General features: G+C 42.8%; 2 protein-coding genes across 3 annotated transcripts; one reads left to right on the top strand and one right to left on the bottom strand.

Moving 5' to 3' along the window:
* The first annotated feature begins 64,907 nt into the window (after window positions 1-64,907).
* LOC119655693 (phospholipase B1, membrane-associated-like) lies at window positions 64,908-139,006 on the top strand. Of its 2 annotated transcripts, XM_038061699.1 has the most exons (8): window positions 64,908-64,964; window positions 65,028-65,122; window positions 95,414-95,668; window positions 96,140-96,276; window positions 102,969-103,155; window positions 121,420-121,548; window positions 122,497-122,658; window positions 138,489-139,006. In XM_038061699.1, the coding sequence occupies exons 3-8, from the start codon at window positions 95,436-95,438 to the stop codon at window positions 138,973-138,975; spliced, it is 1,335 nt and encodes a 444-aa protein (XP_037917627.1). In that variant the 5' UTR covers window positions 64,908-64,964; window positions 65,028-65,122; window positions 95,414-95,435; the 3' UTR covers window positions 138,976-139,006. The 2 variants fall into 2 exon arrangements, with proteins under 2 accessions (XP_037917627.1, XP_037917626.1); XM_038061698.1 differs by lacking the exon at window positions 64,908-64,964 and having other exon boundaries at window positions 64,973-65,122.
* Window positions 139,007-139,063: 57 nt separating this feature from the next.
* Window positions 139,064-140,615, bottom strand: LOC119655694 (ctenidin-1-like). The gene is made up of 2 exons (XM_038061700.1): window positions 140,430-140,615; window positions 139,064-139,776 (listed from the first exon to the last, which is right to left on the bottom strand). Exons 1-2 carry the CDS (start codon window positions 140,445-140,447, stop codon window positions 139,210-139,212), a joined length of 585 nt encoding a protein of 194 aa, XP_037917628.1. The 5' UTR covers window positions 140,448-140,615; the 3' UTR covers window positions 139,064-139,209.
* Window positions 140,616-144,179: the final 3,564 nt, after the last annotated feature.

The raw sequence follows: 144,179 nt of genomic DNA, 5'->3' as shown, positions 1-144,179 counted from the left end.
TGGCTTTCAAATCAATCTGTATCCGAAGAAGACCGTGGGATTATGCATACACGGCAGGTACTCACTTTAGACCGCCTAAATTATTGCTTTGCAAAACCTAGCTTAGTTCTCAATGAAGTTGGTTCCTTTTTAATGTGTGAAGTTTCCTAGGCCGCATGCAAGCATAACATTTCGTGACAATAAATACTTTTTCAACTGAATATGAGGAGATGGTTGATCGTAACAGGTAGATTTGTTGTCATAATCCGCTGCTTCGATGAACTCGGGATTCGCAGATGACGAAATATATGTCGAATCTAGATTAATTGTAGGCTGTAGAGCATCTTTTTATGACCAACAACCAAATAATGCTCTGTAAATTAGTGATGATAATGCAAGAGATATTGAACTTGATAAGTTGGTAAGATTTCTAGAAAGGTAATTCGAGATGGACTAATATTGATTTTTACTTCAAGACTGGTGCATTCAAAGTACTATAAATTAATACGCTAATGACATTAAATAAGTGCCAATAAATTGTGGGTGTCAGTTACTCCTGAAAATTAGTGCAGCTCGCCATCAAGTAGATGAATTCAAAGAGTGCTTTTTGCTGAAGTACAAATTAAAAGAAGGATGTGGTAGAACTGCAGCAGGCCCATTATATATGTACAAATATGTAATGAATGAACCTCTCAAGTTCGTGCATTTATACTGCAAATTTTTAAGAGCCAAGCATCCCAAGAAAATTCCACATATCACCAAAGAACATTAATTCAAATTCTCTCCTATAATTCACTAAAAATTCATTCAATAAAATTATCAAGATACAAATCCAACATTTTAATCGCATGAACATCAAACAAATCGCCAAAAATATTCAACAGAGATCTCGCATTCAGTGCTTTAATGACGATGGCACTTTAGTTAAGCGCATGATACACAGAAAATCCAAATGTTTACCACAAGATTGGTCCGCAAATTTATGATGCTTTAATTATTTCATAATTATCGCAGGACGGCATCCAGAACGTTTTTGGCGCCTGATTTAATTAAGGCTTCAAACATTACACATAATTAGCATTCGACATAGTCAGATTGTATGTCATTTTATGAATGAGTGGTCATTAATTGAATAATTTCACGTGAATAGACCATGTGCTAATAAATCACACAATGTACCCAGCATACATATATGTGGATGCCTTCGGGGAGATTGTTAGATTTTTGCTATGTTTAAAATTTATTTTGATCCGATTTCGGGATGGATATTCATCTGAACTTTAATAGGAGCTAATATTGGATCTAATTGTAATCCGCTAATCCGAAACTGTTTCACTAATACGTTTGCCATAATTTTAAAGTTTTCCCAAACTATCTATAGCCTTTAATGTTGAATGCCAAATTAGTCGGAACATTAACATTGGACAAATCCTGAAAACTGTAGTACCAGTTGAAGCGAAGGATAATATTAGAGCCGGGACCATGAACAGTTTAAGTGGCGGAAATGGAGCCAATGTGAACGCAATTGCTACTTAATGGAAAGTGAATTTTATGCAATGAATAAGGGACAACCGTCGTAGATGTATAGATTTGAATTGAGCGATAAGATAATCCAAATATATTAAATGCCATAGTCAGATGATTGTTAGTTTTTTAGATTATACAAGTCTAGAAACCATTGAAAACAAGTTGGGATACCGGAAGCTCGGCATTTCGGTTTTGCGTTCATCTTATGTGAAAAACTCTGTGCACGATTTTCCATTGGTACATAGCTAAGAATACAAAACATTCCGTTATATTTAGTCGAACTCCAAGATACACATATGTACATACATACGGTTGAATAGGTTCTGAGAACGAGACCTGTTTCACTTTTCGGGGCACACATTTTGAGCTCTGTCTACCCTATGTTTCCCCCAATATCACATGTAGGATCATCTTCAGAAAGTATTAATCGAGCCCTTTCATCATCAACCCACATGACCATGTTTTATGAAAAAAAAAAAGATACCCTCTTTTCGCATGTATGGGGGCCGCCTTCAAACCTAATACAAAATGGTCCCACTCACTGAATGTAAAGGGGCACATAGCCCACATATTCTCACCAAATTTCGTGGCTATCAGTTCAGCCGTTTCCGAGTAAATCGGGTGTGACAGACTGACAGACAGACAGACGGATAGAAAAGGACAGACGGATAGGCAGACATCGGATCAATTTTAATAAGGTTTTGTTTCACACAAAAAAGGAGTATGAATCTGGTGTTTGGAGCGTGGAAGGATGCATACATTGAATGTAAAATAGGTGGGAAAAATACACGAATCTCAATGAGTTATAATGCATAGGGCTGACAAAAGAAGATAGAAGGGTTACAACCCCCCCCCCCCCCCCCAGTTTGCTATTTCCTTGAGGGCCAAAAATAAAAATGTTAGCGAAAAAAGGGAAAATATGGGGGTCTGTTTTCCGCATAATTTTCTTGCGGGTGCGCACTTTCTGCATGTGCCCATGAAGAGGAGCGATTACATCGGCATCACCCTAGAGTTGCTTCACCTCGCTTGCATGTAGGGAGACTGCTTGAGGAGGGGGCGGGGGGCAACTTCTTAAATGATCCAGCCGTTGTTTGGCTGTGAAAAAATCATTAGGTGTGCTAACAGGTGAAGGGAGCATACTAATCTTGAAGACACTGCAATATTTAGTGTAATTCTACCTCAAAGGAGCCAAGATGTAGGGCTTTGCACAAAGGAGCGAGGCAGCTACACTAGGGTTTAAGTGAGCGACTCATCGAATGGCATTCAGTGCCAGCTTGTTCACTAAATACCGACGGAACAGACTAAAATTGCAAGTGAGAGTAACCTAGCGAAGACGAAACAAATTCAGATAATTCAAAGTCGTCTATGTAAAGTTAACTCGGTCACGTGAGAATAAAGGAAAGCCCATCATCATCATCAACGGCCCGACAACCGGTGTCCGGAGTAGGCCTTGCTTAATAAGGAACTCCAGACACCCCCGTTTTGCGCCGAGGTCCACCAATTCGGTATCCCTAAAAGTTGTCTGGCGTCCTGACTTACGCCACCGCTCCACCTCATTAGGGTCTGCCTTTCGTCGTTATGTATACTATGAAATCGTTCATCCTCATGTAGGAGGCCAAAAGTACTTCTCTCGAACGCGGTTAAGAGTCTGCAGTTTTTTTTCCTAAGAACCCAGACTTGCGAGTAATACATGAGGACTGGCAAGATCATAGTCTTGAACAATAAGAGCTTTGACCCTATGGTGAGACGTTTCGAGCGAAACAGTTTTTATAAGCTGAAATAGGCTCTGTTGGCTGCCAACAACCGTGCGCGGATTTCACCGTCATAGCTGTCATCGGTTGTGATTTTCGACCCTAGATAGGCGAAATTTTCAACGGCCTCAAAGTTGTAGTCTCCTATCTTCATTGTTTCATTTGACCAGTGCGATTCGATGCTGTTCGTTCTTTCGTTTTTGGCGCACATGTTGTGTACTTGGTTGGTTGTTGAACGGTCTCCAGAGTGATACTTCTGTTTTTAACTGGCTTGGTACATTGGTTAGGGTCAGCCTAGTCTTCAATTTCATCGGGATACCGGCGCTCATGGCCGCGTACAATTTTGCCTTGGCTATGCTATCATAGGCGGCTTTAAAGTCGATGAAAAGATGCTGCAACTGATGTTCAAATTCCAGACGTTTTTTCATCGCTTGCCGCATAGAGATCTGATCTGTTGCTGATTTGCCTGGAATGAAGCCCGTTCGGTATGGGCCAATGATGTTCTGGGCATATGGGGATAACCGGCCTAGCAAGATAGCTGAGAATATCTTATACATGATACTCAGCAACGTGATACCTCTATAATTGCTGCACTGCGTGATATCCTCCTTTTAATGAATGGGACGGATAATGTCTCATTCCTGTCGTTAGGCATTGATTTGCTGTCCTATGCCCTGAGCACAAGTTGATGAACCACTTGGTGTAATTGGCTGTTTCCATATTTAACCAATTCGGCTATAATTCGATCGGTTCCGGGCGACTTATGATTTTTAAGCCGATGAATTGCGCGGACTGTTTCTTCCACACTTGGTGGTGGCAGTATTTGTCCGTCGTCTTGAGTTGGCGGGACCTGCAGCTCGCCGATGTTCTGGTTGTTCAGTGGTTCATAAAAGTATTCAACCCATTGCTCCAATAAGCCCATTTTGTCGGAAATCAAATTTGCTTCTTTGTCTCGGCATGCGGAGCATCGAGGTGTACAATGCTTCATCCTGCTGACTTGTTGATAAAACTTCCGCGCCTGGTGCGGTTGCTCCCTGTACTTTTCGCGTCCTTCGAAAATGTAAAATTACTAGGTATGCAGCTTTCTTCTGTTCCACTGCTAGCTTCTGTTGATTGTCAAACCAGCCGTTCGAACTCATTTTGCGGCTGGGACCAAGTATATTTGTGGCCGTATTTTTGAGAACGTTCTTCAGGTGATTGTGAAGATCATTTGTTGATGCTTCATCTCCAGGTCCCCCGTTGACTGGGGTTATTGCGGCATCCACTTCCCTCTTATAGGTGTCACGGAGGGCTGTGTTGTGGATGGCTTCGGTGTTAACTCTCACCTGATTGTCAGAGGGGATTCTAGGTGATATTGTTATTCGAGCTCGGAGCACCATGCAAACGAGATAGTGATCCGAGTCTATATTGGCACCTCTGTATGTTCTGACATTCATCAAGGCTGAGAGGTGGCGTCGTTCGATCAACACGTGGTCAATTTGGTTCAAAGTGGTCTCGTCTGGAGAGGCCTACGTATGTTTTTGGACCGCTTTCCGCGCAAACCAGGTACTTCCAACAACCATTTCGTGTGACCCTGCTAATTGAATAATCCGCAGTTCGTTATCATTTGTTTTTTCGTGTAAGCTATGGGAGCCAACGTATCGTCTGAGTACGGGCTCCTTCCCTACTTGGCTGTTAAAATCCCCAAGTATAATTTTAATATCATATCTGGGACAGGCTTCGAGGGTTCGTTCTACTGCCTCGTAGAAGGTATTCTTCTCCAACTCTGCAGTCTCCTCTGTAGGGGCGTGAGCGTTAATGAGGCTTATATTTCTAAACTTGCCTCGCAAGCGCAGAGTGCATAGCCATCCGCTTATGTTTTCAAAGACTATAACAGCAGGTTTCATTTTTTTGGCTGACTAAGAAACCTACTCCGAACACATGGTTTACTGGATGACCGCTATAAGATATGGTGTAGTGGCTCTTCTCCAGGAAACCGGTCCTTGTCTATCGCATCTCTTGTAATGCTGTTATATCAGCCCTATATTGGGACAGGGTATCGGCTAGCTGCTCATCAACTTTATCTCTGTACAGGGAGCGCACGTTCCATGAGAAAATGCGCAAAATTTTAATCCGTTGTCGTTGCCGGGTTCGTCGTTGTAAGATCCATCCTGTCCGAGGCTCTTTTCGTGGCTTTGTAACATCGGTTTTCCGTGTGGGGTTATCAACCCTACCGAACCCCCAACCTGGAGGACCAGTTGGTACAATTTGTCCCGTTTTTAGGCGCGGGTTTTATACTTGATCGACATAATATAGTTAATAGGGGGAGGACTATAACCATTAAATGGGCACAATCATTCTTCTTCTTCTTCGTTACCTGAAGAGTAACGTGGATGCGATGTCGTGTTAATGTTAATTGCATCCGGAAGACACTCCCTCATATCGCGGGTGCCGGTATTAGAGAGGATAGTGAATGTTAGATTTTGGTCTACAATAAGAGACATCTCAATAATAAAATGCTAAACATCCACGGAAACTTTGGGTACGGTAGTGAAAGAAGCTTTATGTGAAGAACTGAATGCCGTTCAGGAGTAGCTTGTAAAGCCGAAATTGGAACCTGATGAGTGATCTGAATACCAGGGTGGCATTACTGGATTGGGTAGACATGTGAGGCGAAACACTTTTTAGTGACAGCTTTTAGAAATATGGTGATAAGATAATGAATCTCTACAACTTCAGCATCGAGTTGGATTTCAACTGCCTGCAACGATCGACATTTAAAAGCTGCTGCGCTTTGAAGGATTTCATTTGTGTTTCATTTCCAGCTCTAGGGTGCGTGTTATATTTAGTTAAGTACTAATGGTATTCCAACGTTTGTTCGTTTATCAGATTCCGGAGCAGATGCACCCATATTTATTAGGAAACGTTTTGTTCGCGTATCAACAAGGGACTGCAGTGTTCAAAGGAAGACCCCACATTTCCGAGCTTGGGTAGCAAAGCGTCAAAGAGGCAAGCAGGCGCCTGTCAGCGAAATACTTCGGTAGAGTTTCAGTATTTGCGAGGGGACCATCACGGTAAACTTCGCCAAGTTTCTAGCTTTTTGGGATAGCTATCCGCTCTTAGTCGTCTCCGCCCAATTATTCGGAACTATATTTTGGGGGGAGTTTACGCGAATAACACACTGAGGTGCATATGATGACATTTAGTGTCAGTTTTCTTGACTGAGTACTAGTGTAGTTGGATTGCGGAGACGTAGCAGTAGCAAATAACTTAACGCCACCTGTGTGAAGTAAACCCGCCAGGTGACGGTAGAGGAAAAATAATTAATAAACAAGTCGGAAAACCGGAAGCTGGACGCTTCAGGTACGAAAGGTTTTGTGTATTTCTTAGTACGTAGCACGTAGCACTTTCGGGTGATATTGACATTGATAGTCTTCAATTTTCAAAGAAACAACAACTTCGACGTATTTTAAATTTGTTAGTAATAGTGCGATTTCCATCAAACTTGGTATGATCATGCTCTACATTATAGCCTACATCACTGCAGAATTTCGTGCCGATAGAATGAATTTAAGGGGGGTCTCCAGCCAATTACAAAAAATTATAGTAATATACTATTATTAACTTTCTTTGAACAGATATCAGAATGAAAGGTATTTCGGAGCCAAGGCACCATATAGTGGCAGCCTGCTGATTTTTTTCAGATTTTTCGGTTTAGTAGTTTCTGAGAATGGCCCCCTTAAAGAAATGATCACTTTCACTCCCCATGTTTCAAAGAAATGTCAAAACTAAGACCGGCTTCGAAAAGTACTAATCGAGATCTTCAATTTGATACCCCACATGACTATATTTGATGAAAAAAAATTTTACACCCCTCTTTTGCATGTATGGGGAACCCCCCCTTAAATTCGACGTAAAAGGACGTAACTCACTGTATGTGTGAGCGTTCACAGTTCCCACCTTTCTACCAAATTTGGTGTTAATCGCTATAACCGTCTCCGAGAAAAATGCGTGTGACGGACAGACAGACAGACAGACAGACCGTAAACCGATTTTAATAAGGTTTTGTGTTTACACAAAACCTTAAAAAGGAGGATACGTAGAGGACCTAGTGTGGAGCCCTGGGGGACCCTAGAAAAAAGATTTTTCTCTTTCGTGGGACCAACATGAAAGGAAATTCTGCAAGAACGATTAGATAAGGCGAGATAATTGAGGAGGAGGCAGAGAAAGTTTAGCGAGTATATTGTGAATGATGCAATTAAACGTTTGTGAGAATTTGTTACAATTGAAGTCCATTTTCCGCCGTTGGTGAAGTCACTAAGGCTTGACGCAGTAGATGCTGCCTTATACAAACTATCGGTCACCCAACCGTTCACATGATACTAAGCCTCGCTTATTGCCTTCGTTAATTAATGACTTCACATGCGAACCTTGAAATGAGCACGGTCAGTGACATTTTTGGAAGACAGAAATTTCTTCCGCAGTGGGTCTTTCAGGGAAATATTTTTGTGGATTTCCGTAATAGACCAAGTTGGATAAGAGCGGAGGCTATGTGGCGGAAGAAGGGACGTAACAGGGGACTATACCAGTAAAAGATATTGTAAAAAGTACTAAGAGTTTGATCGAATATTGAGTTAACTAATATGCGATTCCAGTGGGTTAATGTTGGGTAGTTGAGGGTGTCAATGCTATTTTCGTAGCAGCTTAGCTGATTTTCAAGTTGAACTGGATGACCGACAGAGCTCTGCTTCAAATTCAAGGGTGGGTGGTGACCGTCGATTCTGACATACGAGGATGTAGATGGGCTCGGGCAGGTTGGAAAGTAGGAGATCGACAGTGCGATCCATAGACTATACTATTGTGTTTGCCGAGTTTCAGGGTAGAAAAAGCATTTATAAAAGAGGAGAGCAGAAGGGAAGAACGGGACGAGTTGCGGGAAGAGATTGGAATTAGCGCTGATAGGATTACGCCAGTTGTGGGCTCGGAGGATAAATTCCTTGTGGAGACAGAAAGGGAACCTGAAAGTAATAATTATAGATAAACTGTCAAACAATCCATCACACCGGCGAGGGAGACAACTACAATGGAGTACATTCAAAATTCCGTTGAATGAAACGAAGTTGGAAAGGCAACGACAGCTGGAAAGGCGACACAATCATAGGGAGAGCCGGAGGCGGAAGAGATGATTTCGGCACGCAATGGATCTTTAATTGTTGTTAGGACTACATTACTAGTGATCTTACGTGATGAACTCCGGTCTCTTTGATAGCAAACAATTTACTACTTTATAGAGGGCTCAGAGTTTAATATTTTAGCAGTTAGTTGTTAATTTTACCAATTAGTTATTTAGATGAAGTACTAGAACTAGAAAATTAGGTAAAGGGAATTAGGAAAATGCCATGATGTAGGTACAACTTCTCCACAGGTTCCTTCCAAAGAACAACCATGAATTAGATCTCGTGTCAGCTGATCCAGCAGCTCGGGAATCCGCTAGTGGGCATCAACCTGAAGTAAAAATTAGTTACAGCGATTGGCCTTTTCCTGGTGCACTCATAAGCACCAAATTTGAGGATGATATCTAAAAACAATGTCCTTTCTGTCTTGACCTGTCTTGACCTTCTGAAGGTCCCACCACCAAAAGTTAAATTCAACTGAAATCGACAAACTTTTATCGAAGCATCTAACGAAAACTTTTTGGCTCTGGTAGCTTATTAAATTTTTTTAATTGGTCCACGTTTGGCGCTTGCAATTCAATTTAAATGTGCAATAAAACACTTTTGAAAGATGGATTTTCCTATCTTACGCAACGGTCAGCTAAGTCTTTAAGTCAAGAAGAAATTTCTTGCTGAGGCTAAATGTCTCGTTTTTCATAGAAAAGAATCTTATTATGTCTCGCCAAGAGCGGTCGATAGTAACACTAAATAATGTTGACATGCAGCGTGACGGTATTTTATCCTCATCTGGTATTAATCAACTCTATCATCGTCTGCAGACGGATGCGCTGAGTCTTCTCATTCTTTTGGGAGTTGATTATTTGTCAGGGTTGAATTTTAGGGCGAATTATCGTTTGATTTTTGTCTGTTGGCAAGTTTAATTTTAGTTTTCTGAATTAGATGAACAACTTTTTGACTTCTGATTTCCTTGCTCTCAAGTAGACTTTAACAACAAGAGCCAGAAAGGCCATAACAGGACTCTTTTTACTGAAAAGGAATCGCATCTAAAGATCTCCGCAGGTTTTTGATTTGAACTTAAGTGGGTCACTGTTTTATTTAAATAAGGATTTTTCTTTTTTGTCTCCGTAAATCTTAAAAAAAATTAGTTGTCTCATCAAATAAGTGCTTTATATTCCAAAAGATATTACGATGCTTTCGGTGTTTATTACATCCCCATTTTGAAAAATCCACCACCTTTGTCGATCCTTATATGGAGCGTAGTATTCTATCATAACACAAGACTCTCAAGCCATTCCCGTATAATAGTACCATCTTTTCCTTTCGATCTATTTCAAAGTGGCCAACTAAAATCGAGAAGAAAATGTGTGAAAGTATCTATGTAAGTACGCAATGCAATTAAGATGTCAACCCATTTATCAAATTCTATGACGATTTGTTCATGTCGTCGAGAAATGCCGCACTTATGGCGAATGACTGATGGTCGGGTTAAGAGTTGACAAAATCCTCTCCTGCTGAACCGATGAAGCAAGGAACATTCAAGAATGTATGTAAGACAATGTAATCTTGTAATATCGTAAGAAAATTTCATTGTTGACCGGTGTCATCTGTAATGAGATTTCATGTCATGTAACTTGTCAGGGAGTTGAGTAACTGCCACTGTTCATTCCGACATTTTATTTTGCGTGGTGTTTGCGTTGAAACTTGAAAATTATGTCAGGTGGGCTAAGGTCTTCGTTAGAATTGTTTTACTCATCACAGTTCGAAAAATTTTGAAAATTTTAGATAAGGTAAGTAATAAGATAAGTAATTGATAATTTATCTTTTTCCTATAAAGATGATCTGTGGTTGTCTGATTTTCTTTCCTGGTCAAAGTCTGAAACTGAAAGTGCCAAGCTATACTGAATTCACTGAAATATACAAAACAAAAACGAAAAGGAACCCTACGTAGTGTCCGAGGGAGGCCTCTCTTTGCAAAACTTCAAAAACCATTTTACATATTTTGGTCAACTGCATCGGAATTCAAAAGGATTAAATGAACATTTCAAATGTGCCTGATTTTATACTCGACAGGACTTAATGCTACTGTTCATCCAAAATCCTAAATATACAAACCTCAACTACAATCCTAGGAATGTAAATCAAAGTCAATCAACCGCCGGAGACACCCGACCGCTGAAATAGTTTAGAGCGGAGTCACCGAAATTGTAGGAATCCTTCACAACAAACACTGAATACCCTCTATCAAATGAAGGTTTCGCTTTTCACATTTTAGACTAATTAATCACCCTAATTTGATTTGAAAGTTCCTGAGCCACAAATAGGGAAGTTTTCACTTTTGATTACTCATCAATGACTGGTTCATCATATGGGCGAGGATAATAATGCATTAGAGAATTAATATTGGGGAAGTTATCATGGCAAAGATGATGATGATGACGATGATGGATGCTTTTGAAAGTGCGTTGCTTAAGTACAAAATGTGGTTTTGTTATGTTCATCTTAATAATGATTTCGTGTAGCTTTTTCAGTTACTTTAATTTTATTTCTGAATGCAAATTTCTATTATGGTTTTTGATTTAAAGAAAAAATCATCATTCTTCTCGTTTTAGCAATATTGGCATGAATTGCCCTCTAAAGCTGCTTTGCGAAGTCAAGAAGGGGGCTATGCAGACTCATGCGGTCTTAGATAACTTTTGTGCGAAAGGTAGTTAATGCCCATCTAATTTTTTATTTGAAATAATACGAAGATCCAAACGTTGTATCGTTTTCAGGCGAAAACGCGGTTTAATACTCCGAATAGTGGACAAAATTTGGGAAACGCCTTCTGAACCAGGGCCAACATCTCTGCTATCCAACCATATCTCCACATCCACGCGGTGATTGTTGTTCTAACGAAAAACTGCAGACGGAGAAGGATGAAGGAAAGTTTCCCGTGCCTAAAAATGGGACAAAATGTACCAAATGGTGCTCCAGCTTTGGGTTAGATATGGCTCACAAGGCTGCTCGGAAAACTACATGCTACGCAGTCTATAAAGGAACCTCGGGCATGCCTGTCAAAGGAAAAGGTGAAACGATTCGCATTTTATTATGGAACATACGCTGCCTGTACAGATCGAAAGCCGCTCAGAAGCTCTCCGGTACCCTGTCCGAATATGAGACTGAAATCCCCGCGTTGCAAAAAATGCGCTGGGCAAGGACCAATTTCCTGAAGAAGTGTCACTACCTCATATTTGATAGCAGTCTTAGGCAACCAAAAAAATGAAATTTGCTGGGCTTTGAAATATAAAGGAACTGCAATGCTCTCCGCACTTGTGAGGAAAATGTCGAAGTATAAACCTCATAAACGTTAACCCTCCTACAAAAGAGACTCCAGAGTCGGAGAGATGCACTTTCTCTCAGGCGAACCCTCGAAATCTTTCCCAGCGACGATATTGTAATGTGACTGAGAAATTTTAAGAGGCAACTAGGGATGGAGCCCTTATTCAGACGAAACTTCGGCTCTTATGGCATATCAATGATCACGGAAATCAAATTGTCTAACTGGCAAGTTTTTCTCATATCAAAACGTTAGGATTTAACTTTGAACTTCATCCCGCCGCGAGAGAAAGCGGAAAAGAGGGTTCCCACAAGGAAGAAGGTGCCTTTTCTAACATGGTCGAATATTAATAGACCAGTAGCTTACTCCAAACTACAATTTTTATTTTTCAGTGTAGATATATATTTCGAGAGCAACTTACCCCCTTCATCAGTACAAAGCTTTGTATATATCTGTGTGTGTGATTGCGAAGAAGCTACAACTTCTGAGCACTCAGGGCGTTGGTGTGTCGAGCAGCATTTAGCTACTTCCCAGTTTCTGAAAACAGACTTAGCCAATGCTATTGATACTCCAATTGCTGGTGTCGGTCCCGGCATAGGAGAGATTGACCCCCCTCTACGCCACAGTGACCAGGTACCCAGAGGAGTTCCACCATAATTAATCTAGAGATAGAGTTTCTGCATTCCTGAACGATTTTCGAGGTGATCAAAGGACTACTCAACGCCCTCAATGTAGATTGGCTATCACTGCATATTGCGATGGGCCTGCCCTTCAACTGCCCGTCAATAAACCAGTTTGCCACCCTTATGATCGCTTAAACTTCGGCTTGAAAAACCGTTGCATATTGTCGCAAAGGAAAAACCGACTTCTCGTTCTTATTCGAGAGGTAGACTCCGGCTCCAGAACCCTCTTCTGTTTTTGAGCCCTCGGTGTAGAAGGTTTCCGTATATCCCGCCACACATTCCTCTGGGACTTCCCAGTTCTCTCTACGTTTGAGAGTAACTTCATATCTTCTACCAAACAGATGTATGGGGACACGAGAATCGAAAGCCATTGTAAGAACTGGATTCAGTCCTCCCAGTAACTCTTCTCGCCACATCTGTTGTTTCCCCATAGATGTAATCGAATTAGTCTATGAGCTGCTCTCATTGCAGTGCTTTGAATAAATATATCCAGGGGCTGCAAACTGAGTACTGTATTCAGAGCTGCGCCGGATGTCGTGCTCATGGCTCAGTTCTTTGCAGTGCGTCTAGTTTACGGTGAGAACCTTTTTGTCTCATCTTAACCCACCACACTACGGATGCATAAGCGAACATCGGCTTAATGATAGCAACATATATCCACATCATTACCTGAGACCTAAGTCCCCATGTCTAGGCAAAAGTCTGCCTACACAGCCCATAAGTTGTCAGAGCTCGTTTCATCTTTATCTATACATGTTTGTTCCAAACAAGCTTCTTGTCTGGAATGACTCCCAGATATTTCACTTCTTTCGAGAGTTGGAGGGTAGTACCCGTCATCTCTGGAAGGCAAAAACCATTCAGTTTCCTCCTTTTTGTTAATAATACCATTGCGGTTTTATTTGGATTTACTGAAAGTCCATGCCTGAGACAGTATTGGCAGATTTCGCAGTTCGCATAGTAGTGAATTGATCAGCATAATCCACAGAAGTGGCGATGGCATACCTCCTTGAAGGCAGCCTTTCGCCTTCAGCACACACCAATCTCTGCACTAGCATAGCGTAGATCCACTTTATTACAGCTTTGACAACACCATGCTCTCTGGCGACACCACTGAACTTTTCGGAAGGCGCGCCGTCAAAAGCTCCTTCAATATCTATGAACATCCTCCCTCTTTCAGAATTGCGTCCTCTGAAATCAAAAAATAAAGAACAGACTCACAGGACTTTCAAGCAAGACTTCTTCGAAAAATATGTCTTAGAAGTTGCTCTATGTGCTCTATACCTTCCTTTTGCATCGCTGGATAGATGCCAACACGTTCGTCTTGAAGGGTTTGCAGAAACAGACAATTATCTTCTTCCCACTTCTTAGACCTGTTGTCCTGGGTGGTGTACTTCCAACAGAATATGTATAGACTCAACTCTGGAGTTCGTGAAAGTACCATAGGGTTTTCTAAGAGAATCCAACTTGGCCGACTCATCCTTATTAAGGACTCTGCACAGCCTGGAACTCTCCCTTTTACCTTCCAGTTCCCCACAGTACGCTCTAAAAGAATCTTGTTTCGAACATTTTATGAGCCTCTTATATTCACGCTGTGAGTTCCGGAAGTTTAGTCAGTCTTCATCTTTATTCCAAGTACGATTTAGAAGTCGTCTGGTTGATTTCCTGAGTCTCTGCAGTTCTGGGTTCTACCATGGAACCGTTTTACCGCCTTGGCCTCGGGGAATAGGAGCCTTTTCACAGCACTTTAAAAGTGTGCGATTCAGAGTTTTCAATTGATCTATTATCCCCAAAGGAGTCTTTAATTGCCAAAAAGTCCAACCCATTTTGCTAGTTTTCTCTCTTTGTATTACAAACTGTTCGCCTGCAAGGTACCTTCGTCTATCACTCGCCAGTTTCTAATCAAATCTAACAACTTTGAAGTGCAGATTGTTAGGTCAATTACTTCACTTCTTCTTGGCCCCACGGGGCGCACCCTATGTTCGCGGTCATCAGACCAGCTGAAGTGATAAAATCAAACAGCTTCTCTCTCCTAGGATTTCATTTGCTACTTTCCCAACAAATATGTTGAGCGTTCTCATCATAACCTATTAAAAGTTCGAGGCCATTTGATCCTGCATACACTACACTTAGATTTTGCGTCGGCGGAGGCGACAAAGAATCACAGGGTGAGTAGGCAGAGGCAACTATGCCGTTTCTCCTCTTACCATGAACCTGGTATTGTAAGTAACAAGTATACCGTAACAAGGTCCTGGGAACAGAATTGTCTCAGCATGGTTGCCTTTAACAATTTTGACATTAGTACGCAGACCCTCGGTTCCGAGGATCTTTTATCGAAGAAGATCCTAGCCCCTTGACTGATCCAATACCATAGATTTTGTTAAAATCAACCTTCGGGAACTAGAAATATATAAGGACAATCCTGCAACTTTGCTAGCCTTGCCGACAGTAGGAAGAAGTTTTGGCATGCTGCAGGTTAATTTGACAAACTCTTCTGTTTGTAGCCATAAGTGCAGTGTAATATGAAAACTGCCGCTAACTGAAAAGACTGCTGTATTCAGTATGGATCTCATGGGGGGTTACCAGCGTATCGTCACCTTCCGCTGAAAGTTCCGGTTCCTTGCCTCCGATTTCTCTGGTTATCTCTTTACTCGGTGCTCACTCGGTGGTGTAGTAGCGTCCATGTCCTCATTCTCAAGATGAGCGCTCAGAGTCTCTGCATCTCCTCCACCCCAAGCCCACAGAAACACCCACCACTAAAAAATAGGAATTTTGTAACTGGCTGTGATCGAGGAATCTTAATTTATTAGAAAAGTGGACAAGATAAACCAATTGGTCATCGTTTACATATTGGTAGAAATCACTAAAATAAGGTTTGAAGAACTAGCTCTGAGTTGTGGACAGTTTATTTTAAAATCGATCCAATTGTCGTGCCAGTATTTATGTTTACGAGTATGTAAAAGCATCGAAGTAGGATGTAAACTTCTGGCGAAGTCTCGGCAGTGGGGGAGGTAAGGTTCATATGAAAATCAGGCCCGCCAAGAACGGAGGGAAAGTGGTGATTAGTCTGGGCCCAGCACTTTGACGAGAGCCTCGGAGTAGAAGAGTTAACGAAATTGGTTAGTTTGTGCAATTTCTCCGGGGTGGCATAATTTTCACTCCAGGTTTGGATTTCTCCCCTTTGACCGTTACGATCCTCTTTTAAGTGACGTATTATGAAACTCATTATTCTCTACATACAACTTTCCAAATATTCGCTTCCCTGGTCTAGACCTTAAAACAAATACAATTAAAGTGATTGTGTCCTTAAATAATTCTTTTATTTCCATTGCAAGAAATCAGAAGTGCGCCCCAGACTTGACTTTGAACAAACCCATCCACTCCCATTCATGCCTTCCAATTCACATAACAATTCCAATATATGAGAAGTTCCTTAACTTTAATAACTCTTCCTCATAGTAAATGTGCCCCAAGTTAAATTGCATTTTATCATCAACGTCTTTGCCTTCATTTCTGCTTTCGTCCTGGAACATCATAAAGTTTTATCGCTGTCGTGTGCATAAAATCACCTGTTCAATGTTTAACGAATGCACAACTTCTCCTTACCGTTACACATACACACACACTATTTCTTGGAGACTTCCGCAGATACATACGCACATATAGGTAGGTGCACACCTCATGCAAGATGTTATCCTTGTTATCGCTCCAGAGTCCTTCGAGCGCAATTTCCGATCAGGATGTCATGCTTCACATTAAAGTGTTCTAAGATCACGCCTGAATGACGACATTAAGGAGCAGATATGGTAAGAAGTGGACCAATAAATTTTTTTAAAATTTTCGCACGTTCCTGCTCGAGTGGCATTTTCTAAAGGTGCGAGGAAAAGTCGTGGATATCAGAAAAATGAAAAGATATACATTAATAATCTCGTCTATATGTTATAGGAGACAGCTCTCATAATGAGAGAAGGTGGCCAGAGATGAAAATCGTGACCGATTGACTAATACCCATTTGAGAAGGGGTAGGTAATCAGGTTGATTTTCTAAGGTGATCAGAGTCCGCTGCTAATTTGAACTTATATTTCAACATAGATTTTTAATAATACCTTGTTTGGGATCATTGATCAGAAAGTTCTACAGTAACTAAGAGTGAATTCAGGTCCACGAATGACACTCCAAAATTTGCTGCGTTATACGTTAAAAGAAGGTACTTATCCTGAAAGGTTTTGTGTAGTTTTAGGTAAAAGAGTCTAGCGGACGAGTCGTTTGCTTTTTTCGTTCTTTCCAGAGGTAATCTAAAAGGGAATGTATTTGATAACAGGTAATATTCTTCCCTTTTGTTCCACTTTAAAGGGATTGGTCATAACGTCGACCCCCAGGAAATAGCCGAAGATCTGAAATGACAAGTTTTTTAAGCTAAATAAGTCCGCAATATTCTCAATTGAGCAAAGGTATCGCAGCCTATGTTTAAGATTGAGTTCACCCCAGAATCTAGCAAAGCACCAAGGATGAAGTTCATCCAATATACAACATACCCTATATTCTCTACCGAAAAATTATGGTAGAAGAGCCCTTCAAAAGATCAACACCAGTCCAACGCCATAATTGCCAAGAATTCGGACAGACGAAAACAAACAGAAAAGTAACCCAGAATTAAAAAAATGCAGTAACTGCCATGGCAACCACACGGCAAACTACAGGGGCTGTCCGGTTTACTTCTCAATCAGTCAACGCTCCAGATACCTTAAACAAGCAGTCCAGTTCGGCGGACCACTGGCAGCTCATGTAGAAACTGGACATTAACCATTTCTGGCACAGGCTCAAACAACAGAATCCCCTGCAACAACCCAATTAACCACCAAACTCCAACTAGCAGCCAACCCAATTATTACCACCCACAAAAGACCGTCGCATACGCATAGCAGTCAGAAATGCCCCTGACAATAGAACCAACTCACAACAAAGTCAAATTCATCATATTCTAATAACCTTAGCTAGCAGCATATAGCAATTAACCATTACCATGCAGCAGATGTAGCCCATGTTCACCAGCCAGAGATACTAGCCAAACTAACCAAACCATGATCACCCTTACAATAGCACATTGGAATGCCAAAGGTATAACTAGCCATAAAAGCGAATTGGAAACCTCCTTAGATACCAAGCAAATTGATATCATTCTTATTTCGGGAACCCGCCTCACCCACAAGAACAATTTCAAAATCCATGGTCTTACGTGCTCCAATACCACCTACCCGGAAGATAAACCATATGGAGGCACGTCAATCTTTGTGAGAAACCGGATCAAACATTTCCCAATTGCCTGCAAACAGCTGCAAAATATCCATTACACAGCAATTAACATACAGAATCACTTTGGTCATACCTGCGTCGCCGTAATCTATTGCCCTCCCAAGCACAAAATATCAGCGGAACAATTCTATGAACTGTTTAACTCACTAGCAACGGGATGCAGTAGCAGAGGTGCAGCAGCAGGTGAATATAACGCCAAATCCAACCCTAAAGAGACAGAATGGCTTAAACTAATACGGCCGGCCTAGGCCTGCCTTAATAAGGAACTGCAGAAACCCCGTTTTTGCGCCGAGGTTCACCAATTCGATATCTCTAAAAGCTACCTGGCTTCCTCACCTACGCCATCGCTCCATCTCAGGCAGGGTCTGCCTCGTCTTTTTTCTACCATAGATATTGCCCTTATAGACTTTCCGGGCTGGATCATCCTCACCCATCTGGATTAGGTGACCTGTCAACTGCAACCTGTTGAGCCGGATTTTATCCAGAACCAGATATTCGAAATTTTTAGTCCTAAGAACCCAGGTCTCCGAGGAATACATAAAGACTGGCAAGATTATAGTTTGCTATAGTAAGAGCTTTGACCCTATGGTTCCACTGATGGCCATATTCCAGCAGTTTTTCCATCGCTTTCCGCACAGAGAAAAATCTGATATGCTGCTGATTTACCTCTTTGGTATGGGCCAATGATGTTCTGGGCGTATGGGGCTATCCGGCCGATGGTGGTGGCAGTATTTGTCCATCGTTTTCAGTTGTGGGGACCTCCAACTCGTCGATGTTCTAGTTGTTCAGTAGGTCATCAAAGTACTCAACCCATCGCTCCAATATACCTATTCCGACGGAAAGCAGATTTGCCTCTTTGTCTCGGCAGGATGAGCATCGAGGTGTATAAGGCTTCACCCTGCCGACTTGTTGGTAAAACTTCCGCGCCTGGTGCGGATGCCTCCAGTACTTTTCTAGTTCACAGACGTGTTGGTTAACCCAGGCTTCCTTTTCCGTCTGTGAAGTCGCTTCTCCATTTGACGGAGTTCGTAAGAAGTCTCTGCGCGTGCCCGCGTCCTTTGAGAACGCAACATTACTCGGTATTTGGCATTTTTCTGTTCCGTTAGCTTTCATTCATCGTCAAACCAAGGGTTCCGAGTCTTTTTGCGGTTGTGGTCAAGTATGTTTCTGATCGTATTTATGACAACCTATTGTGTTGATGCTTCATCTTCAGGATCTCATCATCATTTATTTCCCTCTTATAGGTGTTACGTAGGGCTATGTTGTGGATGGCTTCAGCGTTAACTCCCGCCTGATTGAATAGAACGCTGGTGGGCATAGCTCCCCAAAAGTGGTAGTTGCGGTGTAGATCAGGTCAGCCCTTCGGTATCTTGGTCGGCTGGTGTGCATTGGACTGCTATTAGTAGACCGTCGACCCAGAGAGCACTGATCCGTCCATGAATTTGTAGGACCCACTCAATTTATTTTGAATTATTTCTTATTTATAGCTTGTAGGAAAATTGAAAAGTGAAGGATAGCAACGGATTTTTGGATCATCTTAGATTAAAAGAACTATATGAAGATAATCTAATGATAGTTTTCAGTACACAATGTTGATTCTAGAATTGACTGACGACTGACGGAGTTGCGCTATTTTCAACCGATCTCGTAGCCACCTGCGCTTTTTCTGACCTATAGCGCGTCCCACAGGCACGTCACATATCAGCCTACCTGATAATGCGACCGGAGGGTGCTAGCTTCGCTTGTCCCAAAGAACCGGGTGCTTGGTATCACAAGTTCCGGGATTATCTAAGCATAGATAATCGTAGTAAGGAGTAATATACGACCAGACAATGGGGTGCACACAGCCAATTAAAGAGTAAGACTTGAAAAGTGAGTGACCCTGGGGACGAGGATGGCAATTCCAGTACCGTGCAACGCTGATGTTTTGGAAGGAGATACAGAGAAAACCATTGACACAGAGCAGATGTTTAATTGTCCTTTCGAAAGCCGAAGAGGAAGGGTTTATCAGGAAATGCGTGGCAGTTACGCCATGCGTATAGTTTTTGGATTTTCGGCAGAAAAATGGCACCAAGCGCATGAAAAAAGGGCTTGTAGAACTGGAGAAACTCTTGGATTGCATTTCCTTAATAGAGAGCAACAGAAGATGCTCGAAAAGCAGCTGCAATTGCGCTGAGAGCTCTGTGAATGCTAAAAATATTGCAAATAGTCCTTTGTACGTCTGAACGAGACCTTACCGAGGTAATCACCAGGGCTCAAAAGAAAATACGAAGAGGGACAAGACGAAGTAACTTCACCAAAAGAAAGGGTGGAGAAACGAAGGAAGATTAGACCACCAGCTCTGCTCATTGCACCGGCGGAAGGAAAGACCCTTGTGGAACTCCTCAGCGAGATCCGATATAAGATTGAGCTAAAAGATAGTGGAATGAAGTGTCTTTCATTCGGAAAACAGAAGGTAGTGAATCGTCGAATTAGGTTCGAGGACAGCCAAGAGGGGTACGTTCTGGGTGGCGGTCAACTGGCCATTGTGAGACAAGTGTCTGGCCTAAAACCCACCTACTCGCTGGCTGGCTTTGTCTTAATTCGGCGTTTAGGGGTAACTTTTTTCAGCGCATAACACCTAACAAGACGATAGCGGAATTTCGACTAACGCTTCATGCTCTGGAGGACGTTGTCTTGGGAACGGAGGAGCTTATCCTGGTTGGTGGTAACTTCAGCGCTAGGGCACTTGAACGAGGCATGCCATGGGCCATGCGTGGCCCTCAGACTCCACAAGGAAACGATTTCTCGAAATGGCGGCGAGAACAGGGCTGGTAGTTTGAATCACGAGATGCTCCCCAAAAGTTCCGGAACCCAACTACGAAAGAAGCATTTCTGACGTAACCTTTGCGTGGCAATAACTGCTCCACCTGTTTATGGAACTTCGCAAAGGAGAACACCGATAAATGCTTCGAAACCCTCGGAACAAGTAGAGCTGCGCTAGTGGAAACTCTGGCGAGTGATGGCACTGCGAATGGCACAGTCGTAAGATCAGTTATGATCCTGATAATAAGGGAGGACAGTCAAACGTGGCAAAACGTCCATGAATTGATGGTTGGCGGAATTTTCCGAGCGCCGGAATGAATGCCATAAGCTCCGCCGTTTGACACAATGTTTGAAGGAAGTATGTAGCATAATGACAGAGTAGAGAAGCAAAGCTGACTGCATGTTCTAGGGAACTAGTGAATGGGGGATTATGTGGAGATTCGGTTATAAACCCAAAAAATCGGGGCGTTGTAGAAATTCTGTCCGCTTGATGCTCAAGAGACGGACTATATTGTACGGCCATTTTCCCTGCATATCCCGTACGGGTTGACGAGAGCAGTGCGGATGACACCGAGGATAGACTACTTTTCTCTTTAAAATAGTGTGAAGAGGCGTGTACAAACAGGCCTTCTATCATCAGGCCGACCTACTGCATGATGCAACCAACGTTTACCTGAACCAGGACATTTTCCCTTCCCCCTGAAAAGTAGCGTTGTTTGTTTTGTTGTTTTGATTAGCAAAGGAAAAGAAGATCCGTTTGCATACCGACCGCTCAGTATACTTGAGGCAGGTCGGAAAGTTCTCCAGACGTTTTTCAGGAATAGATCCCCTGAAGCTATACGTGCTGCCAGGTCTTAGCTTTAGGACAGTTTGGACTTAGAGCAGCGAGATCCTGCGCTGTCATGCAAGCGCCGTTTCATCAAGCTAAGATAGTCTTATTCAGATCCGCTAATCTTCACGGTTGCAGCTCCTTGTTACTCTTGATGTCAAAAACGCTTTTAGTTCCGTACTATGAAAAGACGTGCTGCGCACACTAGACAATTCATTCCACATACCCCATTTATGCTAGAGTTGAATCCCTGGAATGCTTCTTACGATAGTCTGCTAAGGCTTGCCAAGAGAAGAGTCGTAGCTGGCTGGTTATGCAGGTGATGTTGCGGCACTTACTGTCGAATATATCTATTAAAAAGGCTCAAAGTCGACTTAGCATATTGATGTGACGGATAAGCGGTTGGATGACCAGGAGTTTCGGTCGTAAGTCGGCTAATGGCATACATTGACGGTCCTTGATCTAGCTGACGTAATCAATGCAACGCATGGAACGCATGTACGCAGAGGTATATGGTGATGTTCGGGACAAGAAGATGATGGTGATCGCGGGAGTGCCCCGTTGCCCTAGCCCTAGCTAAGGAGCGTAAAGCCATGTAGAAATAAAAGGGAGAAGACTGGTAGCCGTGGTTGTTCGCAAAAGCACGGCAGCACACTAAGTAAGTGGCAACTGTCTTGGCAAAACGAGTAAAGAGGCAGATGGACTAAATGGCCTATTGGCAACTTGGGTGCGTGACTGAATCGAAAGCACGGTGATATTGACTATTTCCTTACCCAGTTTTCAAGCGGGCATAGATGTTTTCAGTCTTACGTAGGTTAAACCTTGTTTTCTTGCGGAAGGTGGGATGGAATGCGTCAAAAACTCTATGCAGATACAGAAGTGCTCTCTCCAGACAACATTTTCGGATTCTTTTTGTTGTGAGGAAGATAGTGCTTGGCCGATGCAAGGGCCCGATGGGAAGTTCTTTAAACAAGAAATTCTACTCCTCCTCTCCCTTCCCGTTGGTGTAAGGAATTGCCTGTTTTGGGCCGGGAGAGCGTAAAGTCTAGCCCGAAGTAATGTGACAAACGGTTTCAGGTTAGTTCTTTGACGTTGGAAGTCCGACGGCGTAACATAGCGAGGATTAACCTATTCTGGTCACGAAAAAGTGTTTTTAAATTAGAAGTTTACTCATTTTAAGCGCAAAGGGTTGGCCTTTCATTTGAATGCAACTTAGGTAGTTCCTAAACTTATTCTTCAGTCCTCAGACAACTTGCACTGAGAGAGAGGGTCTGCCTATATGAGTGACAGATAATTGCTTTGTGACTATGAAAATCAGCCATCCTTGGACCTATAGTGTCCTGAGATTAACAACTTAGATGGTGATTCAAGCAATAATCCTGAGATTTTCCGGGAAGTGAAAAATTCATCGACTGCCAATCACGCACAAATCTGGCATCAACCTCCATAGTACGGATTGCTGAGTAACTCATTAGGATGTCTATCTGTCGGAAGGCGGAGAGAATTATCATTTTAACGGGTACCTATCATTCTTTTTTTTCAGTAGCAACTTGTAAAAACCTATTGGATCGTTTTATATCCTTTGAAGAAAGTATGTACGGCATGCTTACAACCATTCCACAAATCACCGCTAAAATATTACCAGATTCCGAAGAAAACACCAAAAATTGAACTTTAAAGCTCTGACCAAACTGACACCATCGCAATTTCTTATCTTGTCCAATGGTTTTTCCTTGCGGTTATCCGGTCGCCGGGAAAACTACTCGCAAACATATGCTTAGAGCTCGTGTCGTGAGATGGCGCCTAGGAATTCGATCTAAACACGGATAAGGCTAGTCAGGATACGAACGAAATACGAGCAAAAGATTGAACGATATCGACTTGACCATTGCTCCTCAAGACAAATAAAGTGAATTCCGTCCGACATGTAATCGGCAGAGAATTGCATACGAGAAAAAGGAGGATAACATCCTGAGAGCTTCGACATTCCATGACGTTGCCAATGAGATGGGGAAAAAATAGAACAAGCGTCGGAGAAAGTTTATCTGTGTTCACCAACTATTCTGTGTAGTTTCACTTGGTGGTTTATTTTATTTAGTTAAAATTTTAACCCTGGAAATGGTTATGTGCAACTGGAAAGGTGGAATCATATCTGAAAATAGATACATTTTTAATTCAGTCGGATTTTCTGAGGAGCAAATGGTATAATCTATTAATTTAATTTTTTTATCCCCATTATTTTGGGGGGATACACAACGGGTCTGGATGATACACCATGTTGGGGTTATATAGCTACCCAACGAACCCTATCAGGATAACTGGAATATTTACTTTCTTTGGATTTAAAAATGGATTCCACTACTCTTCTGTAAAAGGGTTAACCAACATGTGTATCTACTAATGGAGTATGTGAGATGGTTACATGGATCTCTGATTTATGTTCATGGTTTCTCTCTGCAGAAAAGATAAAAAACGCAAAGAACGGAAACAAGCCGTATCGCTACATTCGACTGTCGGCAGATACAATATCTACTCGTTCAGATGAAGTAAACTTGAACTTGCAAAATGGTTCGGAACGTGGTATGTAGGCGAACAGAATCGTATCTGAATGCCACAGCATAAATGTGCGGAATGTGTTTCTCATTGATTCGAATAATCATTGATGTCCAATCTTTTAAATCAAAGAAGCTCTACTCAGCTGTACTCGCATTAAAGACTTTCCTTTTGTATCTAAGATGGGACTAAAAAAGGCAATCGATTGGATGGACTTGTAATGGCGATGAGTATATGAAGCGACTCAGAAGGAAGCCTAGAAACGTTGGGATTTGTCCTATGGAACGAAACCCTCACTGGTGGCTGGCACATGTGTATACCTATTCACTTTCTATCCCTTCAAGTGGAAGTTCCTCTAATATAAAATCAAATCAGATATCTCAGCTTCCTTTAAATGTCATATCTTTAAAATACAGGAACCGCATCTTTTTATTTCTTCCTCAAGTTTTCTGCACTGCTTAGTCCTTTTTGAAATATAAATTATCAGAATATTTTCGGAATAGAGGGAAAATTTACGGTCCACTCAGATACCCTTTTTTAAATGAGTTACACAACTTGAATTCAAGCTTCCAGTAAACTGACCATTTACATCCGAAGCACGCTCTAGGAAGCAACTTCATAAACGTATTATTTATCGACTGAAATACTAGAAGTTCTTCCCTCTTGCGTATTAAATATAGTCCTGAAAACTTTTCAAGAGTGTACCCTACCCGTCATCATAAAATTCCCTCATTAATTCAGATGACCATTAAAACTTGGACCGTTTTCCCTTTCCTAAACTCATTCGAATAATAACTAACTTTTTCGGGGGTGCCTACACAAAATTCGGAATTTTTTGCCATTTGATCTGAATAAGACTGACTGCTGACCACTGGCCGACAGTCCTTGGGTCATTCGATGGAGGAAAAGGTATCCTGGCAAAGTCGAATGGAGGCGAACATCATAAGTAGCTCCTCAATGCGAGTGGCTGGACGACTAGGATCAAGGACGATCCAAATAAAAAAAGTTTCGAAAAGTCACAACTACTAACTACTATAATTCAAAGTCTAATACGGACTGGAAAGCAATTTGGTATGCATCGAATACGGTATCATCTGAGCATAGGTGGGACGTACTTTGTATTCTGTGAATGTCGGGGGTTGTAAAGTGTTGTCTTTTGGAAATTTGCAGCTTTCACTCTCAGCACTCTTCACTATAATTTTCATTCAACATTTACTTAGAGAAAGGTGAAGTAACGGCGTGTTCATACGATGGGATCTTACAGTTGAGAGGTGTTCACAAGTTCCTTGTGTATTCACAGATTACAAGACTTTAAACTTACAAAAGCACTTTGTAACACCCACCATTAAAATGTAATTCTCATCTAAGAAGATGTGCATATGAATTTTCCTAAGTTCTTAGCTTACCTTGAATGTTTCAATTAACACACGAAGAAACTTGCTCCTACCGCGGGTTGCGGGGAATGAAACTACTCGCAATATCAGTTCTTGTAAGGAGCCAAAAGGAGAGAAGCAAAATCAAATCAATTTCAAACTTCTACAACAAACAAAGGTAACGTCAATTAAAGGGAGGTTTTGTCGTGGGATGAGGTTGACATTTGAGACATTCACAATCGTGACGATAACGATATTCGTTTTTCTCAAAAGAAGACTGTCGATCTCCTCGAACCCTCCTTTACACTGCTAATGAGTAGGATTGGTGAATGCTTTTACGTACAGAGTGTTAGACTCCTGCAACAGTACGCTGTCGGACTACCAACTGAAAAGCTCTCTGTCATCAGAGGACTAGCCTGGAACCGCTTGACACATTACTTCGGGCTAGTCCTCCCGCTCTCCCAGCTTTGGGAGCCTTCAAATCAAGGAATCCCTTTTACCAACGGGAGGGGACGGAGGAAGGGAATTGTTAATTCAACCCCGTGCTATCCGATCCCTCCGCCGGTCGAGTTCAATCTTCTTCGCAATAAGAATAGCCCGCACATAAAGCGCAACCGGACTCCAGCTGCCAGCGCCCTTCAGCATCCCTCTGAAAATATTTTCTGAAGAGAGCTTCCATGTGTCTACATAAAGCTGCTTACGAAAGTTGTCCCACCTTTCGCAAGAGAAAAAGGTGTCTTCAATGTCGTCCGCTACTCCATTGCAGAACACACAATCAAGAGATCGTGCTTCCCAATCCTCTGCAGGTGACACTGAAAACCTCTATGCCACTTAAGAACTGGGTAGGGAAATAGTCAGTCTCATCATGCTTTCGATTCAGCCACGTACCTAAGCTGCCGATGAGCCGCGCAGTCTATCTGCATCTAGTTTCATTTTGCTAAGAGGGTTGCCCCTCGTCTAGGGTTGGTTGCCATTCTTCACGAGCAAGCACTTTACTTGGGTCTTCTCCCTTGCGCTTGTATATGGCTTAACGCTCCCTAGCAAGAAGGGCAACGGCGATCACCATCATGGCCTATTCAGAGAGAGTGCGGCACGCAGACGCTACCCGCAAAGCTTCCCGTCTCTACACTTGCGCGAGACGCTTACGATATATCTCGTTGCCAGGAGCGTCAGCCCATACCTCTGCGCCGTAGAGTAAGACAGACTGCGTTGAACTCACCAGGAGACGTCGTATGCTGGATGTAGGACCCCCAATATTTGCCAATAGCCTACTTAACGCCAAAACACCAGCTGTAGCCTTGCTCGCTGCTGCTTTGATTTGCTCAAAAAAGCTCATCTTTAGGTCAAGGATCAGCTCGAGGTATTTTACCACTGGTTTCGACTCGATTATCGACGTGCCGAACGATATGGAACGCAGGATCGGAATTCACTTTTTAGTCAGGATGACAACTTCGGTTTTTTCCAGTACAAGGTTGAAACCATCAGCAGTCGTCCATCCGCTTACCCGTCGCATTAATATATCAAGTTTGCTTTGCGCCTATTCAACAGTGCGTCCGACAACAAGGACCGAAACGTGGTCTACATAACGGACTCTTCGGGCATATCGAGTCTCAACAGACTAGCGTAGGTATCGTTCTAGAGGTCCGGCCCTAGGATCGGCCCATGTGCTACTCCCGAAGTAATTTCCATTCTCTTCTCTCTCTAGCGTCTCATAGAGGAGGGAGCGCTCTTTCAGATAATCCCTCAACATTCCCAAAAGATAGCTTGGCGCTTGGAATGAGTTTTCTAATGTGTCTAGCATATCTGTCTTACGGAATTGAAGGCATTTCTGACATCAAGCGTTATGAGGAGCACTATCCGTCGAGGTCGGCGGCTGTGTCCCTCGGCACGATGAACCGAATCTAGGACCTCCATATAATATCATTCACTGTGGATCTCCCTGTTCTGAACACGAATTGCCTTGGGGATAAGTCCCCGGCAGTGGGTATTGCCTCAGGGAGTTTACTCCTCATGAGCTTTTGGACCACTTTCCTGGCGATGTCAACCATGCACAGCGACTGGTATATAGAGGAGCGCTCCCGGTCTCCATTTGCCTTGCTGATCAGCGCGAGTCTGACCACCTTCCAGCGACAAGGAAATGTTGAACGTCTCAAGCCACAATTCAGACAGTTGGTGGAACACCAGCCTGTAAACTTTCGTCGGGATGCCCTCAGGACCTGGCGCCTTTTTGTTTTTCGTAGTGAGAACCGCTTCTTCGAGCTCTCTCATTTTGAAAAGGGGGCAATCCTCGACGCTTTCCGTGCTACTGGCATCAGCCCGTCTCTGGATGACTGGGGAATAATGCCCGTACAATGCGGTTCATTTGGTTGGTACTTAGTATGCAGGGCTTCCGCAGAACCCCGATTTTCCGGGTGACAAGCTTATAGCCAAGTCCCCACGGGTCCTCATTCACCTCGTTGACTTAGTTCTGCCAGCCGCCAGCTTTGCTTTTATTTATCGTGAAGCAGAGTCTCATTTTTGGTGATCAATACTGTGCCTTTATGGTGCATGCCTTCTCGTTGGCGTGCAAATGCTGTGCCAAACGGCGGAATTTATGTTACCCCCTCCGTAGGTTGGCAATTTCTGCCTTCCATCAGAACAAAGTTCAGGGCATGGAAGCTTCACACTTCGCTGTTATCAGGTTCATCGCTGAATTTACGACATAATGTCAACCACTCCGAACGCGATGTACTGGTGATCACTTGCCGAGCAGTCTTCTAGGACTCGCCTTCCCTCCACCGATGGTGAAGAGATCCCGACACAAAAGGATGTCACGGATGCTTCCTTTATGCCCTGGGTGCCGAAGGGTTGGCGTGGGTACGGTGTTTAAAACTACGAGCCCGGTCCTTGTCACCATTTCTAAAATTCGTTTCCCTCTGGAGTCTGGCTCAAGCATGCTCCAATCAAGGGAGCTCGTATTAAAATCACCGCCTCCCAGGATTTGTCCTCAGTGTCCAAAAGGGCGCTCTCCAGAGAATCAAGCCGGGGCCGAAAGTCCGGCATCGTCTCATTCGACGTTAGGTAAACCCTAAAAAACGTTATCCCAAAACACCGAATCCAGACAAACCCATTCCCTCGGTCTTGGGCAAGAACACGAAGTCGAACGTCATCCCAAACCTAGATGGTAGCGGTGCCCGATAAGTGGAGACGCCATGAAACCGGGTCCCTGTTTCGGAATTGGTCGCTAATTCGTACTAATTCAACATTTACTTCCTCAGCGAACTGTGCTAGCAACTGATAAGCGGTTGCACTGCGATGCATGTTAATTTGTAAAATATGGATCATCCCATTCGAGCCCTAACCCTTTCCAGTTCCGCCCTGAAGATTAGATACCGTCCCGAGCCCGCAGTTTGTGCGACTCTCTCAGCAGATGCGCTCCGATCCCTGCAGAGAGCGCAACTTTCGCTTTCATTGCATTGGTCGCATCTCCGGCACGCTATCCTCCTGTCCGGTTGCTTGCAAGTTGTGTGTCCACAGTCCAGACACCTACAACACTTGTTGGTGACTATCCGCCTTCGCACCCTGCGTACTACCCATCCAGTTTTCCCCCTGCTATGGAATTTTCCCCCATATTGTTCAGGGAATTCCACCGCGTTGAGTTTTTCGGCTCGCAGAGGTGGTACCTATTCGGGCGTTGGTTAACTCTGGAGATTCACGCTTTAGGGATTAACGGTTTCGTCCAGGGCAGAGGCAACTCATCAGACGCTGTCTCAGCTCTGCCCTGGGAGCAGCGTGACCGTAAGTGGCAACAGATGGAAAATGCTCCTTTATACATTTGCAAACACACGCCAAGGGTGCGAATTATATCAAAGTGAAACCGGCAATAGTTTGAGCCTAAGCTAGGCTAAAGCAAAAGTATTGTTGAGGATAGTAAGGGATCCTAAGTCCACATCCACTTGATATTCAACCGGACCAAATGGGTGATACTAGGGTGCCATGCCCCAAACGAGGGATCCATGGACCAAAAAAAAACGTGATAGTAAGTTGCTCTCCATTTAGTCCGGTTAAACATCAAGTGGATGTGGACTTAGGATCCCTCACTATCCTGAACAATTCACGGTTTATCGCCTCCTCCACTTCGACGTTTTCTGTGAGGCAGTCAAGATACCGAATTTCTAGAGAGCACATGGGCCCTAGGCTAGAAACAAGAGTCTTCTTTCCTAATACCTTCTAAACCGCTTCTCAGAACGTACTCGTTCTAGTCGTTTTCGGGGCGAGTTCGACCATGACTCCGCTACCTCTCGTTTTCCGTATGGAAGACACTTCCGCTCAGTTGTCTTCGGGTTTCATCCTGTAGTGGATTTCATTAAGGACTTCTGCAAATGTCTTGCCTTCCATCAGCTTAATTAGCAGACCCGATGGTCTAGTCCTTCTTAGTTTCCTCGTCTTTTTTGTCCCTTTGGTTTGGTCTCTGGCGGCGTAGTCAGTTGTTTCCTTTTATCCTTCTTCACCTTCGGAGAGTGTAGCTGTTTTTGCTTTCCAATCGTCTTCCGCTACTCTGCACGTTGGCCTGTGGAAGGAGATGCGATCCAGTAGTTCCTCCGGTTCCACCAGCCCGTTTTTGACGCCTTTGCTGACGTTCCTCTGGAGGAACGTTGCCGACTGCATACGTTTCACTACTGCTGCGTGTTTCCTGATGGGCTTTTCCTCTTCAGCTGTAGCTAGGATGGTCGACTGCACTTACACTCGGTGTGTGTTCGAATCCATCTGCTCACAACTGGCGGTTCTGACTAGGCTTTTTTCGCAACAGGGGCACTACAGGGTATTGGAATTACCGTTCCAGTATAGTCCGTATTTCAGCCCTCGCTGATCGTGCCCAAACGCACTCAGCTCTTCCTCCTTCCTTCCTATTTCGTCGATTTTTTTGGTTGGTTTAGGTTTATTCTAAATGGGAAATTTGCCAGCGTATCGTGTGCAAGGGAGCTGGCCGCAAAAGTCTCGAGCGGAGGATCCAGCCCCTACCCTAAATTTACGGGGCCTGAAAAACACTTAGCTGATCCCAGAATTCACGGACGAACCAGCGCTCACTCGGGGCAACGCGGTCTACTAATACCGGTTCAACGCACACTACCCGACCAGTGTTCCGAATGGGCTGGCTCCTGATACACGTCACAACTACGCAACTACGCAAATGTCATATAACTGCTTTTTCAATAACGAGTGACAGATTTTTATGTACATGTAGCATTGTGTATGCACCAGCCTAGTGTCCGGTCGCCAGATGTGTCGGCGGCAGTTCAGTATTTCGGCGGAGGTGTCTCCAATGCCGGCAATGCATTCCGTGATTCCTGCCGCCAATGTGCCGCAATATAACTCCGCTTCCAGCTGAAACCGTGCGAAGTTACCGGGCTGAGCTTCGCAGATGTTTTTTGGGGCATCTACAGGTTCGGCGAAAGGTTTCAGTCTTAACAAGGAGACCCATTTGGGCCCGCCCGGAACGTCGAGCTTGAAGTAGTGCTTTCCTCGCTCCAGGACTTTAAAAGGGCCCTCATATGGTGGAGGCGGCGTCCTCCGAGGAGCGTCCACTATAATGAGGACTTGCGAGCATAACTAGAGGTCTCTGGGGGTGTCGACCTCCGGCGGTGGAGTCGGTGGCAAAGTCGAAACCGCGTCCCTGAGCAGATGCAGCATGCTGGAGTCGCTCCACCCTGCTCTGATGTCTAGCACAGGGGCGGCGGAGTGTCGCAGATTATCCCCGTACACTATCTCTCCGCGGAGCTGGTCGTGAACTCGTTGAGCGTTTTCCATCTGTTGCTACTCACGGCCACGCTGCTCCCAGGGCAGAGGCGAGGCAGCGTCGGACGAGTTGCCTCTGCCCTGGACGAAACAGTTTGTCCCTATATTTTTTAGATAGGGATGAGCTTAATGAGATAATTGTGAACATATTGGTAAGAAGACGGAGTTGACAGTGCATTAAGAAAGGTCGACAAGTCGATTGCTGATTATGTCATACAATATGTAGATCCTACCACTTTAGAATTCCCAAGGGCGAGCCACTCTTAAATCATATGGATCACCACCGGGAACCATGGTGACTAGGCGTGGTTGAGGCGCGATATCATCATAAAGGTCAATGACTGCAACATTATGTGTGCAAAAACAATTAAAAATTTGAAATTTCGGAAAGGTCCGACCTTCACAAAATTATCGAAGTAGCTTTTGAAACGAGGAATATGACAAATTCCAAAGCTCCCCTATGCTCTCTAAACTCACCTTAACGACTATTTATTTTATGTAAATTTTCTCTCCCTCCAGTATTATCCCTTCAAGATTCAGAAACTATCTAAGGATATGCAGGAGAAGAGATATTTGTTGGTTCTCACTAGACAAAGTTTTCGTTTCTGTTAGAACCCAATTGTGACGGGATGGCTCGAATGGATATAACTTCTCATAGTGATACTTACTTGGTCAGGTAACGCCTCTGGAGTTGCTATCAGTTTGTGCTCAGAATAACTTAAGAGATAGCCAGCAGCCTAATGTTTGGGTGATTGAAACAGGTGAATACATATATTGCTCGATAGTACACAAATTAGAGTCAAATAAGATAGTGGGGCCATTTTATTTGTTTGGGATCGATATTGATGTGTATAAGGAGTTTGTTGCTGTTAGTCAAGGTAATGCATCATGAAATGAAGAAGGTACATAGGAGGAAGAGTATCTTGTCATAGTTTCATTCCCTTGCAATTAATGCTAGCGAGCAGAAGATACTTGCTGCAATGTGGTAATGACGAAGATATTTGTTTCATTCAGGGTTAGTTACCTTAAGAGAAGGAACAATTTCCATTTCCTAAAACAGACACTTTGTTGCATCCTAAATTCATTTAACCTCCTCCTATCTAGTAAGAGCAATTACATACGCTTCTTATCCATCATTTTCCATAAATAATTCACCATAATTTTATCATTTTGCATTTTAATTCAATTAAGTTATAAATTTCCCGACATTTGAATATCAAATGTGAAAGCAAGATTCCATCTCTAGACGATGTCTGAAGACTGAAGGTGCTCGGTTGAATCTTCTGAGGATGTTTCATATGTACTTGGGCATGTAACTGATTGTAATGATACTTTCCAGTAGAGCCAGGAACATCTACGTTTTTTCATCTCCAGAGTAAACGCAAACTCCAGGAGGAACACAAACGCATCCACTTCAAAACAGAGAATAGATGCCGGGGGAAGCAAAAAACCTTGGGGAAAAAGACGTATCGTCGTAGATTACAAAGTCTGCAGTTTCTCTGGTTTCACCTGTACGTTCGCTGGGTGACTGCATGATGGGAAATTCCGTACGTTGAACATATGGGAGGCAATAACGAAAACAAATATCTTGAAAGAGAGCAGGAGTGTTCCTAATTCGGCTGTGTTTTAGCTCCATTCACTTAAGCGGAGTGGAGTGGAGGTATGAGGCAGGACGACGTTAAGGTGAAGTGTTTCCAGAATTTAGATATCGAGGTTGGTAAATAGTTAGAAATTCGAAAGTTGACTAGGACATAGAATAAGAGAAACTACGAAATTTGCGAACCACTGACAACATGGGCTCTGTTATGTTCCCTGGCCTTACTTCAAAGTATATCTGAAATTTATGGAGCTCGAAGAAAAATTATATCAAATAAAGGAAGAACTTGGATACTGACAACACTCTCATCAGTCCGCCATATATCAGATTCTAACCAGATATATTTGAGGACTCACGAGAGTTGTCAAAGGTAAGGTCATAAATCGTGGCCAACTACCCATACTTCAGGTGAGAGTACCTATTTCTGTACCACAAACCTACAATGATTGCCACTACTCCCGCTACCGCAGTTACATTCCCACTTGGCTTGCAGTCGGGATAAATATCCACCAGGGAATGAAAGGAATTTTTCGACGTAGGTTTGATTCTACCAATGTTTGCCGTATAAAAATCGCAGATACTTTGTTTATGTTTGGGGAAAAATGATGCCTCTGACTGTGGGTATCCGGCATCGAAGTAAAAGGTATGATGTATCCACGCAAGATGAAGCAAAACTGAAAAATTTATGTGAACAATAAACCATTCGGGAAAATGTGAAACTGTAAAATGAAATTTTCGTTGTACCTCGATGGGAAAGTAGCTGCCTGACTGGAATGGCTACTATCTCTTATTGAAGAGCGAACAAAGGATATCTATCAGCGTCAGATGCTTGAGGTATGTGGATTTGTGTGAAAACTGCTGTCGGAAAATAACCATAAGAGGAAATTGATGTCTCAATCATGACTTGGTGTGATTGTGTTGTGAAATGGAATTTTATGTTTTTTGATACTTTGTGTTCAAAATGAGGTTGGCTCAAGTTCTGCAAATGGAGGAACTGGATTAGCAGTAATGGACGGAGTCAATTCATTCCATCCGAACATTCTACAAAGCACGCTAGTTGGTGTAAATTGAGTTTAGGGAAGACATAATCATACAAAGCTGATAAAATGGTAAGTTTTGAAGGTTTTGTGTAAAAAAGCCGTTCGTCTGGCTCTATGTCAAATCGATTGAGGGCTGGCAAGTTCACTATTCTACCAATAATAATAGTGGGGAGTGAGCATCACCTAGGCATCGACGCGTCACATGCTTTAGAGATTCTTTGTGTGACATGGATAGCTCTATCGGTGGTGGCGCCTGCTTTGCTAGGAAGGTCTAACCACACCTCCATGAATGTTTGTTTATCCTTGGCTTTTGCAGACCATCCTGGTACTCTTTTGGATTTCAGCTTCCGGGGTCCGGGTACGGGGCCTCGCGGCTCCGTCCTTAGTTCAAAGGTAATTGCCTGGTGGTCACTGTACGTGAAGTCTTCGCTAACATGCCAGGATATGTCACGTGCCAGCGCAGGGCTGACGAAAGCCAGATCTACAATTGAAGCAGATCCCCGTTCCCTATAAGTATTAACATCACCTTCGTTGGCCAGAACTACATCCAACTGGACGAATACTTCTAATAAGCACCGCCCCTTGCGTTAGTCTCTTTGCTGCCCCATTTGATGGCTCACGCTTTAAAGTCAGATCTCATATAGATCTCATGTTTTTGGGAACGAACCGCAATATTCTCCCCAAGTGAGTTTATAACTTGGTTACGAAAGTCGTCAGTTTTTCCCACGCTAGATTTTTTTAGCTCAATCATGAGATCCCTTTTCAGGGTCAGGGGATTTTGCTGACATTTCCACCTGGGTCTTTTAGGTTGGGGTCAGATTTCATCTTTTTGAGTATCTCCGCATATGTTAGATTTCTTTTGCTGGAGATTACACTTACCTACGGGCGAATTCGCACCTTTGGTTTCTTGTTCCTTTTTTTGTTCACGGTGTTAGTCCAACCACCGTTATTTTCCTTCTGTTTCGCTTCGCTGGCTGACATTTCTACTTTTGGGCCTTTTGGAACCTTTTGAACATTTAGCTCCGTTTGCTGGACTGGTCAAAACCCCTCTTTTTTCCTTTCTGGTGTCTGTTGATTCCCTAAAGCATCCCCCTCCTTGTCTCGCCCTCTCTTACTTGATCGAAGATCAATGACCTTGTGCTTTGGTGTCACTTGGGTTGCTTGTGACTCTGTTGGGGCTGGAATGTCCGGCCTTTCCTTAGGCTTTCCTCCTGCGACCTATTGTAAAGCAACCTGATGGCTTTTACCATGTGCTTAATGGCTTGATGTATGTTGTGCTTATCCTTAATGAATTCTGACAGTTCAACTATATTGAGATGCGTAAAAGGTAGTTTTTCTGGGTCAGGGCTCTGTTCTCGGTGAGTCTTGGCCAGGTTACTCCTTTTCCTGACTCCCTCACCTTTTCAATTGCTAAGCGCCCATCAGCTTTCTCTTTAGTCAACTTTGGTATTGGAAGAGATCGTAAAAGTGATGAACTTCTCCAGAATGAATTTATTTTCTGCTGCTGGAGTACCTCCTGATCAGATCCGATGGGTGTCGCTTTTTTTGCCAGACATCTCCTTTTAGCCAATCGTTCTTTCCCTTTATAATTGGTGTTATTGGTAGAGTTGTGCTTCGTTTGAACACCTCCTTCTCCAAATTTAAAACGCTTGTAGCATTAGATGTCACGCTGGCTAAGTTGTCCACCGAGGCACTGCGGTCGAGGGATATCGACACTGGGAGCCTGCTTGCTCACTCTCTAAAGCCGCTGGTACGGGGGTTCCGAGCTCCTGCACCGTAACTTTACTCCTTCTCAAACCGTCCATGTTGCTTTTATTTTCTGGGTGTTTTTTTTGTCCGCGCACCAAGATGAGCAAACACTAGCCCATAAAAATAAAAGAAAAGGGCATGAACACATATTTACACGTTAATATGTATGCTCCTATCCGCCACCTGGGGTCGCGCCTGATGGGAGGTCTGGCATCTCCACACAGGTCTGTCTGTCTGTCTGTCTACCCGTCTGTCTGTCTGTAATATGCATTTTTCTCGGAGACGGTTGCAGCGATTTACACCAAATTTGGTGGAAGGGTGGGAACTGTGAACGCCCACGCATACAGTGCGTTATGTGCAAAAAGGGGGTGTAATTTGTTTTCTCATCAAATATAGTCATATGGGGTATCAAATGAAAGGCCTTGATTAGTTTCCGAAGCCGTTTTTAGTTTCGGCATTTGTTGTTGTTAGGGAGTGCGGGGGTCATTGTTTTAACAGACCCATTCTCGGAAACTATCCAATCGAAATACGCAAAACTACTTGTTTTAATAGTTGAGGAATAGCGACGAGCCAATGAGAAAACAAAGCAAATAACCTTAAACTGCGACTGATCTGCTTATTAGCTTCTCCCTATGTCAAATCTTCTGGAGTTTTGATTTCTCGAATCTCAGAGGCCATCTGCGATCCTTACTAGATGGCTCACGATACGAGAAGTAGCGTTTCCCGAGGGCCCAAGAAAGTAATTCTAACCCCGTGGTGAGCATTATTCATGTGTCTTAGGGTGCAACCTAAAGAAAGTTTCTCGAAGAGGGGTGAACCAAGGGTGAAACATCTGCATACACTGGGGGCACTTCAGCTCTCTACCATGGTGGTAGTTCTGACGTGTATCAGGAGCCAAACCCTTTCGGGACTCTGGACGGGGAGTATGCGTGGGGAGTATGGGGAGGTGAAAAATCAAACCGAGTGAATAATAGGAAGCAGGAAGAGTTGACTTCTCTTAATGACCAGTGAAAAAGTATCAGTTACTGAAAATTCCGCAAAAATTTACCTTGTGATGGTGTGCTTTCTAGTACATAGACGGCAACTCCAATGCTCGACGGTCCTGCTTTTCCGGGAAGAAGCGCAGGATTTGAAGTTAGGCCGACTGGGAGACCAATTCTTGACACAGCAGATGAGGAAAAGCTTATCTGGAATTGCAGTAGAAACGCGTGAGAACGGGCAGATGGAACTGGATAAGTTGCGGGGCTGTATTCCTTTCTGTAGAAGGGCTAAGATAACAGCAGAAGTTGTGCAAAAACAACACCGGTCGTAAGCCCAATTGACAGCATCGTAAATTACAAGCGAATCGCAGATAGTACGCTGCCGAGTGGACTGGAAAAACATTGAAATAAGGAAGATGCCCTTGGGCTTTACCCAAGTAGTTTTCACGGCACAAAAAATTAAAGCGAAGAAAAACAAAAAGAAACAGTGCCCCTGGCGATCGAACATCTTTTACTGGACGTTAAGCCAAATACCAATAACAGAGCAACAAAATAAAAGGTGATGAATCAACGGAGGATTATAGTGTGCAGTCGTTTCCCAGTTGCTACCGCAGTTCGTTGTGAAGCTGAAATCTGGTTTAGTACAAATCAGCAAGGACGGCGTTCGACTACAGAGTTTCGACGCAGGTTTGGTGGTCTGGTGGAGGCCCTTTTAGGTACAAGTTGACATTTGTAGGAAGTTTAAATGCCAGGAAACTTATATAGCGCCTGCATCAGAATTATAAAGAATAGATCTGTTTAAAAAGACCCTATAGCGTGAGGAATAAAATCCAAGCTGACCACCGGTAGAAGGACAATGTTTCAGAGAAGAGGGCATCCATGGCGGCTTCGCTTTAAATTGCTAATCTGGATATTGGGGTTTTACGGAAACCTTGTTCATCAAATGCTGAATAGGGGGACTGCAATATGCGAGCATTACTCCCTATGCATCCTATGCGAGATGATATTAGCAGCGGAAGTAGCACCGGAGATTGCCCAATTAGCATCATTGGAGAACTGGAAGCTCTACCAAAAATAATCAGGCGTAGGACCCAACAGTAGTAGCAGACACAACCAAACAGGTATCCTGAATTAATGCTCGTCTCGAAGCTGAACTATTTTGAATGAATCAAAACAGCAATAGCTACAGCAGAAGCTTGGGCATTGTTCGATTAATGGCAAAGGTTGGGTGCTCTATCTCTAGAAGGAGATTCTTTGTCCTGAACAGAATGCTGTCAGTTGAGCTCTATTGATGCTCTCGGTAAGAAGGTGTAGCCCACGCCCCTTGAGCAAATACTAAAACAGGCATTTCGCCAATTTTGACAGCTTACTGTAATATTTGGTGGTGAAAGGGTAGTATAGGTCCCAGGACGAAACGAGGACTGGTATCCACGATGGAGCATAAAACCAGGGAAACGCTTGCTGAGCCAACACCAACAGCTCTACTACCAAGCTCTTTCTTAACGAAAAACTGCAGACGGAGAAGAATGAAGGCGAGTCTCTCGCGACTAAAAACGAGACAAATTGTACTAACTGGTGCTCCAGGTTGGAGCAGGTTAGGTGAGGCTGACAACTCTACATGGACTGTCACGAAGCCACAAAAGAACCCCGGACTGACAAGGCAACGACGAAACCGGCAACGAAAATGGAATAACGATTTGCGCATTTTCTCATAGAACGTGCGCTCCCTATACAAAGATAGAGCCGCCAAGCAGCTAGCTGATACCCTATCCCAATAAAAGGCTGATGCGCGGGGGATTTATTGGACAAGGACCGCTTTCCTGAAGAAGATCCACTACACCATATATTATAGTGGCAATCCAGGAAACCATGTGCACGGAGTAGGTTTCTTAGTTAGCCAAAAAACGAAACCTGCTGTTATCGGCTTTGGAAACATAAACGACAGGCTATCCACTCTGCGGTTGTGAGGCTAATTTAGAAACATAAGCATCATTAACGTTCACGCTCCTACATAGGAGACTGCTGAGTCGGAGAAGGATACCTTCTACGAGGCAGTAGAACGAACTCTCGAATCCTGTCCGAAGTATGATATCAAAATCACACTTGGGGATTTCAACAGCCAAGTAGGAACGTAGCACGTATTCAGGCGATATGTTGGCTCCCATAGCTTACACAGAAATACAAATAATGACAGATTGCGGATTATTATATTAGCAGTATCACACGCAATAGTTGTTGGAAGTACATGGTTTGTGCGGAAAGCAGTCCACAAACATACGTGGGCCTCTCCAGATGGGACCACTTTCAATCAAATTGACCACGTGTTGATCGAACGCCTCCACTTCTCAGCCTTGATATATAGACTTGAATCACTATCTCATTGACATGGTGCCCCGGGGTCGAATAAGAACACCTAGAATCCCCTCTGACAATCAGGTGAGAGTAAACACAGCACAACCCTCCGCAATACCTATAAGAGGGATATGGATGCTACAATAAACGCAGTCAACAGGAATTTTGAAGATGAAGCATCAACAAATGATCTTCACAATCACCAGAAGAACATTATCATTGAACGGCCTCAAACATGCTTGGCCCCAACCGCCAAAATAGTCGGAATGGCTGGTTCGACGACGAATGTAAGTAAGGACAGCAAATCAATGTCTGACGATTGGCAACGAGGTATTATCTGTCGCAAACATAAAAAGGGAGATATCAAGCAGTGCAAAAACCGTACACGGCCATTAGACAATTCGGTATCCCACGAAACTGATAAAACTGATTAGGTAGACTCTGATTAATGTGCGAGACCAGATAAAAGCAGCAGGATTAGTCTCGAGACCATTCAGCATTAATAACGGTCTAAGATAAGGGTATGCCCCATCATGGGTCCTCTTTAACATGGCCCTGGACAAAGGCGTCAACAATGCACATGTTAATTCAAGACGCACTATTCTTTTCAAGTCTAACCAACTATTGGTTTACGCTGACGATATTGACATTATGGGAAGAATAACCCGTGATGTCCAGTCTACCTTTATTCAGATCGAGTAGGCAGCGTTTGGTGCGAGATTTTTGGCTCCATATTAATGAGGGCAAGATGAAGTACTTGGCAGCAACACCAGCGCCAAAAACAAGAAAACGGACAACATCGAATCGCACTAGTCAAACGAGAACAATAAAGATAGGGAGACTACAAATTTGAGACCGTTGAAAATTTCTCCAATCCACCTTACAACAAGTCGGAATACCGGAAGCTCGCGCTTCGGGTATAAAGGTTTTGTGTTCATCTTATGTAAGAGACGGACATTTTTCTGTCCGTATATAGTTACAAATCCAACATAATCCTTCATATTTTTCCAAACTACGAGACATACGTACATATTAGAGCCATAGATATCACGCTCACCCTAAACAAACAAACTGCCTATTACCTACTATACACATATATGCACGTATCTAAATTTATCGTACCCATATTTCCGATTTACGTCTTATATCTAACTGAATTAGGCACTACCCGCAAAGTTCATTAGCACGCATATATTATATACCTACATACACACATCTGGTTGACAAATAACTAAAAAACTAAAACAAAATAATTCTCTGCCACCCAATTCATAAAAATTCATTTCGTTGTGATATTGACGAATTGACATGTGATGATGACGTCATGCAGGTTGTAAAATGCACGAAATTCACAAAAAATGGCAAAGTTTCACCCCCTATAACTTTGTTAATAATAATTGGATTTTCTTCAAACTTGACCAAACTGTGCACTATATTCTTCATTACACACATGCCAAATTTTGTACTTCTGGGATGAACATAAGGGGGGTGCCGGGTAAATTTCTAAAATATGGGAATATACTATTATTAACTTTATTTGTGCAGATATCGGAACCGGATATATTTTGAGGCCTAGATTTCATAGAGATGCACCACTGTGATTTTTTTCAGATTTTTCAGTTGGATAGGTTCTGAGAACGAGACCTGTTACACTTTTTGGGGGTCATATTTTGAACCCTCACTCCCCTATGTTTCTTATAATATCAAATATTGAACCAGATTCGAAAAGTACTAAGTGAGACCTTTCATTTGATACCCTACATGGCTACATTCTGTGAAAAAAAAATTTGCACCCTCCATTCACATGTACGGGGAGCCCCCCTTAAACTTAACACAAGATGGCGCCACTTACTGCATGTAAAGGGATCACCAGATTACATACTCTCACCAATTTTCGTGACAATCCGTCTAGCCGTTTCCGAATAAATCGGGTGTGACAGACAGACAGACAGACAGACAGACAGACAGACAGACAGACAGACAGACGGACAGACGGACAGACAGACACCGTCTCGATTCTAATAAGGTTTTGTTTCACACAAAACCTTAAAAACTATTCCGCTCGATACTCCTCATCATATGGTCAAAGCTCTTCTTGTGCAAGACTATGATGTTGCCAGTCCTTATGCATTCCTCGGAGACCTGGGTTCTTAGCAAGAAAAATTGCGAACTATTGGCCGCGTTTCAGAGAATAATCCCCCCGAAGAAGGCGCTCGATTCCGCTGCCTCCATAATGATGAAATCTATGAGTGATACCACGACCGTCTGTTTACAGATAAAATCTAGCTCAACAGGTTGCCGTGGGCGGGGTGCCTTATCCATATGTGTGATAATGATTCTGCCCGGAAAGTCTATAAAAGGCAATATATATGGTAGAACAGTGAAGTCCTCGGTGTTTAACGTAGGTACCTGTCTTGAGACTTAATCCTACAGCCCTCTTCAGGCACGGATTGATTTTGTGATCACAATCAGAGCCCCGCTTAGACAAGCGGAACGGTACCAGTCTATACCAAGTGCATGGCTTAGCATTCATACTGGTGGATGCAAGAATTACCTAAATCTCTACCGAACTATGGAGTACGGCACCCGTGTTGATACGCAACACCACGTCGAGGCCCGAAGGTCTCTTCTCGCTTGAGCACAACCACAGCCACCATGAAAATTCCACAAGGGGGCCAATCGCAACCAACCGAGCTGTACTCAGATACGACAGGAATTCTCCTGAAGTAGAAGAGTCCAGGGGCTACCTCGGTTCCCATGGTACCAATATACCCCTGATAAGGTTTCGTGACCGAAGCCACTTCAGATGAGTCCCCGTGCAGACTCGGGTCTGATCGCCCTTGCTAGGCCTTGGAGCATTCGCCTACTGCATCACGGCTGGCAAGCCAAAGTGAGTACAGCGGTTCCCGGTGCCACCACGTGGAGGTTCTCCTCGGCCACTTGGTTTTGGTTCAGCCGACAGGGTTGCCGCCCCGTTTTCCTCCCCGCCACCTCAGAGCACCTCTATGGTAGAACAGGAAGATGTGGCAGACCTTGTCTGAGATGGAGCGATGGCGTAAGTCAGAACACCAGACAGCTCGATATCGAATTTATGGACTACGGCGGAAAACGGGGATGTCTGGAGTTCCTTGCTAAGGTAGGTCTAGACCTAGGAGATGTATACAAGGCAACTCCGCTACTACATCGAATAGAGGCTAAAGAAGAAAAAGAGGTAGCATTAGTAGTACGCCGTTTTATGGGCGGCCTTCTATTACTGTTGACGACTAAGGGTTTCGTCCAGGGCAGAGGCAACTCATCAGACATCGCCTCACCTCTTCCCTAGGAGTAGCGTGACCGAAAGTACCAACACATGCAAAACGCTCCTTTTTATGTAATCGCAAATACGACAAGGGTGCGACCAATCAATATTTGATCCTTAGCTAGGCCAAAGTTAGATTTTTGTTTAGGATGTGAGGGTTGGGTGCTGCGTCCCAACCGAGGAGTAGGTGGACCATAAAAAGTGAGAGTAAGTTGCTCTCAATTTGGTCCAGTCCAACATCAGGTAGATGTGGACTTAGGATCCCTTATATCCTAAACAAAAATTCATGTAAAAGCCTTGCCTGATTGGCATGTGTGGCTTTGGCTTGGCTTGGTTTGGCTTTATTATTGAATGACTGCACTTCATGTGCACTTCACCCCGACCGCCTAGGTAGATTCATATTGATCTCCCATTGTGTGTGTTCCACTTGTGGGATGGCTAGGTCCTGATTGATAAATTCAATATTGTATTGTGATGAGATTATAATTAAATCCACTTCCCTCCGCGATTCGTTTTGGAATTTACTTTTGGATATTGATCTTAATCCGCGTGATCTGCTTACTTGTACAAAGTTGCTACCGAAATACAGGGCCAGATTCGAAGTAGGATGTTGGGAAAGTCTTCACCAGTAAAAACCGGTAGAGCTTTTTCTGCCGATGCTTTGGCAGCGAATATACATATCTTGATAATCGACTTTATTTCTCTATTATTTTCGTTACTCAATCCGGCCATGGGGAAGTTTATATTCTTCGGTGTATGCACCTTGGGACATGGCTGTAGTTGCTTGGCATATTTTGCACTTGTCGTGACCGGAGAGATTTAATGACGTCCCTCCTAATCCTCCAGTAACTTGCGGACACTACCGGATCCACAAAGCAGTAGAATCTTCGGTGATGGCCTACTTGCTCCTTTTGCAGGCTTCCAGGGTGCACTATCTGCTAATACTATAGTCCTACAGGAACATATTTTAGTGAACAATCTTAAGTCAAAAATTACTTTTAAAAAATTTCATCGCCTGAAATTTGTTATAAAATTATCCATTGAACATAAACATAAAGTTTTAAAGTATAAATTTAATGTTAACAACATTTTCCAATCTTATATCTACGTATGTGTGAATATTTTATATATAATTACTTCTGAATGCAAATTATAGCGAACTAGCCCTTTCATGCCGTTCGCTTCCGATCCTTCAAATTTGAAAATGCAAATTTCATGATATCCTTCAATGGGGAGAAGTATCGTTGATTTACTTGCATAATTACAATTTTAATGAAAATTTATTCACTAAATTTTTGTAGCAATACCTGAAGCGAGAAAGTTATATATGAGTGTGTACAATTACGTACTACATATATATATGCCTGGATGCGCTCCCACAAACGCTGAATTTGAATAAAGTGAGCAGCTTCAGATACAAATATCTGCCTAAGGACGGGCCTATCTGACTGCAGGGATATTTTCAGGTGTGAGAATACACATTTGCATGTATGGAAAAGTTTTTACAATGTATCGAAATTATGGGAAGGAAGTGTTGGAAAAGGGGATGCATTTGCATAAATGTTTATTTAACAGTAATTTATTTCGTAGGTTTTGATCAAGAGGAATTTATAACATTTGTAGGTTTGTAGATACATTTTGAATGAAGTCTTCATTTATTTCAGGTGAATGGTCCTTGAGAAGTTCTAAATGAAGGAATTTACATTTGGTAGGACTTTTTTAAGTACCGTTGATTTCATCATAGCGTAAAGAATATATTCAGGATTGAATAGAAAATTCAAGCCATGAACGTAAGACTGCATATAATAACATGAACGATAAAACTGGTAGCCTATTATGCACTTGTACTTGGAAATAACCAATAAAATCACAAATTCCTTTAAATTCCTTTACAGGAGATGAAGAGATAAACCGTACAGAGCTTAACGCAATGAATCTCGTCAATTTCAGACGATTTTCAGCGATTCAAGGAGCTGGGTTTTCTGGACAAGAAAGAAAGTGCACTATCAACAGGTCCGTCATCACAGGATAATCGAAATCTGAGAGCAGCCCAGGATATTGGCCGTTAATCAGTATCAGAGATGGTCACAATGGAGGCTAATCTGATGCCTTGTAAACTTCAAAACATTCAACTTTTCAGATGTCACCAGCTCACTCAACACAAGTGAACAGTTGGAGTGCATTTTCTAGAGAGAAGGGGAGCTGTTTATCGGTAAGAACCAAACCACCGAAAGGAGAAAACCTGATCCGTTGAGGCTTCTATAACCTCAAGCATTGTCGAGCGTTATCTATGGTATGGACGTTTACTTTAGTAGATAAACTGTCGAAAACCAACCCAAGAGTGTGCCGCGGAAACATTCTTGAGGTCGTGGTACTTTTGTTAGCCCAGCAGTACTTTGTGGAAGGGGAGTCTCTACTCTTATAGGACTCACCTCCGTCCCGTAAGGTAGAAGTCCAGCAAGAGTGGCGTCGGGACTACTTCGTGGATTTCATCTTGTCTTCGGACTGATTGTTTTTGGCGCATTCCAATCAAATGGGGTACAGAGTTCAGTCAATTTTGCTTGCGTTAAGATTGGAACGGACTCTTGCCAGAGGATTTACGATCCGCCGGCAGAAATTGCAAGTCATGTTTGCATGCCTGTGTCATACTTATAACATTGAACTTTATTTTACACTGTTGTTGAAGCTGAGGGTTTTTAATCTTCTCAGAATAAAATTGGATGGTTGGGGAAAGATGTTCCATTTAAAATTTGCGGAGAAAATTACAGTTTGACAGCCAGAATGTAAAAGAATATCGCGATGGAGGATGCCGACGCTATTCCCCAATAATCCTCTTTCTCATTTCTCAGTTGCCCATCTGCTTTTTTTAATCTTTCACGACACTTGACGTAATTCTATCATCGCCATCACTTTTTGATCCTATACTCCAACTCATCAAATGTTGTTTGATCTCAGGTGAAAAGCGACACATCTACGCTTCATTAACCCCCTCCACGTCAAGCCGCAAAAGTTGTCATATTTATCTGCACAAAGACGATGAAATAATCAACTCATTGGTGATTTTTCGTCAACACGGTCCCAGATTGAATCTCAATGAAACTGAATTGTTGACGACCCATTCCAATGACACAGACACAATCACTGTCAGTGACGGTAACCTGTGCAGAATTGAGTGATTTAAATATCTCGGCTAAATGAAGTTGCTCCACACAATGACGCAATTTGGATGAAGTGGTGTTCCACAACTGGTTTTCTTTGTGATGGACGTATTAACGCACGTCTCAAATCTAAAATTTACCGCAATGTCGTCCGCCCTATCGCCCTGTATGGTTCTGAGTATTGGCCGACTATAAAGGACAATGAATGGCGTCTTGCAGTAGTAGTAAGAGGAAAGTGGGCGTAGATCATCGGCATATTGTAGGCAGCAACAGGTATCCATTATGCAGAAGAACTCACAATACCTATTGCAGATGTGATTGATAAAAATCGTCTCCAACCATTGCCGAAATAAAGGGGGAATCAAAGCATAAAAACACACTCAAAACTGATATATTTCTAAAAGGCATAGTCATGGAAAAGATTATTCAGGTTACGCAATGCACCATGGAGTATGCGACCTTACTATAATCAACAGTTTCCCAGTATACAACCAAATTACTGATGGAACAATAAAATCGCAACAATGAAAGTTGTATGGTTTCGTGAAAGTAGACTTTCTTGAAGAGTCAGAGAAAAACACTATAGCGATGATCGAGAGAAAGTATACAGGCAATTGCAATGGAGCCTAAAAGATGCCATTCGAGGAAGCAGAAGATAATTTTTGAAGAAACTATGCGAGGATGCCGAAAGGAATTCACGGTTTGGATTTATGTTTAGGGATGGAAGGACATAACATACGCTTACGATATTTCATGCAGGACACTTACAAATACCTTCATATTCAAGGCGATTTTCACTGACCGTCTCGCGAACGTCTCCATTCACTGTCCGTTGAAGAAGAAAAGAAGCGTGGGTCACGTTCCACTTGAAGAACATGTCGAGGGTTGCTCGATGACTGTGATAGAACCACTGGAGAAGAGAGTGTTCGGAAACTTCGAGGTGTGGAATCCTGCTGTGGTAACAGACGCTAGTCACCACAACTGTATACTTGGCCCCCTATTATTCTTATTTTTTATCAATTACCTTTCTTCCATTCTTACCTGGCCCTGTTTGATTTACGCGTTCAATCTTAAATTAGTTGCCTCTGTTTCGTCTCCGCTGGACTATGCTCCCTTGTAGTTCAACTTTGATAGTCTGGTCCGTTGTCGCGAGCTAACACTAAATGTCAGCAAATGCCAATGGATGTTTTATTGGGTTAAACCTTTCCCAACGTCCTTTTCCTACTCTCTCGGTGGATAACCCCTATCGCTACTGATCTCCCTCCAAGACGTTGGTTGTAATCTCCGATGGCACACTTCGTTTCAATTCGCACTTCGTTGACATCATCTACTGCGTTTTCAGAATGGCTGGTTTTATTCTACTTTCCTACTCCAACTTTAAGTCAGTCCTGCCTTCCTTAACACTTTTCAATTCCCTTATGAGAAACATCCTTGAATATTGCTGGGCATTCTGGTTCCCCCTCCACAACCGTGACTGTCGCGCTCTAGAAGTTATTCAACGAAAATTCACCTGGACCATCTTTTTTAAAAAGAAGCTTCCCCTTCTGAACTATCCTTCCTGGTTCCACATCCACCATCCCCATTCCCTGCAATAACGTCGCATGTTCTTTGATGGGCTGTTCTGACAGTGCCAATATTATATTCCGCATTGCAATGTGGACGGTCCCGTTTGAGGAGCTCGACATTTACGTTCACTACCCGGTCCCGAGATTATTCGGGTTCTTCAACACTCTGAATGTTGGATCCTTTGGTTCCGTCTCCTTCCTTGGTTTCAACCAAAAGTTAAGCTGGCTACTTGCTCCTCGCTCTGAGGACAATATGCAACTAGATAGTAAAATAAATAGATCTTTACAAATTGCTGCTCGCTCACATCGATCATTGGAGCACTTAGTTCAATATCGAGCAGATCTGACAGCAGCTTTGTCTGTCATTTGATTCATGTACTATAAGTTTCGGTGATGATTTAGTGCACCCCAATATTCTATGGCGAATTATCTTCTTCTATACAATAAAGTAGTTTTGGCCGAACGACGGCCAACTTGTGAAAGTGGGAGGTGTGCGTTTTGGACACATAGGCGTAGACAGTCTCTAACCTAACGAAGCTTCTGGTTGGGATTGTGCTCCAACAGTGTGCGGTCAATAATGAGCTGATGAAAGTTATAGAAATCTACAAGCCTTTTGCCATTATTACGGACAGATGGGAACTATGAAATCCCAGGCATATAGTGAGTGACGTAAATTTACCAGCAGTCTAAAGAGGGGCTCCCCAAACAAGGAGGGGGGTTGGTGTGTAATTTTTTTTTCACCATATGTAATAATGTGGGGTATCAAATGATGTAGATGTACACGCCGAACTGTCATGCACTCATCGTTCCTCGCTTAGCGAAACCCAAAACCTTTTATATCTCAAGTGTCTAGTTTCCGGTTTGCCGACTTGTTCTCTTCTATGTTTGAGATCTTCATCGGCGTGTAGCACTGCATTGTAGAGAGATCCCTGATTCTGGGTTAGAAGCTTGTAGCCAATATTATATCTGGAACTAGTTCCTAAGTAATAATGCCACTGAACATCCGCTGAACCCTGTAATTTTTACTTGAAATGGTTGCAATATTTCTTCCAACTGGATAATTCTAGAGACCCGTAGATATCATTGTTGAGGAGTACGTGCACACTCCAAAAACCAATCTTTCTGTGTTTGTGATAGCCAAAGATCGTTACTGGAAAGCTCGTTCTTATCCGGGGCGTAGTAAGTAAGGTAATTTCAAAATATTCAGGTTGAAATATCGCATGTTGCAGTGTTTCTCATGTTGGCAGATTTTTCACTCATTCCCTGACACATAAGTGTTCGGTAGCATCTCTGCTGTCCTAAGTCTGCATACTAAGCCCAATTTCAGAAACAGCCAAACTTCTAAGTGAATTTCTTCACCGATATTCCGTAGAGTTGAATTTATTGCTTGCAAATCTCTCTCTCTCTCTTTCTGCTTAAAAGTCCGGTAACTATGCCAGGCCCTCTTCATATGTCAAAAGATGTAGTGCTTCATCATATACAGTCTTGCTAACTCCTGCATATTCTACATATGCCAAGAAAAGCCGTCTTAGAAAATGGAGTTTGTCAGTACGTATGAATCTATGTCTAGACACTAGAAAGGAAGAATAAAGGCCAAAAGTTTATTCTCAATTCACTGTTGTTAAAGCTTAGATTCGTCTACCAAACAAGTATCCCATAGTCTTAATTACATTGAGACAAGTGCCGTCCGTTAACTTTTTAATGGCCATCAAAGAAAGTTACTGTGTTCCAGGCAATTATTATGCACCCCGACAAAGTGCTGTTTAGGTCAACTAACAATAAATTCCTCCTGCTCTCTCGTGGAACTTTTCCCCGGTCAAGTCTTAATGACTTAATTTGTAGACACAATAATGCCTTTTTATTGTCCTTTGTTATAGACTTCGAAGACAGAGAACATTTAATGTCCTTCTGTTCAGTTTTCTATAGGTGCGGATACTTATAGACACAAGGACGATATCTTACTACAAAATTTCCATTTTAAGAACATGAACTCCCAACACGACCAAAAAGCGAACAACTGCTCCGTTGTATGCAATTGAAACCATAAATGGCATCTACTCCCTCTGAAGGAGTATTAAGGATGGAAAAAAGCAGGAAAGCGAACAAGGACACTCTGAATGCGGTAATATTAATTGCCGCTGCTCGGTAATGTCCTTTTTACAGCCTCGCGTAGTGATTTCGTTGCCGTTCCAATCTTGGATTCAAGAAACAAAAAAATGAATTCCGGAAAAAACAGCGTACAACCAAAAAGGGACTCTGGGACTTGAAGGTTTGCGCTTTTACAGACAATGGGCGGGAAAGATTCTAATTGCAAACTTTCAAGTCATTTAGATGACTTCCGGGAGATAAGATTAAGCGATTGCATCCTAAGAGGATTTGCTCCGAATGTTTTAGGGCTCGTAGAATGAGGACTAAAGCAGGAGTAACCGCAAAGGGTCGCGTCCGCTTCATCTAATAATGATGATAGCGGATAATTTCTTTTTAATAAACTTAACTTCGATATCTACGCTGCACAGTGGGAACTATGTAGAATAATTCTGGATGGGAGTAGAGAAGACAAGGGTGAGTTGAAATCCATTTGATTTTAAAGGAACTACTCCTTTCAATCTACAACTTAGTATAGAAGACGCAGTCTAATATTATCTTAGTTACTTAAGATTTTTCGGGTAGTTTTGGATAAGGAGTAATTATCCCCAATTATTTCAAATATATACATAGGTAGCCTTCACAGGAAGCTGCATCTAAAGAAGTAGTTTTTCTTATCATCTCCGTGCACTTTCCGGTCCCACCGTTTTCCTCTACTCCGTTATACATCCATACTTGTAAAATTTTCCTGTACGAAAAGTTCCTTCACGCAAGATTAATTATGCTAATGGCCCCTTTTACGTGACGTTTGAACTGACAAGGATGAAAGCAGAGTCTTGTAAAGGTCTTCCTGTCTTCATCACATCATAAAATTTCCAAGCGGTCCTCCAACTTGTAGATGGGAGGATTATACATTTTAGAAGGACAGCTATCAACAATTTTTATCTGGTGCTGATTGTTAGGGAAGTCACTAAATAGTAATGTTTTTCGTATAATGGCATGATGACTTTCCTTTTGGCCATTTATTAGCTTCGTAATATCGTTTTTGAAGTGGAGGAATTTATGGTGAAATATTGGAGATTAAATAGGTGGACAGAGGAATCGGGAAGTGAAGATTTGATGTGCTTGATGGTTCGTTTAGGACGCGAACGATGATTTATGGATGACTGGAGTTTAATTTTCCTCGGAAAAATTCTTAAGAGCGTTCAATTACTTCATTATTTATATATATATACTCTTAATAAGTTTGTTGCATTGATAAAATGTTGAATAAACTAATCGTTCCGATAGGGTGAATACAAAATCATTTGCTTTGTTTATGGTGTATACTAATATACTTCCTCCCAAAAGAGGAAAAGTCAACTTGGTCAAAGGTGGCCCACATTTTGGTAGAAAACAGGCGAAAGCGTCACCGACAAAGCCGTTTCTAAAACAGCTCGAATAGACAGGACAAAGTTGATGGATAGCAACGATCTTTGTTATTTCCGAATCAAGTCGACTCACACTTACCAGTTGGTAACTCCGGATAACCACCAGTCAACCTAGTAGTGAACTAACTTGAGCGCCGATAACGATGACAACCCGGCATGGCATGAACTTCCACATGAAATGACAGCTATGGCATTCTGTTTCCCTTAGTATATAAAAGTTACCCTGGCTCTGAACACAAACTTCCATAAGGATTCGTGTAAACTCCACACGTGGCCTCCTTGCTGGCATTGGTAATAGCGGGAATCATTTACTGCGACTGCACTTTCTAGCGGAGATAGCGGAACAACAGCAACAACAATTACGACGATAGAAGGAGTGGCAATACACCACGCTCACCGCTTCTGGCAACTGAAGTGGGAAATTCCATTATAAATCCCTTTGCAAGAAATGTCAACTTACAACGGTCACCTACTAAAAAAGTAGAAAGTCCCACTGTTGCAATGGAGAAGGTGACTGGTAGTGGAAAAAGGAGTCACACCGTGAAGGATAAGAGTCCTCGTGGGCAAAAAAGAGAGACGACATCGAATTCGAGGTCGGAAAACGAACCACGAGGAAAGATGACAAACTACAAGCTACGTGACAAACCTTCGTCGTAACAAAAATTGCGTTTTCCTCAACCAGATAAAAATACAACTCACCTTACTAAAGAAGATGGACTCAGCTGAAAGAAAAAGTAGAGGAAGAAAGTCTACTAAAAAAGTGCGGAGTGGTCCTACGGAAACTTCTCCAGTTAACCATCTCTATAGATATCAGACAAAGCATAATAGAGATAGAAGAACTGCTGAGCTTCATTACATAACAGCAAAACTACTGGAAGAAAGCTAAGGAGGAGGAAACAACATATCGCTAGCGCAGCCCCAAGTTTCACAAAATGGGGTGCCCTCAGTCCGCCAGAGGGGGAACAAACAGCAGATACACGGAGGCGAGGGCAGAAAAACATGGATCTACCGACAAGAACAGACAGCAAGGAAAATTCCGCGAGATGGTAATCAAGTAGACCAAGTAGCATCGAAAAAAGGAGAAAATTCAACAACAACATAAGCTAAATAACGACGGCGGTGAGTCCACTGTAAGAAAGTGGCAAACCATGATCAGAGCTAACTCTCATCAAGCTAAACAAAGAGGGATCTTTCGAAAACATTTTTTGAGAAGTTTGCAACAACGCCAAACTAGGAGATGCTGGGCTAGACGTTACATTTATCTGCCGGATTAGAACCGGCCATATATTTGTCAAGCTTGGTTCGAAAACTGACAAGAAAGGTATGCCCTGTCTGAGAGTCTAGAGCATTCTGGGGACGAAAGCTGTGGTTTCCAGCTTAGAACCCCTGTGTGCCCTGGAAATAGGGGATCTGAATTGTCTCACAAAGATGGAAGAGGTGGAGAAGGCGATAAAAAACGATTATCCAGATTTGAGCAACGTCAAGATGCAATTACATCTGTTATATTCAGAGGACGGAAAGTTGGTCATTGTCACTGTTCCTGAGAAAACAGCGAGCCAACTTTTTCAATGCGGGAACATATGGATTGGGTGTATCATTTGCAGGATAAGGCGAAAGGTAGTTTCAACCCGCTGCTTCAATGCTGGGTTCTTTGTAAGGACTGAGGTCTGTAGAAAGAAGATGTGACCCATGTTCCTGGATCTGGGCCGTGTCAGGGCTTCAAAGGCAAACTACAGACAATGAAAAGCCAACACTATGGATTGGATCCTGCAAGCGAACATGTATAGGAACGCGACTGTTCACGATCTGATCTGATCTGAAAAAAGAACTGACTTCTTGCTTCTCAGCGAGTAACACCGAAATACGAGCTCACCATCGTGTTATGTCGATATATCTGGCGCTGCTACCATTTGGGTGAGAGATACGGTTAACTTGAAAATGCGAAAGCGACTTTTCCCAGCGTTTCCCTCTATAATCGCTTGAAGGACTTAACTCGCTTTGAAGGAAGAGATTCGAAATACAGAAGGGAGAATTCTAGTCGCAGGAGACTTTAACGCCAGACCTCTCGAGTGGGGCATGGCTCAACCAAATTTTCGAGACAGACAAATTTTGGAGGTAGCAACCAGAACTAGCACTACCCCTGACATAACTTTTGCTACGAATTCCTTATTGTCAGCAGAGCAGCATTGGAGGGCACTGAAAGATTTCACGGCCCATGGTCACCAGAACATTTCCTTTGAAATGAAAAATGGCTCCTCCCAATATGCTGACGTCCGGCAAATACCTACTGGGTGGAACATCGGGGAAATTGACTTTGGAAAATTTGCTGGAGCTCTCTCAAAGCAGGTAAATGAGCGGCAAGACCCAGGCACAGACCCAGGCAGGGACAGAAGAACTCCCGCCGAATTGCAAGTACATTCAACAGTTACCCTTATCACCATAGATTCACGGGAAGTTACCTGTGTACTGGGGGACAGCTGAAATTACAAAGAATCGGAAACGATCTAACATAGGCAAAACTGATAACTTTCGCACTCAAGCGATAACTCACTTGGGAAGAATGCCGCAGTGCGTGCCAAAAAACATGAGATCTGCATACAATGTAAGGATCTCGATGAAGTGACATCGAAAGGAGAAATTCGTACTGCTCTGAAGAAACAATTCAAGTTGGAAGAACTTACAGAGGAGTCTGTTGCGGGTTTACGAAAAGCAAACACCAAATTAGACACTGTCTGAATTCGAGAAAATACGTGCTAATATTCTTCTCGACGCAAAGGGGATGAAGTCCAAAGGTGATTGCTGGTGATTTCAATGCTTGGGCCCTAGAGTGGGGTAGCAGAGAATCAAATGGTAGGAGGCGCAGTTTATTAGAAGATTTTGCGCAGATGGACATAGTAATGGCTAACGAAGGTGCTGTGAACACCTTTGAGAAAGGGGGGTCAGGTTCAGTTGTAGACCTGACCTTTGTCAGCCCTGCGGTGGCGCGTGGTATTTCCTTGTGCGTCAATGAACGCGACACTTGCGGAGGAAAAAACAATCATGCTCTATGCGACCCCAGCTTGAGGGGAGGCGTTGTGGATCTCAGTTATCACTAACAAACTGAGTGCAGTCTACAGGAGGGTAGCCTTGAGATTATCCTCTGCCTTCGGGACTGTCTCAGATAATGCAGCATTCGTCATCTCTGAGTGATGCCGATGGACATCTTGGCAGATGAGATGGCGAATATGTACAATGCGAAACCAATCTCTTCTTTATTGCAGACGAAAAACGCTGAGGGGGAGAGATCTATAAATAGATGGCAAGACTGGTGGGAACGCCTGGGGAAGGGTCGGTGGACTCACAGGCTCATTCCTGCCATCAAGGAGTGATTGAAGAGACGACACGGTGAGATTAATTATAATTTCACCCAATTTTTCTCAGGGCATGAAGGATATTGCCAATACCTTCACAGGTTTAAATTGGAGATCTCACCCGACTGTCCGAACTGCGATGGAGTCCCAGAGGACCCAAAGCATGTATTCTTCCACTGCCCGAGTTTTATGGAAGAAAGGAAGAATCTAGAGGACACTCTAGGAAGAGTGCTGGTGCCAGAAAATCTGGTGGCGAAAATGGTACCACATCAAGAAAATTGGGATTCGGTCAACTCCCTGATCGCATCTATTCAAACCAAACTGCGAAAGGCAGAGGAGAGGAGAAAAGCACGGTCCCGTGCGCCGCGTATAGAAGAAAGGTGACCAAGCTAGAGTGAGCTGACTCCGCCCCGTGATGTATTATAATACCTTATGGTAGTTCCGCGGGGCAGGGTGGGAGGCGAAGGTAGTTTTAGTGGGAAAAAATCCCACACGCTGGTGTGTCCAGACCAGTGTCTTCTGAAGATTTCCACCTCTTGAAAAAAAAGACGGACAGACGAACAGATCCTGCCATGGATGGCAAAGTGAATGACGAAATTCAGTAGTGGATAATTTTCGCACTGCTGGAAATTTTCAATTGGAAATCATGGTCGAAGGATCGAGATAACTAGGGGAATTGGATCTCGGAAGGCAACCCAAGCTCCACTGAAAAAGAAGGCGTACATAATGGAACGTTAACCTTTGACATTCATTTTGAAGGGACCATTTGAAGGTTGGTTTGGTGTTTGAAATATTTCGATCTTAACCCGTAAAATACCAGTAGCGCCTAGAATGAGTATGACCCATTAGGCTTTAGTCGAAGTGAAGTATAATCGTCGGTCCACATGTGGAATTGGCAGCTCAGTTCCAGAACTTCGTTGGTCATACTTTGGTCGAGGATACGACAGAGAGTCATGGTCTCAAAGATGGTCTCTTTAACAATGGAAGTATTTACACTAGAGAATTTGAACATTGGCTTGAAGTAATTGACATACCTCCACTTTCCGGCTAGACACGTCAATTTATACAGCATCCCTAGGTGTCTTCCTTCTTTAAATAAGTGATTACGAATTTCGCTCCTTTTCACCAAGGCAATATTGTGGTCAGTATTGCGAAAGAATAGGATTTTTCCTGTGGCTTGGTCGAATGCCTTAGCCACCATGGTTCTAAGCCATGAAGCTATCTGAAAGCCATAGTCAATTGCTTGAAGAATTTGCTTCACTTAAAAAGCGAAAAAAAAAACTAACTTAACCCTTTTGTATTAATACCAAACAGAATAAAGTTTCTAAAGAAATTGTTCTTAATATATTCGCATTTCAAATCTTAAGGATTCCGAGGTCGTAGAATATATATTTTTAGATGCTAGAAGTAGAACCAGATAATCATAAATTACCAACTTGACTTAATATAAGCGATATGTAGGGAAATGCCATTCCATTTTTAAGTTTACTATAAATTCTTATCTTTTATCTTTTCCTAATGATTTATTTCTTAAAGTCGTGACGTGTTATTCATTATAAACAGAATGAAATACCTGAAGAATTCTGCAAAGTTTCTTACGTTGACGTCAGGGGAACAGGTCAACTCACCAAAACTTTAAAGAGGACCGAAATTTATGTAATTACTTGTCCCAAAATTGCAAAAGCAGTAATAGCGCAATACTAAGTCTGTTGGTTTGTAACTGAAAAAATGCTAAAGAACAAATAATTTGCAAAAACAGGTTCAATTAAAATTGCAGACCAGAAATTTTCGTAACCATTTTCTATCATTACAAGCAAACTGAGTATGCGGACATGCATTTAAGATACGAAAACAAAAACATTCAAATTCCTGGGTTCTTTTTGAAATTTCGTGATATCATTTCAAGATTCAAAACTCCAGACTTCCTTGTTTAAGAACGCGAGTTAATTGAAAAAATGTTTATAACTCACTTTGAAATATCTTTTTTATATTAGCTGAATCAGACGAGGTCACCTTTCGGACGTTGGCATTCATAAGAATGCTTTATTTTGATACATCGTGGAATTAAGATAAACCTGAATTTGGACATGTTTTTCTCCTCAAATTTTAGTAGATCGATTGTGAATGCAAATGTACACGTAGATGTAGTCGGCTGCACTCAGAACTTAGGAAAGTGCATGAACGACATTGACAATGGCATTAGGAAATGCAAGCATTGGTTAACTCAGGCATCATTTTTAATGTTAATTTAGGAGTTATGATGTGATTTTCAGATTCCTTGTTTAATAATTTCGATAGATACCTACAATAAAAATATTTAGAATAATTTTCCATGAAGTAAAAGTCTGATTAAATTCGACTACCGTTTTCGTATATAACAGCCCTTCATTGGTGCCGCAATGGAATGCACTCTAGCATTCCATACAGACTCATTGAAGTCGCGAAAATATAATTTAACTCAGCGTCGATTCTCCAAAAATTGGTTACTTTAGCTTGTTACAACTGTTATTGCTGTCATTTTCCTCTCTGTTGATCGTAAATTTTAATTATATCATAGTTAATAACTTTACTTTTTGCAAAACTCATGTTTTCCAATTAAACACTAATTGGGAATTGACCTTCATTCAAGAGGTATCCAACTGAATTAAAATTCGGCAAAGTGGACAATCATTTGAGCTCAGTTTGGGGTAGAGACTGTGTTGAAAGAACGATGGCATGGACAAGTAGTTCGTTGAGCATCGCAACACTCCTGAAACTGTGCTCTAATTCTTGCCAGGAATTACCTAGCAAGCTCTGAACTCTTTTGTGTTCTGGATAATATAATATAGTTGCAGTTTCACAATCTTATTTTCCTAGCTAATAAAGTGGGTTCTTCGTTTATAATTCTTTGCATTCAATCCCTAATAGCCACCGATCTACTTTTCCTCCCGAGATGGGCTCAGGCTGACCCTTTCCATGCAGGAGGGCCCGAAAGTTGGGGTTTTTGATTGATAACGGCTATCGCTACCCTCTCAGCATTAATGAATTGTTAATAGGTTCCCATCCAATCGAATGACAGCCCTCGAACACATTCCGCGGAAGTGATCGTAGCAAAACTGCAGGAGTTGGAATTGGAAACTCTCCGTCACCTCCTATACCCGCCAGACCTCCTTCTCATCGATCCTCACTTTCTTCAAAATTTGAACAATTTCTTGACGAAAGGAAAATTGAATTCCCTTGGGCCAGTCAAAATAACCTTCAGTGACTCATCTACTCTTTTCGACTTTTGCGAGGACATCTCTCACAGCCAGAAAATCACCATGTCCATCCTTACTGAAGGAGATCCGCGTCTTCATCTGTCTTCATCTGAGGCACAAGGAAACTGGCTGGCTTTTTCGAAAATAATGAAGCATTATGGTCTGTATCTGCAGGGGGTTTGCCGTTCTTCCATTCCATATGATTAAGCTGGGAGACTGGTTGCATAAAACTTAGACCATCACTTCGACTTATTCTAGTAGCAGCTTAGAGAGCTACTTCCTGTTATAAGCCCTACAAGAACAACAGAAATGCCATTCTAATGACTTCATATTTTTTCAAAAAATTTCGCTTGCCGGCATAAAGTTGAATTTCTCCATTTATTTGCTTTAATCTTTGCGACATCACATTTCAGAGTAGTCAGAGCCAGAGCCCTCACGTTAGCCTTCTAATTAACACCATAACATTCTATTTAGCAGACGAAAGTGGGGGGGCCAGCTGATTGCAGCACCACACCAAGTAATTGGCACTGCCATTTAGTACTGACAACGGCGATTGATTATCAGAAAGCGGCACTGCCAGTGTCACTACAAATATTCTTATGTTTTCGGTAGAATAGAGCATATTTATGTGCTATAAAAATTGTCTTCATTTTTGTGAAAAGTCATGCAACCTCCATTATGCAATTTTCTGCAAATATCCTTTTCTCTTGGCGAATAAATTCTATCGTACCTGCCCTTAGGTAGTAGCCTTGAGAGAGCCTCTCGGTGAAGAACGCATTACAGGTACACCTCAGGACACACTTGCAGCTCTCTCTCGATGCTGATGGGATGATGCGAGCCTAGCTCTGAGAAGATAGTAGTTGTGACGTGTAGTAAGAGTCAGCCCCTTCGGGATCCTGGTCAGGTAGTGTGCATTGGACCGGTGTTAGTAGTAGTAGATTTTTCGGCAAGTGTTCACCAGTGTATTGTGTTCGAAGTAGTTGACATTACTGGCAGGCCCCTGACGTTCCCTCTGCCTGTGGGGTGCCGCAGGGGTGAACATCGGAAAGTTTTTCGAAGCTCATGGAGTAGGCAGAGCCTGGGGCGTGGTAGCGTTGCAGCTAACACTGTCGTAAATTCAGTAATGAAACTGATAACGACAGCGTGTGAGGCTTCCACGCCCCGGAGGGGCCCTAGACGTGACAAGCCTTTTATGTACTGGTGGATGAAAGAAATTGCCAACCTACGGAGGGGGTGTCATAAGCTACATACACGCCAATGAGGAGGATCACCAAAATAGAAACTCCGCAGCGCAGTAAATAAAAGCAGAGTTCGAGGCTGGAGTGGGAACTGGCTATAAGCTTGTTACCCGTAAAATCGGTACTCTGCGAAAGCACTGCATACGAAGTACCAACCAGATGTACCGACCATTGCTGGAATTGGGAAAACAACCCAGATGATCACTACCAGCATGAGGGAAGCTTTTGAAGGGACATCACGATGTCAAAGCAAGGTAAAAGACCATGGCAGAACTTGGATTTGCCGAAACACAGGAGAGCGACAAGGGTGTTCCTCAATCAAGCTCTAAAGTCTGATTCAGCCGCTTGCTGGTTCCGATGCAAAGAGGCTCAAAAAGCTCTAAGGAAGAGCATAAGGTCGGTGAAACAGTCATCATGAACACGTTTTTGCGAAGAGACCAAATCTCTTGAAGCAACCTCAAAGCTGAAGTGGATCCTTGTCAATCAACGTAGCCAACAGCTGGGTTATGTTATCTACGTTTACTGAGTGGAAGGTATGCAGAAAGCGATGAGCAAACGGCAAACCATTTGCTTGAAGTGCACTGCCCAAATGGGGGGGGGGGGGGGGGAAATGGGCATATAATTCGTTTCACAGATGCAAGTCTGCGGGTCCGGATGGCGTTATTCTTGCTCTAATAATAGAGGGAATGCCCTGGGCCTACTCATTCGGAATATATACCGCACTTGCCAAGCACATGCCGATACTCCAATCATCTGGCGTGATGTGAAAGTAATATTTATTCCCAAACCAGAGAAACTCACCAACACAAAGGCAAAAAGTTTCCAACTAATCAATGTAACTTCCTTTCTGCTAAAAGGACTAGAAAGACTGGTAGATCGGTTCGTAAGGGATACATATATCCCTAAGCGGCCATTTCACAGTAGACCTACCAGAAAGGCAAATACCCGTAGACAGCACTCCATGAACTAACGGTAATAAAATGAAAGATATTTTTCCTACTAAAATTGTTTGGAGCAGATAAAACACTGAAGAAGGGAGAGTTGGTCCCCGAAATACGTATTTGTATATATTACCAAATACTTTTAGTCAATAAAAAGGAAAAATATCTTCAACGGCAATCTACCCCCCAATTCAAACCATAACGGCAATAATTGAGAAGGCAATGTCCGATAAAGATAGATATGGATATCCAAGGTGCTTTCAATTATACCTCATTCGCGGCGATTTGTAACGCGGCAAAACAGAATGGAATCGATCAGTTGGATCCTTCGCACAGTAGAGTGGAGAAAAGTCGGACAGAAGTCTATTGAGCCAGGCTGTTTTAGGAGTTACCCATAGGAAGGGCTTCTCTTTCGTCTTCTATGGCTTCTGATAATGGATACCTTGCTATGATTTCTGGAGGGCACAAATATCTTCACACAAGCATTTGCCGACGATGTAGCCATAATAATTATCGGCCAGTTTGTGTGCATAGTGTGAGACCACTGGAATGCAACACTGTATGTAATCCGCAGATGGTCATGGACTCACGGTCAACGATAGGAAGACTGGACTAGTTATGGGACAGCTACACGCTACCCACCTTAGCAGTCAAATATTTAGTCATAAATCTCGAATCCAAGTTAACGTCGAAGCACCATATCCAGGAACAATACCAAAAATCCTGCTCTGAAGCTGTAGGACTGCGATAGGTAAGACCTGAGGACTTTCACCAAAACAGAATTATTGGTTGAATACATCCATAATAAAACCCATTTTGATGTATGCCTGCATCGTCTGGTGGCGGAGACTGAAATTTGCAACCAGTACCAAGCTGCTGACGCAGATTCAGAGGCTCGGTTGCCTAAGTATTACCGGAGCAATGACTAGTGCGCCAATCATGGCACTTGAAGTTACTCTAAATGTGCCCCCAATCCAGGTGTAGGTAAAACGGGAAGCAGCTAATGACGCATATAGGCGTCATATTATTGGCGCTTGGAAAGGCGGTCAATCATTTGGTCATGCGTCCATCTGGCAATTTCTGGATAAACATCAGTTGGCTCTGATGCCGGCCGATCATATGGTTTCCAGAAGAATGTTTGCGGCAATAATGGAGGAGTCATATCATTCGAATCTTCTCTGACAGTCCGCAAACAACACCGACGTATCAAGTCAGTTGGAGTGGAGTTGTCATCAGGTGCTGCTGAAACTTGGCCGACTGAACGAAACATTCCTGATGTGGGTGCCAGGGTACTCAAACATCGCTAGTAATGAGGAAACTAAGAGACTGGCTCGTCAAGGTTCTGAACCCACAATGGTGGGGCCAAAACCACCTTTTGGCATCCGGCCATCTACTGTCAAGTCAAATCTGAAGGGAGAAATGGCAAGGATTCACGCAACCGAATGGAGAAATTTGAATTTCTGCCGGCACTTTTGTTGTCCCTGAAGAAGTGGAGCTTTTAGCGGGACGCTGTCCCTTAAAATACCACATGGAAAAAATCGGAGTGGTGGTCTCGGCCATATGCAGCCAATGCAAAGAGCAAGGAGAGACGGCCCTTCATTTCGTATGCAGCTGCCTGGTAAGGTTTTCTTCAGCGAATTGTCTGCGCATTCTCTGTCTCTCGCGAATGTTCTCATATTTGCAAAAGCGTGCGAACGCGTTCAGCGAGAGGCCGATGGCATATATGTCACGCTACTACAATGGGTCTAGCAAAAATCTAAGTGTTTGGAGCTGCCGCTGTCCCCACTAAAGTAAGCTAAATAACTATGAAACGAAGTCGACTCCGACCCACGGGGAGATGCATAAAAGACAGGTTTGGCATCAATCAAGGGTAAACGCTCGTCACCGATCACCAACCTTGATTTATTGCGGGATACAATTAGTACCGTCTTTCGAAAAGTTTCAAATGGATCGAATCTGCCTACTGGCCAGGTAGATCCCGAGGTAACCACTGAAGAATTCCTGGAAGCCGGAAAGAAGATTGTCGAAAATGAAGCCCTCAGGCTTACATGGTATTCCAAACAAAGGTCTGGTATTGGCGCTGATATATTTAAAACGTGCCTCAAAGAAGGGATCTTTCCAGGAAAGTAGAGGAAACAGAAGCTTGTCCTAATCTCGATGTCAAATAAACCTTTGGGTGATTCTTCGTGCCTATGTCTATTAAACGGCGTTGTCAAACTTTTCGAACAGATTATCTACGATAGGCTTGTGCCGATCACAGAAAGGGAGGGTGGTCTTTCAGATAGGCAGTTTGGATTTCGAAAAGCAAAATTTATTGTCAATGCCATCAGTATGGTGATGAAAATTGCTGAGGAAGCAATAGGGGCCAATAAATGCCTTCAATACAACAAAATGGAACAAAATAATTGCAGGTTTAGTCAAATTGAGCGCTCCCAAATATCTGGTGCGCATAGTCATAGAATTCCTCAGGAGAGGCTACTGTGTTACCATTCGGACGACGAATCTAAGATGCATAGGAGGGGGTTCCGGAAGGATCAGTTTTCGGTCCTCTCCTGTGGATAATAATATACGACGGAATTTTAAAACTGCAACTGCAAGGAATGACAATCGTTGGCTTCGAAGATGGCATTAGAGTGACTGTTCTGGCACAAGATATTGTGGAGATCGAGGTTCTCACAAATGAGGTAATTGGCTAGAAGACGCTAGTCTGACACTCGCAGAGTATAAAAACGAAGTAATTTTGATCATCAAGTGAAGGAAGCAAATGCCGATAAAAATCAGAATTGGGGGACACATTAATCATTCGCATAATAAAGGAGGAGTCTGGGCGCCTTAGGAAGTCTTAGGGAAGTTGAAGCTCGTTTCAGCGACACGTGAACGATGGCCCAAAAGTGTGATTGACGCGCTCCAAATGGATCTAGAAACTGCAGCATAATAAGGACTCCTTATGTTAGCTTCGCTTGAATAATATGGAGCATCCCTTCCCCTTCCTCCTTTTGACTCCATATGGAACTCAGACATTAAATAAAGGAGCAGCTTCAATTAATATGGCCGAAAGATACCGATGTAACAAGAGGATCCCATATACTTGCCTCATGAGCATTTGGAGTAGGAGAGACAGAGGTGGAGGTTATGCAACGTCATTTATTTGAATCCATGCAGGTGCCCGATGCAGCCACTATTTGTGTTGTTTGTTTCCCAATTCAGTCACGGCTGCCTTTTCCGCTGTTGCAGGAAGGGGAGGTTCAGAAAGCGGAGGCGGGAGGGGTAGTCCACACGAGGGAAGCTTTTCTGAAAGAAGGGGGAACGAGTGAATTCACGGTGCACATTTTCAAGGGCAAGACAATTACAGTTACGGGAAGGCGACCAGATCACGGAGCAGTACTAGAGGGTATTCCTCACGAGGGAATTGAAGAGACCTAAGCGGGTTGGATGGAGTCAAAATCAGAGGAGCAGCAATTTGCTGTCCGATTGGTGACTACGAGGCAATGGGTGCCAAAGTTCCGAGGTTTTGAGTGGAATTTAAGCATGATAAGGAATGTCCGTTAAGAGATTAGGAGAAAGAAGTAGGTGAGAATTTTAGGGAGTAGCACATAGAGTGACCCTTTTTGACGTTTAACGCTAAACGAACACCAACGAACCAGAGTGTCTAAGTTAGATTGAGGGGAAACACAGTCCATAGGCGATGATATAGCGGAAAACAGTGACAAGTAAAGAGGGGCAAGGTCGTTGATAAGAAATAAGAATAACAAAGGGCCCAGAATGGATCCCTGTGGGACGCCAGAGGAGGGGGAGAAGGAGCGGGAAGTGCAGCCATCAAAAGAAACGTGAAGGATCGGTTGGAAAAGTAAGAGATAAGCCATAAAACAAATAGTAAGGGAACGCCTAGAGACAAGAGTTTGAATAGAAATATCTTATGATTTACAGTGTCGAAGGCTTTAGTGAAACCAGTGTAAATGGTATGTACTTCTTGCCGTGAATTTAGAAATTTGGCGACAAAGTAGGCAAAATCAAACAGGTTGGAGACAGTGGATCTACGCTTAACAAAACCGTATTGCTTTTTCACCATGTGGTGGCCGAAGTGGGTGGACAACCAGTCGCTGATATATCTTTCCAAGATTTTGACACAGGAGGAGAGGAGGGAAATAGGATGGTAATTCAAGCCAGGAAAATGATTCTCTTCGAGGCTTTTGTTCAAAATGAGAGACAGGGGAAGGGATATGAACTTACCAGTTTTGAGCAACAAGAGGTTTGGAAGACCATCGTAGTTAAATCCAACATTGGCATCAATGCCAATGGGGTACTCGACAAGGAGAGGGGTAAAAAGGGGAATAGTAGACGATGCGGCGCAGGCTAAATCCAATCACGGGAGGGATTCGGAGGAAGGACGGGGACATAGACTGAGGAAAAGAGCGGCAAAGTAAATCACAAGATAGCTGGGGGAAGTTAGCTGAGGAGCCATAGAATTTAATGGATGGAGAGGATAGCTGCGCAGAACAGCGGGAGTTACGAAGGTGGGACCAGAAAAGTTTGAGGTTTCCGCGCTTATGTGGGTCTTCAACACTAGTCAAATATTCGTCTCGGGACTTACGTGTTACGGATTTGACCGAGGAAGGTAGAGATTTGAAAAGAACTAAGTCAGTACGGTTTCTAGAAGGCAGGAACTTTTTCCTAGCAGTGTGTTTTTGACCATTTTTTTGTGGACTTCAGTGGTGAACCAGACAGGGTAAGAGCGTAAGCACTTAGGAGAGAAGGGAACGTAACAAAGAGGAAGATCAGATGAAATGGTATGGAAGGTGTTGAGTGCATGCTGCAATGTCACACGTTAATGGAGAGGGGAGGGGAACCTAGTTGATTGCCTCCAGGGCTGAGTTCAGAACTTTAAAGTCCATAAGTAATTTCTACTGCTTTCGACACTCATAAAATTGGGCATACTATGTTTCTCGGCTGGCCTTTCTGGTGCTGCTGTCTTTAAGTCTCGGCAATCGCCAAACAGATATGTTGATGCCAATGATTGCAAAAACGCACGATCCTGCTTCAAGGCACGGAACATGTCACCAACACTAGAGGTTACACTACATTTGATGAAACCAAAAATCTATTACTGAAGCGAATTCATACCTTTAGGTTGTGTATCATGCTGTCTTCAATTTCTTGTAGGCCCGTATTCTACTGACAAGCGTTTGCTTTTGTGGAAAATTTTCGAGTTCCACGTACAACAAAGATGCGTCTGTTCTTACGTTGTTACATTAATGGAATGATCAATAAGTCACGTCTCCAAAGATTTGCATGAGTAGATAGTTGAGTACGATTGATCGACGTTGTAATGCTTCTACGTCAACAATCCTATGATTACAATCAAACAGCAGTCTTGAATATCTGAACTTAACTAGCGTACTATCAACTATGGATTAATCAAATAAAAATACGTCGCCTGTACATATATGCAGATGGTAGTTTGCTGGTTGCACTAAAACGCTGCCAATATAGTGTCAACGCGATTAACAATAGATTTAACTATTCAAAACGCATAGACCCAGCTCAAAACTGCATATGTTTATTGGGTTATCTTTTGCAACAAAACGAGGTGCCTAAACTGGCGTGCATTAATCACCTCACGATTAAGCGCAGTTGGTAGACTTCTAGCTGTGATAAGTGCTGGCCAGTACCCATACTGGGACCAGTGTTTGAAATTTTTCTACTTGAAGAGAAAATTGCCAAACTTGAGGTAAGGACAACGTGTTGGATTTATTGTACTGAATCTCAGCTAATGGCATATGCATACCCATCGGGTGTGTGGCAATGATTTAGTACGCGGTGGAAAATTCAAATGAAAAATGCTGAAAATCCAGTCTTGGACGACACTAGTCGCGGGTTCTTTCCGTCCGCAAGTATTCAATTTAGATTAGTTTGATTCGGTAGATCGTCTCAGATTCAAGCATTGCAAATTCTAGTGATTCTGTGGACTCAGAGAAAGTAGTGCTGAAGATTGATGCTGAGTGGATTACGTTAGTGGATTTTAAGATTTAAATACGCTTAGGCCCGTCAGGTATTAATTCTCATTTTATGATGTGTTTGCTTCTTGAAATTTTTCAATTTCCGAATTCAAAATTGTCAGTTGTAATTTTAATTGAAGAAAGGTACATTAGGTGCATAGCTGCTCGCGATATTCTGTGTCATTCCGGCGATGCAAAGATATTCTTGTCTACTGTCTAATAATTCACTTAATTTTCAATAATAATCTAATTTTCGCCGTAAAAGCAAACTTTACAGTCAATCCCCACCAAAGATTTACGACAGTGCTAAAGAAATTACGGTGCCATTAAATTCATAAACAATTGCTCAAAAGGGAAACTTTCTTAACGGCCAAAGTTATATCCTGTTGAGTAAAGTTTACGACCCCGTTTCACAGGACCATATCTGTCTCATTGGAAGTGAAACATTTCAAAATTATACCTAATACCGAGACAGCTTAATATTTCCTGACACACGAAACATGAATGTCCTTTAAATTTAATTGGTGCTAAATTACGAAAATGGAACTCTATGCATTCTCATCGTCCTTATCTTGTGCCGAACACAATTGCAGGATATCCTCGACAATGAGTCTGGCAAGAAGATGCAGTTCGAGTTGTCAGGAAGTTTCTTTCGACAATGCAACAGAAACTCATTTTATTGTTGGGGGTATCGTAAATGTAAAGTGTTTGTGAAAAGTTTTTTGTGTATTATGAAGCCAGCAAGGCAACATTGCAACGGACGACGTTGCAGTGCAACTTTCCTTGCATAGACACTTCAAAAACATTTATTGCAATGTCAAGTGGATTTTGAGATAAAAATTTTAAGAAGTGTTTGCTCAAGGACGAGAAGAAGAGGAACCCGGAAGAAAACTGTGACTATGAAGTCATGTTAATGTCCATTAAGTGTCTGAAATTGTGCTGGAAAGAAGTTTTATTGAAGGATATAAAATCAGTAATAGTTTTCTCCGTGAGGAAGACGTAAAATGCATCGAAACTTTCGCTTTTATATGGAGGAACTGATCAATACGAGTGTAATCACAATCATAGCCTGTTCTAAGTCCGATTTCGAAAAAGGGAACCAGATAAAAGTAGATAGCGGGCGGGAGGATCTATGGATGCATGTATTAATTATGCATTGAACTTTGAGTTATTTTTGAAGAGCTGGCTGAAAATCGTATTATGGCTCACAGTGCCACAATTATACTTGTCAATAAGCGTATGCGATAGAAGGTTATTACAAAAAATTTCGATCGAACAGAGATGCCATCATTATCTCCATAATACCTTAACCTTCAGTATGAATTTCTGGAAGCGGATTGACTGTTCACAGGCCAAGTATTATAATTACATATCTGCTTTTATATTAGGGAATCCATTTCGGTCTACTCGATTTGAAAAAAAGAGATTCATCTTGCAGAAGTAATAACGTGAATTATTCAACGAAATATAACAAGATGGACTCAAGTTCAGGGAGATAACACCAGAAAACGAAATATCCATAGAGCATAGAAGTTTTATTTTAAAAATATTGAATTCGTCGACAGCTTTTGTATACTTCAGCATATTAAACACAATTGGAAACTAGAAGCTGATCGTTTCATGAATAAAACGTTTTGTGAACTTCTTAAGTAGAAATGTTTGAGCGAGTATTTCATTTGAACTGAGCTCACATTACATATGTATTACTTAAGTCAGACTGTTCACTTTAATGTTATGGTGACATTTTATGAACCAATGATATCTTAACCACGATGCAGTAAATTTACGAGAAACAGACAACTTAGACTTACTATAACTTTGTTACTAGTAGAACGATTACCACCAAACTTCCCAGTATGATCTATCTCACCTCTTGTCTGAACTTAAAGATTTCCCAGTTAATTTCCAAAATTTAAATATATATGGTGAAAGGATTGAGGCGCATCCATTTGATGTTGGGTCGAGCCAAATGAGGAGAAACTCATTCCTTACTTTTAATGGTGCACGGACTCTTCATTTTGGAATTAGTAATCAAAGCTCCAAAAGTAAGCGAAGAAGGCTTTACGGTTTCATACCAGAGGCAATTTTTTCGGACGCTGGTCAGGTCCAGCATCAAATGGATGCGGACTTAGGATATCTCAATCCTTAAATAAAATATTTTTTTCTGCTCAAGCTTTGGCTTAAAGTTTGGGCGGATTAACTTACAATATAGTCCGCAGTCCCGCCGTGTTTTCCGAGTTATATAAAGGAGCGTCTAATATCCGCGAACCACTTCGGTCACGCTGTTCTCACGGCAGAGGTGAGGCAGCCTGTAGCTAATTTCCTCTGTCTTCTTACGGAACCGTAAAGCCGTCTTTACTTAATATCTGAAATATATAAACTTACTATTATTATCATCCACAACACAGCCCTCCGCAACACCTATAAGAGGGAAATGGATGCCGCAATAACCGCAGTCAACAGAAATCCTGCAGACCAAATATCAACAAACGATCTTTACAATCACCTGAAGAATGTTATCATAGATACGGCTACAAAGACCCCAACCGCAACAAAAGTCGGAACTGCTGGTTTGACCATGAATGTAAGCTAGCAACAGAAGGACGTGAGCACGCACAGAGACTTATCACGAACTCTGGCAAGCGGAGAACCGATTTCACCGGCGGAAAAAGGAAGCCTGTTAGAACCAACAAGTCTGTGAACTCGAAAAGTATAGCCAGTAACCGTACCAGGCGCGCAAGTTTTACCAACAAGTCAGCAGAATGAGGCCTTACACACCTCGATGCTCATTCTGCCAGACAAAGAGGAAAATCTGATTTCTGACAGAATAAGCATATTGCAGCGATAGGTTGAGTACTTTGGTGAACTACTGAACAACCAGAACTTCGGCGAGTTGGAGGTTCCGTCAACTGAAGACCACGAACAAATACTCCCACCACCAAGTATAGGAGAAATAGTCCGTGCAATACATCGACTTAAAAATCATAAGTTGCCAGGAGCCGATGGAATTACGGCCAGATTGGTTAAATATGGAAGCGATCAATTACACCAAGTGATTCATCAACTTGTGCTCAAGGTGTGGGACAGCGAATCAATACCTGATGACTGGCAAAGAGGCATTATCTGTCCCATTCCTAAAACGGGAGATATCACGCAATGCAGCAATAAATAGAGGTATCACGTTGCTGAGTTCCATCTATAGGATATTCTTAGCTTGACGGTCAGGTTGTGGATAAAATCCGGCTCAATAGGTTACGGTGGGCGGGTCACTTAATCCGTATGGATGAGGATGATTCAGCCCGGAAAATCAATAAGGAGAATATCTGTGGAAGAAAAAGAAGACGAGGCAGAGCCTGTCAGCAGCCAGACAGCTTTTAGGAATCTCAAATTGGTGGACCTTTTTGCAAAACCGGAGTGTCTGAAGTTCTTTATTAAGGCAGGCCTAGACCAGATACCGCTTATTGCGCCGTTGATGATGATTATTATTATTGTTACTAAAAAAAATATTGATATGGAATTCATTGGATCATTATCATTATATTTTCGAGATTTTTCGGGTTGATAGTTTCTGAAAACGACCCTTAAATTTATATGTCCTCTTTTGCAACACTCATCACACACATCACAATCGCTGGGTTGAACCACTACTAACATATGTATGTATTTATGCACATCATCCATACAATACCACACATAATGAGCCAGTCAAATGTGTCATGCTTGACTTGGAAGCAAGGGTAGGCGAATCCACTTATGCACAGTGTTAGACTCCCGCAACGGTACGCTCTCGGACTCCCAAAATAAACACCTCCCCATCATCAGAGAGCTAGCCTGGAACCGTTTGCCTTATTACTTCGGACTAGGCCATAGCTTGAGAAGCCTTCAAACTAGGGAATTCCTTTCACCAACGGAAGGGGAAGAAGGAATGGAACTGTTATTTCAAGGAACTTCCTACCACCCGGTCTATCTACTGATCGAGCTCTATTTTCCTTTCAACGAGAAGAACCCGAATGTAATACGCAATACGACTCCACCTGTCCGTGCTCCTCATCTTCTGAACAATGTTGGCTGGAGAGAGATCCCCTGTGTTTAAATAAAGGTGCTGCCGAATTCCATCCCAGCTTCCACAAGAAAAAAAGGCGCAATGGGCATCGTCCATAACTCCATTGCAAAAGACACAATCAGGGTCATGCGTTTCCAATCTTGCGCAGGTAAGGCTGAAAACCTTCATGTTTACTTAGGAGCTGTGTAAGGAAATAATCAGCCTCACCACGCTTCCGATTCAGCCACGCACCTAAGTTGCTAACGAGCTGTGCAGTCCATCTGCATCTGGTCTCATTTTACTAAGAGAGTTGCTACTCATCTAGTGTACGTTGCTGTTCTTCACGAACAACCACCTACCTTGGTTTCTCTCCTATACGTTTATATATGGCTTCACGGTCCTCCATGAGCAACGGAGATCACTCGTACCATCACCATCACGGTTGGTTCAGAGACTGTTTGGTACGAAGGCGCCTCCCGGAAAGCTCCCCGTTTCCGTGTTTATGAAATACCTCCTGCCGTAGAGCAGAACAGACTGCGCTGAACTCATCGCGAAACGTCGCCTGCTAGGCGTAGGACCCTTAATATTTACCATTAGCCAAATTGAGGCCGAAACTTCAGTTGCAGGCTTATCTGCTGCTGCTTTAATTTGCTCAAGGAAACTCATCTTTGAGTCAAGAGTTAGTCCAAGATACATTATAGTTGGTTTTGGCTAGGTCGAAATTCTCATTTCTTTGAAATTTTCACGACTTATTCAGAACATATTTCTACGGTCGGCAAACTAGGATAATTGCGATTCCTTCCTTATTTTTGTTTATTCATAAAAGAAGCCTTGAAAAAACACCAAAATTCACAAAAGAAAGTTTAACAAGGTACCAAAAATTTAGCTCTCAATATTTTTTAATAATTTTTTAATAATTTTTAATACACGTGTTCAAGATATTAATAAATATATGGTGAAAAAATGGCATTTGTGCCTTTATCCAGTTCTTCACAAAAAATTTCTAAAAAGGCGAAAAAACAAGGGATGACTCCTTAAGTCCCAACTTACAATACATATTTGTTACTAAGGCAGTCAATTGTAAAATTATGTGTCCATTTGGAAGTAATTTTCTTTGATACAAGTGCGTAATGTGACTTTCAGGTTTTCGTTTAAACGTAGCCACCAAAAGGGGAAAATGGTTGTCCGCTGGTGAAGATTTGTTTGGGATTACAGGAATACTCATTTTCACCAGTAAGTTGGTTATGGAGAGCACATTTATGTTCTTGGAAAACTCGATTAAGGACTAGAGATATTATTTAAGGTGGAAGAATTCATACTAAATCGACGTATCAGCGAACGTCTCAAATCTAAAATTTACCGCAATGTTGTCCATCCTATCGCTTTCTATGGTTCTGAGTGTTGGCCAACTATAAAAGACAATGAACGGCGTCTTGCGGTAATGGAGACGAAGATGTTACGTTGGACTAGTGGCGTGACACGTTCTGATCATATCCGAAATTGGGATATCCACGATCGTTATGGGGTTGCATCGATCGTGGAAAAGTTGCGAGAGGGTCGTCTTCGATGGTATGGTCACACAATTCGTGCTAACGAGAATTCACTTGCCAAGATTGGTCTGAACATCAAAGTCGATGGTAAACGACCAAAAGGCAGGCCTAAACAACGACAACAGCTGGAAGGGTTTATTAAGCTAAACCTATATAAATGCAGTTTCACTGTTCCTAGTAAGGATTCCATTGGACACTTTTCCAAAAACTAGAGAAAATCGTAACGGTGGTCTCGGCTGCAGTCTATGTGCATTTCTGTAAATACAAAATTGTCTTCACCTCTTTCTCACATTGGATTCAGCTGAGACGGCCAACTCGATTTTCCACAGTTTATGGAACAGCGGAGCTGCGACCCATTAATATTCTAGTAGGGACGGTAAAAGTACCTGTTCTAAGGATTGAAATCTCTGCATTCAGAGTAAAACGCTAAAAGCCGGCTTTCGTAGCATCATTTTTGAGTTTGACTCTTTGGAAACCAATGTGTCAGTCTCCTTTCAACCAGCAACTTTCAGCATTCGGGTGTACAACCCTTTTATATCTCAAATGAAAATACCTCGGGAAGGTTTTTTTCAACAAAAAAATTTGCTCACTCGCTATGTCTCGAAGTAATCTTGAGATTTATAAACGTCACTTACAGGAGGCTTCTCGAGAAAAACCTCATGGAGGAATGTATAATGGATATTATACAGGAAGCTTGCTTACTTGGGTCTGCCTTTTGCCAATATTGAACGAACTTTCAAACGTCTTGGCTATTATTCAGGGGCTTGAAAAGTCCTTCCATCAAAAGTTTTCGATAAACTGCTAGTTTCAAAAATCTCCTCATATCTAGTGAACAACAAAATAATTCCTCGACGTCACTTTGATTTTCGAGATAAGGATGATACAACCGGAAAATCTACAGATTCGCCTCTGAGAATGATGATGCACTGGACAGTCGATAGCAATTTTAGAACGCGAATTCAGTATAAATGTCAAAAGCTTCTCTTCCATCAGAGAATCTAAAATTGTGCTAAGGTCTCAGTGAGTGGCGTAACAATTCCTCAATAAGACGAAAACATATCAGAAGAGATCTCCTGGATGTACCAAAGAAACATTGCCATTGCTCATAATTTGTTAACTAGGTGAGGTTGGCCTGCTTACAGAGATATTAAAGCAGAACTGTCTTTATGTTCGCTGAATGGAGTGTATGCGCAGTCAAAATTTGGAGGCAATAGTGGACTCACTTGGATGTGATTTATCGAAAAGAAGTACTGAAATGTCACCGCCAAGTGTTGAACTTGTCTGATTCGATTGGTACTCAACAAAATGAAATATGGTGGCATGTGGGAATGCATTTCTGTAACAGTAACACTTGGCTTCACAGGAAAGGTTTGAGTTCATCGAAAAATAGCTCAAACCTTCCCCTTTCTTGATTTTAATATTTAACTTCTTCATCCTAACATCAATGGTTGAACTTTAATGCATTGAAGGCCGCGTAAGAACATCTGGAGGATTGCTGGGATTCTTGGTCAAATTGTTTAAAGCCCGGATTAGCACTGGGAAGCTATGCTATTTTAAATGGTGGTCTGGTCTGGCATTCTATCAGCTACCATAGGCCATACTACACAAAGTTAAATTAAATTAGGTAGAATCATCTCAGTCTAGTTACACTCTGCCTTGGGAATATGTACATAGAATACGACACAAACTGAAATTATGGTAATTCGAAAGGGACTAAATAGTGACATCTCAGGGAAATATAATGCACATTCAACCACAACAACCATAAAAATTCCAGAATTTCCATAAGCCCCGAGTTTTCCGCCCAACAATTTATCTAGAGTCAATTTCATGACAACGAATATACATACGTACCAATCATTTTATCCTGTTTAATAAGCGAATCCTTTTCTGGTTCGATACATTTCGCAAACAATTACAGTCAGTTCACAAACATTATTGGTGCCAGCTACAATGACCAATTGTCCATTTACATATTTGCCGTTTAAATGACCTTGTTGACCACAATAAAGCCAAATTGACTAACATGCAATATCAGGATAATAATGCAAACATAAAACCGATCAATAGACATTGTTCTAGCAATTATTGCAGAAAAAACGCCAACATAAACGTTTAAGCATTTTAAAAGGGTTGCATTTATTGCTGTCAAGTAAAATGTCCCTCACTCATGCAAGCTGCATAAAATATCCACAAACGTTTGTCCGTTGAGGAATTTTATGCAACATCCTGATGCGAAGGTGTGGGAATTGATGAGATGGGGGTGAAGCGTTTTATAGGGAAGACAATGGTTTAAAATGATTTGTCGTACATAGTGAAGTTCTTGGATTTGTGACTTTATATTATCTCCAATGTCAGGGAATTATGCTTTCTAGCTTTTGTAGAAGAGTAGTTCTGTTGGAAGATACAGAACTGCTTAAAGATCCCCGCCAAAGGCTTTCTTTAAAATCTATCAAACACTAATTTTAAGGGACACGATTCCTTCCTTGGAACAAAAGGGGCAACATTTTTTAAACTCCTTTACATATTCAAAACTCAGATTTGTTTGTAAAGAAACATCCTGATTTTACTAGAGTCCTGCAACTTCATCTGGATTTAAAATAAAAATATCTACTTGCAAATCCAATAAGTATCAATTTTGGAAGGATAACATGATCCTACCTTCCGACTTTTAGACAGGTTAGGTGGCAAATTGAAACCATAATATTTGCCAGCAATATTTCTCTGCCTGGGTTCGTAAAGAACAGTCCCTCCAAGAGAATACAATACCGAGAGTCGCTAGAGTACTTGCTTTTTGCGACTTGAGCAATTCCAAGGGAATATAAGCTAGATATTCTGGGCATAAGGGAAATGATGTTATTCTAGAGAGTATTCCTCTTCCTCCAGTGGCCCTGTTCTTTAATATTCTAGAAAGTCTAGTGGGAAGTCCCAGAAAAATATCAGGTGCCAGAACCTAAATGCTGCTGGACACACCAAATTTTTCTTTCGGAACCTAACATGCATATCGCATAATTTATTCTATCGAAAAGCAGGAAGACTTGCAGAAGTATTATGGGCATTCTGATAGGTCATAATTCACCAGCTGCACATATCTTCAGAATAGAAATTGTACAAGATGATACGTGTCCCTCCTGTAATGAGGAAGCGGGGTCCATGGGGCATTTTGAATAAATGCCCCGCTTATGGGTGCATCAGATATCAAAGCATTGGTGCTGATATACTCCATTTGCAACGAGTAGCATCATATCCGCTAGCGGAAATCTTGTGATACATAAACGAATCTGGGATATTCCGGGGGAGTCGAGTATACCACGTCCACCACGGTATGAGCGCTCAGAGGCTATGCTTTTCCCACACCGAAGCTGAGGTCGGAATCTTGCTGACAGCTACACAAGAAGCCTTTTTATTATCTGAGAGTCGCTTTTGGGCAGGATTTTGACTGTGAAATCCTTAGTAACACAATACAGTGCTTCTAGCACCGGAAATTTCAGATATAGAGAACAAGCATACTTTCAATGAGTAATTAAATTCAGTTCTGGGGAGACTTTCTAAAGGTGATTTTATAATCGCGATGTGTTATCTGAATGCCGAGGTGGGCTCTGATGGTATCTTCCTCAGACAGATGATGAGAAGGTATGATCTCGACAACTGTACGAACCACGGTACAAATTTTGTGGATTTTTGCAGCTTCCATTGCAACAGCACACGACCCACGCAAAGGCCCTGCAACAAGGCTACAAAGTCAGTTTCATTTTGACTGATTACCAACGAACATATAAGCAGATAGGGTAACTGCCATCGGCAGTAGATCTAGAGGTTGTTTTCTGTATGTGTGTAAAAAAAGGGGTGCTGACACCGACTTCTGAAGGAACCATAATCTGATGGTGGCTTACTTTCGGTTGTGGGCTGCTAATGCGTCTATTCACAGGAAAAGAGAGCATCCGCCTCCTAATTTAATATGCGCCATTACCACGCAACTGACATGAACTCTAAACAAGCTGCCCCGAATACTGATGAGCTCTGGCCCACCATCAAAAATTTTCCCAACTCTGTCTCTGGTGAAGTTGTCGGCCACCTCCCAAAAGGTCGTCCCAAGACCTGGCTGACCGTGAAAACAGCCCTGTTGATGGTTGGTAGGAATTGTGACCATGACACGTAAGAGCTCCATTACCATTGCAAAGTACTAAAAATGTAGCGTAATAGGCACCGTGACAAAAGAAATACCAACATTACGTGGTGAGGATGCAGAAGCAGTTACGATTTTGGTATCAAATACCACATCACAAATAGGCTCCTTATCTATGGTGATGAGTAGCTGAAGAGGTGGAAAGAGCACTTTATCACGATTCTGAATCTGATAGGATTCCGGGCATGACTAGTTACCATATCATGCGGACACAGATTGTTCCCCATATCCGTCGACCTTGACGGTCTCCAACGGAACTTTTCTATGAAGCTTCTGCATTCTTTGCAAAATTGCTACTTCTATTCATTTGTAGATCTGGAATGGAATTTCAGAGTGTGGATGAAGGGGGATATCGTAAAGATTCCAAAAAAGGCCACCCGAATTGCATGCCTCCTGCTGTCTCGAAAATACTGGCAAAATCATCTTGTATCAAGGAACACCTCGAGAGCTTGTTAGGCGCACAACACACTGGTTTTCACTCAGGATTCTTCTATACACTAGGATTCTTCTATACGGCGTGCCTTTTCGAGAGTGTGAACGAAGTGGTATCCGGAGTGTTTTACGCAGGAGGAGCGCAAAATGTCACGTGCTGCATGGAATAATTTGAAGTCCAAAGCGTAGTCTGTTGGGGCTGCGTTTTAAAGTCGATTCTTCTCCTTCTATCGCTATCGTTGATGCTCTACATGCTGCCTTTACTGGTGGATGCGGAAAGGTTCAACCTTTCTTCAAACATTTCCACTCTCTTAATGGCATCAACTTGCGGCCTTACCGAGTTATCGACCTTGGCCAAATGGCTTTGAATTTGAAGAAGAAAGCAGTTTACAACTGAAGGTGAAAATCAATAGAAGCAAAGTTCTCTATTTGATTGGTCAACGCACAGTTCCTATTTGAATTAATGAGCAGAATGTGGAGGGTGGTATTGAATTTTTATACTCTTACTACCCTGTGGGAGTGGTACACGATAGGTGCCGTTAAGCTCCAAGCACTAAAAATGAAAATTTTGCAAGCGTATGGCAAAGACAGCCGAGATATGTCGATGGAAAAGTGCAGATGGCAGTGGTTAATCCATTCATTGAGGAAGGGCAACTGCTCCACTTTAGGTTATGCCAAGCCATGGTACCTTCTATTTCAGGATGATTGGTAAATGCAGCTTCGTAGCCAAGAACAGTAGCGGATAAATGAAACCATGCCGCGAAAAATGCACAGTAAAAAAAGAAACCCTAACGCACGTTCGCGCGGGGGACACACAATGTCCCACAGAAGGGTTTGTTTTCATCATAACATTTCTTCTTCTTTTTACCAGTCTTTGTTTCCACCAGTAGTTGAATTGCACGAGAAGATCTGGTTTGTCTCATTGGAAAAAGGGTAACAGTTCCGTTCGAGGTTTTCCGATGCATTGAAAATTCAATTCAAAATCGGGGGAAATTGAAGCACATGTCCAGTAGCCAACAGTGATATAGAGGCTTACGGCCACCGTCTTATATCTTCTTATTTTTCGTCAGCTTTTGTCTTGTTCCGTGGTGGGATAAGTTCGTGACTCTTTTCGGTCGTAGGCTTGTTCCAGGGGGAATTTCTTAGCAATCTTGAGAATGGCTAGCCTTGGACTATTCAAAATAGGAGAATTGCAAGGTCTTCAGATGCACTATGAGATCGTTTGCGTAACAATCTTTTGAAGCCTTTTCTCTGTTCGGTAACGGGTTTGGCCCATTTAGTATGGGTTTGGCGCTGCTCTGGGTTATCTTGGCCTAGATGGAGGTAGGAGTATCTCAAATCACCTTCTAGCTTAGCAAGCCATCGCTGTTCTGATCGGCCTTTCTGTTATTTTCCGTCGACCTAAATGTCCAGGATAATTTTGGTTATTGAGTTCCTCGCAACGCAGGTTATATGACCATATCATCGAAGACGTCTCCCTGGCAACTCCTCCATGACGAGGACAACGCTATATTAATCGCGAATATCCTCATTTTGACCATAATTATAATGAGTTATGTCCCCGATTCAGCACAATATCTTCATCTCTATTACTGCGAAGCATCCATGAACTTTGATGCCCAGCCACTACTTGGGTAAACACAAGGTGACAAAGCGAATAGCCCAGCAGATTTCAGATTTGAGACAGTCGTTGCTGTACCGATCACAAAGGAAACTAGTTGTCGTTCGCCATTTCACTGAATGAGAAACAATTTAGAAACAATCGGAAGTAATAAAACTTTTCGTCCTAGGCAGGCTGTTGTCATTGATAATGGTCATGCCTGATTCTCTGGAATCGGTAGTCTACAAATCGCAATCCTTTTGATTCCCGCATATCTACGTTTAGCAGATCTAGCTGTGTGAGCCCCAAGTTAACCAAATGCAAGCTGTACACTACTTTCGAAGACCCATTTACACAACGTATTCTTCTGGAAGTAATTTAGGTCGATTGTTACTTTTAGATTTTGATATTACAATAATTTGGTTAATAATATCAGTATATCTATCAGAATTTCCAAAATCATGCCATATTCTACGCCTCTTATTTTTGCATTCAATCTGCTAGAACAAACTTAACAAGTGTCTGTAAATAAATTTCCAAAATAAAGTAACATACCATTATTCACTTTACTTGAGTATGTAGGGATCTCTTCAGGATTTTCTCAGCATTTAGGGCATCATTTGAGATTTTTCGTTTTGGAAAGTGGCCAGACTCGCGTTGATCAGTAAGGGTAAAGGAGACCCGGAGCTCCCGTCTGCATACCGACCGCTGTGTATGCTTGACGCGGCCGGAAAAGTGCTCGAGAAGCTCATCAGGGGTAGACTCGCTGAAGCGATCCGTGCTGCCGGGGACTTATCCGCAAGGCAGTTCGGGTTTAGAACAGGGAAATCTACAGTGGATGCTGTTATGGAGGTCGTAGATGCGTTTAATCGAGCCGGGGCACACAGCCGCCGATCTCGACGGATAGTACTCCTCATAACGCTTGATGTCAGAAATGTCTTCAATTCCGTAAGATGGGCAGATATGCTAGGCACACTAGAGAACTCCTTTCACGTGCCAAGCTATCTCTTGCGGATATTGAGGGATTATCTGAAAGACCGCTCCCTGCTCTATGAGACGCTAGAGGGCCAGAAGAGGATGGAAATCACGTCGGGAGTAGCATAGGGATCCATTCTAGGGCCGGACCTCTGAAACGCTTCCTACGATAGTCTGCTGAGACTCGATATGCCCGGAGAGTCGCGCTAGGTCGGTTATGCAGGTGACGTTGCGTCACTTGTTGCCGGACGCACTGTTGAACAGGCGCAAAGCAGACTTGGCATATTGAAGCGACGGGTAAGCTGATAGATGACTTCTCACGGTTTTAACCTTCCGCTGGAAAAAAACGGAAGTAATCATCCTGACCAGAAGGAGAATACGACCCTGCGTCCCACCAGCGATTAAATACCTTGGTTTAATGCTCGACTCGAAGATGAGCTTCTTCGAGCAAATTAAAGCAGTAGCGGACAGGGCTGCAGCTGGAGTCGTGGCCTTGAGTCGGCTAATGGCGAATGTCGGGGGTCTTATATCAACTAGGAGACGTCTCCTCATAGGAGCAACGCAGTCCGCTCTTCTCTATGGTGCGGAGGTATGGGCTGATGCCCTTGACAGGGAGGTGCATCGTAAACGCCTCGCTCAAGTGCATAGGCGGGGAGCTTTGCGAGTGGCGTCTGCTTATCGCACCGTCTCCGAACCCGCTGTGATGGTGATTGCGGGAGTGATCCCCGTTCTTGCCAAGGAGCGCAAAGCTATCTATCGCCGTAAGTGCGAAAACTTAAGAGAAGTGGTTGCCCGTGAAGAACGTCAACGCACCCTTAGTGAGTGGCAACTTTCTTGGCAAAATGACTGCGCGGCTCATCGGCAAATTAGACCCATGGTTGAACAGAACGCACGGTGAGATTGATTACTTCCTTACCCAACTTGTAAGTGGGCATGGAGGTTTTCAGTCTTACCTGCACAGGATTGGGAAGGCGCGATCTCCTGATTGTCTGTTCTGCAATGAAGTGGCGGATGACGCTGAACACACCTTTTTCTCTTGCGAGGTGTGGGACGGCCTCCGCCAGCAGCTTTATGCAGACGCAGGGGAGCTCTCTCCAGACAACATTGTCAAAGAGATGCTGAAGAGCGCTGGCAGCTGGAATCGTGTTGCACCTTATGTTCGGGATCTTCTTATTACGAAGAAGATTGAACTCGACCGGCGGAGGGATTGGACGGTAAGGGGTTCCCTGAACTAACAACAACTCCCTTCCTCCCCTCCCCTCCCGTTGGTGAAAGGAATTCCCTGACTTGAAGGCTCCCAAAGCCGGGAGAGCGGGAGGGCTAGCCTGAAGTAATATGTCAGACGATTCCAGGCTAGTTCTCTGATGACAGGGAGGTGTTTAGTTGGTAGTCCGCCAGCGTGCTGTTGCGGGAGCCCAACACTCTGTGCGTAAACGCATTCACCTACCCTACTCCCAAAAAAAAAAACGCAAAACTAAAACTTGCTTTACAAAGTGCTATTCATTTGATAACCCACTTAATTCCAAAATAAGATACTATTGATTAAAATATGCAGCGCTCTACCTCTCTTGTATTCGAATACCACATTCGGAGATCCTTAGAAATATGATAAGTTGAGGGATAAAATGCTACGCTGTTCTCTACAATTTTATCCATCCTCACAATATTGAATATTCTCGACTATAATTGGCCACCATAGTCCCTGAAATATGTGGAAATCATCAACTGTTATGGCGAATCTATTAGATTTCAAGTCCGTTGGTGTAAGAGTACCAAAGGTTTGAAATTGGACGTTGTAAATTGTTCATGGTTAGCATGTAGTTTGTGAAAAAACAAAGTAAAAGTTTCTGTCTTCCCCTGTGAAATGTGCCATGTAAATGATGGGGTAGAAGGTTGGTTGACTTCGACCATAGAATATCCTAATGAAAACTTCGTTATGCGCTAATAGATAAATGTTAAACGAGTGGGAATAACCGAGAGGTGCTGTAAGATAAGTAACAAATACGGGAAGTGCTGGTGATTGGCACCATCAAAGTAACCTTACTCAACATGAAAAGGACAGTACGTTTGTATATTATGTCATTTGCTTTTACGATTCCGGTATAGTAGAAAATGATGATTATGGGACCTTCTCCATGCGGATATTCACTAATCAAAATTATATTAAAGTAAGATCTCGCTTTCGCCCTCTAAAACAATCCAAAGACTCTTAGCCATACTTTACCTTTTATCAAACCTCCACAAACCCTAGCAAAGTAGCAATAAAGTATTTTTTAATGGAGGAATAAAATTAAATTGGATTTCAAGTTCACCATGCAACGTGTATCCATTTCAATTTCGAATTTGTTAATGGTTTTCGGGTGTCAATTGATAGTGGCCAGTGCCGAGTTGAAGGGAGCAGTGAATGATGTACTGGCGAAGCTGCCCCTGTAGCAAATTAAAATAACTTTATCGATGCAATGTGAGTGCGAGTGGCCCAGCAAGTGGAGTACATGAACATGGCATGCAATCCTGGCGTTACATGATGTGTGGACTTCAAATGGGATTCCGATGGTCCTGACGGTTCTGATGGTTCCATTAGGTATATCTGAAATTACGCAAATAAGCAGATTATCATCATCCAAGTATGCATAGTACGATTGGCAAATGTACAAGTATCTGAGATGAAGTTCCCAGGGGAATTGATTGGGCCACAACCGATCAGTCATCGGAGTATATACGTTTGTGAGTAACGAACCTGCTTTATTTGCTTGATTATTAATTGGTATCAATTTGTATCGATTCAGGATTGTATTGACTCAAAGGGAATGATATAATTGAAGCGAGACGATAGTGTTAAGATATAAGCCTGATTATGTTCGTACTTTTTCTAAATTTAGCTGAACTAATGAGTTGATCAATGGTGAGTGATAGGACTGAGTCAAAAGCCGAAGAAAAAAACAGATCTCCCAAGAGTAGGTACCATGTTCGTCACTGTCGATGTAACCTAGTGTATAGTAAATTATAGTCTTTACAAAAAGGGGTGACTGCCGGTTTGGTCCAGGGCAGAGGCAACTCAACAGACGCTGCCTCACTTCTGCCCGGGACCAGCGTGACTCCCTGCATCCTAAACAAAATATTATAGTCTGCTTTCGTCCATCCTACTAAGAATGTTGCTTTGTCAATAAGGGGGATATAATTACTGCAAGCAGAGCCCAACATTGTGTTAATTTCTGACACAAATGAAAGGGCTGACTAAAGGCTTCCGCAATAGCAGATGCAGAGTGAGAGTGGGCAGTTTCGGACTTATACTTCGTTACATAGTGGAAGAATACCAATAATATGGAATGCTCTATGGCAAAAGAAATTATTTTATTCTGCTTTTTAAATCATACCATAAATTGGACGGTCAAAGGGAAGTATAGGTCCCAGCGTGAAACGTGGATTGGTACCCACGATGGAACATAAAGCCTGGGAAACGTCTCCCGAACCAACACCAACAGCTCTACTACCAAACTCTATTTCAACCTCCACGTGGTGACAGCTGGGAGCTTTTTCCTAACTAAAACATGCAGACAGAGAAGGATTAAGGCTTGTCTCCCGCGCCTAAAAACGGGACAAATTGTACCAACTGGTCCTCCAGCTTGGGGGTTGGGTAGGGCTGACAGTTCTACACGGGAAACCGAAGTTACGAAGCCACAACAGGAGCCTCAGACTGGACGGATAACACAAAGACGAACCCAGCAACGACAAAGGAATAACGATTTGCACATTAACTTATGGAACGTGCGCTCCCTGTACAGAGATGGAGCTGCTCAGCAGCTACCCGATACTCTCTTCCAATACAGGGCTGATGCAACAGCGTTACAGGAGATGCATTGGACAGGGACCGGTTTCCTGGAGAAGACCCACTACACCATATATTATAGCGGTCATCCAGTAAAGCAAGTGCTCGGAGTAAATTTCTTAGTAAGCCAAAAAATGAAATTATTATCGGCTTTGAAAACATAAGCGAAAGGCTATGCACTCTGCGCTTGCGAGTTAAATTTAGAAATATTAGCCTCACTAATGTTCACGCTCCTACAGAGGAGACTGCAGAGTCGGATAAGGATACTTTCTACTAGGCAGTAGGACAAACCCTCGAAGCCTGTCCCAGATATGATATCAAAATCATACTTGGGAATTTTAACAGCCAAGTAGAGAAGGAATTCGGAATTCGGTATCCCGACGAAATTAATAAGACTGACTAGGCTCACCCTGACCAATGTGCGAGGCCAGATAAAAGCAGCAGGATCACTCTCAAGACCATTCGACATCAACAACGGTCTACGACAAGGGGATGCGCTATCATGCGTCCTCTTTAACCTGGCCCTCGAGAAAGTGATCCGTGATGCCGAGGTAAATGCAAGAGGTACGATCCTCTTCAAGTCCACCCAACTACTGGCCTATGCTGACGATATCGACATCATGGGAAGAACGACCCGAGATGTACAAACTGCCTTCATCCAAATCGAGCAGGCGGCGCGAGATCTTGGGCTGCACATCAATGAAGGCAAGACAAAATATATGGTGGCAACGTCAGCACCGAAGACGAATCAACCAACAACATCAAACCGCACTGGTCAAACACAAACACGAAGAAGAATAAGGATAGGAGAATACAACTTTGAGACCGTTGACAATTTCTCCTATCTAGGGTCAAAAATCACAACCGATAACAACTACGATGATGAAATCCGCGCACGGTTGTTGTCAGTCAACAGAGCCTATTTCAGCTTACAAAGACTGTTCCGCTCGAAACGTCTAACCATAGGGTCAAAGCTCTTACTGTACAAGACTATGATCTTGCCAGTCCTCATGTATTCCTCGGAAACTTGGGTTCTTAGCAAGAAAAATTGCGAACTCTTGGCCACGTTCGAGAGAAGAATCCTCTAAAAAATTGTTGGCCCCCTACATGAGGATGGACGATTCCGTAGCCTACACAATGACGAAATCTCTGAGCGATACCATGACCGTCCGGTTGTGGATAAAATCCGGCTCAATAGGTTACGGTGGGCGGGTCACTTAATCCGTATGGATGAGGATGATCCCACCCGGAAAGTCTGTAAGGGCAATATCTATGGTAGAAAAAGAAGACGAGGCAGACCCTGCCTAAGATGGAGCCATGGCGTGGGTCAGGACGCCAGACAGCTTTTAGGGATATCGAATTGGTGGACCTCGGCGAAAACCGGGATGTCTGGAGTTCCTTATTAAGGCAGGCCTAGACCGGATACCGGTTGTGGCGCCGTTGATGATGATGATGGAGTAGAGAAGGATCCCCTATTTAGGCGATACGTTAGCCCCCATGGGTTACACCAAAATACAAACGATAACGGACTGCTGACCATTCAATTAGCAGTGTCACACGAAATGATTGTTGGAAGTACCTGGTTTGCGCGGAAAGCGGTCCACAAATATACGTGGGCCTCTCCAGGCGGAACCACTTTCAGCCAAATTGACCACGTGTTTATCGAACGCCGCCACCTCTCCGCCTCGATGAATGTCAGAAAATATTGCCGGCAATAGGGACTTGGATCACTATCTCGTTGGCATGATGCCCCGTGCTCGAGTAACAACACCACCCAGAATCCCCTCTGGCAATCAGGTGAGGGTTAACACTGAAGCCATCCACAACACAGCCCTCCGCAAAACCTATAAGGGCGAAATGGATGCCGTTATAACCGCAGCCAACAGAGGATCTGGAGATGAAGCGTCAATAAATGATCTTCACAATCACTGGAAGCACGTTATCATAAATATGGCCACAAACATATTTGGCCCCAACCGCAGGAAGAGTCGGAACGGCTGGTTTGACGGCGATCGTAAGCTAGGAACAGAACGGAAGAATGTTGCCTTCCGAGTAAAGTTGCATTCTCAAAGAACGCGGGCACCCGGGGAGACTTATCACGAACTTCGGTGAGCGACGGAATAGACGGAAAAAGGAAGCCTGTCAGAACCAACACGTCTGTGAACTAGAAAAGTACAGGGAGCAATGGCACCAGGTGCGCAAGTCAGCAGGATGAAGTCTTATACACCTCGATGCTCATCCTGCCGAGACAAAGAGGGAAATCTGATTTCCGACAGAATGGGCATATTGCGGCTGGGCATGGGTTGAGTACTTTCATGAACTACTGAACAACCAGAATATCGGCGAGTTGGAGGTCCCGTCAACTGAAGACGACGGACAAATACTGACTGGACAAATACGACTACAAATAGGCTTAAAAATCATAAGTCGCCAGGAGCTGATGGAATTACAACCGAATTGGTTAGATATGGACCAATTACACCAAGTGGTTCACCAATTTGTACTCAAGGTGTGGAACAGCGAATCAATGTCTGACGACTGGCAAAGAAGCATTATCCGTCTCATACATAAAAAAGGAGATATCACACAGTGCAGTAATTATAGAGGTATCACGTTCTCTGTACGACAAGCGATAGAAAAACTGTTGGAATATGGACATCAGTTGCACCATCTGTTCATCGACTTTAAAGCCACCTATAATAGTATAGAACTCGGTATCCCGACGAAATTGATATGACAGATTAGTCTGACCCTGACCAATGTGCGAGACCAGGTAAAAGCAACAGCATTACTCTCAAGACCATTTGATGTCAACAACAGTCTACGAGAAGGGGATGCCCTATCATGCATCCTCTTTAACCTGGCCCTCAAGAAAGTGATCCGTGATGCTGAGGTAAATGCGAGTAAGCCCACCCAACTACTGGTCCATGCTGACGATATCGGCATCATGGGAAGTGCCTTCATCCAGATCGAGCAGGCCACGATCGAGGCGAGATCTTGGGCTGCATATCAATGAAGGTAGGGCAAAGTATATGGTGGCGATGTCAGCACCAAAAACCAACCAACCAACAACATCAAAACGCACTGGTCAAACGGGAAGAATAAAGATAGGAGACTACAACTTTGAGTCGTTGATAATTTCCCCTATCTAGGGTCGAAAGTCACAACCGGTAGTAGCTATGATCATTAAATCCGCGCACTGTTGTTGGAAGTCAACAGAGCCTATTTCAGTTTACAAAAACTGTTCTGCTCGAAATGTCTCACCTAGGGTCAAGTTCTTACTGTACAAGACAATGATGTTGCCCGTCTTTATGTATTCCTCGGAGACTTGGGTTCTTAGCAAGAGAAATTGTGAACTCTTGGCCGCGTTCGAGAGAAGAATCCTCTAAAAAATTGTTGGCCCCCTACATGAGGATGGACGACTCCCTAGCCTACTTAACGACGAAATCTATGAGCGATACCATGACCGTCCAGTTGTGGATAAAATCCGGCTTAAAAAGTTACGGTGGGTAGGTCATTTAATCCGTATGGATGAGGATGATCCCATCCGGAAAGTCTATATGGGAGGAAGAGGCAGACTCTGCCTGAGTTGGAGCGATGGCGTAGGTCAGGACGCCAGACAGCTTTTAGGGATATCGAATTGGCGGACCTCGGGGCAAAACTGGGATGTCCAAAGTTCTTTGATATGGTAGGCCCAGACCGGATACCGGTTGTTGCGCCGTTGATGATGATGATACCTCCAAGGCTACTACCTAGTACTTTTCTATCAGATCGATGAATGTTGTCAAAATGCTAGCTCTGAGTTTGGCACTTGGTAAGTGCGCTCTCTGGCGTACCAAGTTCCAAACGCGAAGTTCTTTTTCCGATACCGTAGATGTCGTTGCATTTCCGATTCGACCCAAAACTGAGTTTCATATTCCAGGAAAAGTGTGGACAGTTTGTCAGCCTATTGTACAGCCCCCAATATGGATTATCAGTCGCTTGATTACAGCTTAAAGGGGCAGTGCTCGCCATTCACTCACTCTTGCTTGGGGCTTTGCATTGTCCAGGCGTCACCAGGGGCGTGCATTACCGAGATTTTTGTTCAGGGTCGCAATGCCAAATCCATACGCGCCCTAAGATACGTATACCTGTATGCCCACCGGTCATTCTACACCTGGTCTCAAACTGTTTGGCATGCAGCCAATGACTTCATTCGCTCAGTTAGTTTGTTAAGGCTCGCTTCACGAGAAGCACTCCCTAAAAGCGGTTTACATCATGGTTTAAAATATTCACTGAAATCATCCCAGCAGTTACACATGCTGCCTCTTAAGATGTTGTTCGGTAGGCGGAACATGTTCGGAGAGAACTTGACCGAGATGCAGCTTGTCTGCAAGTTTCTTAAATCTTTATCGCTCATGCCCAAACTAGTGCCATGTACAGAGGGCGGCAGCATAACTTCCTTTTTTAAAATGCGCGCCACTCAGTTAGTTGATGTCATAGCGGAGCGCCAGTGGTCTCGTTCAAGAGAGGATACTGTAAAGTTTTGTCCCGACATGGTTCAGTCGCCATCATGCGTTGGAATAGTGAGGAGCGTGCCTTTGCCGTTGAGGTTTACTTTTCAAGCGGATGTTCGGTTATTGCAACACAGCGTGCATTTCGGAATCGCTTTAATTTAGCCCCGTTGGCCTTGGACTATCCGATCGTTCTGTGAGAAGAATTCTTCGTGATGATCTTCATTTTCATCCCTATAAGATGGCGATAGTGCAGGAACTTTCAGAACGTGACTTCGATTCTCGGATGAACGCGTGTGAGCTTCTTCTTGATGTTGTTCCCGAGGGTGCTATTGTTGTTTTTAGCGATGAAGCCCATTTTCATTTGTATGGGTCGGTTAACAAACAAAACATGCGCTACTGGGCTGACACCAACCCTCGATAATTGCATCAAAAGCCTTTGCATTCACCCAAGGTCACAGTGTGGTGTGCAATTTCCTCAGCTGGAATTATTGGTCCCTGGTTTTTTTGAGGAAAATGAGGTTACAGTGACAGTGAATTCGGACCGGTATGTAAACATGCTACAGAATTTTTTTTGCCCACGGCTAGAAAATTTGGATTTGGGGGACACTTGGTTCCAACAAGATGGTGCAACAGCACACACTTCAAGAGCGTCGATGTTTTGAGGGAACCTTTTCCAGAGCGCCTTATCTCAATTAGAGGCGATTTGGAATGGCCGGCACGCTCTCCCGATCTGTCCCCTTGTGATTTTTTTCTATGGGGTTTTTTGAAATCCCGTGTTAAAGTGAACCGTCCAAGAACCCTACAAGATTTGAAGACCAACATCCAAGAAGAAATTGCCAACATAACACCTGCTATGCTAACAAGAGTCATGACAAACGCCAGAAATCGGTTTACGCAATGTATGGAGAATGGGGGACGTCACCTAACAGATTTAATCTTCAAAACAATGTAAATAAAAACTTTAGACATGTACCTAGATTATAAAAAATAAATAAATATTTTCCGATGCATACAATAGTTTTTATTGAGTTTTGAAAAAAGGAAGTTATGCTGCCGCACCCTGTATAAAAGAACAGAACTGACGACCCAGCTGTGTTTCGGGCCACCAATAATTGGAAGCATTCTTGCTAATGTCGAGCTTTTTGCTTAGTTTTTGCTAAGCTTTGAGTTGAAAGGTATTTGAGCTTGGAGTGAACTTTTTATGGGCTGTTGCAGATCTGAACGGTTTGCTGTTTCCGCCGCTTCGTAAAAAGTACCAACTTCATTTTCTGTTCGGCAAGCTTTAGCCCGAAGTCTTCAAGTTAAGACTTGATTCTCCAGATTGCCTCACTAGCATAAATTTCAACTTCGTCAAGATGACTAGATGTTATAGCCACCCCATCGTTATTTGCGGTTCACACGACAACAGGTACTGGGAGCCGGAAAATGGCATCAAATGTATTTTGTTTTATAGCGGAGAATCCACAACATACCCCTGTGGAAGCAAACTACTTTGGTAGCATCCACCGCGAACGGAGCATTCCAGAAGCCGAACTGCCTATTTTATAAATAACCGCCACTATAAATTATTAGATATAACCGATTATATACCTGTCTGCCTGTCCCTTTGTCTGTCACACACATTTTTCTCAGAAACGGTTACAACGTTTGACACCAAATTTAGTGGAAAGGTGGAAATTGTGAACGCTCACGAATACAGTGAGTTACATTGTTCTACGCGGAATGTAAGAGTGGGTCTCCATATATGCAAAATGGGGTGAACAATTTTTTTTTCTGATCGACCGTAATCATTTGGGGTATCAAATGAAAGGTCTCGATTAGTACTTTTCAAAGCTCAGTTCTGACATCTAATGCACAACGAGGGAGAGCGAGGGTTGAAAAGTGGTAATTTATTTTCACGGATCCATTCTCAGAACCCACCCAACCGAAAAATCTGAAAAATAGGCGAAGCTGCCACTATGCAGTGCCTGGTGCCCTGAGGTGGCGGTGAGGAAGACGGGGCGGCAACCCTGTCGGCTGAACCAAAACCAAGTGCCGGAGGAGAACCTCCATAGTGGTGGCATCGGGAGACGCTGTACTCACTTTGGCTTACCGGCCGTGATGCAGTAGGCGAATGCTCCAAAGGCCTAATCAGGGCGATCAGACCCGAGTCTGCACGGGAAATCATCTGAAGTAGTAATTGGCCACGAAACCTCACCCGGGGTATACTGGTACCATGGGAACCGAGGCAGCACCTGAACTCTCATACTTTAGGTGAACTTCCGTTGTATGTGAGTACAGCTCGGTTATTTGCGGTTGGCCCCTCTGGTGGGAGTTTAATGGGGGCTGTTGGTTATGCTCAAGCAAGAAGAGAGCTTCGGGCCTCAGCGTGGTGCTGCGTTTCAACACGGGTACCGTACTCCTTAGTTCGGTAGAGATTTAGGTATGTCTTGCATCCACCAGTATGAATGCTAAGCCATGCACTTGGTATAGACTGGTACCATTGTTGCTTGTCTCAGCGGGGCTCTGATTATGGTCACAAAATCAATCCGTGTCTTAAGAAGACCGTGGGATTAAGTCGCAAGCAGGTGCTCACGTTAAACCCTTAAGGACTCAACTATGCAGTGCCTAGGTTACGAAATACCCTCCACATTGCATAGCTTCTGGTTTATAGACTTGATAGTTATCTGGAAGCCAGAGCTTAATTACTAAAAAAATGACTTGATAGTCTACATTTTCAAAGTTGACCTTTATAAAGTTCAAATATTTAATCCTATTTTCCCAAATCGAGGGGAAGAAATGACCTGCTAGATTCTATATCTATTATACTTCCAAAACAAATTCGTGCATACTAAACGTAATTTTTGACATATTTAATGATTGGAGAGAAATGTGATCAATTAATCACTTTGTGCGGTGCTAGGAATGTTAACTCAATTATTTGGGAGAGCTTAAGACAAAAATTTCACATTCATCACAACGATGAAGGGCAATTATTTTACACACCGTTTCCAGGAAGTTCTTGAATTTATAACGTTTTCTTAATTCATAATTTTCCATACCATTTACAATCTAGAGGGTGGAAATATGTTTGCAAATATTAAGATATTAAGAGGCTTTTAAGTATTCCAAGAATCAGGACTTTTATAATAGTTTAATTTGCCTAGTTGGTATCTGACTTCGGCTGCCATTTTAAAGCGCATGAATTTATAAGAAATGGAGACTTCAAGATGCTTAAAAGGAAGTTTAAGATACATTTTATTATAACATAAATCATTTTCGGCTACCTGAGCAGTTAGACAACCTGAGGCATAAGTAAAGGACCACCCTAAGACGGGGTAAATTATTTATTAGTATAAGCGTAGGCCTTCTTCAGTACCTTACCTAATCAACTGAGCTAACAATTCGTAATCTATACCATAAATATAAAAATATAACATCTGGATCTTATAATTGCTATCCCAGTACACAATTGGAGATCGTGGAGACACTAATGTTGTCTGGTATCACCCTTGCCACCTCTCTCAAGAGCTTCGAATGCACATTGCCCGTACCGTGATTCAATCTGTTCCCTTAGGATCGCCTACCTCTCTTGCGAGTCCAATTTCCCGCTGTCCTCGGATTCCTTGGTGACTTCTACGTTGTCCCATGTGGTGATCGTTCTCTCTTTGATCATGTGCGTTGCTATCATTGATTTCAGCGTTGTACTTTTATTTTCCTTTCTCCAGGCCGCTTCCGATTTTCTCTCGTGCTCTCTCTACCGAAACCAGTCTTTTAGTTTGTTCTTTGTAGCACTTCTCACAATCTGGACATGTTACTTTGTACATCCCACTGGATTTGTGTTTTAATCTGCGGTCCTTGGGGAATTACAGCCTGTTTTTGAGTTGGTGAATCCTACTCGATGGCGCCATATCGATGTTTAGCCCTTTCATCGCTTTTATAAATTTGGACGAAGCTACAGAGTGTGTGATCCTTATTCTTCTTTTCCCTTCCAAGTTATTAATGAGGGAAGTCAGTGTTCTTATTTCTTGCTATTTCGCCTTTTTCCACATGAGTCTTTTAATGATCGACCATTGGAAGCTGTACTTCACTCCGGTGTCGATCATATACTCCTCCTACGGCGGTGAATAATTGGTGGATCATGGTATGGAAAAGAGTCATTTTATGTGAATGGGAGTGGCTCGAGTTATCTGGTATCGTTCGCTGGGTATGTGTAGGCTTCCTATGGATGTCAAAAGAGATCTCTTTCTTCTCTCTAATGATCCTTAAATCTAGAATCGGGAGTTTTCGATTGACCTCTACGTCCACTGTAAATCTAAGGTTCCGATGTATCTTATTCGGGATCTCCAGCATTTCTTCCACTTTGTCTTAATGGACAACGGTGAAAATGTCAACTACATACCTTGATCAGATTGCTGGGAGCAAGTCTTCGGAAAGTAGATCATTCTAAACTTTGTCCATGCATACGTCACTCAAAAAGGGTGAAAGGGAGTTCCTCATTGACACCCCTCTGGTTCCTTTGTAGAACTTCCCTCTGAATGTCAGGTAGCTCTTCGAAATGCATACCCCCGTAAGTTTCATGAGCATCTTTGTTTTTCTTTTCCACGCCAAGGATGTGGGATTTTTATTCGGTAGCTACTCTTCTAAATACAAAAGCGCCTCCTGCACTGAGATGCTTGGAAAGAAGGGCTCCACGCCGAATGACATTAGTCGTTCATCCGGTGTCGTAAATTCCACATGTTTTATTTTCCGATGAGGTCCTCTCTATTTCTGACGCCTTTTCCAGCAGGTAGTCCCTCCAGCTCCTTAAACCTATTCAATAGCCACCTGGCGATATTTTGTGAGTGTGGTTGGTGGCTGTGATAACTTCTCGGAATTCGTTGCCAGATGGGCCATCAAGCAAAGGCGCCTGCGAAGTTTCCATTTCCATGTTCAGGAGGGCGCCGAGACATTGCCTTCTATGCATTGGTGGACGGCGTGCAGAGCTCCGTAAGAAATTTCACAGACTCCGCTGCTTAAAACAACGTCTAAAAAACCGAGAGGAAGCATGTACTATAATGACAGAGTACAGGTCAGCTAAAAGAAGGCTCTGCAGCGCAATAACAGGAGCAAAGCTCGCTGCTGGCAGGATCTGGTCGACGTGGGGTTCCATTACAAACTAGTAACCCGAAAAATCGGGACTCTGTGGAAACCCTCTTGACTTAATGCCGAGCAAATATTCTTCAATATCCTCGAGATCGTTGCAGCGATGGAAGATGCTATAGTTACGGCGCACTAAATGTGTTTTTTGAAGTTAAGTCTTCCGTCATTAATTACTTCCAAGTATTTGAACGATGGCTGGAAGTAAATTGTTTGTTCACCAATTTTAATTTTCACAGTTATGTACTTTCTTCTCTTGCTGATGAGAACAATTTCTGTTTTATGTTCAGCAAGTGAAAGACCGGAATTTATTTATTTATTTAATGAGGACAATACACAGAAAGCAAATTCCTTATTAAATATTGTCCTCAAAGGGAGAAGCAAGTGAATGGCTTATTTTACGCTTAAAGCTAGAGAGGGAAATAGAGTCAAACAACCCAAGCTGCAGGGCATTGTAGGACCGGCAAAGCCTCGGGATCGGTGAGTGGAAGTAAATCTTGAGCTCCACGGAGGGTACATCAAAAATGTCCGCACTACGTGTGTTATGAGACGAGGTGATACGGAAAGTAATATCCGGAGCAGTTCATCAGACGATTGCAGATTTTGAAAAGAGTACACATATCAAGGAATGATACGGCGTTGCTGTAGTGAGGGGAGATTGAGGGTGCGGAGCCGTGACGGATAATCAACCCGTGGAAGGTTCTTTTTGTAAAAGAGGGTCCGGTTGAATCTGCGTTGTACAACTTCAAGAGCGCGGCTGTCAAGGATGCGGAAGGGGGACCAGACTACATAGCAATATTCAAGGATGTTTCTGACAAGGGAATTGAAGAGTGTTAAGGAGGGCTGGATTAAGGTAAAGTCGGAGGAGGAACGTAGGTTAAAACCAGACATTTTGGAAGCTCTATTGATGATGTCAACGAAATGGGAATTGAAACGAAGTTTGTCGTCGAATATTACACCCAGGTCTTTGAAGGAGGTCAATAGTGAAAGGGGTTGTCCACTGAGAGAATAAGAAAAGGATGTTGGGGAAAGTTTAAGGGAATAGCGCATCCAGTAGTATTGACATTCAATGCTAGCTTGTTGACCGAACACCAACCGACTAAATTATCAAGGTTCGACTGTAAGAGAACACAGTCCAACGGAGACGAAACAGAGGCAAATAATTTAAGGTCGTCTGCGTAAATCAAATACGGGCAGGTGAGATTGGAGACGAGGTCATTGATAAAAAACAGGAAGAGTAGCGGGCCAAGTATAGAGCCTTGGGGAACACCAGAGGAAGGAGAGAAGGAACGAGATGAGTAACCATGAAAAGAAACTTTGCAGGAGCGGTTTGAGAGATAGGAGGAAAACCAGGAAATGACTGAGGGAGGGGCGTTCAACTAGGAATTGATCTCCCATGTTGCTTCATTGCGTAGATCTCGATCTCGTCTTGATGCGTTGCAACCACTGTTATTCCGATATTATCAACACTCCATCATATATAACTAGCCGCAGCAAGTAATCTAGGACAGAACCCTGTGGCACCCCGCAAGTTGTCGAGAATATTTTGAGCCCATCGTCCGAGTCGCAGTAAAGTCTTCTCCCAAGGAGAAACTCAACAACAATGCGTAGAATGTATTTCGGTCCTGTAGCTTGTCGAGTGCCTCGATGATTTTTTTCCGTTTTGCACTATTAAACGTATTTTGCACGTAGAGGGTAATTACCGCACAGCATTTTCCTTCTTGTATTGTAGCCTGAGCCAAGCCAGCCTTACGAAATCCGAATTGTTTGTCGGAAAGGCCTCCTTCCTTTTCCGGGCTGCCAGTACATGGTGGCGAGAGTTCTTCTCATTGCAAAGAAGATACAGTTGGAACGATGAAGGAGCCAAACGGCAGGGGGTTCCTTGAAGTGACTCTTTCCTTCCTCCTCTCCCCTGCCGTTGGTGAAAGGAATTTCCTGATTTGAGGACTCCGCAAGGCGGGAAAGTTCATGGGCTAGCCCGAAGTAATAGACAAACGATTCCAGGCTAGCTCTCTGATGATGGGGAGGTGTTTAGATGGTAATCCGACAACGTACCATTGTGGGAGTAACCCTCTTTGTGCAAATGCATTCACTTGTCCTAATAAAAAAAGAAAAGGCAGGTTAACTTACGAAAAATCGATTTCTCTTCCAAACGCTCCTGTTCATTCCATTTTATTGACTCTAACTTAAGCTTCGCACATTTGACTATTGCACCAATTGCTCAATAATCTACCAAACAAATTGAAAATTTAAATAAAACTCCGAAAAACCACTCCATTCCAATTGGTGAACAAATTCGTTCTGTCGATTCTTTTTTCTAACAAATTTGCAAACTTTGTTGGGTCAACAAAGCAAATTAATTGCATTCGATTCGCGACTAGTGAATTCAATCACGCATAAAGTGCATCAAAGCGTTCAACGAAATCGACAGATTGTACGGACATATTAAACGACGGAACGATCCTGAATGCCAGCATCCGCTTGTATCCGTTTAGCGTCCATTTCTGATAAAGAACGAGTTTTTTAATTGCTTTAAATCGATGCAAAAATAGAAAATGCAAATGCAGCTGCTTTTTCTGTTAAAATAAATAAAAATTTCTCTCCCCTTTTATTGGAACTTTTTCCCTCTGGCGATAGTTGAAACTTTGCCTATATTCTGTTGTTAGGGGGATTATAACGTGGCGGATCGTCTCGATAATCAAACTGAGTGCAGTTTATTAAATGCAACTGAAAGCCGCCTGGAAAGTTTCAATGTGTGTCTGGAAGCAAACACAGAACAATAAATTCTTAATATTTAGTATTAGGTTGTTGCATCTGAAATGGCTGTTTTGGCAATCAAGTGAAGTTAGTTGCGATTTTAGTGTGTCAAACCACGACCAGTTGGCGCTGTTGGTGTTGAATATTGAAGCATAAATACTCCTACATTTAATCAAGGAGTCATTTCAGTTTTGACCATCGTTGGGATAACAGGGAATAGAAAGGAAAAAAAGGATGGGAAAGAGCCAAGAACGTATACTTTTTCTGTATAATTTCAAACTCGGTCATAAAGCGGCGGAGGCGACCAAGAACATTAGCAGCGCTTTTGGAGCTGATCCGGTGACCGAACAAACCACACGGCGGTGGTTCAAAAAATTTTGGTCAGGCGACGTAAACCTTAAAAGTGAGTCATGTGGACATCCAGGACCATCGATTGACAACCACGAGTTGCGTTTGCTATTCGATTCCGACACACGTCAGTCTGTGAGGGACATTGCAGAGAAACTGGGCATACACTATTCGACAGTTTCCCGGCACTTGCAACAATTTGGAAAGGTGAAATGGCTCGACAAATGGGTTCCGCATGCCCTTACGGAGCAAAACATGGCGCTTCGAATGGAAATTTGCGGTTGTACTCACTCACCCACAACAGAACCGATCTCTTTTTGCACAGAATAGTGACATGTGATGAAAAGTGGATATTATACGACAATCGTCGCCGATCAGCACAATGGCTAGGTGCTGATGAGCCCCCGAAGCATATGCCGAAACCGAGCATCCATCCGAAGAAGGTGTTGGTGACTGTTTGGTGATCTACAGCTGGAGTTATCCACTATCCATTTTTGGCGCCTGGAGAAACGATAAATGTACAGAAATATTGTGCCCAACTCGAGGAACTGCACCAAAAATTGAGTATTCAACGGCCGAGATTGGTCAACAGAAATGGTATGATACTCCTTTACAACAATCCACGACCTCATGTTTCCAGAACAACGGTTCAAAAGTTGAACGAATTGCAGTATGAGACTCTGCCTCATCCACCATATTCACCGGACCTTTTGCCAACCGACTACCAATTTTTTAAGCATTTGGATAATTTTTTGGCGAAAAAAACAATTTGGGAACGAAAGGGCCGACAGTTGGACTTCTACAAAATTGGTATAAATGCTCTTGAATCTCGCTGGGAGAAGTGTTTTGAATCGACTGGCACCTATTTTGATTAAATAAATAAATTTTTGTAAGCTTTACAATCGTTTCAAATTTTAGTACAAAAACGGCCATTTCATTTGCAACAACCTAATACAATAGTAATCTAACGATATTCGAGCAGGCATAACTATCTTTGTATCTTTTTACCTGCAGCCAACAAAATTTAACGCTAATCATGCCTAGTCAGCAAATAACCCTCATTACAATGATCCTTCTGGGAAGTTGCGCTTGTGCAGCCGCACTAACTGAACTAGGAAACCCAGGAAATGTGATAGGTCGGATGCGGGGCAATATCTTTAGAAATTTGACGAAAACCCAGCAGTACGAGAACAATATTGTAACCAGTCGCCTAGATTCATCAGCTCAAATTAGAAAACTCTACAGAAATTTCCGCGAGCTCTACAGTCGGTAAGTACTCACCTCGAATAATCAATTTAACTCTTAATTGCCAATAACAGAATCAAATTTCCACCAGAGATCAATTAGGGCTGAGTCAACAACACTCCAAATTCGCACTGGAGTGCAAGGCAATCGAAAGTCAATTCCGAACTGAAATAGTTTCTAAAAATACAGTCGCAGTTACAATCCACCCCTGGAGAGCAATTATTGATTTTCAGACAAATTCAAGTTGAAATTGATTCAATGAATCCATCAGACTACGTCTGCCATTAAAATTCATTTGCCGACCCCAACAATTCCTGGCAATCTCAAGATAATGAGATCCGCCCATTGTCCATGTTCTCGTCTGGTTTTTCCACCCTCAGATCCAGCTCCATGCTCATTTGCTGGATAAGTGGCCTCACTATTTGCGATCCTAGTCGCTATCCCAATCAACTATGCTTGTGATAGTTCATGAATTAAAACCAATTAATTTTGTAGATTACTGGGAGGCACTGGACAACGGACAAGCGGCGATTTTCTACAGAAGCGAATACCAAACAATATACCATTCCCGTGCCGCGGTGAAGGATATCGTAGCCGAACAATACCGACTAGTGTCCATCAATTACGTCCAGGTAAGTTGTTTCCTGACCAATTTTGTTGGCCACAAAATGGTAAAATGGCAAAATTGGTCGGCGTTGTCGTGTCGTAAAGCTGTGGGTCCTGTAACCGGACGATACTAACTCTGGACGTGAGGGAATCAATTCCCAGGCCGAGTGGTACGTGCCCGGGCGTGGGAGACTTTCACTGGTTACTATAGGAGTAAATATCGAGTAAATATGTTTCTATTGGGGAAATTAACGTGTAAAGTGCTTCAAAGCCCACTTTAATGAATGAAATCAGATTCTCTGTCTGCATAGATTCAATGTCAGTTTTTCATCAACGTAGTAAGAATAAAAGCATTATCAGTAATGAATGAAGGACACTTTCAGGCAATATTATCTTTTGAGTTTAGCACCTTCTCATATATACTAATTCGCATGCACAATCTAAAGTCTACCAATAAAGGACGCAATCGAAATATGGCGATTACCACTCCCCAGACTCTGTCTTATTTGAAAGTCAACAAAAGTTTAAAATAGAGAAAGAAGCTCCTTTTGGAGTTAAAGGTCCGAGGAAATCTGAAGGTTCCGGCAAGTAGGACTGACTAAATACCTGTCACGGTTACTTAGGTTTCGTCTCTTCAACCTACCCGCCCGACTATTGATTTCTCTTGAGATGAAATTGTATGAAAGTGGTTAAATTGACTGGAGAATTCGACATTACAGCAAACGTGAAATCCTTATGAAATTTCAGAGCAGAGCAGAGAGAGCAGTTGTTCGGTTAGACAAACTAGAGCGGATCAGCTATATGTAATGAGTAGGGGGAGAGTCCGCCTAAAACGGTATTTAAAGGCACGATGCATGAAAACCGACCTACAGAATGCTAATGTCGGAAGGAGCATATTGACCATCGCGGAAGAAGGATTAAATGATTTGGAAGAGCTTTATCTTATAGGTCTGCATGATGTATAACAAAGTGGGATTGGTGAAAAGGACGCTGCCGCTCCAAGTTACAGTAGTTAGCAGTACCCACATCTGTGGTTCAGAATCAGAAACGAAACGTGGCCCCTGTAATGAACACACTTGGGTAGGATGATCAGAACGAACAACCTAAGTGGCCGACAATGACCTACAGGGCAGAGCTAACCCACAAACTTAAAAAAAATTGGCGAAATTTACCGTTAAGGTCCGCCCACAAAGATTGAAGCTTGATCAAAGTGCTCGGTCGACACGTTCTTGCACGCCTCTGTGCTAGCCAGGCTCGGGAATATCGGGGGTCCTTTGAGCGCTTTGATTCCTCACGCTTCATTACTACAAAATTAACGTGTTTATTCCGATGCGTGGGTCCGCACCGGATTTCAAAATAGACAATTCCAGGAATTCGGGACGGCCTAACGAATAACAACCAGAACAACCAGAACGCGAGCAAAAATTGGAAAATAAAAAAAACGGCTCGACTGCGTGCGTGGAGTCGCAAGTCTCCGGACCCGAGTGCCGCGATCAAGGGGGAAAGATCCACGACGGATCACAATCTCGATTATTGCCTCTTCTGCCTCAGAACGTGAATGAGGCGCGGCCCCTGAGGTTCCCACCGTTCCTTGACATCCTCAGGCCATTTCGTGCTTTAGAAGATGTCCCTTAAAAAGGTTCTGCGGGAACAAGGAGGAAGAGAGAGGGAGGAAGTCCTTAAACCAGTCAAACTTTTGAAAAAAAAAAAGAAAATAATAATATATGTTAAATTTCAGTTAAAACCAAAAAAAAATAAATAAATATAATAAAAGAGTAAAACAAAAAAAATGAAATGAAAACTCACTACAGAATCACTCCGAGCTCGGTGTGTCAATGTAGAGGCTGGATTCGTTAGCTAAAAGAAACAAAATTTTAAACATTATTATCCAAATTTTTAAACATGTTAAGTATAAAATACGAATATGTCCATTAAAAGCAATAACGAATGCTTTCATTAACGTTGTGTCACTAAGCAACTTCCGTTTTTATCATTTCTGAAACAGCGTCCGCCTTCATAGGATTCAAGCAAAACCGCAACATTCAAAAAGTCAACCCACAGACTTTCTGAACCACGGGCAAATGGTGTTTCTTTTGATGCTGACTGTGCCCGGAATATTTATTTCTGGAATGGTGTAACCGCTGACGCACCTACTAATTGGCCCCAGGAGCGCGCTATCAACACCAAGATACAGTTAATTGTTAACCCGACGGGCTCGCGCTAGTTCTTAGACAGTTAGGCATTGCAGGAAAATGGCACTGATGGACTTGGCGACAAGTAACTAGAGTCACGTGAATTCCTTCACAGTTGGTGGAAACACCTCACGAGCACTCGAGAAATCGCAATAACTCTCACTGCGCGCTGCTCCCGTCTTTGCTTCCTTCTCCAACTCCGCTTTCCTTGTATTCTCTTTTATAAACACCTAACGAAACATTCAACTTTGCTTGAGACCTTCAATTTGTGCACGCAAACCTTCCAAAACTTCCTAACATTTCCAACAGTAGGTGTGTATGATTTCCGACTTTCAGAGTATATCGCGCAACGCAGTTAGTAAAAAGGATAATCTCAAAAATATTCTCTCGTTGAATTCACTAACGCTAAGTCAATGTTGTTCGAAGGAGTTATCCAATCTTTCCATCGATTTCCAAATTGTCCGTTTCAAATTAACAATTCCCAAATAATCACTCGAAACTATCTCACAAAGCTGACATATTACATCAAGAACTGCGCAAGATTTCCTTCTAATTTTCCTATTTTGCTTGGAAAAAAAAGGAATTGAACCGGTTCGGTGCGAATTTATGTCATTCGCTGCCGCACATACAAGGCTTTTTCCTTCCACTTGTCTCCAACTCTCCACCAAATATCCGACTCCAGTAATTTTTCATGTGGTGAATGTGTCGTGCCTTTAAAGAATCTCCTCCCGCGACCACCATCCACGACGACACTCTTCACTTGACTCACCAGTCCAGCGGTACTTTTCTCGCCACCAAGTAGCTGTTCTTTCCGGGAACCGCTCTGTAGCCGTCACTTGCCTTGACCTCTCTGGACGGCATGTTGCAGCAACATGCGCGTGCGCCTATGCATGCGACAAATCATTCCCCTCTGTCAAGATCAATTCGCCCGAATGCATTCAATAATGTGCAATCTGCGGCGAATATTATGATGAGTGCACATTATGAAATGCATTCTTTGGGCAAATTAATTCAGAAAGAGACGAATGAGATTCCGCTCCCGTCGCGAAGCCGCGGTCACTACATCCCTAAGACAAATATTACAATTTGCTCCACAACGTTAGAGATAAAGACCAGAAGAGGCCAAGAGAATGTAACCTCACCAGGAAGAGCCGTTTTGTTCTTGCCTGTTCAGATCTGCCTAACTATTGTCAAAAGCAAATGGAACCAGGTGGAAGCAAAAACTTGAATACTGCTTCACATTGTGCGGCTCCCAACAAGTAAGCACCGTCGGAAAAATGAAAACATCTGACATCTACCATCGTATCAAGGAAAGCCACCTTGTTGACGAACTGCGATGCCAATTCAAGGCACTTTCTTTGAGATAGTTTAGATATCAAAAAACAGAGGTGAGTCTCCTTCCCTGCTTGCGGAATTCCGATGTGTGAGAAAAGATCTTTGATATCACCCACAATGCGACTTTTAGGATAAGGAACTGGAGAGTGTCTGAGCAGATATTCTTCTTGTTTGGTAGGTTTTCTACCCTTTCAAAACCCCGCAAGAATCGAATGGATGAACTCTGGTCAAGTTATCAGAACCAAACTCATCAACGTTCCTAATAGTTACATCCGCACGGCAGACGAGCTTTTGTTAGAGGTATTCGAAATTTCCCTTAGAGTCTCGTACCCGCAAAATTAAGCAAAAAACATGTCCATTGTGGTGGAATCAAAACCTGTTCCAATTCCTAGAAACCGATCAGAGAGGCATGCAGACCATCCAGACTGCAGGATGAGGTGAAGACCCAATAAAATTCTTTCCAAGAAACCTTGAACATAGGACGGTTCCAGGACGGAATCTTCTGACATGAACCTAAAGCTGCTAATCCAGATACACTTACCTCCCGGGGAGGAGAACTGTGAGTCAGGCGAAGGCCTGAAGGTTTCGCAATCCCAGTCGTTTGACAATAACCAATTGGTAATAACTGTGGAAAAGTCAACTGGGCAATAAACTGTTTTTCCATATATAGATTATGCTAGAAACAGTAAGGAAGGGTAGAAATTTATCGGACTAGAATTTTGCTCAGATATGTACTGCGCTCCTGGAGATAAGCACGTCTGGTTTATCTTAGCATCTAATTTTCCTAATTCCTGCAGCATACCCCAGCTGTTTTCTGAAATATAAAGGAAGTACTTAATATGGTGAGTTTCAAAGGAGGACCTAACAAGAATAGACTTCGACTTAAGGCGAAAATTTCGGCTGCAGCCTTGTCCGCTGCTGTTCAGATTTGCTCAAAGTGACTGATCATTGAGTCGATCATTAAACCAGGGTATTTATCCGCTGGTTTTGACTCTATAGTCAACTTACGGATCGATATCGCATGCAGGATCGAGATACTCTTTCTAGTCAGAATGACTACTACTGACTAGATAGTAGACTACAACTTGAAGACCGTTGAAAATTTCTCCTATCTAGCGTCGAAAATCACAACCGATAACAGCTATGACGATGAAATGGTCTCTCAGATAATCCCGCATCATCCCCAAGAGATAATCCCGCCCATGGAATCAATTTTTTAATATACGTAGCATATCTATCCATCTTATAAAGTTGAAGAAACTTCTGACATCAAGCGTTATAAGGAGACCTATCGAGATCGGCGGCTGTGGCTTTTCGTACACTTTCCAGTTGCAGCTTGTTTCCTTGCATGCGTGTAAAAGTTGTGCCAAACAGCCTGAAAGCTTCACAGGTTGTCGTTATCAGGTTCATCATTAAATTTACGAGAACGCTACCGCTTTAGGGCTTCGCTGTCCAGCTACTCGCGTAGCCTGACGGTGCTGTACGCTACAAAGCGGTGTGTTGTTTTCTTTTGGGCTTCTTTGACTTCGTTCTTTTTGCCTTAGACACTACTGGGATGAAGTCTCTTTCAGACGCAACTTCATCCTCCCGTTTTTCCTCAGTTAGCTTTGCTGTGAGTTGTCTTCGATCCAGTTGGCGCTAACAATGTTCTCAGTGGGAAGTAAAGCTGTTTCTGCTTTTCGCGCATCTTACGTTCCTGTCCACGTTTGCCTACTGAAGCGAATACGGTCCAGGAGTTCTTTCGACCCATTTTCCACGCCTTTTCTAACATTCTCCTAGAGGAACGTTGGTAACCTCATGACCTCATCACTGGGCGCATTTCCTGTTCGGCTCTAGTAAGGACAGTCGACTGCGTCCCTACTAGCCTTGTGTGCAAATACAGACATTCAGGTCTAGTGATTTTGTCCGCGCTTTTTCCTGGCGAACGCAGTCAATTTTTTCTCTCTCCCAGCTACTTCGCCGATTTTCTGAATTTTGTTGTTTTTGTTCTCCATAGAAATCTTTCCAGTCAGGAACGGATGTACCCCCATAGAGAAAGCCTCCAGCCCAGTTCTCTGAGGACTGAAATAGGCGTAGATGATCCCAAAACTCACGAGTCAACAATTCTTTCTGTTGTCCTTCTTCGCCTTCTATTTCAGGCCCTAGAAGCTATTTAGATTTTATGTTTCTGGCGCGCCTTCCTCTTTCCCCCTTTTCCCCAATCCGTTTTGTAGTGGGCTGTCTGTGATCCGCTTACAGTCCTCTCAGCGACAAGTGCGGCTGTTTGTGTTTTTCCTGCATCTTTCGTTATAATCCACTTTCACCAGTAGAAAGAGGTGCGGTACAATAGTTCCTCCAGTTCAATCAACCCCTTTTTTGACGCCTTTGCTGACGTTCTTCTGGAAGAACGTTGCTGACCGCATACGCCTCACCATAGTTGCGCACTTCGTGATGATGCTTTCCTGTTCGGCTCCTAGCTGGTCGATGGTCGACTGCACTTCCACTCGGTTCGTGTCCCAATCCTCCTGATTAAATATAGCGGTTTGGACAGGGTATTTCCCAGAACCTGAACACTGCAGGGTGCTGAAGTTGCCGTCCCCGCATTGGCAGGGCAGACGTCACTCTCCAAGGTTTCCTCTATATTTGAATGCCCTGATGTCACATCGGGTGTTTCTGCTTTCGTCGCCTCTTTCGCTGGGCACTGTGCTGAGCGACGCATTTTCTTGCCAACACAAAATACAGTTAACTCTTCCTCCTGCTGTTATTAGTTCTATTTAAGATTTTTTTTCTTGTCCAAGGGATTTTTGACACATAAATTAGGGACCCTTCCAGCGCGGCCTAATCAACCGGCTTTCGCTTATGCGGCAGATTTAAAGCTTTCTCGTTGAATCTCCGGTTTTCTGTATATCTTTCCCAATATGTATAACAGTTTTTAGCATTTTTAGTTTCGAAACTGCTAATTATGTATATTAGTACTTTTTCTATTAGTTCATCTCATTACAAGCAATTTATCCCACGTAACAACCAAAAATCCTAATTTTGTTACTTTCCCATGACCACAAACTGTACAAATCCCTTTGTATTACACAATCTACGAGACTTGAATCCAAATTAATCAAAATTTACGATAATCATTTGATATACGTGCGAACAATTCTATTTGGAAGGGAATAATCTACTAATCCTGGCAATTATTGTTGGTCTATTCACAGGCGACATTGATATCGTAGCTGCGATGGGGGACTCCCTGACGGCCGCCACGGCCGCCAATTCGAGGACATTGCTGGAAGTTTTGGTGGAAAACAGAGGTGTTTCATGGTCTATCGGTGGTCAGGGAACATGGCGCTCCCATTTAACCCTACCAAATATATTGAAGGTTTTCAATCCAAAGCTGTTTGGGTAAGTCTCATAATAACGTCACTTTGGTGAATTCTTGATTTTAAGGGAAGTCGAACTAATCCTGGTCGGGTTCAACGAAATGAGCCCGACGTCGCACCCAGAGCCTACGTCGAACTGTTCCTGAATTATGGTGTTGGTGTCAAATTGGTTTTAATTAAACTTCAAGTGGATGGAGACCCAGGCTCCAAGTCCTGATTCATAAATGTAGGCAACCGATACACACACTCTGTTAAGTTTGCGCTCATTCATATGTTGTTCATTTCCCAACCATAAGAGCATTCCTTTTTGTGTCCCACTTGTCACAGAAGAGCCATATAAATGTCGGTTTGTATCTGAAGTGTGTTCACTTGGTTGATACATTGAATCACAGTTGGTTTGAATTAAAGGATAAACCTATCTATTTGCCCACATACCTACATGTAGACATGCAAACATGCTTGAGGGTTTTGTTCAGACTACCCCCGGAGGCAATAGTGCGGCGGCATCACATCACAAGTGGAATCTGATTTAGTTTTGATGAATGAAGACACTCAGAATGTAATTAATTGGGACAGGTAAATAACATGATTCCGGGTATTTTGCTTTGCAAAGGCCAGTTTAATGTAACTGGAAGTAACATTAGAACTGGTAATCTGAAATCCTGCCTAATGGATTTCAGACCAAGTAGAATGATTTATGCAGATTCTATTTAAGATAACTCTGGGGCTAAGAATGGGGGATGTTGGTATTCGTTTATATCGGATTATTGGTAACTATGGAGGTTGGTATTAGTTGGTTGATTCTTCCATTCAGGAATATTGACGAAATTCCAAGTTAGGTCGGGCATCAAAGAGAGGATTTATGTGGCCTGATTGGACAAGAAACATCTAGGACTTGCAGAAAGTAAGTGGCATTATACACACTTCCATGAATGTCTCTCTACCTCTCTGTTCTCCGGTTTCCGCACCATCATTTCCAGTCCTTTCCATTGATGTACAAAAGAGAGAAAATAGAACCTAAGGCGCTGCATTATGTCATTCGGGCTGGGATTTTTTTCAGAACAGATTAAGTTTTCAAAATTGGTTTCCAAGAGTCGATCAAACATAAGATTTCAGTAGATCAGAGAACTCTTTTTTAAGATATGTCCAGCAATCAGGTTGTATCCTGCTCCTTTTTTGACGCAGTATCAACGAGGCAATCAATCTCGCTATTAAACAGCACAGCTTGCCCTAGAGGTATACTCGTTGCGAATCCCAGTACAGCGAGGTTTCCTAATTCTTTTATTCTCGACTTTTATTTACACAGCTAGAATGGATACTAGACCCCAAAGTGGAATGCTTTTTCGGCTACGACCTTTTGGTTTCGACACTGGTTTACCATTGGATTCTTGAACTTGCGAACGCTCCGGTATAGCGGTATCTGGAACATCAGGAATGGTCGTTTCTTTAAACTTGAGCGGCATTACAAAGATAAGGTTAGGTTAGCAAAGGGACTTTCTTCTGGCATTGTATTATTGTACTCAGATTGACCTGCACGAAGTACACGTGAACCTGGAGTCGGAATAACGTTTATTGCATCCGAAATGCATGCGCTCATATTCTGGAACCTAGTGTCAGACCGAATTTGCAACATTCGGACCCAGAATAAGGAGGATTAAATTACAGTATTATGCAACAACAGGGACTTCAGATATGCTTTCTATGAGTAACTCAATGCAGTCCATAGTGAATTCCCCACAGTTTCTACCACGTCAAACGGGGCACATTGTTAGAGTATAGAAGCTACAATACGTCTGATTGGGTTATAATCCATTGGCAACGAACATTTAATCAGTAGCTTTGTCGTTATTTTCTAGATGTGCGTGATCAGAGAGGCACGGACGTCCCCTTAGATCATAAGTTAACGGTTGGCTGCTTCTGCTTGGGTATTGTATCTACCGGAATACGTCCTGCTTGCGTGATATGGCTACCATTTGACAGTTGGGGAGTTACTTTGCTAACTGTAAGGCAGACATCTTAGATACCTTGCTAGAGAATATTGACGAGCATTGTACCATCCGGCGGATTTAGAAGCTAGAGCTGTCGTAATGGAAGACAGTGATTTAAACCTCATTGGTGCCAAACTCTCGTTGCAGTTTCCAAATTGAGTGGTCTAATACGAACTTTTTCTCATTGAGTCGTCATCAAAAAAGCTCCCTTCACTGGCGCAAACCAAGCCTTCATCATCATCAACGGCGCAACTACGGGTATCCGGTGTATTCATGCCTTAATAGGGTGCTCCAGATATCATGGTTTTGCGCCAAGGTCCACCAATTCGATATCCCTAAATGGTGTCTGGCGTCCTGACTTTCCGGACTGGATAATCCTCATCCATACGGATTAAATGACCCACCCACCGTAATCAATTGAGCCGAATTTTATCTACAGCTTGACGGTCATGGTATCGCTCATAGATTTCGTCGTTTTGTGGGCTACGTAATCGTCCATCCTCATGTAGAGGGCCCAATTCTTAACATACTTGACCCCAGCCACAAGAAGACTCGGAACAGCTGGTTTGGCGATGAATGTAAGCTAGCAACGGAAAGGACGAATGCTCCCTATCGAGTAATGTTGCATTCTCAAAGGACGCGGGCACGCATGGAGACTGATCACAAACTCCGGCGAGCGGGGAAGCGACTTCACAGACGGAAAAAGGAAGCCTAGGAGAAGCAGCAGGTCTGTGAACTCGAAAAGTACAGGGAGCAACCGCACCAGGCGCAGAAGTTTTATCAACATGTCAGCAGTATGAAGCCTTATGGAGGCGACCAACTAGTGTTCAAGGTGTGGGAGAGCGAACCAATGCCTGACGACTGGCAAAGAGGCATTATCGGTCGCATACATAAAAAGGGAAATATCAAACCGTGCAGCAATTATTGAGTTATCACGTTGCTGATTACCATCTATAAGATATTCTCCGCTATCTTACTAGGCCGGATAGCCCCACACCCCCAGAACATCATTGGCCCATACCAAAGAGGCTTCACTCCAGACAAATCAGCAACAGATCATATTTTCTCTGTGCGATGTGTGTGATGGAAAAACTGTTGGAATATGGACAACAGCCGCCTATGATACCATAGCCAGGGTAAAACTGTACACGGCCATGAGAAAATTTGGTATCCCAACGAAATTAATAAGACTGACTAGGCTGACCCTGACCAATGTGCGAGGCCAGATAAAAGTAGTAGGATTACTCTCAAGGCCTTTCCACATCAGCAACTGTCTAAGACAAAGGGATGCCCTATCATTCCTTTACCTTTTTACCCTGGCTGTCGAGAAAGCGCTCCGTGATGCTGAGGTACAATCCTCTTTAAGTCCACCCAATTACTGACCTATGCTGACGCTATCGCCATCATGGGAAAAACGACCCGAGACGTACAAACTCCCTTTATCCAGATTGAGCAAGCGGAGTTTGGTGCGAGATCTTGGGCTGCACATCAATGAAGGCAAGACAAAGTATATGGTGGCAACATCAGTAACCAACCAACCAACAGCATCAAACTGCACTGGTCAAACGGGAAGAATGAAGATAGGAGACTACAACTTTGAGTCGTTGATAATTTCTCCTATCTTGGGTGGAAAATCACAACCGATAACAGCTATGATGATGAAATCCGCGGACGGTTGTTGGCAGCCAGCGGGGCATATTTCAGCTTACAAAAACTGTTCCGCTCGAAACGTCTCACCATAGGGTCAAAGTTCTTACAGTACAAGACAATGATCTTGCCAGTCCTCATGTAAAAAAACAAATTGCGAACTCTTGGTCGCGTTCGAGAGTAGAATCCCCCAAAGAATTTTTGGCCCCCTACATGAGGATGGACGATTCCGTAGCCTACATAACGACGAAATCGATGAGTTGTGGATGAAATCCGGCTCAAAAGGTTACGGTGGACGGGTCACTTAATGCGCATGGATGAGGATGATCCCACCCGGAAAGTCTATAAGGGCAATATCTATGGTAGAAAAAGAAAACGAAGCAGACGCTGTCTGAGATGGAGCGATGGTGTGGGTCAGGGCGCCAGACAGCTTTTGGGGATATCGAATTGGTGGAACTCGGCACAAAACCGTGATGTCTGGAGTTCCTTATTAAAGCAGGCCTAGACCGGATACCGGTTATTGCGCCGTTGATGATGATGCTCATTATTATAACGGTCACTGCTCCCAAGAAATATCAGGTTTTATCCCTTATAGAGCCTATCCCAAACGCAACACCCGGGTAGGCAGCTGCTCCATCCCCATACTGTAAGGTTCATTGCTAGTCGCACCGTGAATTACCACGGATCCTTCTTATCTTGAACTGTACGAATGTGGAACAGACTACCATCTTTGGTTTTCTTGTCTAACTACAACATACAGATGTTTAGGCAAGGAGTGCATCGCCACTTCATTCATGGTCAACCCCTTCCCCATTCCAACTCCTAACTTCCTTCCTGCTCATCAAGACTGTGCTATAGCTTTATAGCATCAAAGGGTATCCCCTGGGCTTCGGCATCATCATAAAAAAAAGAATTCGATCAACCATAGTTTCAGTTGTTCGCTTCCCTTCGACGGTGTTAGAGTGTGTTGAAGTTTTGGGCAACACTTGATTGAACAATAGCAAACCAGCACTGATCCATGAAAATATGTCAGCGGAAAAATGAAGAATGGACCCATCAGAAATTTTACTACTGAACTTTCAAGGACTGCTGCAGTTCGATGAGATTACTGTGCTCCTTAGCAAGAGAATCAAAAAATTGCTTGAAAAGAACTTGACGGAAGATAGTGCTAATTAGAGGTCAACTACCGGCGATGATGGCACGAAATTCGCTCCTTCTCTTTTTGATACCGCAGCCAGCGTTCACTTCATATTTTTTCATTGTGATAAAACGATGGTGTCGGTGGATGATTGAAAACCGCTTCTTACTTTTCCTGATTAGTTGCACAGATTTCGGTTGATTTTCATTACACGACCGTCGAGAAAGGAAAAACTCGGAGATTTGAAAAACCAGCTCAAACCACTTGAATAAATGATGTAACGGACAAATATCGAATTTCTTATTTTACTTAGCTAGCAATCCATTTTACGCACGAACTTCCAATGTTAAATTTCAGCCCTCCCCGTTACTTAGGAAGCTTCCCTTTAATTTTACGCTTATGGGCTAGTATCCTCCAAATTCAGAAACTCTATTTTACCAACCAAATGTTATCCACACCTCATATAAGACTTGAATCCCATCGAAAATGTGCGCTACAGGTTTGAGGGAAGTATATTTATGAAAAAAAATAGGCAGCAGTTGATTCAACCAATACAGGATGAGCGGCAAGTAATTTCGACGGAGGATTTGAAAAAATGATGCCAAAGTTTCAGACAGCAGATCTCGGACTTCATGAAAGATCGCAGAAAAGCGTACTTTCCTTTATAAAAAAAATAAATTTATACAAAAAAGAAAAGGTCTAGAAGCTCTTCCGCCCCCTTTTTTCATAAGATATTCAGTTTTTGTTCACAAATTTTACATATGCAGTTTCTGAAATATGCGCATGCTTGACAACGCCATCGGTCTCTGGAAAGTTCGTTTTAGTGGGATTCTCGAAAGCCATCGGCTGGTATATCGAACTCATCTCCCTCAGTGTCATAACTTCACCCCCATCCAGACGGGATCTCTAAATAATTAATTATAGATTACGTCCTTCTATCGTAAACAATTCTCTACAAGGGGGATCCCAAAACAGAGTCTCGAGAAACACCTCCTGCCTCAACTTACTCTTTCCAATCGTCACGCATCCCATACCAGAAAGACCTCTCTAATAGGAAATCTCCATTAACCTGATCCATTTTAGCCTAGGTTCCCTTCACCAAACCAACATCTTCAAAATTGACTTCAGTTCTGGCATTATAAGCAATAGGGGGTAAAGAAGTTTCAAAGTGGTCGTTTCTATCTCGGACCCATTTTCAAAAATTACCCAGCCAAAAATCTGAAAATCCACAATGAGATCTTATGTCGGATCTGCGTAGCACCTGAGAAAAGAGCATTTTTGTTGGCGGCCTAATGCTAATCGATTTTCTTAGGCGGGTTACTCAGTGTAACTGCCGTCCGATCAGCAGGATAGCTTTCCCACTTTCGAGCGGCATGAACGAACTCTGTGAAAAGTAACGGACACAACATGCAAGTGAACGTGAGCGACCATCATATGGGGATCCCTTTCGAGGCCATTGTCATCACCTCTCTTGTTACACACATCCAGAAGACAATTCCTAAATCTACTGTTGATCGCAAAGGTCCCGATAATTTCGTTATCGTTAGCTTACACCTTGAACTTCAAAAGCAGAAACTTTTTCCCCAGCTTGTTTGCCCTGTTATCACTTAGTTGCATCTCTCCTTAGCCAGAAACAGAGGTTGGTATTACAACTAATAATATGCAGCATGATCAGGCAAAGGGTCAACGATCATTTGCAATATTACGAAACTACTATGGCAAAATTTGAAGTATTTAAGTGAATGGGCATTAGAGTTTTGAGGGAAGATACAAGGTAGTAGGTTTTTGTAAATAAAATAAAATTTCATTTTTATTAAGGTTTTGTGTAAAACAAAACCTTATTAAAATCGATTCAATGTCTCTCTGTCTGTCTGTCTGTCTGTCACACGCACTTTTGCCCAAAATGGCTAAACCGATCCGAACGAAATTTGGTGGACAGATGGCAGCTATGAAATCTCACGCATACAGCGAGTGGCATAAATTTAGGTGGAGTTTAAAGGGGAGCTCCCCATACATGTAAAGGGGGGATTCAAACATTTTTTTCACCGGATATAGTTGTGTAGGGTATCAAATGAAAGGTCTCGATTTGTACTTTCCGAAACTGACATTAGTTTTGGTGTAAATTGCAAAGTGCGTGAGTAAGGAGTCTAAATGTACGCACTTGAAGTGAGACAGGACTCATTTTCGCAAACTACCCAACCTAAAAATCTGAAAAAAATCAGGGTGGTTCACCTAGATGAAATCTAGGCCTCAAAATATGTCCCATCCCGGTATCTGCTCAAATAAACTTACTAATAGTAAATTAGTACTTTTTAGAAATTTACTGAAAAACCCCCTTAAATTCATCCTAGCACTTCCGAGTTTTGTACCACCATAGAGGACAATATTTCGTATATACATGCTAAATTTCGTCGAAATCTGGCAATTAACCCCAAAGTTATAGTAGTTCAAACTTAGCAATTCCGCGCGAATTTACTGCTTCCAAAGCCATGCAAGTCAAATGCTGACGTCATAATTACCCGGAATAATTGACATTCGCGTGGAATATTAAAGTCGCATTTATGAAGAATCTATTTATCTGCAGCAGTTTTTAAGGTTTTGTGTAAAACACTTATGTGAAATCTAATCTTCGAGAGATGTCCCATTCCGGTATCTGCTCAAATAAATTTACTAATAGTATATTATCAACTTTTAGAAATTGACTAAAAAACTCCCCTTAAGTTCATTTTAGGTGTACCAAATTTTACACCGACATAGAGGACAGTCTCGTGCATACACATGCCAAGCTCCATGAAGATCCAATTATTAGTGCCAAAGTTATATTATAAAAGTTCAAACTTATCAATTTCGTGCTAATTAACAGCATCCTACGCCATACAAATAAGATGCTGACGTCATAATTAACGAGAATAATTGAAATTCGAGTGAAACATTAAAATTCCATTCAAGAAGAATCTAATTCTCCCTAGCCCTTTTTTATATTTGATGTTGGTTAAATTGTTGGCATTTGCTGATAATATTATACTGAGAGCGTGAAGCGTATGAGGTTGACCACTATCAACACAGGGCTTTCCATCAAATGATTTATTTAAATCGCTTTGTAGAGAGAGGGCAATAGAGGGCAATGGAATTTTTAGCTATATTACACGGAGCTGTCGTACACTCGTCGCTCCTCAGATCTTTTTCTTCAGCCTTCAGTTCACAAGCGGGGTCGGCTCGTGGTCATCGGTTTCGTCGTTTTATTTTATCAAATGCCTGATCAGGATGTAATCTCGAGACCATTAAATCCCCATCCAGCGTATCAAGCCACCATTGTTTTGGCCGGCTTTTTGGTTGCTTACTATTGCTTTCGATGTTCTGACCAATACTGGTTGTTGAATTCTCATCAGCGTGACCACACCATCGAAAATGCCTCTCTTGCAGGTTTTCCACGATCGGTGCAAACCCATATCGATCGCGGATATTCCCATTTCAGACGTAATCAAAACGTGTCACGCCACTAGTGCAATGCAACATCTTCGTCCCCATTACCGCAAGGCGCCGTTCATTGCCCTTTATAGTCGGCCAACAGTCAGAACTATAGAGAGCGCAGACGGACGACATTGCAGTAAATTTTAGATTTGGGACGTGCGCTGATTCGTCGATCACAAAGAACACCAGTTGGTGAATGCCACTTCATCCAGGTTGCATTAATGCGTGAAACAATTTCATTACGCAGTTCTCCATTGGCTGATAGCAGTGACTCGAGATATTTAAATCGCTGAGTTCTGGCAATGGCAGTAACCTGCCCTTCGAGATATTTAAATCGTTCAGTTCTGGCAATGGGAATAACCTGCCAAGAACTGAGCGATTTCAATATCTCGGGTCAATGCTATAAGCCAATGGAGAACTACGTTATGCCCCTCACATAGGGAAACACAAAACCTTTTATACCTGAAGCGTCAAGCTTGCGGTTTCCCGACTTGTTATAAATGAGTTCGAGATGGGAATTAGAAGAAGTTTATTCAAGAAGTTATAGAACCTGGAATGTGAGTAAAAAGAAAAAATGTTGCATAATTGCAAATGGACTCTTTCATCAGATTGTCACAATGAAATGTTGCACTTGCCGGAAAGCCGCAAAAACTACAACTTCCGTAGCTAACTCACATGAAACATTCATTCTCAAGGTGACCAATTTATCCACCATGTTTGGAAAATTTATTGGAAAATCCTCTTTAAGTTCATCTTATTAGTAACATAGGCAATCTGATATGAAGAAGTTTGGTGCAAATTCCACTAAACTTAACAAAGTTATGCTTCTTGTCAGTATAAAAGAGACTTGTTTGGTGTGACAAGTTTGGCATACATCTACAGAAATAGAAGGTGATCAGCATAGAACCTGCTTCACCTGATATTTAAAGTGAGTGCTGAATTAGAAGGCCGGGCTTCGCTTCCCAAAGTTTCTTATATAGAAAAGTCACAAAACCTTTGAAGTATCTAGCTTCCTGTATTCGGTTAGTTTTCTATTGAACTATAAGCAAGGATTTGTACTTCGTCAACCAGATATTACATAATTGCACGACACAATCACACCACTATGCAATTTGAAAAGGAGAACACATTTTTTATCCATATGTCACGAAAGGTTGATAAATTGTCACATCAAATGATGCCAAATCCTTTGGCAAAGGGCCATCAATTTCTGTTTCTGACCGTTCTCATTAGAGAATTTCCCACATGTTTATGCAAATACACCCAAGTGTAACACGGAAGACACTTCACTAAGGACGCTTGTTTCAAATTTGAAATGCAACTTCCGATTATGTGATCGATGGTTCAAACCGCACCGAGTCTGATTGCAACTTCAATCTAAGATTCCAGAACTGCAATGAGTAGTTAATTAGCAAAGGCCAAAATTAATGACTTAAGTGCGGTAGCTTGGTCTTATGCAATGTTTAACGAGTTACATTTCGTTTTGCTTAAGACGGTTTATTACACGTTGAATGTGTTACTATGGAGAGTTAAATTCAAACGATTTTTCATCGCGTTATTCCCGATAATTAATTTCCTACACTAATGACGAATCATCAATATACCCAGGTAAACGCACAACAAGACGTACTTTTGGCTCACTCATACTGAGGCGGTCTTTACAGATTTGAGCGGATCTATGTACACATGTTCATAGTATGATTTTCCTTTCACTATTTTGGTGCAAGGTAACGCTCTGTAATTAAATCAACACAACCCTTTCTGGGTATCTCCTCGAATGGCAGACCAGAAAATTAATTAATCTGTAAGCGTGCAGTGCAGCGGATGATTAGATTTTCCCAGAAAACATTGATTTGGCTGCAAATACGTCGATAGTGTCAATTGTTGGTTTGTTAGGCTTAAATTAATTATTCGGACAATTTCCGAAATATGGTAATTAGGTGAGGGAATCCAGATTTTATCAGGATTATTTCAATTTGGCCAGCATATCTGCAATAATGCAAGTGTTATCTACGTAGTTAGCGTGGCTCCACATTCCCAAATCTAATTTTTTATGTCAGCTCATTTGTGAGGCACACCCGCAGTCATTAATACGTTCACCTATACCTTCTGGGGTTGATGCGATACCTTTGCAGAAATAATTGAGCCACCCCATTCCCATAATCAGCCTCACAGAAGGGACATGGCACTGCCTGGCCATATTGCCTAATTATCATACGCGTTCATAATAATTGCGTTCCTGTTCATATGCCCGTATCCTGCTCATAGCAGGCATTCCAATAATATTTACTTTGGAAATTGTTAATTCGCAAAAACGATTGTCTGTTTACAATGGGAAATATCATAATCAAAGCAGCCAATAGATGCAGTCATTTGGAAAATTGCACAAAAATGAAAATAACCGATTGGGGCCTTGTAAAAAAATTGATTTTTAATTAAATACTCAATTTCCAAGAGAATTGCGTTTCAATTATTGGTACATGAAATTCGAATCCGGAAATCCGGACGCTTTAGATATTTTTTCCAATTATGTCAATGTCATATCGTTTGAGTTGGCCACAAATGCATTCAATTGCGGAAATCTGTGAATTACTAATCGAGCGAAAAATTCGCAGCTGGTTATAATTAGATACAGAGGTGTAGAAAATGATAAAGAGCATTATGATTTCCGGGCAATTGACGTATTTTTAAAAGCAAAACCGTGATAAGGTGTGGTTGTTTTTGAAATACCAGAAATATTGTAATTGCAAGAAAACTGAAGATCCACTATTTAGGATTATATAGAATCAGCATGGGCCATTCTATTGATGTTGACCAATGACTCCCAAAGTAAGAATTAATGAATCTTATCACATCTTCTTCAGCCTTTGTTCCGTTCACAAGGGGGGTCGGCACGTCGTGATCGGTTTCGCCATTTGGCCCTATCGAATGCCTGATCTGGGTGCGACCTTGAAGCTTTTAAATCCCCATCCAGCGTATCAAGCCCCCGTTGGTTCGGCCTGCCTTTTTAGTCGCGTACCATTAACTTCGATGTTCAGACCAATCTTGGCAAGTGAATTCTCGTTAGCACGAATTACGTGAAAATACCATCGAAAAAGGCTCTCTGGCAATTTTTCCTCATAACGATCGCAGATACCCTCATTTCGGATGTGATTAAAAGGCCACTAGTCCAACGCAATATCTTCGTCTCCATTACCGCAAGAAGCCGTTCATTGTCTTTTATAGTCGGCCAACACTCAGAACCATAGAGATTACAAAGACCACCAGTTGTGGAACGCCACTTCATTCAGGATGCGTTAATGCGTGAAGCAATTTCATAACGCAGTTCTCCATTGGCTGATAGTGTTGACCCGAGGTATTTAAATTGCTCAGTTCTGGGCAGATCACTGACACTGACACTGACAGTGATATTGCCTGTATCATAGGGATCGGTTGTCAAAAATTCAGTTTTGTTTAGATTTAATCTGAGACCGTGTTGCATGAGGCGATCATTCCATTTTTGGAAAAGTTGCTCGAGATCATTTTTGCTATCAGATGCTAAGAAAATATCATCTGCATAAAGCAGTGTGTAGGGCCCAGGACGTTGGATGTCCCGTCTGACGGTGTCCATAACAAGAACAAAGAGAAGTGGTGAGAGGGCGCTTCCTTGATGAACACCAATAGAGACACGAAGTGGTTTTGATACACCCGCCACAGTTCGAACTTTACTTTTCGCAACATCGTAGAGCAATTGAATCCAGCGCACGAGTTATTTTGTCACTAAGTATTGTCGGAAAGCATACCAGATGAGTTCGTGTGGCTTGATTCACCGTTATTTCAACGATTTTGCGAATATGGTTGTCAAAAATGCGTTCAGAAATCTTCATGGTATGGGATAGTAACCGGATCGGATGGTAATTTGAACATCCTGCTGGACTACCTTTCCTTTTCCACATTAGAACAATGTTATTTTTTTGCCAGTCAGATGGGGTTCTACCTTCCTGTGTTGGGTTCCAGCTATTCGCTTTCAGGAGCTCAAATGCGATTTCGTCAGGTCCTGTGGCTTTCCCCGGTTTTATTGCCTCCTCGAATTCAGTTGCGCTGACAGGTAAAACTGCTCCAAATGTCGGGAATGATTGTGGAAGTGGAGGATGATTAAATTCTTCATTGCTGCTCGCTATTTTCGATCACGCCCTTCTGGCAGCCCACTACGCAACCAATTGAGTCGATCATGCTGAAGGTTTTCTCTTAAGCAAAATCTTATTAAAATCGGATCACGTTCTGTCTTTTTCTAGAAGCGGTTTAAATCATTACTCTACTCTGGCCTGGATGCGCCGATATATTGAATTATTACTCACAAAAACCATCCCCCAGCCTTTCGGTGCCAGATGGAATAGATCATTACATATTACATCTCCATTCTTCTATAAGCAGGGCACTCAACTGCGCTTCTCCGCCCCTTCTGCTTTTCGCAGTTGAGATTGTATACATCGGATCGTATTCCGATCCTTTTAGTCTACCAGCATTTCCTTGGTTTCCGGTATGCTCATCATGTAGTCTTCCCAGATGTCAATGGGCTTCATCCCCGGGGTTGCCAATGCCGCATCATCAAAGATGGTCCTGGAGAGAGAGCACACGCGTAGAATAGTTGTCCTGTGTACATAAAATAAATAGTGCCGTTTCGTAAATTGGGACTGCTTAGAGAAAAGTGCAGCTCTGGCTATAAACAATTTACAAGTATATCTTGGGTTTCTTACATTCTGCACCAGGTCTGGTAAAGATATGTTCGCGATTCATGCTCTGTGGAAAGTATTCACCACGTGCTACTTAAAGTTGAGTTTTGGGTAGGTTGTTATGTTCATATAATCCACCACCATGGGCTCTTCTGAAAGAGGAGAATTAAGTTTTTGATTTTGTGACAACAATCAGGCGCCGCAGGAATTCCCTAGGACATGTAAATTCAGGGACTATTCGGATTCCATGCTATCAGTATACCCATGATGAGGTTTTGTGGTCACTTTAGATGAGCTTCCGTGCAGGCTCGAAGCTGATCAAATATTGGATCACGACCAGCAAGTCAAAGTGAGCGTTTCCCGGTGTCACATCATGGAAGTTCTCCTCCGACACTTGCTTTTGTTCGCCCAACGGGGGAGCTGCCTCGTCTTTCTCTCCTCGCCATCTCAGAGCACCATTGTACATATACAGTAGATTTATCATCGTCAACGCCGTCGCAATCGGTCTAAGCTTATAGGAAACTCTAGAAATCCCGATTTGCACCGAGGTCCATTAATTCGATATTCCTAAAAACATATACGGATTAAGAGAACCGCTCACCCCAACCTATTGAGGCGGGTTTTCTCCACAACTAGACTACCGTGGCATGGCAGATGAATTTCTTTGCATGGGCTGCGAAATCGTCATTTTGGTCTCTTACCATCGACTTCCATGTTCAGACCAATCTTATGAATTCTCTTTAGTGCGGATTGAGTGACCATATCATTGAAGATGCCTCTCTCAAAATTTTTTCCGCGATCCACGATCAGTGCATATTGATCGCGAATATCCCCGGCTTAGATGTAATCAAAGGGTGTCATGCCACTTGTCCAAAGTAACATACTCGTCTCCATTACCGCAATATGCTTTTCTTTGCCTTTTATAGTCAGCTAACACTCAGAACTATAGAGGGTGAAGGGCGGATGACATTCCGGTAAATTTTAGATTTAAGACATTCGTTGATTCATCGGTCACAAAGAACACCAGTTGTGGAATACCACTTCCTCCAGGTTGCGCAAATGTCGGAAGCATTTCCACAAAGGAGGTCTCATTGGCTGATAACATTGATCCGAAATACTTAAATCGCTTAGTTCAGTCCAAGTCACTGAGAGTGATAGTGTCTGTTTCAAGGGGATCAATCGCCAAAAATTCAGTTTTATTCATATTCAATCTGAAACCGTGTTCAATGAGGCGATCATTCCATTTTTAGACAAGTTACTCGAGATCATTTTTGCAAATGGACGATAGGAAAATATTATCTGTACCCTATAGTCACGGGGTTGAGAGTACACTCAAAGTCTTCTCTGCTTATCGTAAGAGCCGACTAAAATAGATAGAAATTTGTGGGCTAGCAAACTGGAAATTTTCAAACTTTAATGCTATCGAAATGTCAGCAACGCCTCGGATAAGGGCTTAGACCTTTGGCTATCGAAAACGAACTATGATTGATTTCTGGAATGTGCACACGCTTCCCAAAAACGATAGCAAAGGACCTCAGAATGCCCACTTTGTCCAACTTGAGTCGGAATTCCAGCAAGCTGGACATTTTGGGCCTCAACAAAGTAAGATTATGGGATTCCGGAGAGTACTCTTCTCCCTCTTGCCACACTTAGGGCAATGTACTTTTGTACTCTGCAAAGCCAAGTGGTAGCAGATGCGATCCGGTGTCGGGTTGCTTCTAGCAGCTATGGTAAGGCACGCCGTACAAGAAATAAAATCGATCATTTTGCGATTAGCAGTAGATTTAAAAGTTGTCTCTTGGGTGGGAGTAACAAGAGGGGCGCAGACATCGGTCTCCAAAGTGATCACCATTTCACCATGGTCGCTTATGGTCGCTTTCGTGTTTCGTCTACCACTCCTTGCGGGGTTGGAAAGCTGCGACCCCTTAAGTTCAGCATTTACCGGTTATTTGATTGAGATTGGCAGACAGTGACAGATCTACTTCGCTGACTGGATGGCACTCGGAATATCTGTGTAACCTGCCTGACAATATCGATGAGCATTGCAATCACCAAAAATGCTATTTTTTCGGATGCGACACTGGTCGTCGCCCAAGTGCCGAAGGAGGGTCATAAGATCTGGCTGACTGCGGAATCGTGGAAGTGGATCGATTAATGGAAGCGATTGAAAGCAGGCGTGATGCGCCCGACCGAGTACACCAGTTCAGTGCAGTGTACGCCGTAACAAGAGAGAACTTACTACTGCATTAGTCAGGGAAGGGGAAGATGCCGCAAATATCTTTGATTTCAGAAATGTATACCGCATCATAAGAAAATTTCTTTACAAGCGGGTAGGGAATTTTCTTCTAAGCAGAAGAGAAATCACTTCAGCCATCAATGCACTCAAATGAAGTGAATCCGTTGGGCTTGACAGCCTCCTCGCAGAATTATTTATCGCTGCACGTGCAGTTACCGCAGATCTATTGCTTTCACTGCTATGGAAATCTTGGATATGCGGTCTAAAATGGAATGCCTAAAATCTTCCTGGAATGCATCAAACAATATCATGAAAGCTTAATCAACAAAGACTCCGGATTCTCCTGCATTGAGCGCACCACCACTCTACGGATCATTTTGGAACAGTACGCGCTGCACCAAAATGTCACGTGCTACACCGAGGTAAAATCTCGCAGGATTTTGAGATCCAAAGCAGAATCCGCCAGGGTTGCATCCAGTCACCAATATTATTTCTTCTTCTTGTCAATGGCGTTCTTCATGCTGCCTTGCCCGGAGGACGTGCAGGAATTACGACTATGCTGATGACATCTATTTGCTTTCTCATCGGGTCATAGACCTGGCCAAATGACTCAGGGTTTGGAAAGATAAGTAAGTAGATTTAGGCTAAAGATAGACAGCAACAAAACCAGGGTTCTCAGTCTGACGGGTCATCGCACTCTCCCTATCTGGATCAATGGAGGCGAGTATCGAAGGCGTCGATCAATTTGTATATCAAGGGAGCCACGAATAAGATGTTGCCTGACGCATTAACAGCACTAGATCCGCTCCGCATTAAATATCGAAATGCAGTTATCTCAACACCAAGATCAAGTTGTGACTGTTCTGTGCTAGTGTCCTTTCAGCGTTGCTATATGGGAGTAGAACATGGAAAGTGAACTCCTCTATTACTCAAACGCTCCAAGCTTTCATTAATACCTGTCTGCGTGTTATCATCGGAGCACCTTGGCCTAATCCTATCTCAATCGAAGGACTTGGTCGGCGCACAGGCCTGGCCCTTTTGCAAACTGTGATCGGAAGGACTAAGTTCATACATCTTACTACGCCATGCAGTGGAATCCACTCTCCCAAGATAGCTGACAAGTGGGTTACCCTAAGTGTATTTGGCGTAGTATAATAGAGGAGGAGTGCGAGCGTCCTAGGGAGTCGTGGGGGGAACTAGAAGGCATTCCAGGTAACCGCAAATGATTTCGCATTCACGTGGTTGACGCGCTACACACGGAATTGTGGCATACCACCTTGTCAGTGGGTTCATCTGAGGGTACTAACATCTCAGAGCCCACCCGCATGCGGAAGGTCATCTTCCAAGGGGATTTGTTGAATCCCCTTTGATTTTGTGAGGCACTGAACCCCCCTCATGGCTATTGGCTAGAAGGCATGATTGCGCAATCAAATATACCCACCATGCTAAGTGCAAGCTGACACACTTGATGTACTTAGGAGACATCAAGCTGTATGCTGGTACTGATCTACCTTAGGAGCTTGTTGCGAATAGTAGATATGTTTAGGCGTGATATTCGGATAGAATTTGGCCCTATCCTGCATTGGAGATTTCCATGTCCAAGCTATAAGACAAGTACTTAGGAATTTTCCAAGGAATCCATGTACGACTGGGTGATCTGAAGTATGCTCTGCTGTCCTAATTGGGAATTTGCATCTCATGGAGTAGAATAAAATAAGCGTATTGAACATATTCATCTTTTCACTGACATATGCATTCGGAATATTTCCGTGGAAGAGGATTGATCTGGAAAAAGGCCAGCGGCAGATATGGAAGTCAATGACCAAATTTCGAATGCATCTCCAAATTCTGCCGTGGAACGGATGAACCTACCTTGTGACATTGGAAACAGGGACAAGGTTGGGAGCTTTATTTATGTCTGCCATTAAGGACGACGTGATCGTCACCTGAGCTTGTAAAAAGCTCTTAATAAAAATGCAGGTGGAGACCGACCAGTACAGAATATCTGGTTCTGTATTTTACCAGTATGAGCAGGCAGTACTCGATAGATCTACCTGCAGCATGCATTGAGACCGAGCAGTTCTAACTGATCGTCATATAGCGCCCAACAAGCTTGGCATTCTGTTATTTGACAAGATGGATGGAAATACGTGGAGAAGAAAGTGAACTATGAGACACTGGCTCAGGAAATCAAAGAAGTTACCATAATATTGTCAGCTAAAGGTATTGTATCCAAATCCTTCACGTCCGAACATAAATGCATAGCACCTAGGGGTAGTACTAGGCATTTACCGAGATTCTGACAACTGAGAAAGAGGTAGTAATCGGTGGCGCGACAATTCAATTGGATTTGGGCCTTAAGAGTGTTAGAACACTTCATTTAAGACCTTACAGATGCACTACAGTACTACGGTGCCCTATAGAAGACGGCGACTGCCTATTGTTCTAACCACTAAGCCTTGCAGACTAGGAACTTAATGATTTTAAAGCATTTCTCGAAGTTTCTGACACATTTAGGAAGTATCAAAAGCTGTGCCCAATGGAATATAAATGTAATCTGCACATAAAAGTTACAGGCAATTATGCGGCGTTTTTTATCGTTCAATGCGATTAAGTGATTGAAATCTTTTATGATAGTTTTCGTTACACTATAAAGAAATTTTTGAAACTTTAATGGAGGTGGGCTGGGATGTAGTGGTCTCACTTCATGGTTTTATTCAATTTGTTTGGTATGCGGTTACCATTCCTAGTTGGTCAATACTGTATGAACCTTGAGATCACCAGTAGCCCTGTCAAGCAGGTAATCTCACTAGTCCAGAAAAGTCAAGCTGATTTACACAATTTGTTTGAATTTTATTGCTCACGTAATGGTCTACATCTGTTCGGGAGGCACATTATTGCGAATTAAGATAATCAACCTGTACAATATCAATCACCACATCAATGTAACCAACGTCAAGCGCTCACGTTTATTATCCTTTTTGCTCACATTAACCGATTACGTGATGCAACACTGATATTTTGAGCTTGTAATTAAGAACGTATCTACAAACCGGTCATCATACTACAACAAACTTTTTTCGATGTTTTGCAGATACTCACTTAGCGATGCATACAACGTTCATCGCTCGGCACAATTTAATGTGGCTGAAAATATTGCAGCGACCAGCGATATGCCCTACAACGCCGAGAAATTGGTCAAACGAATGAAGTTGGATGCCAGGTAATTTACGTTGATGAATCTACGAAATGCTCATGTCCATATGTACTCGGCTGCACTTTAGATTTCCCATGAAAGGAGGTAGTGCACGTCGGTATCTGCACTTAAAACGCAGAAGGAATGTTCAAATAAAACCATCATTTTTAGAAAGGAGTCAGAGTGAATGCTGGAACTGAAACGAAACGAACACTGCACTCAGCCTCTTTGAGGCATCGCGTAATAAATATTTTCAATTCAGGAAATTACTAAGGCAGATTAAAGAGGCGTCATAAATTCCCCATTGACGGTATTGCACTTTTACTTTTCATGCTTTTGACAGAAAAACTGGTTGGGTCAAATGCTCGCATTAATTATAGCGCTTCATTGCAGTGCGGGTTGTCTAGATCGAATGCGGTATCCACAACCTCACACGGTATTTACCTTTGATTTGCTTGCAATTAGCCGGCGTATTACCAGAGGCTCTAAGCAGATTTCTGTTAAAACCACCGAGGATCCACTGGGTGGTCTTGAGCGAAAGTTCCCTGCAACCACTGAAAACATTGAAACAACATAAAACTTCATCAATTGAAAAATTCCAGCTAATTCCTCAAATTTGTAAAACTCAAATAAGTTCACTCAATTATTTCGCAATTAAATATCTGCGACATACAAACGGCTAATTACCACCGATGGCATAACGTCGTCCACGAAGTACTTTCACAACTTTTGTAACCACCATCGAAGATCCGGTCATGCTTGGCAGTACAAAGCTCGTGGTGCGTCAGGTGGGTTGTAATCCACCGATTTCCGCCCATCAGTTTGTCACCTTAACAGTCGACCATTACCAGTTTGGGAATTCCGTTGATTTGTCTTTTTATCACATCTTTTTCACTAATTTAGATAAACGCACAGAATTGCCATGGCATCTTTTGTGTTCGAGTTTGAAGATGATGTCTCTATCCATTTTTGCAGGGTGGATATGCAAAACCACTGGAAGCTGCTCACTTTGATGATAGGCGGGAACGACTTCTGCTCGGATATTTGCTACCAGACGAACGCTACTCTGTGGATGAACGAGAGTCAGGAACGGAATTTAATTAAGACGTTACGATATTTGCGTGATAATATGCCCAGGTGAGATGGATCGCAATTTATATTATGCAGGTATCTGTGGGTAATGCTTGGATTTGAAAATTGAGTTGTGGTAGGTTTTTTTATGGTCGTAGGCCTCAGGCTATAATTTAAGGTTTAATTATGCATTTTTGAAGATATTTCATATTTTAATATTTGAATGAGAAAAAAATGCAGCTCTGTCTACCAAGGTTCGATTGGATTCCACGCTTCCAGTGAGAGCTGTCATTTTTGCTTGGGTTTAAAGGGGCTCGTCATTCATTGAAATGACATTTTTGAAATAGGGCTTTCCGAGATACATGTAACGCACTATTCATACTGACCACCGCACAGAAGAGTATCTAAACATGCCAATACAGCAACGTCAGCCATTGGTCCTCCAGGTTGGGGATGTGGGTAGGGTTGCAAACCTTACACGGAAAACCGATGGTACGAAGCCATGGAAGGAGCCTCGGACAGGATGGATTCCAAAACGATGAGTCCGGCAACGACAACGGATTAACCATTTGCGCATTTTCTCATGGAACGTGCGCTACTTGTACAGACCGAATGCTGCTGAGCAGCTAGCCGATACCCTATCCCAATATAAGGCTGATGTAACAGTGTTGCAAGAGATGCGCCGGACAGGGACCGGCTTCCTGGAGAAGAGTCACTACATCATAGTTGGAAGGCCCGCCAATTGAAGACGATGGAGAAATGCTGCCAACCACGCATGGAAAAAACAGTAGGTGCACTCCATCGACTTAAAAACCACACACCAGGAATTGCAGCCGAATTGTTTAAATATAGAGGCGACCAAGAACACCAAGTGGTTCATCAACTAATGCTCAAAATGTGGGACAACGAATCAATGCCTGACGACTGGCAACGAGCATAAACTGCCCATACATAAAAAGGGTGATATCACACAGTGCAGCAATTATAGAGGTATCACGGTACTGAATAACATATGTAAGATATTCCTGGCTACTTTGCTAGGTCGGAAAGCCCCATACGCTCAGAACATCATTGGCCCATACCAAAGAGGCTTCAGTCCAAGCTAATCATCAATAAATCAGATTTTCTCTCTGCGGTAAGCGACAAGTGTTTCCGACATGTGTCTTGCAGAGTAATTTTTGGTCTAGCGTAATTCCTAAATATTTGAGCTCTGTTTCGCGTTTCACCTCTATATCATATGATCTTATAGCTCTCTGGTGATCAAGCTTACGCTTCTTAGTGAATGGTACTATGCTGGTTTTGGCTATGTTGATCCGCAGTCCTACCTTCCTTCACCAGACACTAATGACCCTAAGTCCAGTTTGGATTTTACATAAGGTATCTTCATATTTGCGCCTAGAGATTAAAACAATGTCGTTGGCGTAACCCTGGACTTGTATCCCGTTGTACCTTAGCCAGCTGATGCAGAACGGTTTCAGTTGACCGTCCTATCCGGTAAACGTGTTCACAGTAATGTAGGGGACTACGCTTTAGAACGTCAGTTCTAATATAGTTGTCTATGACCTTCTCCACCGTTTTGAGTACGAACAATATTAGGCAAATTTTTCTGAAAGATTTAGGGTGAAAAAGATCCTTTTTAGCCGCTTTCGTAATAAAGACCACTTTTGCCCGTCTCCATGCGCTTCCCAGTGCTATGCTCCCCCTTACCACCCTCAGAAGAGACTCTAAGATAATTCCTAGGCCCCTCTGGATTACTGCTGGGAAAATATGTACCATCTACTCCGGGAGATTTCAGTGGTTTAAAAATTCCTATTGCCCACCTTAGCCTAGCTTCTGAGCGTTCCTCTTTTGCTAGTTTCCAGTTCTCCTTTCTTCTCCTTTTATTCGTTATTGGGGTGTCAGGCAGAATGTTGTCGCCTGCCACCGTGGGGTAGGACTCCGGAAAATGAAACCTGAGAAGCAGGTGTACCCTGTCCTCCTCATTCTTGGTAAATGCCCCATTTTCCTTCTTCAAACAGACAGTGGATATTCCCGCGTCTTTGGCTGCAGCCTTGTAAAGCTTGGTTGCTTCTGTGATCTATTTGATCCTTTCACAGAATTCCCTCAAACTGTTCCGTTTTGCTTCCCTGATCGAGTTGATATATGCAGTCAGTGCATTTTTGTACCTTTGCTAGACGCCGGTTTGTTTTACCCGATTGAAGAGTTTTCGTCCCTCTCTTCTCATTCTGTCCAGGATCCTGTTCCACCATAGTACATTCCTTGATGATTTACCTGTCTTAGCTAGACAGCTCGCCTCATATGCAACAATGTCGACTGTGTTGAGGTTTTCCACCACTGTTTCTAGTTCCAATTCGCTCCTGATGTGACTGCCCCCTTGAAGGTGGGTTATGTTGTTGCTCAAGTGCGTTGCGTAGGATTCCCAATTCGTTCTCCTGGGATTCCTTATTATTCTTTTTATTTCGGAGTTACCTTCTGATTATCCTGTGACCAGACATAGAGGGTTCATCCGACACACTCCAATTCCAGACCATTCCGTTCATTAGAGTTATGTCTAGTACCTCCTGTCTGTACTGATCACAAATGTCGGAGTGTTCCCTAAGTTATATATTTTTAACTTATTACTAATAATAAATCCAAGAAGGTACTCACCTCTTCGATTTGTGTCGCTGCTTCCCCAGACTTCGTGGTGGGCGTTGGGATTGCAGCCGAGAACAAGTGGTAACGCCCTCTTCACCAGTTTCGCGACTTGTTCCGGTGGAGCCCGGATTTCGTCTCTTGGGAAGTATCCCGATGCCACGGCTGCCTCTCGAATGCTCCTCCTGGTTTCCAATGAGACTTGGATAGCCACAAGGTCTCCGGGTGAGAACTCTGAAAGACATATGTATTCTAAATTACATTTAAGAATGATACAAGCTCTTGGTTTTTCACAAGAGGTGTCCCAAATTACCTGCATGCTTCCTCCTTGTAGACCACGAATCTGCTCCCGGTACACCCAGGGCTCTTGGGCCAGCAGTATTCCAATGTTCTCCTTGGAAGTTGTTCTACCAATTACCGCAGATGCAGCTTTCACATGGTGGAGGTTTATCTGGGGTATCTTAGTGCTAGCCATTGGCTTCGTTATTTTTTGGAGCTCTTCTCCTCTGTCGGAGTAACGCCTACCCTGAGCCCTAGAAGCCCTAGGTCTAGGTCGTCCAGCTTCTGCTCTTCACTGGGCAGCAGGGCTACTTCCTTGGTTGATCCAGTCCTTTCCGCCTCCATGGCTTTCGAGACTTCCTCGGAGGCCTCGGTATGCTTTTCACCCGGTGTCTCCTCCGAGGTGTCCTTTCTCGGCTTTTCCCTGTGCACATGCACGGGTATGTTGCCAAATCGGTTGTTGATATCCATAGTCGAGTATAAAGATCTTCATTCTGAGCGATTAGGAGTCCCATAAGGTCTTCCGTTTCTATTGTCGCGGCTTTTGGCAGAAAAACTGTCATCATATGGACTCCTGGTATATCATCCCCAGCACATGTTGACAGTTCCACCTGTTGCCAGCATGGCAATCGAGGAACTAGGGTTCTAATCCATTCTGCAATGTCTGCTGTCGCGCAGTCTACCACTATAAGGCCTGGTCGAAAGCGTATCCCGGTGAATATCAGTTTCGAAGTCCATTCCTTCATCATCTGCCTGACGACAAGGTCCTCAATGGTTTCATGCTCCTCACGAGTGAGTATTTGCTCGGGAAACATTTTTGGCAGCATGGCCAGTCGAATGCCCTTGACCGCAGTAGCATAGCTGATGGCGGGCTTCCTGAGTGCTGCCTTCACTCCTGACCTGCCCGGGTTCTCTTCCCCCGTTGGGTTTAGGTTTGGATTTTTTGGAAGCATTCCCTTCATGCGGGCTGATCTCTGCTGCTGCACACTTTCTCGGCTCCGGTAGAGATGGCTTAGGTCTATCCTGAGCCTTCTTGAGGGCCTCTTTTGGTTTCGGGCCTTCCTTCAGATAGCGCAGGTACCCTTTCACACCGTCACCACTGAGACCTGTCTCCTTCTTGACGTCTGTTATATTTATCTCAGACGTGCGTTCGTTGGTTGTTGTCCACGTAGTATACCAATGTTAATCTTGGATCCACTGCTTGACGTCCCAACTTCTCCCCTCTTGGGTGCAATCGCTTGGCCCTCAGTAATTCAGAGATGTGCCTCCGCCTGATTAACCAGTTTTTGTGCGGTTGGATTTCGTTTTCTTTCTTTTTTGTTTTTACTCATTTGATTCCCACGAGTAGGGGGTTAGGAGGTCCGCCGTGCTATAGCCCCTCGTAGCACGGTAAGGTTTAACTTACTCATTGAGGCGACCAGATACCAGTGAGGCTCCGTTCGAATGCAGTCAGTTACCCCCCCCCCCCCCCCCCCCATTCTCATCCATACGGATTAAGTGACCCGCCCACCGTAACCTATTGAGCCGGATTTTATCCACAACCGGACGGTCATGGTATCATTACACGGGAGGCTGATCCCACCCGGAAAGTCTATAAGGGCAATATCTATGGTAGAAAAAGAAGACGAGGCAGACCCTGTCTAAGATGGAGCGATGGCATAGGTCAGGACGCCAGACAGCTTTTAGGGATATCGAATTGGTGAACCTCGGCGCAAACCGGGATGGCTGGAGTTCCGTACTAAGGCAGGCCTAGACCGGATACCGGTTGTTGCGCCGTTGATGATGATGATAAGCGTGTGCTAGGCATGCGCGATATATATTCCGAATATGTAGACCCGGGGCATCCATTCCCTCTATTACTAGCGCAGGAATGGTGCCATCCGAACCTGCCGACTTGTATCTATGTAACGAGTTAAATGACCACTTTGCATGCTAGATTCCAGTCTCTCGGTTGAGGGTCGTATGCACCTGTTGGCCCCGAGATGAGATTTTTGATGCTGTCTGGGAAGTGCAATTCAAGCAAATGGTTTGTTTTCTGGGATAACTTTTTCTACGCGATGGGATATGGTTAGCCATATTCGGGCCATTATCTACCACTATACTCATCACATATAAGACGGAACATACTGGACAATCCCTCTAGAACTTGACTCATGTGAAGTTTATTTATGTTTTAAGCAATGTCAACATTGCCAATTACTCTTGAAAGGACTTACTTTAGATGGGGGACAAAGAAGCCCAAAACCTTATTAAAAAATCGATTTACTGTCCGTCTGTCTGTCTGTCAATTACACGCATTTTTCTCAGAGACGGTTATAGCGATTGACTGCATTGGTAGAAAAGTGGGAACTGTGAACGCTCACGCATTTAGTGAGTTACATCATTTTACGTCGAATTTGAGGGGGGGGTCTCCATAGATGCAAAAGGGGGGTATACATTTTTTTTCATCAAATATAGTCGTGTGGGATATCAAATGAAAGGTATCGGTTAGTACTGTCCGAAGCCGGTCTTAGTTTTGACATTTGTTGGAAAGGTGGGGAATGCGGGGGGTCGAAAGCGATCATTTCTTTAACGAACCCGTTCTTAGAAACTACTTAACCGAAAAATTTGAAACCTGTTCAAATAAAGTTAATAATAATACATTACTATGATTTTTAGTAATTGGCAGGAAAACTCCCCTTAAGCTCCTCCTAGAATCATGAAATTTTGCAGCAATATAGGCTATAGCATAGAGGAAATTTGGTGAAAATCGCACTATTACTGACAAAATTATAATAAGTCAAAGCTGTCGCTTCTGTGCAAATTCAAGACTTTGAATGTCAATATCACTTGAAAGTGGTTATTCTCACATAATATATGCATATATTACGTGCTACACACTAATGGGACAAATGCACACCCAAATCTCTTTATAAAAGAAATACACAAAACCTTTCATACCTGAAGCGGCCAACTTTAGTTTAGTTTAAGTGAATGTTGAGGAAGGGAAAAAGGAAATTTTGAGAAGTATATTGAGAAGGGTAAGTAAGGACACTACTCCTTGCGCGCAATAATCAGTTTAACCACTGATTCAAGAGACAAGCTAATGATGGTCTGTGAATCTCCATATGCTTCCTTCATCTTCTTTATCGCTTTGTCTTTTATTGTTGAATTATTCTGTTATCGCAGCACAAATAAAAAAAATTCATGAAGCTACCACCGTACGATATTCAGGCGTCAAAATACTCTTTATACCGGTATTTGCTCAAATGAAGTTATTATTAGTATATTTCTAATTTTTGAAAATTGACTGGAAATCTTTTTAAATCCATTCTAAATTCTTGAAGTGCTGCAGTAACATAGGTGATGATATTGGAAAATTTGATGGAAATCTTACTATTATTGATAAGGTTTCAGCAAGTTAAACTTGACCGTTTCGTGTAAATTAAATATTAGTAATGAAGCGAACATTGTGACATATTATATGGATATAGATACTTTGGGACCTTTATGTAAAAGGAGCTGTGGTGTATCCAAATATTTCCCAAAAGGAATACACAAAACCTTGCAAACCTGAAACGTTCAGCTTGCAGTATTCGACTTGTTAGTTTTGGTGCGGTCGATATCAATTCTCCTGGAATGTGGGAAGCATTAAAATTTGATATTATCTTTTGTCTTCTATTTATTTGCATGCAATCAATTTCAAGATGATAATCATAAACTCCGCAATGACCTTTAGATACTGAGCCTCTCATGATAGTAAATATTTGCAGAAGTAGATACGTTCGAAAAGTTTGGCGAAAGCCGACTGTAGGCTCATATTTCGTGTTTGTTGGGGAGTAACGCAGTAGCCATGCTAGTTAGTAGTCACTCGCAACTTTGCAAATAACACCTTCCGCTGCATCCGTAAGTTTGGAGACGAAATTTAAAATTCAATAGAAAAGTCAACAAAACAATATTTAACTTTTACTGGGCAAGCAAGTGCGCCTGAAACACAAGGAACCGTATTGCACCGGAATATGTTTATAGATTCGGTGAGGCAAACAATTCACGCATTTAATTGAAAAGTTGATAGAAAGTCATTGAATTTTGAATAGGATGCAACCCAGGAAATATGCGGGTGCATCGACCGGTGGAGAGTCAGAATAAAGTCAACTAAGAGGGTGAACGTGATCAAATTATTCGGCTAGCGACGTATGGGAAATAGGTCGCAGATGCACCTGACTACCTGCACGGTTGATTTTGGATACTGAGCCTCACCAATGTTCACACACATTCAAAGCCAAGACCATTATTTACCTTTCATCACAAAAGTCACTAAATCTTTCGTAACGTGGATTCCCATGTTGGTACTTACATGGAAATCTAAATAAAACTGATGCCAAGATTGGCACCGATAAATGACCATTGAAATAAAGCGATTACAATAATTGCGTGCCTTGAACGCTATTACGTTTACGTCGCAGTGATGTAATTGTTGTGGAGGTGCTGGGACGTATGAATGCTACGATTTTGATACTAGATATGCAGATACCCAATTCAGATACGTAACAAACGTAACCCACTGAAGCACGCATTGAACTGTTACCATTACATATCATGCAGAGGCCGGAGGGATATGCTCGTATGTATTTACGGCCCAGCGGCAGCTTCAACGACAAAATTGATGAGCTCGTTTGGAATGCTTAAAAGAGTCGGATAGAATCACACGCGGCTTCCACAAATGGGAAATTGTACGCCTAACATTCGCGGCTCACCAGTTCGCGGTAAATTATGCACATTAATGAACATTTAGTGAATCTACCGCGAATTTACTACTCAACCATGCACATTATAATTTTACGGCATTACCATCTATCGAAATGCAGTTCAAGTGCAAATTTATGGAAGACTGGTGACAATAAATGGGTGTTAGATGGACACAATGCAGGAGGATTGAGTGCTTTATTGCAGTTCGCCGGGGGATGAATTTAATGAAACTATTGATTAGGGGAAAATAGATACAAAGTGACTGCTATGAATACAAAACGGCAGGTGAGGCAGACACGGCATTATAAAGCTTTTTCACAGTAACCATATTTTCATACCGTTTCCCTCCTTATTGTTCTCTCTTTGATTTTCACTTATCGCTTTAAGACGTGTGTCCATATTTTGAAGTGTTATAAATTAAGATATAAGACAAATGCCCTTTCCAAGCAATTAATTGGTTATCAAATACCCACGCTTGCTCAGATTTATGTTAGAAGTTGAGCTTCAATGGGAATCGCTTTGCATCTTCACGTCCTGGGATTGATATTGTAGAATTTGATTTAGTGGAGAACTTGAACCCCATGACTATTGCCATCGACGAGTGTTCACTGAAGCCCCGAATAAGATAAGTTTTGTTGTGATTTCCAAGAAACATTTAACTAGGGTTTCATGTGGTCCATGTGTGGACCATGTGGTCCTTAATTTACTTTTCTTTGGCACTATATTGTGTGCTCCATGATAGGTAAATAGCAAACTCCTAAGTCCGTGACAGCTGCTATGATAGCAAGGAAGCCGGCTCAGATCTTTAGAGTAAGCCCAGTATCCGTAGCTGGGCAATCGCAGAGGAAATTCTGAGCCCCCGCTTCCTTCTGCGCGCCTTCGTCAATACGAATTGTAAGGTATGCCGAGCCTGGGGGTGTGGTCCCTTATGGGCCAGTGCCTAGTGCAGACCACCGCAACCTTGTACCCATTTGCACGCGTCTGGCACAGGAGCTCTCGTGATCGGACTATGTTATAAGCGGGCCAAATCCTGCTTCACTTGGCACAGATGATAAGCCTCCGCCATCTTAGGCGCGCGGCTACTAAGTAGTGAAAGTAGATTCCGCCCTTGACAGTCACAGCGAGATACTGACTGTACCTCCGAATAACTGCCAAGAGCAGAGCCACGCTTGGCCAATCGGTCAGCCCGCTCATTCCCCTCTATGTTCCTATGACCGGGAACCCAGAGAAGGGTCACCTTGAGTGTGCCGTCCAGACTGTTCAGCTTGTTTCTGGACTACTCCACCAGCCTAGAGGATGTCGTTGACGGTCAGAATGGCTATGTTACGCTTGGAGTTCGGATCATGCTCCGGTCATCGACAGACTTCCAGTAGTGCCAGTATTTCGGCTTGGAATATGCTGGCAAAACCAGGGAGGCCATACAGTTCGGATATGTGTATTCAAGAAAACCCTCGCGCTAATTGCACAAACCATCTGTGATCCATCGGTGAAAAGTACAGTGTTATAACCTTGTAACACGCCGCCGGTCTTCTACTTTGCCCTGGTTGGAAAGTCCACTGCAATGTTTCTCGCGAAGTTTAGCTTGCGTGTGGTATAGCCCGTGGATAATGCCCAGATTTCTCGAGGTCTTTCGTCTAGGATGTTAATGTGGCCGCAGGGCCTTGCTGTCCAGCATCCGGGCTCACATAGTCTGACAGCATTGCACGCTATTTAATATGGAGGCCTAGAGGGAGGAGATGCAGTAGTATATTGAGAATATCTACTGGGCAGGACTGCAGAGCCCTAACAGCACCTGCACACGCGGTTCTTTGAATCTTATTAAGCTTCATGCTATTGTATTTTTTTCTCAAAGTCTGCCACCATATAATAGAGCCGTACGTTAGGACCGGACGCACTACAGCTATGTACATCCAGAGAACCATTCTCGCCCGGAGACGCCATTTCTTTGGAAAGGTTCTTTTGCAGGCATAGAAGGCTATACAGGCCTTGTTAATCCTCAGTTCTATGTTCAATGTACAATTTAGTTTTTGATCCAGGGGTACACCCAAATACTTTACATTAGAGGAGAGAACTAAACTTCGTTCAGTCAATCGCAGTAGGTGGAATTCAGGTACCTTTGTCTTGGTTCCGTTTTTGTTGAGTTTTTGCCCTCATCTTGCGGCCCACAGCACACCTTTTGTAACACTCCTTTTATGATGTCACTCATAATGGACGGAAACATCCCTGACTCTAATATCAACACGTCGTCTGCATATGCCACTACCTTTACCCCGCTGCTGTCCAACATTCGTAAAATTTCGTCCATTACTATCAATCAGAACCCTGGAGAAATGGCGCCACTTTGGGCAATGCCTCTCTTCACAGCTCTAGTCAAGTGGTTGCCTCCCAGATCCTGCTGGATTATCTTGATACTTAGCATGGATATAATCTAATGCGTAAGATACTCCGTCATAATCCAAGGCTTCCTTGATGGCGTTGGTTCTAACCTTGCTGAAAGCTCGCACTATATCCAAAAAGGAGCTAGGGTACACTACTTGCACTGCACTGACCGCCCAACTACGTCAATTACCTCGTGGGGAGCGGTTTCTGTAGATTTGTTTTGAGGTAGTCATAGTGGGACCTGGAGAAATGCGTTCTCTTTATAATCATCCTTAGGTGGATGTCCAAGACGTACTCTAGTGTCTTCAACACGAAAGAGGTGAGGCCGATTGGTCGAAAGTCCTTCACGAACTCCTGCCACGCCTGCTCGCTTTCGGTATGAAAACCTCATGTGCGCCATCCTGGAGCACCGAAGCTGGAGAGATCTTCATACCACCACGGTGGCAGTGTCTTCTTGCTGTATATAGCAGGACATAAGACTTTAAAGGCGGTATCGAATTCCGTTTCCAGAGCCCCAACTTTTGATTCCAGTTCGTCTGTCGCGCCGATCATGCAATTTGTGCACCGGAGAGTTTGTTCTAAATTACGTGATCAAACTTTCTCCAGTCGATCCTTCTGGGATCTCTGGAGGTTTTGCAGAAACCTGCGGCGAGATACAGACTGAAAAGTATCCAACTGTAATCTGAGAAGGATCTCTGGTCAGCCTCTCTCCAGTTCTCCACCCTAAGAATAACATTCTCGGTTACTAGGTTTATATCAAGGACTTCCTCCCAACCGTCACAGTTCTCCGAATTGGGGAAATGGAAGGTTGGTGTGCTGCCCCTGTTACACGCCGATAGGTTTGTAGTAACAATAAAATCAAAGAATAACTCACCTCTCTCGTTGATTTCTAAGCTGCCCCAAAGCGTATGCCTTGCATTTAAAAAAAAAAAATTGTACAGAAGTTTTCTAAAAGTATTCGATAATTTCTTGGGATAGAAAGATGATTATAAAGACTGAATTTCACTCATTCAGGGGAAAAGCCACTTCTTGCTAGCTCGGTTGGGAAAACTTTTCTGACTCTAGTCGAAAAGGCCCGAATTTACAAAGAAAGGCCAATTTCTTGGGAAATCTTAATGCGCGATGACCTAGAAGCCCCTAGAGACAAGCCACTTGGTGGGGCTAGACATAGGTGTGAGCGATCCTGGTCGGCAATAAGCAATTTGCCTGAAGCGATCAATATCTCAAAGCATTCTAGTTTTTACATCATTTTATTGCTTTGTAGATCCGGTTTCGGTTCCATTTCTAGAAATCAATGTCCGTTAAATCATTCCAGAACTGGCATCTCAGAGCCTCCAAAAAGCTCGCCCTGCTAATATCTGCATTGAATTGGTGGTATTCTGTATTCTTTTGGACCTAGATGCAATAAAGGAACTTGTCCCCACTTAGTGAACCTTTCAATTAGTTAAATTTAAGTCTCTAAAAGTTTGGAATGAATATAATTCAATTTAAGGAGAAAAATTTCAGCCAAATTAGCTATTTTAGGAGTGAAGCCAGTCTTTCAAATGAAAAGAAAACGTGGGATCTTCCTTTGTTGGTTACAATTTTCTTTATTTAAGCAAATACCGCATTTTGGGGCTCAGATGTACATTTCCTCAGTATTTTGTTCCTTCCCACACTGAGGAAGGGAATAGCTGATTCTCGAAATGCAGTATTAATTTAAATAAAAAAAAATGTAGAAAACAAGGAAGAGAATTACGATTGCGAAAGATGAAATTAGCTGAAGGTGAGACCGTTGCGGATGACAACGGAGTAGACGTGGTGGACGTCGATCAATCACTCATAGCTTCTTCAAGAGGGACTAACATTGTATTTCGTTGATGACTTCCTCTATGTTCAGGCACTGGTACCAATCGTCAAATGAGATATGTTTGAATGAATGAGCACCAAACAATTCGTTTCTTCATGTAGGTACTTCAGAAAGAAAGGCACATAGTCATACCGGCTAAAACACCCCCTGGTGCGTCTGGGATTCCAACCTAGAACCGTTTGACGCATTACCTCAGGCCAAACCTATTCAATGCAGAAGCAACCCCCGTAGTTCAAAAAGCTTCAGTTACCCTGACATATCTCCTATGCACCTCCCTATTTTTCGCCTTAAGGATGCCTTGAGTGTAACGTGCAACTTGCTCAATGCGTTCTCGCTCTGCAGCATCAATCAGTCTCCGGATGTGAGGGTCATCTCATCTTAGCCTCTTGCACGCTTAGTTATTTGTGGAAGTCTAAGCAGTTACTTCATACATTTGCAAATTCATCCGTCCACCAGTACACAGGTAACCTTCCAGGATGAAATTTCCTTTTGTAAGCTGATAAAGCTCATTGTTGAAATAACTAGCGATTCAGGTGCAGTTCTTTTGTCCCCACCTGGGTCTTCTCGCTCATTTATCCCTCTTGACAGAGCTTTCGTAAATTTTCTAACGTCGATTTGTTGGCGAACATCAGAACATTGAGTGGAGCCGGTCATCACTTCAAGAAAATGTACAGATGATCATTGACCGCAAAATATCGGTACCGAAAAGCTAGACCGTTCGCACTTATGACTTCGTAGCAGAGGTTCCTTAAGGGATCGTGTCCTTGCAATCATTTAAAATAATAAGTCCTCTCCTGGTGGCCATCTCTAAAATCTGTGTGCCTAGTGAAACTGGCTTGAGCATGTCCCATTCCGGTGTTAAAGTCTTGTTCGACTATAACCCTTCCTTCTGTGTCTATTACGAAAAGCTGACATTGATTCCTTCAGTGTGAGGTAAATTGGAAAAAGCCACTTTCGCACAAACTAAACGACCCAAATGAAGTCATCTCCTCGACCATGGACTCGAACTCGCAACTTAACCGCGTTTCTCATCCAGATGAATGAGAAACAACAAGTCAGCTCTTCTTCATGCACCATCTTCTTCATTAAGTCATGAGCAGTTACACTCTTACGAATCACACCTTCCGAAAAGGGAAACATGAGCAACATTTTCTTTTTGCAGAATGCGGTCCTTGCAAAGGATACAGGATTTCGCCGATTCGAAAGTCTTCACCTTGAGCCCAAGTCCACTGCAGTTGTAACACAAAGTGCTTCTGTCCTGCCCTTTGCGCTGCCCTACTATATAACCGTAGGTCCCCCACTTAAAACATCGGGTTTAACTGCCTCTCGCCTTATCCTGCAAATGGTCGATCACATCTTTATTCTGCCGCATTGAAGGCTCACTATTTTCTCAGGAACAGTGTCCTCTCAAGTTGATAGAAGTATATCCCACCTTAAGGTAGCTCACATATGTGTAATCCTTATTTATCGCTTCTTTCAGTTCTTCCGTATTAGTGAGACAATTTAGTCCCCTATTTGAAGGGTACATATGGGTTCTAGGCTGGGAGCCAATGCTTTCACACCCAGAATGCTCAGCACTTTCACGCAGATCGTACTCCTCTTATCGGTCTTCGATCAAAGCTCGACAAGTATATCGCGAGTTCTAGTCCGCCGGATAGATTTAGCATCTACTCGAGCACCTTCTGTTAGTAGTTGTAGACTTATCGAATGATTTCAAAAGATCTCTCTTCGTTCTGCTTGACCATGGTTTGCCCTTCTCTTTATATTTGTGCTGATGTTGTCGTCCTAGTCAACTTCGACTTTTCTAGCTATGCAACTTAGGTTATGTTGTTGAAATTTCTCCTTTTTTCGATGCTGCTTGGTCCGTTCGGTTGCGGAATTCTTCTTGCTGCATCCTTGCAGAGAGATACGCACTGTTTTCCCCTCCCTTCCTTTCATCGTTTGTTTATCCCCTCTCCGACTGGTTGACACACCAGGCGCACACATTTTGCACAACCAGGGGCTACGCTAGTTATATATTTTTCCTCAGCACCTTTTCTACTATCTTCCAGGAGTTCCACTGGTGTATAACAAGATCCAGCAGTTCTTCCATTTCCAATATATATTTTTGAGATCCATGGAGATGTTTTGCCGGACGTCCTTAATTTTCCATAGAACCATTTGAAGTTCTTGAGTAGCTGTTCTTCCTCTAGCCTTGTCTTTCGGATGAGGTCCATCGTCTCCGGTTCTACCTGGCTGGGGGTAGCTTGGCGCTTGGTTTTCTCATGGTCCTTTTTCCAAATTTGAATTCTATATAGTCTGCCCTTTTTGGTCACCAGGACTGTTAGCCTCTACTCCCTTTTCACTACTAGTTGCCTTTTCCATTGGGACCTTTCTACTTTTTTAGTAGTTTGTCTTAAGTTCGGCCTTTCTGCAAATTCAATCTCCTATTTTGGCTGCCAGGTGTGTTGAACGTAAAGAATTGTTGCTCCTTCCAAAAATTTCGGCTATTGCCAATTATGTTGTCGTGATTGCTGTTGATCATAGCTTTGAGTGTACTTGCAATCCTGCTAAGATTATTATCGGGATGGAGACAGCTGAAACATTAATCAGGAAGCGTTTCTGGGAGATACCACTTACAGGATGCCACAGCTGTCAGCTCATGCGCAAGTTATTCTGAATCGTCTCCCAAATCGTAAATCCGTGCCATGCCAGGTTTTCGTCGCTCAAGTTAGTTTACCACCAGGTTGACTGATGATTAACTGGGAGGTGTGAATCCACTTGGTCCAGAAATAACAAGGATCGTTGCCATCCAGTAATTTTGCCTTGTCGATCCGAGCCCGTTTGCCCCAGCGGGCCCATAATTGCTAATTGGCACCCAGATTTAATGGAACTGTAACATAATAGCAGAAAACCTAGCAGTTGTCTAGGGAGTTGCGATCAGTTTGTTAGTTTTGGGGCCAGTTTGCCCCCACGTTTTATATATATTTTGTTCCCAATCAGCCAGTATTATTAGTGTTATCACTTAACGTAGGAAAACGTCAAAATTGTCACAACTAAATCAGGAATTGAAATCATTGGTTTTACAGATGAAAATATCGAACACTGCCGCTGGTACCATGGGTTAAATTCTATTTGTGATTTGTTAAGATAATTTCGCATTGGTAACGACCGGACGACATGACAGATGCCCAATGTATGCCTTTGACCAACATGATTGTGTCCTCAGCATGTGCAATTTTAATATATAGAAAGAAATATTTAGTCGTTGACGTTAACTATCAGCTGTGATGTGCCCTGTCCATAATATATAGGATGACATATATAATTTACAGATGGCAGCACTTTAGTTATTGAGAAATGTTTGGCATATAAATACATCAGCTGATATGTTTGGTATAGCAGCTGTCAAGCGCGATATAAATTACTTCTTAAAAAGATACATGAATCTTTACAATTTTGAATTGAAAATAAGGTTTTTGTAATATTATACATTTTTTTGTAATAAAAATAAAAATAAACCAGCATTTTTGAAAGTTTTTGCATTAATTGCTAGACAAGAAAACACCAGCAGGGGTACATGGTATATGATTGGAAAAGAATGGGCTTTACAAAAGTTATCTAGAATTATTTGAAGGGGGTGAACTTGGAAATTCCACTCCACCTGTGATCAGTGAGCAACACCCTAGTAGATTGATGATTTGTATTTCAAAAATGAGTCCTGAAAGGATTGCCTGAAAAGATATAGATATATTTCCGGGGGTTTTTTTCGTTTTGCCCGAAAAATCGGCGGAAGACATAAAAGTAAATGGAATCACTTTAGATAAAAGTTTTGAAAATTAAAAAAAAATATTTTTATTAACCAAAATAAATGAGATATTTATATACGGAAAATTTGCTATTTTGCCTTCTATGGTGAATGACAGATAAGAAAATTGCATTTGTTGAAGCCTCAGTGATTGTCGTAATTTTGCTTTTGTAGTTTATTCAAACGCCAACTAACAATATTTGACAAAAGAGTTTACTGTTTTCCTTTTATTTCTTCCAGAACACTAGTCAACCTGGTCCCAACGCCCTTAGTCAACCTCATGTTTTCCTTATACGAAATGAAAGTGCCGTTTACGTGTTCACTTTCACTTCCCATTGAATGTTCATGTTTATTTGGCCCAAAATATTCGAGTCATCGTAGCCTATACCGCCAAAAAGAAAGAAATTTCGCTAAAATAATGGAAAATGTTAGCTTCCTTCCTGAGTTCACTACTGACAATTTTGCCGTAGTCTACCAGCCATCTCTAAAGGATTCTTCTGTGTTTTACAACAAGGGAAAAGCTGATCTAAAAATAATGGCTGCCGATTGTCTGCATCTGAGTCAGAAAGGACACGCTGTTTCAGCAAACGCACTGTGGAATAATATGATGCAACGTGTTGGACAGAAGAGTTCAGGATTGTTACCTTTGTTCAAGGAGTTCAGATGTCCCACAAAGACTCAGCCGTATATTTTGACGAATCGAAATAGTGGACGATCTAGGCGATGAGAGATTTTTGTTGTTAGATAATAAGAAGATATTGTTAATGATATTCCATTTTTGTACCTGAATCGAACTCAAAGTGAAAATATAAATATTTATAAAAAACAACAAGAAAAATTTATTTACATTATAAAACTCCCATACAAAAAAGGAAAATATATACAGGAAGCCCTACATCAATGTAGGTACAATAGCGGGGGAAGTAGGTAAACGTGACGATTTAATTCTAATTGTAGAGGACTAGTGTGGTACACCATATGAGCTTGATGGGACTCCATATGATCCGGATGGAATGGCAGGTACACCGTATGAGCCAGATGGGGTGTGGCTGTATCCAGCTTGGTGGTATTGAGCTACTTGGATTGATGGGTTGATGTGTCCCAATTCAATAGCAACAACTCGTGAATTGTAGTGTGGAACTCCATAGGTAGGTGCTGGTACTCCATAGGTTGAGGATGGGTATCCACCTCCGAAACCTCCAATTCCTCCATGCCCGCGGGTGCTCTCTTCCAAATTCTCGTGATCGAGAAGGATTTCCTTAACTTTGTGCAACAAGGTTGGATCTACGTATTGTCCTTCATAGGTTTGGTGTCCGGAGCTGACAGCGTGGTAGTCTCCGCCACTAAAGCTAGAAAGATCTCCTCCGATTCCGGAACCTACATATCCTCCGCCAAATCCACTGGCATAAGAGGAGGAATAGCCACCGCCGGAGCCTCCGAATGATCCATGTCCTCCTGAACTGTAGCTGTATCCACCGCCTACTGGTGGTTCAGCGAAACACACTGCTACAGCAGACAAAACAACGATCTGAAAAGAACGAAGAGACTATGAGTTCGCTTTACTTTAGAGGTAAGAATTTTGAAGAAGAAATCTGGTAGGTATTGGAGTAGTTCGCAGCAAATTCGGAAATCTTTACTTCTCGGCATTTAAAACTACGAATTATAAACATTCTATCCGTATCTGCTATTACGTTAGTATTAGATAACCGCAGACAATTGGAAAATCTGCAAAGTGACCACTTCAACGCAAGTTGTGATTTACCAAGTGCCCACTTTGAAGCCAGCCGTGATTGTCTTAAGAAACGCGAGCATGCCAATTAAGATTATCACCCATTTCAGCGTATTTTCACAATCTCACTATCACTTGGTTTCCGCAATCCGAATAATAAAATGCACGCCTATAATCCCATTTGCACTTTCATTTATAATCCGCAAGAGTAATCCGCGCGAGCAACTTTACACACCGAACCGTGTTACAGCGTACTAAGTCACCTACAGACTTTCACGCTCGAAGCTCTGACTGGCATATCACGGTAGTGACCCCGCGAATTGCTGTAAGTTCCGTATGATCCTTGGCGGCTCAGCGCAATGTCACACCGGACATAATTTCGCCGCGAATCTCTTCTTCATCTCCGCTCCACTGCCTATGACTTTCACCTTAAGATACATTGTGTAACTTACCACGCCGAACTTGTTCATGACTACTTGGGTTATTTTATTGTCTTTGATTTTTGGTCGATAGACAGCGAGATCACACCGCGAGTTTAATCCACACCGAAGAAGCAGTAATTGCAGCTGGACTGAAGGCGGACTTCCTTTTCAGATATTTGTCCGAGTTCGAAGCTAGTTTTAAAATGATACCATCTCCATGTTGACTACATCTTTTTATACCCATTACAGGGGCAAAACTGCACAAGCCCCCAAAACCAGCATAGAGTAGGTACTGCACAGGATTGGGTCAAAATTGAATGAAGGTTGATGATGGTAGCCGCCGTGGATTTTTTACCTCTTCTCAGGTGAACAGATGGGCCAGCAGACACAGTTCGCTTACATCTTACGTATTACCACTTGCTCAGTTTTTTGGTGATAAAAAGCTGACCGTTGCAGATCGTTTAAGATGGTTGGCATGCACGTATGGTTCTCCAAAGACGCTAGTAAGTGCGATTTATCCAAGACGATGCCGATGAGGCTAATTGAAAGGTATAGTGGATAAGAGCGGTCCATATGCGAGCAGAACGCTGGTTCGTAACGGTCATTCAAGCATCAAACTTTGACGTCTTAGAAGATCATATTACCGATTACAATCTTTGATATTTAATACCATTTTAATTGGGTTTATGCACTATTTAGCGAAATATTCGCATTAAGTGTTGCCAAGTCTTGACTGACATGTTAAATAAAGAAAAGTGGTGAAGGGTCTGATTCGCGATTGTACTTTAATTAGTTAATAATTGCTCGATTTTTTCAAGTAGCTGATTCACATTTGGGCTAACAATTTTACAAATTTACAAAGCATCTACCGGGAAAAAAGTAACGAAGTCTAATCGTGATTCTACGGATACCAAGCCGCACTAACAAAATGCAAGTTACATCATTGATTATTTGATCGTTTGTTACATGACCTATAGAGTTCAAAGTGTTTGGAACGAGACATAATCCTAGTACACGTCTTTTCTTTTGGCTAGAGAACTCGTCATCATGACTGCACCACAAAGAAAAACCGGGACATGATCCCAGATTACGACAAACTAGGTCAAATAATCAAGGACTAAGGATGCGACATTGTTTCGTTAGTAGGTTTCCAAGTCTCATTGGGTTTTTGAGTCGAACCAAAGCAAGCTGCTTAATGCTTATTTCTCCCAAACCCAAGCCCGAGAATGTGACTAGTGGTGTGTGATGGAGATGAAAGCCTGTTCAGCAGGCATTCTGCTGAAAACGGCAAGTGTCCTGTGTCCAAAAAGATGCTGAAGAGAGGCAAAGCCTCTGAGCACTCAGACCTTAGTGGTCCATTGTATTCGATTCCTCCGTCCAACAGAATATCCCAGATTCACTACCCGCTGCAGCTGGAAAACATCAGCACCAAAAATCTGATTTCTGATGCGTCCATGGACGGGGCACTCACATAGAAATGTTAAGTGGATTCCGCTTCCTCATTACAGGATGGAGACGTATCATCTTGGATAATTCCTACTCTCAAAACATGCCCACCTAGTGAATTATGACCACTCAGAATGCCCACAATACTTCTGCAAGTTTTCCTGCTTTTGGACAGGATAAACTTTGCAGTATGTTTGTCTGGTTCTGACAAGAAAAGTTTTTTTCTGTCTAGCAGCATTAAATCTTCGCCACCTGTCATTATGGGAAGATTGTTCCCAATTATTTACAACAGCATCAGCCAATGCTACTGACACCCCAATTGTTGGTTCCAGTCCGGGCAGGGGGAGGTTGAAGCCTCTTTTGGTAAGGCATTCGTGATTTCGTTTCCCTCTGCACAACAATGACCAGGTACCCAAAGTAATTCCATCTACATTGCTGAACGATTTTTGAAGTGATCAAAGTACTAATCAACGCCCTAAATGCAGCTTGACTGACTGATACGCCTGTCCTTCAACCGTTTGTCAATCATCCAAGCTGCCGCCCTTAGGATCGCATACACTTTAGCCTGAAAGACCGTTGTGTATTTTCCCAGGAAAGGAAAAACCTACTTCTCGTTTTTATTAGAGAACTATTTTCTGTTTTTGAGCCATCGGTGTAGAAGACAACAGTATATCCTGATACGCATTCTTCTGGGACTTCATAGTTCTCTCTACGCTTGAGGGTAACTTCATATCTTCTACTAAACAGATATATGGGGACATGGGAATCGGAAGGCATTGTAAGAACTGGATTCAATACTCCCAGTAACTCTTCCAATGCTCTGGGCCCCCACATCCGTTGTTTCCCCATAGATCTAATCGAATTAGTTTATGAGATTCTCTCATTGCTGTGCAGTGAATAAATATATTCAGGGGCTGCAAATTGAGTAATGCATTTAGAGCTGCGCCGAATATCGTACTCATGGCACCGGTAATACCTACACACGGTCCGTTGTATATTTCCACACACCGTTCCAAGATCCCGATTAACAGTAGGCGCAGCCATGTTGTCAGCATAAGCTTGAACATGTGTTGGCAAATTTTGCAGTTCGGATAGTAGTGAGTCGATCAGCATACTCCACAGAAATGTAGACAAAACACCTCCTTGGAGGCAGTCTTTCGTTCCTTTTGCTGCTAGGTAGCTATCGACACTCACTTCAGCATGCAGCCATCTCTGCGCTAGCGTGGATCCACTCAATTAAAGCATCATCAACACCCTGCGCTCTGTTGGCATCACAAAGTTTTTGAAAAATTCCCTTTAATGTCGACGAATTCCCCCACCACGTGCTTACCCTTCAGAGTTGCATCTTCTATCCTTTATGCAAAGAATGAAAAGGAGACTTACAGGACTTTCCACGCTGGTAAGCATGTTTGTTCGCATTAAGTGGGTGCGACTCAGTAATGTGCCGCTCAACCAGTCTCTCTAAACTTTTCAGCAAGAATGAAGTCAAGCAGATCTGTCTGAAGTTCTTTGGATTTGAATAGTCATCTTTCCCAGGTTTCGGTATGAAGGCTACCTTCACCTTTTGCCAAGAGCAAGTCACGCAGCCCAGAGCATACTAGAAAAATATTTCTTGGAGGCTGCTCTAACTGCTCCATTTCCTCCTTTAGCTTTGCTGAATAGATGCCATCCATGCCTGGTGCCTTGAAATGTTGAAAGGACAGTATGGCAGCTCTCACCTTTCTATAGGTAACAACCGTTTTCGCAGTGTTCCAGTTCTCCTTGCAGCACTTATGTATTGAAGAGGTTGGAAGAACCGTCAACTCGCCCTCTTCCACTTCTCTCACCCGTTCTCCCGGGTGGTGTACTTTCAGGAGGGTTTTCTAAGAGAGTCCAACTTGGCCGAATAATCCCTTTTAAGGACTCTGTACAACCTTGAAGTCTCTCTTTCGCCTTCCAGTTGCGGATGCGGATGATGTCCTCTGCCTTCCTCCAAGAGCTCGGTAACCAACATTCAACATGTTCTGCCCTGCGAAGCTCATTGTTCACATTACTGAACTTGGGCCAACCGCCAGATCTTATAGCCGGGATTGCCTGCTGGAGCCACTTTAAAGCAATCTTGTTAGTGTACTCCAAACGGAGGAGCCCATTGCGAAAACCTTGATTGTTAAATGGAGGCTTCGTTTCAGTCTCCAGCATTTTTTTCCAGAGGCATTCCCGGAGGATGTTAAATTGTCCTTCTGACATTTTGCCATCCTTGGAGGAAACTCCCACGGCCGCAGTCAGCACAGAGGCTGCCAGCTTGCGCACACGTTCTCTTCCTTCCCGCTTTTATGTCCATATTCCTATGGGAAG

The sequence above is a fragment of the Hermetia illucens genome, chromosome 4 (genome assembly GCF_905115235.1).
Source record: "Hermetia illucens chromosome 4, iHerIll2.2.curated.20191125, whole genome shotgun sequence".
Lineage (NCBI taxonomy): Eukaryota > Metazoa > Arthropoda > Insecta > Diptera > Stratiomyidae > Hermetia > Hermetia illucens.
Note: the sequence above shows the minus strand (reverse complement) of the source record. Positions and strands in the feature narration are given on the sequence as shown.

What these genes read in the sequence shown, in the direction of transcription:
- LOC119655693 (XM_038061699.1), top strand. Translation starts at nt 95,436, where the DNA reads ATGCCTAGTCAGCAAATAACCCTCATTACAATGATCCTTCTGGGAAGT. An exon ending in TTCCGCGAGCTCTACAGTCG is followed by an intron (nt 95,669 to 96,139) that starts GTAAGTACTCAC and finishes TTAATTTTGTAG; the next exon opens with ATTACTGGGAGGCACTGGAC. An exon ending in TTGCGTGATAATATGCCCAG is followed by an intron (nt 122,659 to 138,488) that starts GTGAGATGGATC and finishes TATTTCTTCCAG; the next exon opens with AACACTAGTCAACCTGGTCC.